Source organism: Bufo gargarizans, chromosome 9, assembly GCF_014858855.1.
Source record: "Bufo gargarizans isolate SCDJY-AF-19 chromosome 9, ASM1485885v1, whole genome shotgun sequence".
Classification (NCBI taxonomy): domain Eukaryota; kingdom Metazoa; phylum Chordata; class Amphibia; order Anura; family Bufonidae; genus Bufo; species Bufo gargarizans.
The window spans coordinates 118,833,454-118,977,632 of NC_058088.1; the positions used below are offsets into that span (position 1 = coordinate 118,833,454).

General features: G+C 43.6%; 1 protein-coding gene across 6 annotated transcripts; it reads left to right on the forward strand.

Moving 5' to 3' along the window:
* Nucleotides 1–3,305: 3,305 nt before the first annotated feature.
* On the forward strand, nucleotides 3,306–112,487 carry LOC122946554 (phosphatidylinositol 3,4,5-trisphosphate 5-phosphatase 2B-like). Of its 6 annotated transcripts, none has more exons than XM_044306267.1 (24): nucleotides 3,306–3,442; nucleotides 12,884–13,049; nucleotides 35,759–35,822; nucleotides 52,927–53,056; nucleotides 70,303–70,480; nucleotides 76,950–77,037; nucleotides 77,972–78,043; nucleotides 78,294–78,395; nucleotides 78,756–78,834; nucleotides 81,972–82,040; nucleotides 83,399–83,595; nucleotides 85,799–85,916; nucleotides 86,023–86,119; nucleotides 87,441–87,579; nucleotides 88,704–88,803; nucleotides 89,285–89,370; nucleotides 90,663–90,744; nucleotides 90,864–90,947; nucleotides 91,030–91,128; nucleotides 92,993–93,081; nucleotides 93,179–93,266; nucleotides 93,364–93,540; nucleotides 96,126–96,204; nucleotides 111,892–112,487. In XM_044306267.1, exons 2-24 carry the CDS (start codon nucleotides 12,916–12,918, stop codon nucleotides 112,055–112,057), a joined length of 2,517 nt encoding a protein of 838 aa, XP_044162202.1. In that variant the 5' UTR covers nucleotides 3,306–3,442; nucleotides 12,884–12,915; the 3' UTR covers nucleotides 112,058–112,487. The 6 variants fall into 6 exon arrangements, with proteins under 6 accessions (XP_044162202.1, XP_044162201.1, XP_044162200.1 ...); XM_044306266.1 differs by having other exon boundaries at nucleotides 111,945–112,487; XM_044306265.1 differs by lacking the exon at nucleotides 111,892–112,487 and adding an exon at nucleotides 102,198–102,550.
* The last annotated feature ends 31,692 nt before the right edge of the window (nucleotides 112,488–144,179 follow it).

Consider the following 144,179-nt stretch of genomic DNA (forward strand, 5'->3'; position numbering starts at 1 on the left):
TTTCACTCTATAGTACAGTCTTGGGCCACTGCACGGTTCTTTATACTTGACTTTTTCCAGACACCAGGAATCACTCTGTGCCAAAGTCATTAAAATGGACAAACCTTTTTCTTTATAGCACATTAGCGTAATTCAGAATGATAAATTATAACTAATAACCAAGGGTTTACATTGAATGGCCAGTTTTTTCAGAGCTGCTCCAAGCAGGGGCGGATTAAGTGCATCATTGGCCCTGGGCTGTTTCCCGAACTTGGGCCCCTTTCCTCTATTTATCAATGACCCCCATTCTGTGTTCTGCCGCATAGTTATTTCTATTTATAGTAAATATTTATTTAAAGTTAACTATACAACATAAAATTGTGTGGTGGATTAGTATTCTCTGTATTTGAGGAACCACTCTGGAGCTTTGGCTCAGTTCTGTCTGAAATGGTTGCCGCTGCTGGCCTGGGTCTCTCTGCCTCTCTCTTCACAGGTGCCCAGCACACCAAGAGTGTGAACATCAAAATGGTGGATTATTAATCTTCCTCCTCAAGGGTGCCCAGCTCAGCACACCAAGTGTTTGAACATCAAAATGGTGGATTATTAATCCCTGTATCATACTGGGAATTATTAATCCACAATTTTGATGTTCATAAACTTGGTGTGCTGGTCACATGTGAGGAGAAGGATTAATAATATTCCACCATTTTGATATTCAAACACTTGGTGTGTAATTAATTATCCACAATTTTGATGTTTCAACACTTACACTTGGGGTGTTGGGCACCTGTGAAATGAAAGGCAGAGTAGGGGCAGACAGACCGAGGCCAGCAGCAGCAATTTCAGTCAGATTACAGCCAAAGCTCAGATACAGGCTGTTACTACATATCACTTGTAGTACAAACGTATTGCTACAAGTGATATATATATATATATATATATATATATATATATATATTTATATCTTATGGTCTTTTTTATGAAAGTCTATGTAGCAGCTAAAGACTTGCAGCACAGTCTTCAGGACATCAGGCTTTGGATCAGTCTTAATAGGAGATCCATGTATCCATATTTGACCAGTTAATCATGGTTGGATGTACACTGTTTAATTTGAAGTCACTGAGTGCTACTTATGTCTCCACTTCCAGGTCAACATACTTGTAATTTATATTAGCCATCACCATCATGACCACAAAAAGTACTTCATATTGTTCAATTTGTGTGATTCTGAATGCAGTGGCTGTACTGTACATGGGTGCTTACTACTGAAAGTGACTATACAATTAGGGAGATTAGCCATACATTGAAAGGCTGTTGTAACCTGCACCGTATCCTAAGGCTCAAACTGGGCATTGTAATGGGCCACGGCATACTGCTCGATTGCATGGCATGTGCATCTCGCAATCCTAGAGATGGTAGATTTGCCAACCTGACACTAGAGGTATAGGGATGAATTGCACTCCTGTGTAGCCAAGAATCTGAAAGGGAAAGGAAAAATATTGTTAAAATTTTATGTAAAAAATGTGAAATTTTCCTGTTGTCTCTGTTGACCATTCCCACCAATAAGAACTACATTGATAAATAAGGTCAAAAAAGCTAAAAGTGAAGAGCAGCACTAATCGACCTTCTTTTTACTGTGTCTCCCCGGAGGAGGTGTCCTTATAGAATGGAGCTAAGTCCTGATATATTTCCAGCTCAGAGTCCTCATAAGTCAAGTCGGGATGATTGCGTGCGGCTTCCAAGATGGCGGACTTTACCAGGAAGTTTAAAAACTTGCATATGACATCTCTGGGTGGTTCAGATGATTTGGGTTTAGGGCGGAGGGCTCTATGTGCCCGTTCAATAATAACATCTTGCGGAAAATCGGGACCCAACAGTGAGCCGCATATGGAAAGGACGGCCGTGGTTATATCACCAGGCAACACCGCCTCTGGTATCCCTCTGAACCTTTAGTTATTTCGGCGCCCTCTATTTTCCTGGTCTTCAAGGGCATTGTGGAGCTCATTTAGGTGAGCTGTGCAACGGCTGAGAGAGGACGACACTGCGGCTTGATGGTTTAGGGATGCCACTTGGTGTGATTCCAGGGTCTCCACCCGTTCCCCGATGTGCGGCATCTCCTGTCTGCACGCCGAAAGCTCGGTAAGTATAGGTTCCATAACCCTGTTATGGGCCCGATCTAGGTATTTTCTTGTCAGCTGTAAATCGGAACTGACCTAGTTATCTTCCGCATCGCTTTCTCCCTCAGAAAGGACAGGAGCACGCTTCAGTGCTTTAGGCTGCGGTGCTGGCGCCATCTTAGATTCTCTTGCTGAGACCGTTGCAGCCGCTTTCTTGAGGAATTTCTCCATATCTCCAGAAGGAATCTGGCCCTTAGGGGTGGCAAGGTGATCTCCTTGCTTCGGGTTTCCAATTTTCACCATTCTCGCTCGATTGTGCTGTAAAATGCTGGTGTTAGGGACGAACCTCCTAGGAGAGCAGTGAACTATGCGACCATCTCCGTCTGGCGCTAGCTCCGCCCCCCTCGTCCTTATAGAATGGAGACTAGATTGTAAAAGGCCTCCATTGGCATTTTGCAAAAAACTATTAAATTGTCCAGCTATCTGAAAGGGAGCAAATGAAGTCATTACTTTTATACTTAACCATACCATGTTTTTAAAAATATGGCTACCTAAAAAAGTCAACGTACTCTAAATCATCCCATCCTAAAAAAAACTTTGGAGTCATTTACTATACTGAAATAAACCTAAATTAGGTGTATTTCAGGCGCAGATGGTGGCACAACGGTTAGTTGCGCCTCTATCTGCGACTTCACCCTGCGCATGACAGTTCTAAAAATGTGGACGGAGAAGGGGACAGACTGGCAGACCCCTCTCAGTCATCATTTTCTACGTCTGTTTTAGGAGTAGAAAATGGTCTAAATGTAAGACAACAAGGAAGCTGTCTTACATTTAGAACTGGTTATTGATGCGCCAAAGTTATAGAAAGGCCAGCGCCTCTTCATAACTTTGGCGGATCCACCTCCAGCACAGGGCCTTTATTAAAGAAATGTGCCCCTTTGTGACCATACAAACAGATTCTGTGACAGCTGTGTAGACAACACTGATGATAAAACCCTATGAAATCTCAACTACGGTTTGAAAGTCATGGTGAGGATATATATATATAGAGAGAGAGCTGTATACTGTATATGCATATATACTTCAGGAGACATCTTCACCATTGCTGTGTGTGCTGTCTACCAGTAATCTTCCTCTTGTGTGTCTTTGCCTTGTGCATGGTTAATTAACTCCTTAATCTAAGATCTTACTGCACAGTCTTGTGTTTCAGCTAAAGCCACAGGTCTGTGGGTTCAGAGACGCCTTATGGCTTCCTTCCGACTATCCTCCTTAATACCATGCCTTCACTGTTACACAAGCAGTGGGGTGAGTATATTCGCTATACAGCTATAAACCAATACCAGCAGGTGAGCATTTATCAATTCTCCCGCGTTACATTAGCTGCAGCCATTTATACTCTACAAGCATAGCCAGTGATATGGGTCATGGATTTCTCTGTCTGCATATGTTCTACTGATGTTATATAAATAGGATAAGTTGGCATTAGCTGTGACACTGCAAGGTCTCGTGCCTGCAAATACAAGGAGGGAGCAGAAACTGCAAGCGCTAAGATATGTCCCGTACATGTAATACTGTTTTTTTATTTATTCAACAAACTTTTGGGTCCTTCAGGAGGTGGTCACACTATATTTCTATATATATATGAAGTTCAGTGGTCACTAGGACCGAAGTGTGACTTTTTCTCACCTCACTGACTAATTGTTTTCATAAAACATACATTTTAATGGTTCATTTTAAAATATTTATTTATTTCCACTCTAAATTTAAAATTCCTCAAATATTGGAGAGATGGGAATTATGTATAGTACTGACATACGGACTTATTCCTTATTGGGGTGCCTGATATCTTCTCAGGGCTGTCTCCCTTCTCTTCATGTATCCTACTCCTATCTGTCAGTCTATTTAATATCTCGGCTCTTGTATTACATGTATTACTGGACCTAGATGCGATTACACTGCAGTGCTGCCCTTTATTAAATGCACTGGAATAAGCCTGCATAGTCTGAGCAGTATATCACAGGGGTTGTCTATATTCCATTTCTACTGTACTTTCTGGAGCAATATAGCAGATCTGTATTTATCCAATCAAAGAGGGACATGTAAGAAGAAATACACACAGGGGGATTTGGCTCAGAATTAGGGACTGTCTAGGGGACACTTGGACGGTATTTAGTCTGTACTAAAATATATATTTCAAATACAAATCAAATTTACCATTAAGGCGCATACATGCGACCAGGCAGGCAATTATCCGGAAGAGACTGCTCCTTCCCGACAACCGCCTGCTCGTCAGTGGAGGAAAGAGAAATCTCCTCCACCAAATACACAGCCATTGTTTCTGGGCAGTAGCTCGCTGTTCACACAGCACCATCTGCTGCCCAGAGACAATGATTTAATGTGCTGCATGAAAGATCATCACATAAACGAGGAAATCACTCATACATCGGGTGATCGGCAGCACATTTACACAGGCAGATCATCGGGAACAAACGTTCAAACTAATGTTTGTTCCCGGTAATCTGCCCAACAATTGTATGGTGTAAATCCACCATTACCCTGGGTTCACACCTAAGCGTTCTGAAAGGAGCGCTCTGTATGCGCGATTGTACCGGCGCTTACAATCGCGCATACAGAGACAAGCGAACGCCCATTGTCGCGCGTTCCCGAATATCTATGTACGGGAACGCGCGACAAAACTCCCCAAAAAAGCTCAAGAACTTGTTTGAGCGTCGGGCGTTTTACAGCGCGATCGTATGCGCTGTAAAACTCCCAGGTGAGAACCATTCCCATAGGGAAGCATTGGTTTCTCCTTGTTGAGCGTTTTACAGCGCGTAGGAACGCGCTGTAAAACGCTCAGGTGTAAACTTAGGGTTAGTGTGTTCCTTGTGTTCTGATAATTAGCCGCACCTGGAAACCAGCCTTACACCTAATGCATGATCCTTCTCGCCTACTTCAGATGATGGGATATAATGTATTATTGTACATTTGTTATAAGCAGCAATCCCTTTGATGGATGTATAGCTTTGATGTAGATTACCAGGTTTACAGATGTATTACTATTACTACTTCTTACGGACTGTTAATAAAACTCCAAGAAAACGTGAAATTCTCAAAACTAACAAAGCATAAAAAGAATAATGAACATAAAATAACGGACACAATGATATCAGCTATAAATCACATGCATGAATTGTAGTAATAAAAATAAATATAACATTATAAAATAATATATATATATATATATATATATATATATATAATATATCAAATTAACATAAACATGCCCATGTACCCATGTATGACATAAGAGATATGTTTATCATCTATCACTCTGAGTAATGTAATGGGGACCATGTGTTCATAAAGTGAGGTTTTACGGCTCAGAGAGCATATAAACTGACCTAAGACTAACTCTAAACAGATGTGACATCATTCTTCTGTCCGATCGGGAGTTTCCATATAAGCAGGCAGTGTGCCAAGTTTTCCTAACATAAACTAAGCAAAATCAATGATGAGAACCATGTATTGTATATTTATAGCTCTGTGCATATACTGTATACAGCAGATGTACAGTATTATGGGAACACAGGTTAAATCCCAGTGGATTTACTCTGTCGTCATCCTCCAACCGTACAGGCAGCAGTACCTGGTTCTCAGTTTTATTTTTGAAGCATTACTTAGAAGTAATAGAGTATCTTTGGAGATATAAATGAGGATTGCTTGTAGGGATTTAAAAACTCTCTCTTATTTAGTTCTCCGTGATGATTGCTGATGCTAATCTACCATACATTAGAGGACGTTCACTAAGACCCTGGGTAATGTGTTGACTGTATGTGTGACAAAAGTCCACAGGATCAGACTGTCGCACTAGCAGTAATGTCTAGCCCCCGGCACTCCAGCTGTAGTGAAACTACGACCCCCAGCATGCTCCATTAATTTCTATGGAGTTCTGAGAACAGCCAAGCAAATGTTCATCTTTGGAGTTGTAGTTTTACCACAGCTAGAGTGCCGAAGGTTTGTATCCGAGGTTCCAATATACTGCAGTGCCTATGGAGACTGAATGTACATAACCTTTATGGTATGGACATTAGTGTACCCCCACAGCTAGGAACCACATTTCCACTGAAGGTAAGTATGATAAATTAGAAGCTTTCAGTACAGGTAGCCCAGGAACAAGTGAGAGACGTTTCATTGTCCAGAAGAGACCATTTACGTAGCTTTGGCATTATTATTGGTAATATGTTGAAAAAGGTCTTAAAATAATGGAAATATTTATTTACAAACTACAATTTGGCGTAGTATTAAAAAGCAGGACGTGCTCAACCCCATATGCAGTGGTGCATCTATACTGGGGGGGCAGAGCCTGCACTTGTGGTCCGCTGCTAATGGCAATCCCCAGCAAAAATGCATACAACGGAGGATGCTTGCAGCGGACCACAAGTACCACAATGGACATCCTACACAGGATAGCAAATGTGTGAGTGTGATAAACAGTATATATAATATAACAAAAACAAAGACAGGTGCACTCTGCAGTCTTACTAAGCCCCCAAACTGGTGTTAAAATTGAGAGATTAGCCAACATGTCCTACGTGAGGACATGTCTGAGCCAGAGCACAGCGCCAAGGTTTCTCATGTAGCTCGGGACCTAACGCTAAACCAACCTGGGCCGTGTGGGCAATACCAGGAGCCAGTGGGCGAATTACAGGAGCACAAGGTCCGACTCAAAGCAATCTCCCAGTAACCTCCAGCATGTGACCATGCACACAATGGGAGGAGGCGGAGAGCTCTGAGCCCCACCCAAGACTGGCTGATATAGCCCGGGCCTCACATGTGCACCAGAATGCTGCCTGTCGATGGAAATAAAGGCACAACCAGACTGGGAGTTTCTACACCTCCAAACTACAATATATGTAAATATTTATTTACATATGTACTAATAAACCCCTTGCCACATTTGGATTTTACTGTATGTTAAATTGCAGGTGATTTACCACACTCAGGTGTACAGTTACGTCCATACTGTTAACTGGGGCTGTGACACTATAAAGTGTCACAGCCTCGGAGTCTCTGCTCTCACGGAGAGCAAAGACATGGGAGAAGCCAGCAAGGGCCCAATCAGAGTGGCCCCTTGCCAGTGATTGCTCTGATTGGTTAGTCTCTGCATCCTAACCAATCAGAGCTTAGGCCGTGTAAATGCTGGTTTCAGGCTCTGATCTCCACTCTGGAAATCAGAGTCTGAAACCGCCATTGTCCTCTTTGTGCCCCCTATGTCCCTTGTTCCCCTGGTGCTGGTTGTGCTCCCACATCCCTAATTCCCCCGGTGCCCCTGCTGCTCCCATGCAGTCCCACGTATGTATGCGATGGCCGGCTCAGGAATAGAGCTGTAACATACAGCTGACACTCTGCTTCAACAACCTAAATCGGTGCTGGCACCAATTCCAGCCATTTAACTCTTTAGATGCCATGGTCAGTAGCCACCCATAGCATCTATGGGGTTAACAGAGAAAGGGGGCTCCCTTTCTCCTTCATCAGACTGATGGTTACCATGGCAAACAAAAGCCTTATAAAGTCATCCAGGCTTGCCATATTTCTAAGCCTGACCGACCCTGAGGGTCTTGAAGATCCAACGTGTAAAAAACATATCTAAAAAGAATTACCGTATATTAAATTTAAATTAATTAATTAAAAAAATAAAGTAAATTTCCTTTATCCTTATCTACTCATTTATAATTGATAAAAAAAATTATAAAAAAATAAACTACATGTAATTGGTATCGCCGCGTCTGTGACAACCTGATCTATAAAAGTATAATGATACTAATCCCATAAGGTGAATGCCATTAAAATACAATGACAAAAATTCAGTTTTTGTCACCTCATCAAAATTGAATAAAAAGTGATCAAAAAGTCATATGTATACCAAGTGTATACCTACACTCCCTGGACTTTGTGTGGTTGTCATGGCCCATAACAGGTAGGAACTAGTGTTAGGGACCACTCATAGAGACCTTGACGCGGTGAGTGGCTTATTACGCTTTGGCCAAAATGTACACCAATGCCTTATTCGACATCCAGCATAAAGGCAGGGCAGAGTGCTGGTTGCAGAGTGCGATTGCATTTGTGTTTTTGCGTTTGTATCTGTATTTCGCCATAGCAATCTGCAACTGCATAGGGTTGTGCGGGCTGAATCCCCCGTATACCAAAATGAGTTCAATAAAAACTACAGCCCGTCCCACAAAAAACAATCCCTCACACAGCTACAATGGTGCAAAAATAAAAATGTTATTGATGTTAGTATATGGTGATGCAAAATATAATATATTTTTAATAGAAAAAAGATTTTATGATGAAAAACTAGTAAAACATAAAACTATATAATTTGGTATCAACATAACTATATCAAACCACGGAATAAAATTATCATATCATATGTACTACATGAGGAACCCGATACAAAAAAAAAAAAAAAAACACTGACAGAATAGCAATTTTTGCCTACCTAACCTCCCAAAAAATGGTATAAAATGTGATCCAAAAAATATGTACTCCAAAATGATACCAATAAAAATGACAGGTCAACAAGCCCTCACACAGCTACATTAGTGAAAAAAAATATATATATATGTTATGGATGTTAGTATATGGCAAAGCAAAATATTTATTTTTAATATAAAAGTTATTTTATGCTAAAGAAGTAGTAAAACATGAAAAAAATATAAATTTGGTATTACCATAACCGTGTGAAAGCACAGAATAAAATTATCATATATGAGGAACCCTATAAAAAATTAAGATAAAAAAACACTGACAGAATTGCAATTTTTGCCCACCTCACCTCCCAAACAGTGGTATAAAAAGTGATAAAATAGACATATTAACCCCAATACCAATAAAAACTACAGCTTGTCTTGAAAAAAAAAAGCCCTCACACAGCTTCATTGGTGAAAAAATAAAGAAGTTATGGCCCCTAAAAACAATTTCAGCAAATTTCATGTTAGAAAATCCTGATGCCGCTCCTTCCCTTTTGAACGCTGCAGTGCCCCCAAATAGTAGTTTATGACTACATATGTGTTGCTGTCTTCAGGAAAGAATGCGTAAAAAATTATGGGGTGCATTTTTTGCTGTTATGCCTTGAAAAAATTTGAGGCTAAAGCAACATTTTATTGGAAATAAAATGTAACTTTAAATTTTCAAATCCAAGTGTTTCTAAATTCTACGAAATGCTTGTTGGGTCAAAGCTTTCAATTCATCCCTCGATCAATTCCTTGAGGGGTGTAATTTCCAAAATGGGTCACTTTTTGGGGTTTCCTTTCTAGGGGTACCAGGGTCTCTTCAAATGTGACATAACACCCAAAAACCATTCCAGTGAAACTGCCCTCCAAAAACAATATTGCGTTCTTTTCCTTCTGAGCCCTGCCTTCTGTCCATGAAGAGATTTACGACCACATATGGAATGTTTATGTAAACTGCAAAATCAGGGTAATAAATATTGAGGTTTATTTTGTTGTTAACCTTTGCTGTATTACAGGAAAAATTAACTAAAATTGAAAATCTGCACAAAAAAATAAAATCTTTAGATTTCATTTCCATTTTGCTTTCTTCGGTGTAAAATCAGTTTTGAATAAATTAAGCGGTGTAGTTTCTAAAATGCAGTAATTTTTGGGTGGTTTCTATTATGTAAGTCCTTTAAAGTCACTTTAAGACTGAATTGGTCCTTAAATACAATGACATTTACAAAATGATGCCAACATAGAGTAGACACATGGAGAATGTTAATTAATAACTATTTTACAAGGAATAACTAATTGTCTTAAAATCATACAATTTTTTCTGCAAATTTTGGATTTGATTTATTCATAAAGGTACAACATATCCACTCAAATTCACCATTAACATGAAGTACGATGTGTCGATAGAAAACATTCTTAGAATCACTTGGACCAGTTAAAGCGTTCAAGAATTATTGCAGATAAAGTGACAGAGGTCAGATTTGAAAAACAGGCATTCCACATTTAGTCCAAACTGGCTTTTGCCGTTTTGGATGTAGTTAGAGGACTCTAATGAAGTAAGTAAACTTTACTCTAAGCTTTTATTTCATGTCTGTGTTCAGATGGAAATTTTCCAAGAGGCCTGAATAAAGACCGTCATTAAAAAGTTTTCATTGAAGGCTCAGTAATGTTGTGGTGGGGCTTTAAAGGTATTCTGTCACTTACTGAGCTGTTAACATGACCACATCAGTCATCATGGATTATATTACAATATACTAGTATTACTACTCTGTGTCTTGTGATTTGTCTATAAAATTGCTTTCATTAGTATGCAATGTACCTAAATAGGGAGCCCAAGGGGCTGTCCTGTGCGTTGGAGCACAGCCACACCCCTTCTGCTTGAGCCCAGCACCGCCCCACTGCGACAGTGGGACACGAAAGTTTGGGCAACCTTGTTAATCGTCATGATTTTCCTGTACAAATCGTTGGTTGTTACGATAAAAAAATGTCAGTTAAATATATCATATAGGAGACACACACAGTGATATTTGAGAAGTGAAATGAAGTTTATTGGATTTACAGAAAGTGTGCTATCATTGTTTAAACAAAATTAGGCAGGTGCATAAATTTGGGCACCACAAAAAAGAAATGAAATCAATATTTAGCAGATCCTCATTTTGCAGAAATTACAGCCTCTAAACGCTTCCTGTAGGTTCCAATGAGAGTCTGGATTCTGGTTGAAGGTATTTTGGACCATTCCTCTTTACAAAACATCTTTAGTTCATTCAGGTTTGATGGCTTCCAAGCATGGACAGCTCTCTTTAATCACACCACAGATTTTCAATTCTATTCAGGTCTGGGGACTGAGATGGCCATGAACGTTGTACTTGTTCCTCTGCATAAATGCCTTAGTGGATTTTGAGCAGTGTTTAGGGTCGTTGTCTTGTTGAAAGATCCAGCCCCGGCGCAGCTTCAGCTTTGTCACTGATTCCTGGACATTAGTCTCCAGAATCTGCTGATACTGAGTGGAATCCATGCGTCCCTCAACTTTGACAAGATTCCCAGTCCCTGCACTGGCCACACAGCATGATGGAACCACCACCATATTTTACTGTAGGTAGCAGGTGTTTTTCTTGGAATGCTGTGTTCTTTTTCCTCCATGCCTAACGCCCCTTGTTATGGCCAAATAACTCAATTTTAGTTTCATCAGTCCAAAGCATCTTATTCCAAAATGAAGCTGGCTTGTCCAAATGTGCTTTAGCCCACCTCAAGAGGCACTTTTTGTGCTGTGGGCAGAGAAAAGGCTTCCTCTGCATCACTTTCGCATACAGCCTCTCCTTGTGTAAAGTGCGCTGAATGGTTGAACGATGCACAGTGACTCCATCTGCAGCAAGATGATGTTGTAGGTCTTTGGTGCTGGTCTGTGGGTTGACTCTGACTGTTCTCACCATTCGTCGCTTCTGTCTATCCGAGATTTTTCTTGGTCTGCCACTTCGAGCCTTAACTTGAACTGAGCCTGTGGTCTTCCATTTCCTCAATATGTTCCTAACTGTGGAAACAGACAGCTGACATCTCTGAGACAGCTTTCTGGATCCTTCCCCTAAACCATGATGGTGAACAATCTTTGGCTTCAGGTCATTTGAGAGTTGTTTTGAGACCCCCATGTTGCTACTCTTCAGAGAAAATTAAAAGAGGAAACTTACAATTGACCCCCTTAAATACTCTTTCTCATAATTGGATTCACCTGTGTATGTAGGTCAGGGGTCACTGACCTTACCAAGCCAATTTCAGTTCCAATAATTAGTTCTAAAGGTTTTGGAACCAATAAAATGACAACAGTGCCCAAATTTATGCACCTGCCTAATTTTGTTTAAATAATTATAGCACACTTTCTGTAAATCCCCAAAACTTCATTTCACTTCTCAAATATCCCTGTGTGTGTCTCCTATATGATATATTTAACTGACATTTTTTATCGTAACAACCAACGATTTATACAGGAAAATCATGACGATTAACAAGGTTGCCCAAACTTTCACATCCCACTGTAATTTATTCACTTCTCATCGCCGACCTCATATCCCTGGTGCACCGTAATCTCGCGCATGCGCCGTGGAAAGACCAGTCAGCGCATGCGCAATGTCTTCTGTGAGGCAGATGCCAGATTACGTGGGCGCTGACAGGTCTATCCACAGCTAATGCGCGAGATTACAGCGAACCAGGCATATGAGGTTGGCGATGAGGAGTGAATAAATTAGCAGTGGGGTGGTGCTGGGCTCAAGGAGAAGGGGAGCGGCTGGGCTCCAACGGACAGAGGGACAGCCCCTTGGGCTCCTTATTTAGGTAATTTGCATATTAATAGAAGCGATCTTATAGACAAATTACAAGACACAGGGCAGTAATACTAGTATATTGTAATATAAATCATGAAGACTGGTGTGGTCATGTTAACAGCTCAGTAAGTGAAATCCTGGTGACAGAATCCCTCTATCCAATAAAGTCATACATGATGCTTACTTTGTGACATTTCAGATAAAATTCCTTTTATTTTATAAATTTGTTTGAAAATCAAATTTGGATTAAGATGTTGCATGTAAAATGCTAGAATCTGTAAGATCATTGAAACAATTATCTAGGATATGTAAAAGAAGTGTACAATTAGCATGTTCAATCATATACTATAAGGATAAACATATGTTATCAGCTAATAGGACTGGCCAGCCTGATGTTGCTTTCAGAAATATTAGTTAAGCCTGTATTATAATGCTTTTATACTTTATTTTATTTATATTTTAGAACTTTTAGTAATTTTAAAGCACACCAAGAGCATGTGTGAATGTTGGTACCATGCTGAATTAAGTCAAGCCTATGCAGAGCAGCTATTGATACGAGACGGACGCGATGGAGCCTTTCTTGTGCGCCAGAGTGAATCTGTCAGTGGAGCATTTGCCATCTGCCTTATGTGAGTGACCACCTGCGTTGTACAGACCTTGCTATATTTCTTCTGTGTTCTAATGAGGGTCCATTCACACGTCCGCAAATGGGTCAGCATCCGTTCCGCAATATATTGGGAACGGGTGCGGGCCCATTCATTCTCAATGGGGCAGAACGGGATGCGGAGAGCACACTATGTGCTCTCCGCATATGCATTTCCGGAGCGCGACCCTGAAGTTCCAGGCTTTGGCCCGAACTTCCGGTCTGCGGCTCAGCAAAAAAAAATAGAACATGTCCTATTCTTGTTCTTGTGCAAGAATAAGCAGTTCTATGGGGGGTGCCGGCTGGGTGTATAGCGGATCTGCAATTTGCGGATCCGCAATACACCACGGACATGTGAATGGACCCTATAAGGAATAAGGTTATCAGGGTTGAACTGACTCACCAAAGAATCAGAGGACCTGACAGATTCTGACAAAATAAAATGGTCCGTATAGTTTAGCAATCCACCTGATGCTGGGCTAATTTCAAGGGGTTCTCCAGCTTGGGGGGACACATGAGCCAATGACTGTCAGCAATGACAGATAGGTCACCCCCGCCTATGCCATAAGTTTACAAGCATGGACTAGAATGTAATGAATGCAGTTTTGGACCATAAAACCTGAAACTGTTTAGGTGGGAGGGGGTAAGTATGCTTCTCTCCACAAGTCCTGGAAGAGAAGACCTCTCTTCTGGGTGTAGGGCTGACGTAATCAGCGCAGGCGCACTGAGGAAGGAGCGGCCGTCCTTCTCTCAGAGCGCCTGTGCCGAATGACGACCGGTACGGCGCAGGTGCAGGATTTGAGGCTGCAGGCAGGGCCAGCGAGAGAAGGAGAGCGCTAGCTGGCCCTGTCAATCAAGTGGAGGAGGGGCGTTTTTTCAAACAGGGGATGCGGCGGCTACCAGCAAGTCTGCCCAACTTGCTGGTAGTGAAGAAATTTACATATAATAAAAGTATGTTTTTTACTGTAATTATTGCACAGCCCGAGGTAAGAGGGGCATATATGGAATCTGCTTACATTAACAAATATAATAAGTCAAAAACTGAAAATTGGAGGTTGGGGGGTGACCTAAGCCCTTTAAGTTTTTTTTAGACCTCTGTCTACCATTAATACAATAATGAAAAATACATATACACTTGTTCTTTGTAACCACATGGTCAGTCCTTAGAATATTTTCTTCCTGTAGTCCAATTTACCACAGGTCAACACTGTAGTCTACAACTAGATCTAGAGCACAGAACAGTCCCAAAGTAAATTCTCAAAGGTGTTACATTTGGAAAATTCACATTTACTTTGCAATTCGTTCATTTTTCTTTAATGAGACACAAACTATAAATGTCATGATATAAACTAAACATAAAATCAATTACGTATTTTGTAGCCATTAGCTGCAGCACTATAACTAACCCCAAAGGACCTCCCTGTTCCCAGGTTAGTCAGCTGACAATATTGATACCGGACTCCATTTTCAATGGTCTTACCATATCAAAGTGTGTATCCTACCACTGTCTACTTCATTCTTCAATATTACTACAAATGGTTGTACCACCATAAACGGTACTGGCATCACGACAAATACCACCAAGGGACCCAGCCGCCACAAGCACCCTAAACACCACTGCCATCAAGGGCACCTCAACCTCCATCTAGGCTGGTGCTTCCCTACCACAGAGTGTGCCCCGGAGGATTTCGTGCTGTCTTCCTCAACACTGTGCTGCCAGCCCAGGGAGGCTTTCTGCTAAAGAGTGAGTAAACCGATGAACTGTATTACTATTGGCCCCTCATCGGCCCACCGTGCACCTCACGTGTAGCCCCTGCGGTTCTAGCACGCCACACTAACATCCCTGTTAGCGAATCTACGATACGTAAAACACTAGACAAGAATGGAGTTCATGGGAGGATACCACAGAGGAAGCCACTGCTGTCCAAAAAAAAACATTGCTGCACGTTTACAGTTTGCACAAGAGCACCTGGATGTTCCACAGCAGTACTGGCAAAATATTCTGTGGACAGATGAAACCAAAGCTGAGTTGTTTGGAAGAAACGCACAGCACTATGTGTGGAGAAAAAGAGGCACAGCACACCAACATCAAAACCTCATCCCAACTGTGAAGTATGGTGGTGGGGGCATCATGGTTTGGGGCTGGTTTGCTGCGTCAGCTGGTGGACAGATGGCCTTAAGCAAGCCTGGACGGATTGCTTAAGGCCATCTGTCCACCAGCTGAAGCTCAACAGAAGATGGGTGTTGCAACAGGACAACGACCCAAAGCATAGAAGTAAATCAACAACAGAATGGCTTAAACAGAAGAAAATGCGCCTTCTGGAGTGCCCCAGTCAGAGTCCTGACCTCAACCCGATTGAGATGCTGTGGCATGACCTTAAGAAAGCGATTCACACCAGACATCCCAAGAATATTGCTGAACTGAAACAGTTCTGTAAAGAGGAATGGTCAAGAATTACTCCTGACTGTTGTGCACCTCTGATCTGCAACCACAGGAAACTTTTGGTCGAAGTTATTGCTGCCAAAGGAGGTTCAACCAGTTATTAAATTCAAGGGTTCACATACTTTTTCCACCTGCACTGTGAATGTTTACATGGTGTGTTCAATAAAAACATGGTAACATTTAATTCTTTGTGTGTTATTAGTTTAAGCCAGGCATCCTCAAACTGCGGCCCTCCAGCTGTTGCAAAACTACAACTCCCAGCATGCCCGAACAGCCTACAGGTATCTGCCTACAGCAGGGCATTGTGGGAGTTGTAGTTTTACAACAGCTGGAGGGCCGGAGTTTGAGGATGCCTGGTTTAAGCAGACTGTGATTGTCTATTGTTGTGACTTAGGCCTAGTTCACACGATCGTTTTTTTTGCGAGTGTACGGGCCGTTTTTTTGTGTTCCGTATACGGTCCGTATACGGAACCATTCATTTTAATGGTTCTGCAAAAAAACGTAATGTACTCCATATGCATTCCGTTTCCGTATTTCCGCTTTTCCGTTCTGTTGAAAGATAGAACATGTCCTATTATTGCCCGCAAATCACGTTCCGTGGCTCCATTCAAGTCAATTGGTCCGCAAAAAAAACAGAACACATACGGAAATGCATCCGTATGTCTTCCGTATCCGTTCCGTTTTTGCTGAACCATCTATTGAAACTTTTATGCCCAGCCCAATTTTTTCTATGTAATTACTGTATACTGTATATGCCATACGGAAAAAACGAAACGTAAAAATGGAACAGAAATGGAAACACAACGGAAACAAAAGAACGAAAAACGGATCCGTGAAAAACAGACCGCAAAACACTGAAAAAGCCATACGGTCGTGTGAACTAGGCCTTAGATGAAGATCAGATCACATTTTATGACCAATTTGTGCAGAAATCCATATCATTCCAAAGACTTTTTCTTGCGACTGTATGTATAATACCCAGCACGTGTGTAACTGAAAAAAAATAGGCAAAAAGAATGTGTTGTGTGATTGAGAGACCAGCAGTTTTATGTGATAATCATATATTTTTTTTCTTGATGCATAAAAAATGTGGGGGCATTAGATGAAATGGTTATATTTGCTAGACAACAGCGTTTAACTATAAAGACCTCTATGCTTTACTTACAATGTATGAAAATGGTCGTTATAAAATTAACCTGGCTAACTGCATTAATCTCCACTGGAAAAGTATATAACAGAGTAGATAACCTTTTAGAGTGAATGCCTATAATGTAATTAATTTCTGATATAGAGGTTAGATCATTGGTCAAATGTGTCAACATGCGGAGAGATATCTGATATAATAATTCCCATGCAATTATTTTCATATCTAGTCTACTTGGCTTATGTGGAAGTACAATTGTGCTCATGTTTGTTTTTTGACAGCCACACTCTCGCAGTGAGAAAAGCACTTTATTTAATAAAATCACAAATACCGGTTAATGCAGACCTGCTGAGCACAGCTCTGTGATATGTAGGTACAGATGATTTGGATCCGGATTTCAAAATAAAAAGCAGAGTTAGGGGCTATTTACAGATAGGCAGAAACAGATTCTGGATGTATATGGAGGCCTTCACACACAGCAGATTTTGTTCCAGACTGAAAATGAAGTTGTTTTGGCAGAAATTACATGGATTTTCTGTAATTCCCATTCAAATTAATAGAAATAATTTTCAGTTGCAGAAATGTTCTGCAACAAAAGCTGCCACGTCGGAAGGCACTGTTATACATTCAGAATAGTCTCTAATTCCTAACCGAACTCTAGGAGAGAGGGTGAGAGTCCTGATTACTCCACCCACACACAGTGATTGACAGCTCAGTGTTTGTAAACAAGGTTGTCAATCACTGTGGGTGGGTGGAGTAACCAGGACTCTCACTGTCTCTTCTGGGAGTCCTGTAAACCTACAATATATACATATATATATATATATATATATATATATATATATATATATCACAAAGTTGTTTTTCTTCTTCATATTCTGTATTTATTTGCATAGTGGATATTATAGAAAAAAAATTAAACAAACTATGGCAGAATTGCTTTTTTTTGGCTTTCTAATCAAAACACTACCATATATGTACCCAAAAATGATGCCTTAAAATTTTACCACTAGGGGGGGTGTGACCATTTGAATCCTTCTTCTATTGAGGCTATTAACAAGAACCTGATTGATGGCCAGCTTACCAGCGTGCTTCTGTGGTACAGACATTTCTATTTGGAGAAAGTGCTATGATCACGCTGCATAACATGGCTAGTGCCTTCTCCACACGGCGCACTTTAAACTCCACAGTCACATCAGATCGGACATCCACCTGCCCACAATCCAGCCCGTAAAGTGACAATCGGACACATCTCAGAAACCACTGCAGTCAAGGTAGGGAGAGTGCTTGTGCATGGACCTAGGACTATTCACAGCCTTACTGGGATCAATTAGATTCTAGTGTCATTTGTAGTACTCACCTGCTGGAGAGTTTCTCTACTTAAACATCGACAGTACTGTTTTACCTGCTACCTTACCCCAACATCTCAAGCTCAGCTCCTGCTCTTACGTAAACCATAAGGGACAACTGCTGACGCCTCATCACTACCACAGTGTCCCCAAACTAATAGAGCTGAGCGCTACTGTATATATTTCACAACACCGTCTGCTTGATACCAGGTAATACAAGGAATAAGACTATCTTCTTAATAATAACACCACAGATTCCCACTACAGCTAAAGTCCAAACGACCCTTTTCGAATCACTGAGGAGAATTCTATCAAGAAGTAATGGATATTGCATCAACTTGCTATCACTATTTTATATTCCTCACAATTTGACCTTCTGTTGTCCCTGGTCTACTGATGCCACCTGGTGGGTGTTCAGAGGTCCTACCTACCAACTGGAAGAGTATGCAGTCTCCTGAACACCCCCTTGAGGAGCAAAGTAAAATCCAAGAAACACCACAATTGAACCACTCCAGTGTCAGATCCACATTATTTTTCTGAGCAGGACAACTTATTAGGATATTTGGCCTTTCCATATATGTAAGCCCATGATCTATACCAAATGGCCACCAAATATGTCATATAGCATCTCAACGTGCTTACTTCTGCTTACTATGGTTAAATATGGCAACACAACTAAATACATTAGTGGTATCCAGATACAACTAGGGACGCAACTAGAGAAAATCACATAAAGCTCTATGATGAGTGGCAAATTACCTCTCTCCACCATACTCACCTTCTCAGGATAATTCTGGTGAAGAACACGGTGATATAGATGATGTACTCATTAACAAGACCTCCCTATATTTCCGTGTCTTCTACAAAGAGTATTGATAAAAGCTCTTGAGCCTCTCTGTAAAGACCTCACTGAGATCAACCAAGACATATGCCATAACGGAGCGTGAGTAGAGCGTGTTGGAAAGCTTAACATTTTAGGTCCTTTTTTTCTCTATCTTGAAGACCAGGATAATAGGGGTTGTCACAACAACCTCCATCTTAGAGTTGTTCAGGAAGTGGTCCTGCCCAAATCCATCACAGATTTCATCAAGAGACTATTTGCTCATATACTTGGAAATAACTTTTCAGATCAAATTATGCTTTTCCATCCTGCAAAGTCCGGCAAAAAAAAAAAAAAGTGTATGTTAACGTATACATTTTCTTTTACAGTGAAACTCTCTGGGGACGGGTGCCACTGTATGGCACTGTATGTATCTGTCTGAGGCATCGATTAAAGTGTACATGTTTTTGTATATGTTAAACGTATGACAAAAAGTGATGTAAATTTTGCCTTAGATGGCTTTTCCCTTTTGGCCTAATGGTAACAGTGGATGGAATATACACAATTCACTCCCACAATGATCTGGGTGACCTTCTCAAACAATTACAATGCATTTGGAAAGTCTTCACACCCTTTCACTTTTTGAACACTCTGTTATGCTGAGGCCTTGTGCTAAAATGACTTTTGCCATTGGAAGAGAGTTGGAAATCCCCCATATACACGAGATGATTGGCTGTTCCTGATAATATTAGCTGTTCCTCCCATATTCAACTAATATGTATGGCCAGTTTCAACAGACAGATCATTCCAAGAGCTTGTTTGATTTTTTCAAGAATCGTCTAAGTAAGACATTTCGTAGATAGCAACAGAAATAATGCCAACAAGTTCCATTACCAAATGTTTTGGATATATTGGCAACCTGGCCCTAGATTGGCATTCATCCTACATTGCATTAAGAAAGTCTTCAGACCCTTCCCCTTTTTCACATTTTGTTATGTTGTGGCATAGTGCTACAATAACCAAAAAAATCAGTTTCCCCATCAGTCTGCACTTAATACCCTATAATAAGAAAGTGAAATGAGAATTTTAGAATTTTTTGCAAAATGTATTCAAAAGAAAAAACTAAATTTCACATGGACATAAGTATTCGGATCCTTTGATACTACACTTGGAATTTAGCTCTGGTGGCCTCCCATTTCTGTTGATCACCTCTGAGATGTTTCTATACCTGTGGTAAATTCAATTGATTAGACATGATTTGGAAAGACAGATGTCTGTCTATGTAAGATCTTTTAGCTGACAATGCATATGAGAGCAAAAACCAAGCCATGGGGAGGAAAGAATTGCCTGTAAAGCTTACAGATAGGATTGTCTGTAAGAAGGGTATTAAAACATTTCTGCTAAACTGAAAGTTGCCAAGAGTGCATCGGCCTCCATAATTCTTAGATGGAAGAAATTTGGAACAACCAGGACTCTTCCTACAGCAGCCCCCCAACTAAGTAATCAAGGAAATAGGACCTTGTTAAGAGGGATGGCCAAGAAACTAATGGTCACTCTGGCTGAGCTCAAGATTCTGTGTGCAGAAGGCCAACCATCCCTGCAGCATTTCACCAATCTGAACTTTATGGCAGAGTGGTCAGGAAGAAGCCTGTCCTCAGTAAAGGAGATACATGAAAGCCTGCCTAGAGTTGCAAAAAAAAGGACTCTCAGACTGTGAGAAACAAGATGGTGTGGTCTGATGAAACCAATAACTTTTTGGCCTCAAGCGTCATGTCTGGAGTAAACCAGGCACTGTTTATCACCTGCGGATTACCATCCCTACAGTGAAGCATGGTGTTGGCAGCATCATGCTGTGGGCCATCTTTTTCAATGGCTGGGACAGCATACTGGTCAGGGTTGAGGGAAAGCTGAATGGAGCAAATTACAAAGATATTCTTAATCAAAACCTGATTCAGGGTTCTCTGAACCAGACTGGGCCAAACAGTTTGCCCTCCAACATGACAATGATTCTACGCACAACACAGGAGTGGCTGTAATCACTGCCAAAAGTACTTTAACTTTAAGTACCCGGTAAAAGGTCCAGCCTTCTTGTGCACATAGCAAAGAGCTTTCTTTATTTGTTCTTGCTTAACTCATTAAGGATGACCTTAAGCCACATGTATAAGAAGCACCTACTGACCACACCCAACTCACCACTTTGCTCCAGCCAGAGTATTAACCCCACACACACAGCAGGGAGACACTACTTAAAGGGGTATTGCACACACAGGCAAAAGGCAACAGGTTGCTGCAGACAACAGCATGCATGGCCAGCAATTCACGGCGCACACAGAAAAACCCGTGACACTGCCACAACATGCCAAAACAGCAACATGTTGCCACCGGCATCAGCAAGCGTGGCAACAGTGTCACGGCGTACATCATAGGCCGTGACAAAGACCCCCACGATCATATATTGATGACCTCTCCAGAGGATAGTTCATCGGTAAAAATATCTCAGAAACCCTTTTAATACCTTTATTTTACATTCCCCTAACTATTCTCAATCTGCCAAAACAGCCTTAGGGTATGGCCACACAGTAAGGTTTCTGCATGCAAAATCAGGCATGGATCATAAAAGGAGTATATAAGATAAATCACCCCCCAACTGTGTGTGACATAAAGTAAATACTAATAATAATAATAATAATAATTAGCTTAAATTACCATTCAGTGTGACCCTTGTCCCTGACTTTCTTTGCAAAGACGTGTTGTAGAAATATTAATAGTTGTAATCAGCTCGCATCAAAGTTTGTGTAAGGAAAAAGGTAAATCCCTTTTCCCTCAACCGCAGTCAGAGACAGACCCAGGTGCTACCATCTTGATTGAATTCTTGCTGAGCACTCCCCCCGCCCTGCTCAGTCTGTGTCTTTTATTTACTCACAAAAGGTGTAAAAGGGGCTGGCCCAAGACGAGGTTACAGGAAGTGATGACATAGGAAGACAAGACGCCATCATTTAGAATAACCTAGCCAGCTAACAAACACATGTATACTATAAGCTACCATTACCAATGGAGCTAATTTTATCCAGCCTTGCTCAGTGATCAATGCCAGATAAAGTTACTATGACCCTGATGCATGTTTATTTACAGTACAACGTCATTATCTCCAGCGGCTGATCAGGCGCACTAGAGACAACAAACGCACGTTCCTAACATATATTGTTCTCTTAACAAATGCATCCACGCCAAGCCAATAATTCCACGTCAAGCCAATAAATCCACGTCAAGCCAATAAATCCACGTCAAGCCAATAAATCCACGGAAAGCCAATAAATCTGCATCTTGCGCGGGGGACCTAGCCGGCGTCCATACATCAGCCAACAAAACACTGCTCTGCTGAACACATCAGTCTCCCCCGGCCCACAGCCCAGTGCTTAGCACATGGACCATTCGCCGACGGAGACCTCTGCTCCCAGCAGCTGTGACAGGACATACACGGGAAGATATCCACTCCAATAGTTTACCCTGACACTGAGAGACATGATGACAATACACAATATATTAAATACACATCCTAATAAAATTTCCACTACAGACGCTCAAGTTGTGGTTCATATGAGGTGACTTTTTGTTGGACACAGGCTTCAGAATGGTCACTAGTAAGCCTGTTTCGTGAGGGGCAGAGGATAGCATTCATATGGGAGAAGATCTGCTCACATAAATATGTTGACCCAAAGACTGCCAGCATTGCAAATACAATTTTCTTCAAACAGTCAAATTTCTGTGGAAGTGATTTCCAACACATGAAAAGGGACTGTGCATTCTCTCTGGATGTTTCAAGTGATGTCCGCAGATCACAGAACTTAATTGTCCCTAAAGATGAGCTCTGGAAGTCAATCAGTTGCATTTCCAAATTGTCGATGCCCAAATGGGCCAAATGGTTCTTATCTGCCGACACATTCTATGTTTCTATCCATTCAAAAACTGACAGGTCTATGTCTGTCCCATTAAACTTGTCTGGAGATCTGAGAAAAGAAAACATTGGCCCATATCTCGGAAAATCTTGGAATCTCCTGGAAAATTCGGACTCACGCTCTTTCATGTACATGGAAATGTTAGCTGTGTTGACTGAATGATGAGAAGAAAGCTCTCTCAAGTGTTTGAAGTAGCAAGATGCCCCCTTTTCTGTATCCTCCACATAAACTTTAAGTTTGGACGTGAATGCCTTCCAAATTTCAAACAGCCCCATGATACTCTGTCCAGCTCCCGGCACGCAGACTTTGAGATCATTTAAGTGTGATATATCTGCCAGAAACATAAGTTTCTCAAGCCACATGAAATCCTCCAGCTCTGGGTAATGCTGCTTCTTCTCAGCAAGAAAGGCTCTAATTGCATCATTGCAGGTCACAAAACTCTCCAGCACTCTTCCACTACTGAGCCACCTGACATTGGAATGAAGCGGGACATCTTTGTATGCACATTCCATTTTTTCAACCAGCGCTTGTAATTGCCTATAAGTCAAGGCAGAGCGAGCTCGCAGAAAATTCTCAATTTTCACAACTGTTGCCATCACAGTATTAAGATCAGTATTTGACATCTTTGCACAGAGATTCTCCTGGTGTATAATGCAGTGGAATTTTAGAACAGGGTGCCCAATTTTGTCCTCAATTAATCTGGCAAATCCTTTTTGTTTTCCCACCATTGCGGGGGCGCCATCAGTGGTGATTGCAAAGATTCAAAATGTTCAGCAAAGGTTTTAGCCAAGTCATCATTGCCACATCGTTGTGCCATAGATTGGTTTCAAACAGCACAGCTCCTCTTTTACTCCAGCAGAATCACAGGATCTGGCCACAATTGCCAAACAAGGCAGATCATTAATGTCCACGCTTTCATCCAGCACAGTGCAGTCTTTTAAACCAGTCGCTTGCTGTTCCCTAATGTTTTTGCCATATCAGTGATCCGGCTCTCAATAGTTCTTGCTGAATTGGGTAGGTCTTTAATCCTAGACATGATAGTGTTCTTAGTAACATAGTAACATAGGGCCAGATTTATCATTAGCTCAAGTCAGAATAATGGAGTGAAAAAGTCGCAAATTTTTGTCCAATTACTTAAACTGCGCAAAATTTTGCGAATTTTATTGGCTCTGCCCTATGCTCGCCAGTTTTCTGAAAGTGGACGTGTTTTCTTATGTAAATGAATCTCTAGACAGATTGACTATTGCGACTATTTTAAAAGTAGCAAAAAGTCTAAAAAAAATGCGCTATTTCACTCCAATGAGGACCATGCTTATCTTATGTGACTTTTTAATAGAACATGCAACTTTTTCATAAAGACGTGCGACTTTTGTAAAGCTGCTTACTGACGGATAAACTGCTACCATCAAACCACATTTATTACAGTCTTAAAGGGCCGATCATAAATCTGACTTGGCTAAAACTGACTTTAGCCATATGTGAAAGTGTAGTGAGCTGTCAGAGTCATGATAAATCTGGTCCATAGTATATAAGGCCGAAAAAGACATTTGTCCATCCAGTTCAGCCTGTTATCTTGCAAGTTGATCCAGAGGAAGGCAAAAAAAAAAAAAAAATGCCGACTCCAATCAGGCAATCAGAATAATTGCCTGGATCAACGACCCCTCTCTAGTAGCTATAGCCTGTAATATTATTACACTCCAGAAATACATCCAGGCCCCTCTTGAATTCCTTTATTGTACTCACCATCACCACCTCCTCAGGCAGAGAGTTCCATAGTCTCACTGCTCTTACCGTAAAGAATCCTCTTCTATGTTTGTGTACAAACCTTCTTTCCTCCAGACGCAGAGGATGTCCCCTCGTCACAGTCACAGTCCTGGGGATAAATAGCTGATGGGAGAGATCTCTGTACTGACCCCTGATATATTTATACATATTAATTATATCTCCCCTCAATCGTCTTTTTGATAATCTTTCAGGGTACTGTAGTCCCCCCATTCCAGTTATTACTATAGTTGCCCTCTTCTGAACTGTCTCCAGCTCTGCCTTGTTCACAGGAGCCCAGAACTGTACACAGTACTCTAAGTGTGGTCTGACTAATGATTTGTAAAATGGTAGCACTATGTTCTCATCACGGGCATCTATGTCCCTTTCATGCAACTCATTATCTTATTAGCTTTGGCAGCAGCTGCCTGACACTGGATTTTGCAGCTTAGTTTTCTGTTCACTAAAATTCCTAGGTCCTTTTCCATGTCAGTGTTTTAACCTTTAGTATGTACTGGTGACTTGCATTATTCCTACCCATGTGCATAACCTTACATTTGTCAGTGTTAAACCTCATCTGCCACTTCTCTGCCCAAGCCTCTAATCTATCCAGATCCCTCTGTAGTAGTATACTGTCCTCTTCCGTGTTAATTACTTTACACAGTTTAGTGTCATCTGCAAATTTTTTTATTTTACTGTGCAAGCCTTCTACAAGATCATTAATAAATATATTGAAGAGAATATGGCCCAATACTGACCCCTGAGGTACCCCACTAGTGACACAATCTGAGTGTGTACCGTTAAAAACCACCCCCTGTTTTCTATCCCTCAGCCAGTTACTTACCCACATACAGATGTTTTCTCCCAGTCCAAGCATTCTCATTTTATATACTGACGGTACAGTGCGGTACAGTGTCAAATACTTTGGAGAAGTCCAGATATATGACATCCATTGATTCGCCGCTGTCAAGTCTAGAACTTACCTCCTCATAGAAACTGATTACATTAGTTTGACATGACCGATCCTTCATGAAGCCATGCTGATATGGCGTTATTTGTTTATTTTCATATACAGTACAGACCAAACGTTTGGATACACCTTCTCATTCAGAGTTTTCTTTATTTTCATGACTATGAAAATTGTAGATTCACACTGAAGACATCAAAACTATGAATTAACACATGTGGAATTATATACATAACAAAAAAGTGTGAAACAACTGAAAATATGTCATATTCTAGGTCAGGGGTGCACAACCTGTGGCCCGCGGGCCGCATGCGGCCCCCAGAGTCATGGTTTGCGGCCCCCGCACTGCTGGGCAGAAACACAGCTGATCCTGCAATAAGCTGTGTTTCTGCACAGAGCGCCGCACAGCAGATGGATCACAGGTTTTGCTCCTTCACTGTAGCAGACGCGGAAAGGGTTCCTGGCTATTAGTGAGAGTGGGGAAGCCGAGGAGAAGACAGAAGCGCTTTATTAGCGCTTCTGCATTCTCCTCTATGAGCGCTCTGCAGTGTGGACCCGGCGATCACGTGATCGCTGGGTGTCTCGGGAACAGAGGAGCGCTGCCCTGGTACAAAGCCCCCGCAGCAGGCTTGTTTCTCTGTAACTGGGGCTCCAAAGGGAGATAAATTATGTGGTAAAAATATATATATAAAAAAAAGGTTAAAAAATGATTACATTTTTTTTAAAACTAAATAAAAATATTATAAAATATAAATAAAAGAAAAGAGAACTAAAATATTATGTGGCACAAAAAAATTGAAAATGATTTAAAAAAATTAAAAATAAAATACAATAAAAAGTAAAAAGTGCTAAATAAAAGAGTGTTCACTGTCCCACAACAGTCTTTTTATGACCTTTTTGGGGACATATTATATGGCAAAAATATATTTTAAAAAATTATAAAAAAAATAAAATAAAATTATAAAAAAATACGATAAAATATTAATAAAATTCAAATAGAAGTAAAAAATAAAAAGTTAAAAGTAAAAAGTGCAAAATTTAAAAAAGTGACAGTGTCGCCCAAGGTCTTTTTTTTATGACCTCTTGGGGGACATATTATGGAGCAGAAATATATTAAGTTAAAAGAAATATAATACATAAAAAAAAACAACCACACCAATCAAAACCATCACTATAACCGCCCCATTCACGTGAAACTTTTCATATTATATAACAAAATGGCCTACACAAAATAGGAAACTAATTATAATAATTTATTTTGGTGTCAGTTTGCATATTTAAAGAAATAGGAGCTATAGTTTTAAAAAATATATACTTTTTAAAAACGTTTTATACAGTTTCCCCCAAATAAAAATTGTTGCAAAAATTATTTTGGTAGTCCAACAAATAAGATAGTTACAACCATTTGAACCACCACGTGCGCTAAATGACAAAAAAGTGTCTGGTCATTAAGGCCTTTTCGGACCTGGTCATTCAAGCGTTAACCAATAGGCGCCTTCCCCACTAGCAAGGTAAAGTGCTTACTGGTTACTGCAGGGCGCCTATAACTGGATTGGCAGGAGATGGTAATAACCAGTGAGCTCCATCCTCTGCAGTGAAGGAAAGCACTGATTTATGAATGGGAGGCAGGATGGAAGGAAATGTCGCAATTTTTCTGTAATTTTTTTTTCTTTTTTCAAGTTTCTGCAGCATAGCCTCTGAAATAGAAGATTCAGAATTACCTGCTCCACTCCGCTCTGGTCCTCTGCGCTGCCTCCGCTGCCTCCATCTTCCGGTTCCTGCTCTGTTTACACCTGGCAGTGCATGGCCATGGTCACTTGCACGGCTCCAGTCAATGACTGGCTTCAGAAGTGACATGCTGCTTGTGGCCACATCACCGCATAAGCCAGTCATTGGCTGGAGTGGTGTATGACTATGTCCATGCACTGCCAGGTGTAAACAGCGGGGGGCAGTGCGAAGGACCGGAGCGGTGGGGAGCAGGTAAGTATAACTCTTCTGTTTCAGGGGCTATGCTGCAACACGATATTGGGACAATTACTGGGAACAAGTGTTCATAGGAGCGCTCATATCTTATATCTGGCCAGTATAATAGTGCAGTTGATTAGTCAATAAACAAGGAATTGCTAATTTGTCGGCTGATTTGCATATTTTATCAGGATGAAAGATGTACGATTATCTGCAGCACATCACCCTGTGTAATCTAAATGAAGGCGGAATGACTGTGGCAGCGATCACTCCTCCCCAGTCACTTTGCACTGGCTTGTGTAATAGGCAGATGAGCACCAATCAATATTTTTTTTTATTTGCGGCCCCTTGAAATAGAGCGATGTGACAAAGCGGCCCCAAGACCAAAAAATGTTGTGCACCCCTGTTCTAGGTTCTTTAAAGTAGCCACCTTTTGCTTTGATTACTGCTTTGCACACTCTTGGCATTCTCTTGATGAGCTTCAAGAGGTAGTCACCTGAAATGGTCTTCCAACAGTTTTGAAGGAGTTCCCAGAGATGCTTAGCACTTGTTGGTCCTTTTGTCTTCACTCTGCGGTTCAGCTCACCCCAAACCATCCCAATTGGGTTCAGGTCCGGTGACTGTGGAGGCCAGGTCATCTGGCACAGCACCCCATCACTCTCCTTCATGGTCAAATAGCCCTTACACAGCCTGGAGGTGTGTTTGGGGTCATTGTCCTGTTGAAAAATAAATGATGGTCCAACTAAACGCACACTGGATAGAATAGCATGCCGCTGCAAGATGCTGTGATAGCCATGCTGGTTCAGTATGCCTTCAATTTTGAATAAATCCCCAACAGTGTCACCAGCAAAGCACCCCGACATCATCACACCTCCTCCTCCATGCTTCACGGTGGGAACCAGGCATGTAGAGTCTATCAGTTCACCTTTTCTGCGTCGCACAAAGACACGATGGTTGGAACCAAAGATCTCAAATTTGGACTCATCAGACCAAAGCACAGATTTCCATTGGTCTAATGTCCATTCCTTGTGTTCTTTAGCCCAAACAAGTCTCTTCTGCTTGTTGCCTGTCCTTAGCAGTGGTTTCCTAGCAGATATTCTACCATGAAGGCCTGATTCACACAGTCTCCTCTTAACAGTTGTTCTAGAGATGTGTCTGCTGCTAGAACTCTGTGTGGCATTAACCTGGTCTCTAATCTGGTGACTCGGATGAACTTATCCTCCGCAGCAGAGGTGACTCTTGGTCTTCCTTTCCTGGGGTGGTCGGCATGTGAGCCAGTTTCTTTGTAGCGCTTGATGGTTTTTGTGACTGCACTTGGGGACACTTTCAAAGTTTTCCCAATTTTTCGGACTGACTTACCTTAATTTCTTAAAGTAATAATGGCCACTAATTTTTCTTTACTTAGCTGCTTTTTACTTGCCATAATACAAATTATAACAGTCTATTCAGTAGGACTATCAGCTGTGTATACACCTGACTTTTCCACAACGCAACTGATGGTCCCAACCCCATTTATAAGGCAAGAAATCCCACTTATTAAACCTGACAGGGCACACCTGTGAAGTGAAAGCCATTTCAGGTGACTACCTCTTGAAGCTCATCAAGAGAATGCCAAGAGTTTGCAAAGCAGTAATCAAAGCAAAAAGTGGCTACTTTGAAGAACCTAGAATATGACATATTTTCAGTTGTTTCACACTTTTTTGTTATGTATATAATTCCACATGTGTTAATTCATAGTTTTGATGCCTTCAGTGTGAATCTACAATTTTCATAGTCATGAAAATAAAGAAAAATCTTTGAATGAGAAGGTGTGTCCAAACTTTTGGTCTGTACTGTATAAATATATTTTTACTCTTTCTTTCTTTATTCATCTTAACCAGCGTTTACAAAATTAAGAACAGGATACATACACTCCCAACCAACCAATTCCCTTCCCCTCAAAATGCCGCCGTAACCGGGAGGAGAAAAAATAAAAAATTATGTAAAAACTAAATAAAAATAAAACTTTTCAGTTGTTCTTTCACCCATTCCATGCTGCCTAGATCCTGAGCCATTTATCATATGTACCTCTCTGCCTATACAAAATAGCTTCTTAATATCTAATTTTATCGACTAATTTCTGCTACTGATTGACATGAGAACGGGCCACAAACATCACCCTAATCAATAAACGCTTCTCTGGCTTCTGGCAATTTAGAGCAGAAAGATCCCCAAGGATCCACAATTGAGGCTGGCGAGGGAGCTCCATCTGCAGTCGCCACACCAGAAATTCATGTATTCCTCCCCAGTAACCATCTAAAAGAGGGCAATCCCAAAACAGATGAAGATAGTCTGAATCGGGACTCCCACAACGCATGCAGTTGGAGCTATCTTGTAATCCACGCCTCTGAAGCCAGAGCGGTGTTACATATATCTTATGCAGAATATTAAACTGAACAACTATGTGATTAAAACTTAAAGAAACCAAACCCATATTCTTCAGAGCACTTTCCCAAGCCTCACAAGATGGGTTAGGATAAGTAAGTCTCCAGGACTTTTGTCCAGGCGAGAGACAATTGAAAAACCGTGCCCTAAAAAAACAAAGTGTTTGTAACAGTACGCTATCTTAGCCTTAACAGCATTCTTTTTCCTTATTAAAGTGTGCAAAAAGCTTGACGTGTCTATAGTTAATAGGGTTCTATCCACAATGCTACAAAGTGCCAATCGTTACTGAAAATATCTAAACCAAAGTATTTCTCCTGTACTTTCCTTCTGCGCGATCTCCTCAAGAGAGAGGATCTGACCATCCCCAACTACTTGCGCTATATAGTGAATATTCTTAGACCTCCAGTGCTGCTGGCAATCAAGGTCCCCCAGCACTGAAAGTCTTTGATTTTGCCATAGTGGAGTGCAAACCAATGAGGATTTAATAAGTAGCCAACTCTTGATCAATTTTCAGGCCCTAGTAGCAAGCGTAACAAAGCTTCCAAACTCCTGCCTTAAATTCATTAAGCATCCTGACTCTAATAAAGTAAAGAAATCAAGAAAACCAAAATGGTCCACTAGTTTTTTACATAAGGGGCTAGTCTCCCACTCATGGAAAAAAACATAGCTGAGACTAAATAAAATATCCCCTGAAACTCGGAAGGTTCAAACCCGTTCCAGGGGCATTGAAAAATAATCCAGTTTCAGCCTTACCCGCTTTCTTCCCCATAACAAATCATTGATCATATTCTCTATCAATTTAAAAAACGTATCCTCTAGTTGAACATAGTCCTGGATGTTAGCAGAAACGTTTATCCCCAAGTACACGGAGTCCTTATCTATAGGGAGGTAGGGAGGAGGGTAGTTTTAGACCAATTTACCTCCAGGCCAGAGAACCTAGACTACACTTCTACAATCTCCATAACTTTTGGCAGGGTAGTATTGGTCTGTTGCATAAAAAACTGAATATCGTCTGCATACAAAGAGATCCAATTATGATCTCCCGCGATCCCAAATCCAAGAACCCCCGGGTCTTGTCTGATCTTTATAGCCAAAGGCTCAATATAAATCTTGAATAAGAGTGTCGGGAGAGGACATCCTTGACGGGTGCCTCTCTCCAACATCAGAATCCTAGTCAGGGTCCCGTTGATCCTAAGTTTGGCCTGGGGAGATTTATAAAGCAAACGGACCATGGCTATAAACCTTGGACCAAATCCCATTCTTCCCATCACCCTCCAGAGGGAGCTGTCAAAGGCCTTAGTGGCATCTAATGACAGGATTGAGCGGAGGATTGGATATTAGCAAACAAGCGATGTATATTATAATGGGTGCCACTCCCAGACATGAACCCATTTTGGTCTGGGTGAATTAGTGAAGTAATCACCTTAGAGAGTCTATTAGCCAGGACCTTGGAGAGCAGCTTAATATCAGTATTAAGTAAAGAAATGGGTCTATATGCCCCCATCTCCAAAATCCTTATCTTTTTTTGGAATTAAAACTATCAGTGCCTCATGCATGGAGGTCGGGAGGTCTTCTCCCTGTAACCCCTTTGTGAATACTTCTGAGAGATATGGGAGGACTATATCCCCATATTTCCTGTAAAATTTGTACGGAAGACCATCCAGCCCCAGGGACGAATTACCCGATATTGACCCAAGGGCCAAATGGATCTCCGGGACGGTTATCTCCCCCTCCAGCGAAACCCTGTGACCCTCTGAGAGAACCGGAAAAGGAAGATCATTCAGAAAAGCGTCCACGAGGCTGTCTGGCACAGGAGGAGCCGCCCTATAGACCGCTGCAAAGTATTCCCGGAAAGTCTCAGCTATACCTTCCAAATCTAGTAAGATTCTACCGTCAGGCCCGCGGATACCAGCTATTTCATCCTTCCTATTCTCTTGTTGCTTAACTATCCTAGCTAAGAGCCTGCCTGGTTGTCCTGACTCCGAGAAGTATTTCTGTCCCTTAAAAAATAGACTATGGTGGGCCCTACCCAAGAGAAAGCTTTTAAGGTCCTGGCTGGCTTTCTGCATTTTCTCTCTATTTTGTTCCGTCTTTTGAGAAATAAACTGCTCCGTAGTACCAGCCACTAAGCTGATTAATTCCTTCTCTCTTCTCTCAAATGATCCTCTTAATGCAGAGATATTGCTGATAAACAACCCCCTCATATAGGCCTTCACGGTATCCCATACGCAGCCAATACCAGCTGAGGGGTAGTTAATCTGCCAAAAAGAGGTTATCTGATTTTTAATAACCTGATGGTCATCCATTATAGTCAACCAGTATGGGTTCAGCCTAAATAGCAAGTCTGATTTAACCTGACCTGACCCTACCCGAATTTCTATTGAGAGGGGAGCATGGTCTGAGAGAGTTCTCGTCTTGTTGTCTCTCGTCCTGTTGGTCAGTGCCAGGTCGATCCTGGACATTGACCTCCCTCAATTACTAACACATGAAAAAGCACTCTTTCCCCTCCCCATATAGTCCCACACTTCCACAAAGCCTGTCTCTCGGCAGAAACGTCACAACAGCGTCTCAGTCCCACTAGTTGCGGTGCTAGGATCCGCGGTCAGCCTGTCTCTACTAGGATACATAACATTGTTGAAGTCACCTGTCAGAACCACCCGACAGTCTGGCCACCTTTCCACAAAAGACAACAGGCAATTAAGGGGGTGCAGGGATAATGGGGGAGGTATATAAAAAAAGGCAAGGATATATGGCTGTTCCCCAAGTCTACCATAAAGAAACAAATAGTTTGACATGACCGATCCCTCATGAAGCCATGCTGATATGGCGTTGTTTATTTTCATTGACATACTCCAAGATAGCATCTCTTAGAAAACCTGTTGTTTACCGACAACAGATGTTACCGGCCTAAAGATTCCGGGCTCTGTTTTTGGACCCTTTTTGAATATTGGCACCACATTTGGTATGTGTCAATCCTGTGGAATACTTCCTGTCACTATAGAGTCCTTAAATATCAGAAATAAGGGTCCGGCTATGACATTACTTAATTCCCTTAGGATACGGAGGTGCATGCCATCCGTTCCTGGCGATTTGCCTATTTTAATCTTTTTAAGATGCCACTGTACTTTTTCCTGGGTCAGACAGGACACTTTTAATGGGGAATTTACTTTTTCTTTCTGCATTTATTTTTCTCAGTGAATACAGTGGATAAAAAAATATTTTATAGCTTTGCTTTCTCCTCATCACTCTCTGCAACTCCCCCCTCATTGCTCTGTAAAGGGCCGACACCTTCAGATTTATACTTTTTGCCATTTATATAATTGAAGAACATTTTAGGGTTAGTTTTACTCTTATTGGCAATTAATCTCTCGGTCTCTGGTTTGGCTGCTTTTATTTGTTTTTTACATATTCATTTTTTTGTCCTTTTCAGTGCTTCCTCACTACCCACCTGTTTTAGTGATTTAAATGCTTTCTTTTTGTCATTTATCACTTTCTTTACAGTTCTATTTATCCACATCGGTTTCTTCTTGTTACTTAACCTTTTATTCCCATAGGGTATGTACTTCTTACAATTAGATTTTAGGATGCTTTTAAAAATATCCCATTTTGTGGCTGTAAACCATCAAACAAATCACCAGCTGCACAAAATGCTTCCTTATTGTATTCTCTATTGGTGAAGGGCTTTCCATGCTTAGCAATGCACTGAGCTATCTTGTAACTTGCAAGTGTTGCATAGAGTTTACTATGACGTAAATTCTGGGGAACACTTGTCGGTTTAACACTTGATTTAATTAAGCAAATAGTTATGAGCCTCCTATTGGATAATTACTGCATGGGCGATTATCTTTCAGTTGGCAATAAGTTTTAACCCCAACTGGTGCAATGAGTTGCTTCTCATTTCCTAAACAACCATGTCGAAAGACACATCTCGTCGTTGTGGAAAAGATATTGGTATGTTTGAGAAGGGTCAAATCATTGGCATGCATCAAGCAGAGAAAACATCTAAGGAGATAGTAAAACTACTAATATTGGGTTAAGAACTGTCCAACGCATTATTAAAAACTGGAAGGATAGTGGGAACCCATCGTATTTGAGGAAGAAATGTGGCAGGGAAAAAATCCTGAATGATCTTGATTGGCGATCACTTAAACGTTTGGTGAAATCAAATCGAAGAAAAACAACAGTAGAACTCAGGGCTATGTTTAATAGTGAGAGTAAGAGCATTTCCACACGCACAATGCGAAGGGAACTCAAGGGATTGGGACTGAACAGTTGTGTAGCTGTAAGAAAAACACTAATCAGTGAGGCAAACCAGAAAAAAAAGGCTTCAATTTGCTAGGGAGCATATAGATTGGACTCTGGAGCAATGGAAGAAGGTGATGTGGTCTGATGAGTCCAGATTTACCCTGTTCCAGAGTGATGGGCGCATCAGGGTAAGAAGAGAGGCAGATGAAGTGATGCACCCATCGTGGCTAGTGCCTACTGTACAAGCCTGTGGGGGCAGTGCTGTGATCTGCGGTCGCCACAGTTGGTCAGGTTTAGGTTCAGCATCAGTATGTGCTCGAAGAATGAGGTCAGCTGACTACCTGAACATACTGAATGACCAGGTTATTCCAATAATGGATTTTTTCTTCCCTGATGGCATGGGCATATTCTAATATGACAATGCCAGACTCATCAGGCTCAAATTGTGAAAGAGTGGTTCAGGGAGCATGAGACATCATTTTCACACATGGATTGGCCACCACATAGTCCAGACCTTAAACCCATTGAGAATCTTTGAGATGTGCTGGAGAAGGCTTTGCGCAGCAGTCAGACTCTACAATCATCAATGCAAGATCTTGGTGAAAAATTAATGCAACACTGGATGGAAATAAATCTTGTGACATTGCAGAAGCTTATCGAAACGATGCCACAGTGAATGCGTGGCGTATCCAAAGCTAAAGGCTTTTTTTTGGTGGCGACTTTTTTTTGGGACAGGCAGTGTATGTTTCCTCACTTGCAGAGATTTATACTCCTTTTTCATTATACTGCTTATCAGATGGCTTGTACAACTATGTTATGTTGTCATTATGTAAAAATCTTTCAATAAAACCTATGCTTAAAAAAATACCTATATACCTATAAAAAAAAATGTATAGCCGTGGAATGTGAGAAGTAGAGATGAGTGAAGTTATGGAAAATTCAATTTGGCTCCTTCGGTAAATTTCACAAAGAAATTAGCTTTGTGACGAATTGCTTTAATCAGGGTAAAAAAATTAATCACCATATCCATTTAATCGTGTGAAGGCTGTCACAGACATTTTATTGAAGATATCATGCAAGATTTTGCTCGGTATCTTCAATCAAGATGTCCGCGATGGCCTCTTTGCGTGCCAATTGATGAGGTAAGTATGTATTTTTTTTTGTTTTTACTGCCATTTCAGGGAAAATTTATTGGTTACCACAAATAAATTCGGCTTCACGGTGAATCAAATTTTTCATTAAATATAGATCAAAGTGAGGAGACTTAAAAAAGGTCTTGTTGAAAAAAGGGACATGACATTACAAAAAAGCCAAATATATTGTGCAAATGTGACTATTAATATATAACTCTTGTATGTGGTGTGACTACGTAGCAGTAAGGGGTGGCCAAACAAAATCTGAGATCTCAGGAAAATTCGACAAATTCATAACACACTAAATGAAGACATATTGTTTCAAATCATGTGTTATCTGAACTGTACTTTTATACCAGAAAAACAGCTCATGCAAACATTTGCTTTTTACATTGTAATTGATGTTACTTTAGCATTTTGTCAAATTTACATCATTATTGCATTAGGTTACAAAAGAAAAACCCATTTTTTTTACTGTTTACCCAAAGGAACCTTCATCAAGTGCACACATATCGAGTTTTACCGGATGAGAATGGATTACTCTCAGTTCAGGTGTGTGTACAGAAAAGAAACCATGTAAATATGCAAAAGAAATAATGTTAATATGCAATATAATGGGGTAATCTGTTGAACTATTAACACCAACTGCAACGGTTTGGAGTTTAGTAGGAATCTCATAAACTCCCATGGTCCAACTAATCATAAATTAGATTTGCCAGATGATTTGATCCAAGACCTAGGTACCAAATAGCTGTACTGTATATCTTTCTCATAGCCTGCATGGATAGCCAGTAGTGTTGATTGAGCATCAAAGTGCTCGGGTGCTCGAGTAGAACACCTCGGAATGCCGAGCACCCGAACACAATGGAGGTCAATGGGAGAACCCGAGCATTAAACCAGGCACCTCCTGCTCTGAAGAGGGGAGGGTGTCTGGTTCATATGAAAAGGTCAGAAATTGATGAAAACACCACTGAAATGGTTTAGGAACAGCATGGCGAGGATCTGGATGCATCTTGGACTCCCATGTCGCTGCTGGGAACGATCTTGTCCGAGTAGTGCACCACTTTTAAAGACTGACAATAATATGCACAAAACCAAAGATAAAATCGATTTTAGAGGAAAAATTGTTAGGAGACTTTTTTTCTTGTATATTTACTTGTATATAAAGTGCAAGTGCTGCCAAAAATTACAAGGAAGAGGCACTCCGATACAATCTGTATATCACATAATGGAGGGCCCTATTCACATTGTGGTACAATTGTTCAGGTAGTGGGACTCCTACACTCATAAACCCTATGCACTAAGTGAAAGGGCTGCCAAAAATTACAAGGAACTGGCACTCCAATACACCCTTTATTACACATAAAGGAGGGCATCATATACACCCTTGAAAAATTATGATTGATGGCCTGTTGGAGACCCTCAAAAATATTTGGAGCAAGGGTCTGCTGGTGACCCTTTAAAACATTAGGGGCGAGGGCCTGCTGCTGATCTGACCATCTAAAACACGGGTGTCAAACACAAGGCCCGCGGGCCGAATCCGGCCCGCCAGACCTCGTCATGTGGCCCGCGTAGCTGCTGCCGGCCGCCAGCCTTCACCTTTTATTATCACTTCCTGCAGGAGGCCCTTGCAGGAAGTGATAATAAATCGCATAAGGAGCGCTGTGTATTACCGGTACTTACAACTACAAGCGCTCGCCGAGAGGAGGGAGGAGGCAGGCTGGGAGGACAGGCGCTGGCAGTGTGAGTCATACGTCACGCGCCTGCGCCGCCCACTTTATGAATGAAGCAGGCGGCGTGGGCGCATGACGTATGACTCACGCTGCCAGCGCCTGTCCTCCCGACCTGCCTCCTCCCTCCTCTCTGCCTACCGAGCGGCGAGTGCTTGTAGTTGTAAGTACCGTAATACACAGCGCTGATTATGCAATTACATACAATTAACTATTAGACATAGGATTATACAGTGAGCGGGGCCCGTCACTGCACGGGACCCGCTGTCATTATAAAAGCAGATGCCGGCCCCCAGCCCGTGTATTGAGGGTCATTCACTACAGGGACACTTATGGAGGGGATCTGTGGATGACACATAGCATAAGATGCTATATATGTGTCATCCACAGATCCCCCCCATAACTGTCATACACAGATCCCCCATAAGAGCCGCTCACAGATCCCCCATAAGTGTCACCCACAGATCCCCCATAAGTGTCACCCACAGATCCCCCATAAGTGTCACCCACAGATCCCCCATAAGTGTCACCCACAGATCCCCCATAAGTGTCACCCACAGATCCCCCATAAGTGTCACCCACAGATCCCCGATAACAGTGTGTCACCCACAGATCCCCCATAACAGAGCGTCACCCACAGATCCCCCATAAGTGTCACCCACAGATCCCCCATAACAGTGCCATCCACAGATCCCCCATAACAGTGCCACCCACAGACCACAATTAGTTCAAAACCCACCAAAAGCAAACCTTTTGGTTCAAAAAATTTTTTTCTTATTTTCCTCCTCAAAAACCTAGGTGCGTCTTATGGGCCGGTGCGTCTTATAGGGCAAAAAATATGGTAACCCTTACAGTTCTGGAATGTGTTGGATAACACTGACAGCATTATGTCAGTGTTATCCAACACATTCCAGAACTGTAAGGGTTACATAGCATCATAAATCAGTATAATGCTATGTGACCCCAGTCAGCGCTTGCAGGTCAAGCTTTCAGAGCTAGTTATTACTTACATTATTACAAAAAACAGTAATAATTGAATGCAGTGACAATAATTTATGATAATAAAGAGTGGACACATAGTCCTACAGATACAACCGGCCCTTTGAAGGTGACCAAACTGCTGATGCGGCCCCCGATAAATTTGAGTTTGACACCCCTGATCTAAAACATTAGGGAGGAGGGTCTGCTGCTGAGCTGACCATCCAAAAAATTAGGGGTAAGGGTCTGCTGCTGATCTGACTTTCTAAAACATTAGGGGCGAGTGCCTGCTGCTGATCTGACCATCTAAAACATTAGGGGTGAGGGCCTGCTGCTGAGCTGACCATATGGGTGAGGGCCTGCTGCTGAGCTGACCATCGAAAAAATTATGGTTGAGTGCCTGCTGCTGAGCTCACCCTCTAAAACATTAGGAGCAAGGACAGCCTAATAAGAATGTTGATATTTGGAGCAATTTATCCACAAGGACCTTCTGGTATTGCACCATTTTGCTAGTCCTCCACCACCCACAGGAATGAGAGATGAGAAGTTCTCTTTAGCGGGGATTGAGAAGGGTGAACAATCAGTAATCAGTGTTGGCCAAAATGCGTACAACACGAGGGTCACGGGAAAGGCAGCATAACATAAAGTCAGCCATGTGTGCCAACACACAAGACTTCGCTGGAGGATGACTCTCAATCTCCTCACCCTCTTCCTCCTCTTCTGCCCATCCACGCTGAAAAGATGGAATAAACTTGCTATGGGTACTACCTTCTGTAGCAGAGGCAACCGTATCCTGCGTCTCCTCCTCATTATCATCATTCAATTCGCGCTGAGAAGACAAAATGAGGGTGGTCTGGCTATCTCCCTGTGTACTGTCTTCCCCCATTTCCACCTCTTCCACATGCAAAGCATCCGCCTTCATTGTAAGCAGCAAGCGTTTCAGTAGACACAGAAGTGGGATGGTTACCCTGATAATAGTGGCATCGCCACTCACCATCTGTGTTGATTCCTCAAAGTTGCGTAAAACCTCACAGAAGAGCGAAAGCTGACTGGAAAGGCGACGACTATGTTGCAGCTGGTATTCCACTACTGCCCTCTGCTGCTCACAAAGCCTGGCCAACATGTGGAACACGAAGTTCCAGCGCGGGCTCACTGTCATGGTCTTACCTTCTTGCTGTTCTCCTTCGTTTGACATGTGCTGGCGGCCATCTTGGTTTCTGGGTTTCTTGTAGCCTCCCACCCTGCGGCTTCTCCTTCCCACTGGGAGGAGCTGGATGCCTAGCTCATATATATAGGAGGTCTGTGGCTTCAGTTCCTTGCTTGGTCCTCCTGTGTTCACATGCTTCTAAGACTGCTGCTGCTTCTGGTTCCTGATCCTGGCCTCGTCTGACTACCCCGCTGGTTCCTGATCCTGGCTTCGTCTGACTACCCTTCTGGTTCCTGACCTCTGGCTACGCAAGACCCTGCTTCGGTTTAGCCATCCGTTTGGACTTTTACTTACAGCTTGATTTTCAATAAAGCCTTCTTATTCCCACTTATCTCTTGTTGTACGTCTGGTTCATGGTTCCATGACATTAGGACCAAGCCATGAATTCTGACGGTACAGGGCCATCCTCGCTACCTACGCTGATTGCCAGACTTGATCAGCAGGATCACCTGTTGGGTCGGTTCGCTGTGGCGTTGCAAACCCTGCTTGAACGCACGGCTCATTTCGCTTCCGTTGCCGATGGGTCGGTTGTCGCGCCTGGGCCCGCTCCTACTGCCGCTCCGGTTGTTGCGCCAGAGTCTACCCCGACACCTGTTGCTGCGCCTGCGGTGTCTCGGGGTATGACCGGTTCTGCCCCCCTTCCACAGCGCTTTGGGGGAGAGCCAACTCAGTGCCGAGGTTTCCTTAACCAGGTGGGCATTTATTTTGAGTTGCTGCCACATGCCTTTCCTACTGAGAGATCAAAGGTGGGCTTCTTGATCTCGCTGCTCTCGGACAAGGCCTTGGCCTGGGCCAGCCCTTTATGGGAGAACAACAATCCGGTGGTTGCCGAGTTTTCCGGTTTTGTTGCTTCTCTTCGGAAGGTATTCGATGTGCCGGCTCGTGCTGCCTCTGCTGCGAAGCTCCTTATGTCCATCAGACAGGGTTCACGATCCGTAGCTGAATACGCCATTGAGTTTCGTACCCTGGCAGCAGAGGTGGGCTGGAATAATGAGGCTCTGGTCGCTGCTTTCTCTCATGGTCTCTCGGATGCCTTGAAGGATGAGGTTGCAGCTAAGGACCTACCAGTGGAGCTCGAGTCTCTTATTTCTTTCCTGATTTTGATTGACACCAGACTCAGGGAGAGACCTTCCTTTAAGGAGAGCCTGCGGAGGTCTTCTAACAGATTGGCGCTACGTTTGCTGTCCCACCCGTGCCTCCCTCTCCTCCCACGCCTCCTGGGGATGACTTGTCTGGGGGTGAACCCATGCAGCTGGGGTTTGCTCGCCTGTCCGAGGGGGAGAGGGTACTCCGGAGACGCGAGGGCCGATGCATGTACTGTGGTCTCGGTGGGCATTTTCGGTTGGCATGTCCGAACCGTCCGGGAAACGCTCGCACCTGAGATCCTGTCGGGGGCAGATCTTGGGTGGAGTCTCCTCGTCCCCGGTTTCCCGTGATGACAAACCACTGATCACTGTTGTCCTCTCCTGGGTCGGGGGCTTGGTGACGACCCAGGCGTTGGTGGACTCTGGTGCTGGTGGTTTGTTCATTGATAGTGTGTTCGCTGCCGCCAATTCCATTCCTCTGCAGCCTCGAGGTTCCCCACTGGCTCTTGAGGCGATAGACGGCAGACCCCTTCTGCCGCCACACGTGACTCATGAGACCCTTCCAGTGGGGATAGCCATTGGTGCCGTTCACAGAGAGTCGGTCTGTCTCCAGGTGATTTCGTCTCCACACTACTCGGTGGTCTTGGGGTACCCCTGGCTCCAGAAGCATAATCCGACTTTCGATTGGAGATCGGCCGAGATCCTCTCGTGGTCACCGCAGTGTGGGGCTAGTTGCATCCATGGGCCTGTCAAGTTGCTGTGTACTTCCTCGGACTCTCTGTTGCCTCCTGAATACGAAGAGTACCGGGATGTATTCGATAAGGTGCGCATGGTTGCCCTACCTCCGCACCGCCCATACGATTGTGCCATAGAGTTACAATCTGGTGCCGTTCCTCCTCGTGGCAAAGTCTATCCACTGTCGGTAGCGGAGAATGAGGCCATGGAGGAGTACGTGAGGGAGGCGCTTTCACGCGGACACATTCGCAAATCCTCGTCCCCGGCAGGGGCTGGATTTTTCTTTGTGAAAAAGAAGGGCGGTGAGTTGAGGCCTTGCATCGATTACAGGGGTCTCAATCGCATCACGATCAAGAACGCTTACCCGATACCCTTGATTTCCGAGCTGTTCGATCGCCTCAAAGGGGCCACGGTCTTTACCAAACTCGACCTGAGGGCGGCATATAACCTGGTAAGGATCAAGGCGGGCGATGAGTGGAAGACCGCGTTTAACACCAGGACCGGTCATTATGAATCCTTGGTTATGCCCTTTGGGTTGTGCAATGCCACCGCAGTCTTCCAGGAATTCATCAACGATATTTTCCGTGACCTGTTGCAGCAGTGTGTGGTGGTCTATTTGGATGACATCTTGGTATATTCTGAATCCATGGAGGCCCACATTATGGATGTCAGACGAGTGTTGCAACGGTTACGAGAGAACAGGCTGTTCGGTAAGCTTGAGAAATGCGAATTTCACCGATCCCAGGTAACCTTCTTAGGTTACATCATTTCCGCTGAGGGGTTCTCCATGGATCCTGAGAAGGTTTCGGCTGTCTTACAGTGGCCCCAGCCCAGTGGTCTCCGTGCCCTGCAGCGCTTTTTGGGCTTCGCCAATTATTATCGGAAGTTTATCAGGGACTTTTCTATGCTAGCCAAGCCTCTCATGGATCTGACCAGGAAGGGCAGTAATTTCCTGGTCTGGCCGCTCGAGGCCATCCGAGCTTTTGAGGCTCTAAAGTCCGCCTTTGTGTCGGCTCCGATTCTGTCGCATCCCAACCCTGGGTTGCCCTTTGTCCTCGAGGTGGACGCGTCTGAGACGGGAGTAGGCGCCCTTCTTTCTCAGCGTAGAACACCAGAGGGTCCTCTGCTTCCTTGTGGGTTTTACTCCCGGAAACTGTCTTCCGCGGAGTGCAACTATCAGATTGGTGACAGGGAGTTATTGGCCATCGTGCAGGCCCTTAAAGAATGGAGGCACTTGCTCGAGGGTTCGGTGGTTCCGGTTCTCATCCTGACGGACCACAAGAATCTGACCTACCTTTCTGAGGCCAAGTGATTGACACCACGTCAGGCCAGATGGGCTCTGTTCTTGTCACGTTTTAATTACGTGGTCTCCTACCTACCCGGTTCCAAGAACATCAGAGCGGATGCCTTATCACGGCAGTACTCCGAGCTGTCCAGGGAGGAGTCGATTCCGACTTCGGTCATACCTCCGAATCAGATCCTGGCCGCCATTCGCACCAGTCTGACCTCTCCCCTGGGTGAGCAGATTTTGGCGGCTCAATCTAGTGCTCCCTCTGGGAGACCCAACGGCAGATGTTTTGTGCCTGAGGAGTTGCGCACTCGGTTGTTGCGAACCTACCATAACTCCAAGGCCGCGGGGCATCCTGGAAAGAATCAGCTGTCCTGGGCTGTTTCACGTCTGTTCTGGTGGCCTTCTCTACGTTCCGACATCGCCGCATATGTAGCGGCATGCTCCGTTTGTGCCCAGAGTAAGTCCCCTCGGCACCTTCCGTTGGGCCTTTTGCAACCCATAGCCACCGGGGAGCGCCCATGGTCACACCTGGGGATGGATTTCATTGTGGACCTCCCTGCATCCCGAGGCCATACGGTCATTCTCATGATTGTGGATCGGTTTTCCAAAATGTGCCACTGTGTTCCTCTCAAGAAGTTACCCTCTGCACAAGAGTTGGCCACGATTTTCGCCAGGGAGGTCTTCCGGCTGCACGGTTTGCCCAAGGAGATTGTGTCGGATCGGGGAAGTCAGTTTGTGTCCAGGTTCTGGCGCGCCTTTTGCTCCCAGTTGGGGATTCATCTCTCTTTCTCCTCGGCCTACCACCCTCAGTCCAATGGGGCCGCAGAACGATCCAATCAGGCCTTGGAGCAATTCCTTCGTTGCTATGTCTCCGATCACCAAGACAATTGGGTTGACCTCCTGCCTTGGGCTGAGTTTGCCAGGAACATGGCGGTGAACTCTTCCTCTGGGACGTCTCCCTTCATGGCCAATTATGGGTTCCAACCTGCCGTGTTACCGGAGGTATTCTCTCCCCAGGATATTCCGGCTGTGGAGGATCACCTTTCCGTCCTACGTGCTTCTTGGGTACAGATCCAGAGGTCCCTTGAGGTCTCTGCGCAGCGCCAGAGACTCCAGGCTGATCGCAGACGAGCGCCCGCTCCTTCCTACCAGGTCGGAGACCGTGTATGGTTGTCCACCCGCAACCTCAACCTTCGAGTGCCCACTCCCAAGCTGGCGCCTCGCTTTGTTGGTCCCTTCCGAGTGCTTCGCAGGGTAAACCCGGTAGCCTATGCCCTTGCGCTTCCTCCTGGCATGCGGATCTCCAACGTGTTTCATGTCTCCCTGTTGAAGCCATTGGTGTGTAATCGTTTCACTTCCTCGGTTCCTCGGCCCCGTCCGGTCCAAGTGGGCAATCGTGAGGAATATGAGGTGAGCAATATCCTGGACTCACGCCTGGTCCGCGGTCGGTTGCAGTTTTTGGTCCATTGGCGTGGTTATGGTCCAGAGGAGCGTTCCTGGGTTCCCTCCGCAGATGTCCATGCTCCTGCTTTGCTCCGAGCCTTCCACGCACGCTTCCCTCAGAAACCGTTCCTTACTCCATGGAGGAGGGGCCCTTGAGGGGGAGGTACTGTCATGGTCTTACCTTCTTGCTGTTCTCCTTCGTTTGACATGTGCTGGCGGCCATCTTGGTTTCTGGGTTTCTTGTAGCCTCCCACCCTGCGGCTTCTCCTTCCCACTGGGAGGAGCTGGATGCCTAGCTCATATATATAGGAGGTCTGTGGCTTCAGTTCCTTGCTTGGTCCTCCTGTGTTCACATGCTTCTAAGACTGCTGCTGCTTCTGGTTCCTGATCCTGGCCTCGTCTGACTACCCCGCTGGTTCCTGATCCTGGCTTCGTCTGACTACCCTTCTGGTTCCTGACCTCTGGCTACGCAAGACCCTGCTTCGGTTTAGCCATCCGTTTGGACTTTTGCTTACAGCTTGATTTTCAATAAAGCCTTCTTATTCCCACTTATCTCTTGTTGTACGTCTGGTTCATGGTTCCATGACACTCACGTCGCACAACAGTTGGTGAGCTGGCAATTGCAAGCGCTGCTACAGACCGGCGGCAGCTGTAGATAACTTTCGGAAATGGGCACACATGCGGCTCACTTTCACCAGTAGCTCAGGCAAATTGGGGTAGGGTTTGAGAAACCACTGAACCACTAAGTTTAACATGTGGGCTAGGCATGGTATGTGTGCGAGCTTGCCGAGCTCCAAAGCCGCCACCAAGTTCCGGCCATTATCAGACACAACAATGCCTGGTTGTAGGTTGAGTGGCGAGAGCCACATCCCAGTCTGGTCCCTTATTCCCTGCCACAGCTTTGTAGCGGTTTGTCACCTAAGCAAATAAGTTTCAGCTTGTTGGCCTGTTGCCGCTTCCCCACTGCAGTGCTACAATGCTTCCAGCTACTGACTGATGACTGGTGCTACAAGATGACAATTCAGAGGTGAAAGTGGAGGGGGAGGTGGAGTAGGAGAAGAAGGGGGGGTTGCAGCCACTTATGTAGGTGGTGGCCGAAATCCTGATGGAAGTAAGGCCCCCAATCCTTGACATCAGTAGCACCTGTGCCATCCCAGGGTACGACTCGCTCTCGGCCTCCACAACGTTCACCTAGTGTGCTGATAGAGAAAGTAATGTCCCGGGCAACAAGCACTTGTCCATGTGTCAGTCGTTAAGTGGACCTTCCCAATAACTGCATTGGTCATGGCATGGGTGATGTTACGGGACACATGCTGGTTAAAGGCGGGGACGGCACACCAGGCAAAATAGTGGCAGCTGGGGACTGAGTAACGAGCCTAAATGGCAACATTTCCAGGGCCAGCAATTTGGAAAGGTGCACATTTAGTGCTATGGCCTGTGGGTGGGTGGCTGGGTATTTGCGCTTTCGTTCCAAGGCCTGGGGTATGTAAATCTGTACGCTGCACTGGGACACAGAAGTGGATGTGCTAACTGATGGTGCTTGCCAAGTTACAGGTGCAGGGCGGGAGGCCTCCGGGCCTGCGTCTTGGACAGGGGATTGGCCAGCACGTAACACAGGGAAAGAGGAGGCAGTGGTGTGACCCACAGACACTGATTCTGGACCAAGGTGTTTGGCCCATCTATTAGGGTGCTTTGATGCCATGTGGCGAATCATGCTGGTGGTGGTGAGGTTGCTAGTGTTCACACCTCTGCTCATTCTGGTACAGCACAGGTTGCAAATGATAATTCTTTTATCGTCCGCACTTTCCTCAAAAAAGCGCCAGACTGCGGAACACCTACCCCTTGGCAAGGGAGATTGCCGCAAGGGGGTGCTCCGGGGAACAGTTACGGGCTTGTTTGGTGTGTCCCGCCTTCTCCCTTTTGTCACCCCACTGCCTCTTCCAGCCAGTTGCGGTGCTGCGGATCTCTGTACTCCCTCTGTACTGCTGTCTTCACTCGGCTTGCCACCTTCCCAGGTTGGGTCAGTGATTTCATCGTCCACCACTTCCTCTTCCACTTCCTCACTCTGGTCATCCTCCTGACTCAGTGACCTAACAACAAGAACCTCACTTATTGACAACTGTGTCTCATCCTCATCATCAACCTCTTGAGACACTAATTGCGGTTGACTTATTGGCAACTGTGTCTCATCATCATCATCATCCACCTTGTGAAACACTAATTGCCATTCCCCACCGTCATCTTTTCCTGACTGTGGATGCTCAAGAGTTTGGGAATCAGGGCACAAGATCTCCTCATGTCCCTCTTCAAGCGGCCTTGGCGAGAGGGCCGTATCATATGGCACTGAAATATCTGAGTGTGGGATCACTTGTTTGCCAAGACTCTCCATGGTGGGAGGAAGGAGGATCAGGGTGAGGATTCTGTTAACCAGACTCTTGGCTACTGAGACTGGACTTTGTGGAAGACAGGATGGTGCTTAAACGTTAGGAAGCATTATCTGCTGCAATCCAACCAACCGCCTGGTCGCACTGGTGTGACATCGAGAGTGGTGTCCTGCGTCGCCCTGCAAACTGGGAAAGGAAGCTAGGTATCGTGGATGAGTATGTTTCTTGTGCTCTGGCAGCAGTCACAGTTTCACCGTGCACAGGGCCACAGCCTCTGCTTGCTTCATCAGCAGCACAGCCACTTCGCTGTCCCTTACTGCTAGCCTTCCGCATATTAAATGATATACAGTACAGACCAAAAGTTTGGACACACCTTCTCATTCAAAGAGTTTTCTTTATTTTCATGACTATGAAAATTGTAGATTCACACTGAAGGCATCAAAACTATGAATTAACACATGTGGAATTATATACATAACAAAAAAGTGTGAAACAACTGAAAATATGTCATATTCTAGGTTCTTCAAAGTAGCCACCTTTTGCTTTGATTACTGCTTTACACACTCTTGGCATTCTCTTGATGAGCTTCAAGAGGTAGTCACCTGAAATGGTCTTCCAACAGTCTTGAAGGAGTTCCCAGAGATGCTTAGCACTTGTTGGCCCTTTTTCCTTCACTCTGCGGTCCAGCTCACCCCAAACCATCTCGATTGGGTTCAGGTCTGGTGACTGTGGAGGCCAGGTCATCTGGGGCAGAACCCCATCACTCTCCTTCATTGTCAAATAGCCCTTACACAGCCTGGAGGTGTGTTTGGGGTCATTGTCCTGTTGAAAAATAAATGATGGTTCAACTAAACGCAAACTGGATAGAATAGCATGCCGCTGCAAGATGCTGTGGTAGCCATACTGGTTCAGTATGCCTTCAATTTTGAATAAATCCCCAACAGTGTCACCAGCAAAGCACCCCCACACCATCACACCTCCTCTTCCATGCTTCATGGTGGGAACCAGGCATGTAGAGTCCATCCGTTCACCTTTTCTGCGTCACACAAAGACACGGTGGTTGGAACCAAAGATCTCAAATTTGGACTCATCAAACCAAAGCACAGATTTCCACTGGTCTAATGTCCATTCCTTGTGTTCTTTAGCCCAAACAAGTCTCTTCTGCTTGTTGCCTGTCCTTAGCAGTGGTTTCCTAGCAGATATTGTACCATGAAGGCCTGATTCACACAGTCTCCTCTTAACAGTTTTTCTAGAGATGTGTCTGCTGCTAGAACTCTATGTGGCATTGACATGGTCTCTAATCTGAGCTGCTGTTAACCTGCGATTTCTGAAGCTGGTGACTCGGATGAACTTATCCTCCGCAGCAGAGGTGACTCTTGGTCTTCCTTTCCTGGGGCAGTCCGCATGTGAGCCAGTTTCTTTGTAGCGCTTGATGGTTTATGTGACTGCACTTGGGGACACTTTCAAAGTTTTCCCAATTTTTCGGACTGACTGACCTTCATTTCTTAAAGTTTTTCTTTACTTAGCTGCTTTTTTCTTGCCATAATACAAATTATAACAGTCTATTCAGTAGAACTATCAGCTGTGTATCCACCTGACTTCTCCACAACGCAACTGATGGTACCAACCCCATTTATAAGGCAAGAAATCCCACTTATTAAACCTGACAGGGCACACCTGTGAAGTGAAAACCATTTCAGGTGACTACCTCTTGAAGCTCATCAAGAGAATGCCAAGAGTGTGCAAAGCAGTAATCAAAGCAAAAGGTGGCTACTTTGAAGAACCTAGAATATGACATATTTTCAGTTGTTTCACACTTTTTTGTTATGTATATAATTCCACATGTGTTAATTCATAGTTTTGATGCCTTCAGTGTGAACCTACAATTTTCATAGTCATGAAAAAAAATAAAACTCTTTGAATGAGAAGGTGTGTCCAAACTTTTGGTCTGTACTGTATATGCTTGCAAGTATGTCACACGTACAGTAGCGCAGGTTTTGTAAGTGTATGGGCAAATAAATTACACTGAATGTCACTGATATTTAGGATGGGCAAACGTTATACTGGAGATGTAGCGCAGGTAATGTTGTGGCGGTAATGCAGCGGCCAAACAATTGCATGCAATTTAGCACAGGTTGCACTAAAAATATATATTGCTGCTAGATACAACAATAGTCCTTAAAAGGACTTTTGGGTATCTAACACCAACCCTGCCTAACAAAAAAAATAAAAATTTCTATTGAATCAATTCCCTACACTATCTGTCCCTTCTAAAGCACAGCTCTCCCTGACTAACACTGAGCCGAACCACGTGTCATCGGATGCTTTATAGCACCTGATGACGCGTTCCATCCAGCCAATCACTGTAATGCCAGTAACCAACGTGGCTACGGCATTACAGTGAAGGGCAGTACTTACCTACACGTTTATTGGCTGTGTAGCAGCCAACAAATGTGCGGGGGGGGGGGGGGAGACTCGAGCATCCTGCCCGAGCATACGCGGTATTCGGCCGAACACCGCAATGTGCCGAGCATCGGGATGCTTGAGCTGAACTGGTGTCCGGCCGAGGATGCCCGATCAACACTAATAGCCAGCATTACCAGATATTAAAAATGTAGCCAATGTAAGGTCCTTTAAACAAAATTCATCCAGCTAAATGATTGCAAAGTCTTCCAAAGTCTTTGCCCTCATAATAATGCCACTCAATGCCGCATAACACGTCCAGCCACAAATCAAGAGAAATCATAGAACCTTTAACACTTTGATTTACAGTTCCCTAAGAAAAGGTTAACCACAGAACCTCCATATAAGAGCGGCCACAGGGTATCCAGTGCCACCCACAAAGGCCGTAGACCAATGAACCAATTGGCACTCAAAGAGCCTCTATAATTCTGCATCGCACAGTCCTCCTATGGCAAGTCACAGAATGGGCATTACCAGATACTGAGCCCTCGTTGCTAGCTTCATTGACAGTCACAGTTACCCTATTAATAGCTACAGTGCCTAATTTCCTTTCCCAGAAAGCTTCCCTCTACAAGGGCGAAGTTCCATGTATACGGCTGATTAGACCCCTCGTATGTATAAAAACAACTGCTGCCCTACAGAAGCAATCTAAGTCTGCAGAGACAGGACTGAATACCATATCTCTTAATGTATGCAACATACACAGAAAGTCAATTGCTCCTAGCATAAGGCTCAGTAGTGCACCCAGACTATTACTAAAATAGGGTCTTAAAACCATTATTGCTACCCTTTCTTCTTGGCACAAAGAACTTTCCAAGCATTACCACTGACTGCATTGGTCAATAACTGAAAAAATGTAAAACGGTTGTTCAGGCACGTAGTCCCCCAAACAGGTTAACATCAGAACGTAGATACTTTGTAGCAGTGATTATCATGTTGGTTAGTAACTAAACAGCAACCTAGTCAGGATTATCATACTAAATGGTCCTCAATTGTCAACATTTCTTTAGCATTATAAAAGGCCCCTTAAGAATTCTAGAAAAGAATATCTACCAGAACAACATAATGACTTGTACACCCCCAGATCTCTTTTTTAAGTTATGAAATAAGCATTATTCATCTTTGACATATGGGAATCGGCTGACACATGCGGTTCAGTGGTAAACTTTACTCTAAGAGCTGTAACACCTCTCATTTCTGTGGCTATGAAAGGAAACCAATTTGTGAAAAGCAGCCAGAAAATAATGTCAGGGAGAACGAAAAGAGGGGAGGGTGATTATACCAGAAATACAAAGAGGTGTTTTTATAACTATGAACCGTTTTTGAAATGTTCCTAATATTGTCATAATAACACTATAAGCATTCTAGTGAATTTATATTGATCATTCTCAATCTCTTTGGTAGCAGGTTCATGATAATAATCAATAGTAATAATGAGCAATAAACTCAAAATGGTTATGGCTGACTATCAATGCACAGTTACTTTGGTTGGTTGGTATAAGAAATCAGAGAGTTGGATTTGTTATGAATTTCACAAAAATACGTCTGCCAAATGAATCTGAAGTTAGTGATTAGTTTTCAGATGAGCTGCGCAAAAATGGCACCAGCGCCATTTTACTATGAACATTAGCGGGGGAAAAGAAGGGAGGATGAAGATGAAGGCTCACATGACACTGGGAGGGAGGGGAGAGCGCTTGTCCTGATTGGCTCAGAGGCTGACAAGCAGCCTGATCGGCCAATCAGAGGTCAGGATTCTGGCACGTCCTTTTGCTCAGAAGAAAGAAACGCCATTCTGTGCCCAGCTAGCGATCTGAACGCATATATGGCAGACACAAGCTAGCAATATAGGTGTGATATGGAGACTAAATGGAGAGTTTAGGGAGAGTATAGTTTAATAATTAGGTGGATTTAATGGTTTATAACAAGGAAAGCATAGATAGTGCGGCAGTGAACACATAGAGAACGAGAGGCTGATCACAGAGTTGTGTGTTTTAGTTTCATACAGCTGCTGGCAAGTTCTGCATTTAACTGCAATAACTGCATTAGTATACTCATGTTAGTGAACTTGTATTATTACTTCAAGATACTGAGCAGTTAAAGAAAACACATTTGACTGGAATAACAACATTGGTATGCTCTTGTTAACAAACAAATTTTACTGCAATAACTGCATTAGTATATTCGTGTTAGTGAACTTGTATCATTACTTCAAGATACTGAGCAGTTACAGCAAACAAATTTTACTGCAAAAACTGCATTAGTATACCTGTGTTAGTGAACACATTTTACTGTAATAACTGCATTAGTATACCTGTGTTAGTGAACACATTTTACTGTAATAACTGCATTAGTATACCTGTGTTAGTGAACTTGTTGAATTACTTCAAGATACTGAGCAGTTACAGCAAACAAATTTTACTGCAATAACTGCATTAGTATACCTGTGTTAGTGAACACATTTTACTGTAATAACTGCATTAGTATACCTGTGTTAGTGAACACATTTTACTGTAATAACTGCATTAGTATACCTGTGTTAGTGAACTTGTTGAATTACTTCAAGATACTGAGCAGTTACAGCAAACAAATTTTACTGCAATAACTGCATTAGTATACCTGTGTTAGTGAACACATTTTACTGTAATAACTGCATTAGTATACCTGTGTTAGTGAACACATTTTACTGTAATCACTGCATTAGTATACCTGTGTTAGTGAACTTGTTGAATTACTTCAAGATACCGTGTAGTTACAGCAAACACATTTTACAGCAATAACTCCATTAGTATACCTGTGTTAATGAATGCATTTTACAGCAATAAATGCACTAGTATAACTGCTTTTGAACACATTTTATTACTTCCAGATAGTGGGTCAGTTATACCAAATCCATTTTACTGCAGTAACTGCCTTACAGTACTACCATTGTAAATTGTCAATACCAATGTGCTGTATGTATGTAAAGGGACAGGACATAGAATTGCGCCTCCATCTGTAAATTACAGGAAAAACACTTGCAATTTTCTGCTGTTTAATATTCTGTGTACTAAATCTGTGACTTAGCATTTATCAAGGTCTTATAGTAATAAGTCTGATAAATGGAAGAGTGGAACATGAAAAACCCATGCCTCATCCGAGAGTCAGAATGTGGCTATTAGTGCAAAAAGCAGTTGCAGCACCAGCCAGCCGGCCAAGTTCTACCTGGCTTTTAATAGATGCCACATTATTATTATTGAGGACAAAGTGGATGACACTGTGGACTGAATGGCTCAGTCCTCTTCTCAGTCACAGCAGGATGAGGTCATGCCTTGGGGCCAGGGGGCACATCATTCCTCCTGCTTATCCTACTTGCGGTCCCAGAAAAGTTGCATCATCTCTGTCTTCACTGCCCCCTCCTGGTGAGGTGTATTTTATTCCTAGGAATAGGCATGAAAACCCCATCTGCTATGGAAGACACTCAGCAGAGTTTCCCTGCTGATGACTTGTGTGTGAACAGGCAGCGTCTGAACTGCCATGAGGAGGAGGGAGACCACATGCATAGATGTGTTGGTGGTAGAGGTAGTAGTAGTGGCAAAGTGGTGGTGGTGATGGTAGGGGCAGTGGTAACTGACGACAGTGGCACGAGGGGCAAATACAAAGCAGGGAATTGGAAAGGGGGGCAGGGAGTGTGGGGGAGGGTGAGGACTGTGGCGATGATTCTGTGTTGGATAAGACATGGGAGCTGGAACGGGGGGCTGAGGAGGAGACATCAGAGGAGGAGGGTGGCAGCAGAGCAGTGCGTTATTAAACAGGCTGTTTATTAACACTGTCAACCATGCGTTTACCCATAGCTATATATGTCACTCTGACATTATTATTGCTGCCATTGCATTAAAGAGCTTAAAAGGAGGTGGTGGAGTATGGAAAAAAAATTGAAAAAAAGAGAACAACAACAGAGAAAAAAATCCTAGGAGACCTCAGGAGTGTCATATCCTAATTTACAGGCCAATAGGAACACTTTTGTTTCACGTATAGTCGATTTGGGTACTAATTTTAAGTGTTTTTTAACTCACCGATTCAGAAAAAAAATTCCCCAAAATTTGCTCATCTCTGTACCTGTCATAAGAAAACTGATTTCTGGATCTTTGTAACTGTTACTATGATTTGAGAGGTCATTTTCAAGTTCCAAACTGGCACCATGTTTACCCGTGGCCTCCAAATATATGAAGTTACATTTGCTAATTCTGTTGCTCTTCTGTAGGATGCTTTTTTCAATCTCCATGACTTTCAGTGATGGCTGATATAGTAGTTTGTTTTCTCTAGTTTCTATTTTGTCATAACTGGTATCCTTTATTGTTTAGTCTGTGCAAGGTGTTAAGGTAGAAAAATTCCCTGGGCTCAGGGAACTAATTGCAAACTACAGATACAAGGGACATGGACTGGTTACTGCACTACACTACCCTGTTGGTCGACAAGGTGTGGCTAAAGTTGGTAAGTAGTCTACTTTTATATATCTACTTCATTCTGCAATTAAAATAAAGATGACGGCATCTACACAGATACAAAAAGTGCAACAAAAATAAAATGGGCTATTTACAAAGCTACTTGCTATGCCTGCGGCTAGTTTCACACTTGACATTTAGATCCGTTAGGCTGTCCCGGCAGAGAACAGCTTGCTGGATTTCTCTGCATTCCGGCATTGCTGGAAGTTACAGTGTTGCTGTACGGCCCCATTGACTATAATGGGGAGCGGTGGAGATCCGGCCACAAATATGCCTAGTATCGGCCGAACCAAAATCTTCATGTGTATAGGTGTTCATCTGGCCGATTCTCTGCAAATTTACCGCATTACAACTGGGTCTCCGCAGGTCCCCATTATAGTTAATGGTGGCGGCTGATATCGGGTAGTGTCTGGCAATGCCAGATCCAGATATATCTAACGCTAGTGTAAAATGAGCCTTAGCTGGCAATAGTAGAGTCCTGGCCTCCAAGTGATTTGGTAAACTTTTCTGATTTGTCAATCAGTTGTGTGAAAAGTTAATTAGCACCCTAAGCTTAAAACCCTTTTTTGCTGAATTGCTTTGAGGGCTTTCGAGCTTGAACTGCCCTTTTAACCCCTTCACTACTGAGCCACTTTTCACCTTAAATCACAGGCCAATTTTTGCAAATCTGACATGTGTCACTTAATGTGGTAATAACTTTAAACCACTTTTACTTATCCAGGCCATTCTGAGAGTGTTTTCTCGTCACATATTGTACTTCATGACAGTGCTAAAATTGAGTCAAAAAATGTCATTTTTATTTATAAAAAAATACTAAATTTACCCAAAATTCAGGAAAATTAGCAAATTTACAAATCTCAATTTCTCTACTTTTATAATAGTAATAACTCCAAAAATAGTTACTACTTTACATTCCCCGTATGTCTACTTCATATTTGGATAATTTTGTGAATGCCATTTTGTTTTTTGGGGAAGTTAGGCTTAGAACTTGAAGCAAATCTTGAAATTTTTCAGAAGATTTCCAAAACCCACTTTTCAAATACCAGTTCAGGTCTGAAGTCATTTCGTGAGGCTTACATAATAGAAACCACCCAAAAATTACCACATTTTAGAAACTACACCCCTCAAGGTATTCAAAAATTATTTTACAAACTTTGTTAACCCTTTAGGTATTCCACAAGAATTTATGGAAAATGGAGATGAAATTTCAGAATTTCACTTTTTTGGCAGATTTTCAAATTTGACAATTTTTTCCACTAGCAAAGCAAGGGTTAACAGCCAAACAAAACTCAATATTTATTGCCCTGTATCTGTAGTTTACAGAAACACCCCATATGTGGTTGTAAACTGCTGTACAGCACACGGCCTTAGGTAGGGTCTTATTTTTTGCAGGATGAGATCACGATTTGATTAGTACTATTTTGGGGTGCGTATGACTTTTTATTGCTTGGTATTACACTTTTTGTGATGTAAGGTGACCAAAAAATTGCTTTTTTGACACCGTTTTTTTTTTTTTTTTTTTACGGTGTTCATCTGAGGGGTTAAGTCATGTGATATCGTTACAGATGTGGCAATACCTAATATGTCTACTTCTTTTGTAAGTTTTACACAATTATATCATTTTTTTAAACAAATAAAATCATGTTTTAGTGTCTTCTTAGTCTGAGAGCCATAGTTTTTTCAGTTTTTGGGCAATTGTCTTAGGTAGCGTACTATTTTTGCGGGATGAGGTGACGGTTTGATTGGCACTACTTTAGGGTCCATATGACTTTTTGATCGCTTGCTATTACACTGTTAGTGATGTAAGGTAACAAAAATGGCTTTATTTTACACCGTTTTTATTTTACTCTTTTACGGTGTTCAGCCGAGGGGTTAGGTCATGTAGTATTTTTATAGAGCAGGTCGTTATGAACGCGGCGATACCCAATATGTATACTTTTTTATTTTTGGGGGCGATTGTCTTAGGTAAGGGCTCATTTTTTTTGCGGGGTGAGGTGATGGTTAGAATCTATAAGATGGAAATCAAAACGGAAGTCTCAGTTTTTGCCTCAGGCAGCAGAAAGGCTAAGTGCACCCCTGTAGAGAAGACAAGTTTTTTCTGTGCTTATAAGCTAACCATATTACTAGTGTCTTTGTAATCATATATTGTGCCTCTGAATATAGTAGTAATATGTATATTAGCTTTCAGAGCGTATCTCAGTGTAGTGAAGCACGTATAGTACATAGAGTATATGATATGTAGATGCTAGGACACAGATCTGCCTGCAGCATGGATTCAGACCCGCCACCTGGTGCTTGAATGTCTCATTCGTTGTAGGAGATATTAATTATTAATATCAGGATAGAATATTAATAAGCAATATTAATAAGTAGGTGGCTGCTATTACTATTGACTCCGCCTACTTCCTTTTTATACCTCTCTGTTTCCTTACTTGTCCTGACATGAGTACATATACTTGACTATAGCAGCGTCTGAAACTCTGTACACCGTATTATAATAGAATATATTTATTAAGACAATACGAAGCCTTCAGTTTATTCTTTTCTACTATTTATCCACACAAACTATATATATATATATATATATATACACTACAACACACTACAATAACACTAACAATACTACACAAAACTCACAATACCCTCTAATTATTCCACCCAAAATACTTATCTAAGACCATGCACAAATATATTAGCAGCACCCTCCTCACCTATCTATGAGCTGTCCCGGAGGGGGTACAGAGGGTTTGGCAAAGAAAGGGTTAACCTCCAAAGCAGCTTGGCTAGGAGGGGTTAACCTGTAGAATGCAGGGATATGGCAGGGCCTATTGCAGGGAATGAGGCAGGGAAGGAGTTATTACAGGAATATTACGTTCCAACAGTTAATGCTGGGGGAATATGGCAGGGATTGTAGGGAGAGTAGATAAAGGGGTTACAAAAAAAATGGTTAATACAGCATTGGTGGTAGTGGGATATATGTAATATGATGCAGTGATACAAGGGTTAATGGTATGGCAGGGGTTAATGTGGGTCAATGCAGGGGTAAAATGACAGGGGTTAATATGACAATACAGGGTTTAAATATCAGAGGGTCCAGGGGTACAGCCTGAATTACAGTGCTGGAGGTGCCCGACATTCCAGGAGGGAGATACTGCCTGGATACCTGGACAAATGGGTCATCTCTTTGACCCTCTGCCTTTGATGTTCCACACATCAACGGTGCTGCCCGATGCAGTGCCGGGGGGCACCCGTGATTGGGGGGCATAACTGGGGGATAGAATATAAGTACATATATATATATATATATAGGAAGTGATGAAAGTTCAGGGCAGCACACCTAGTAAAAGGTTCTGGGTGCCAGCGGTGTCGACACCAAGTCCAAAAGTGTCAATAGACAAAGAAATAAGCACACCGCAGCACATCCATCAGGTGAAAAAATAGTGGGATCCTTTATTCACCCAGGTAGCTACCTGGATGAATAAAGGATCCCACTATTTTTTCACCTGATGGATGTGCTGTGGTGTGCTTATTTCTTTATATATATATATATATATATATATATATATATATATATACACACACACACATACACATTTTTTTTTGGGGGGGGGGGGTACCCGTACCGGGGCAAGAATGTAATATATAAATAAATATATATATATATATATATATATATATAGAGACGAAAAAAGTCGGACTGCACTCCAAAATGATGGTGAAATAAAGTGTTTTAATCACCCATAATATGGCAACTTGCGACGTTTCGGCTCACAAGAGCCTTCCTCAAGCAAAGAGACAGTGAAAATGGAAGCATATATAGGTATAACAAAGGTATAGGACCAATCACATTGAAGTTACAATCAAGGTACAATTACATACATCTGCTGTGAAAAACAAAGTGCATGTGCATAAAGTGACATGTGCCATGTGATCTACATTCACAGGGACAAATCCCTTAACGTAGAAAAATATAAATGATATATAAGTGTTGGCAATAAGAGACAAGTTTAAAACTGTGTCATAATAGTGAATAATAAATAATAAATACGGATCGCAGAAATCAGGCCTTCAGAAGTTGTAGCGTCCACATAGACCATCGTGTTGGTTGAGCGTCTCTATCTCTATCGTGCGCATGTCCAGATCTACGTCATCGTATGAGTCATGGTGCAAAGGGTATGGCGCATGCGTTCTATGATATCTAACGAACGTCGCCATATTGCTTAAGGGAAAATTGCCCTATAGTTCTATGTATATACATAGTCCATAGATGGGAGCTGTAAAGATGTAGAAATATATACAAATATAGGGCCGCAGTAGGGATCTCCTACATGTGTCAGCAGAAGGATCGGGATCCCGCCCCTCCGGGAGGGACACCGAACCTGGAGGGCCGCAGGTGTCGAAGCGAGACACTTCCATGAATCACATCGACATCAGCAGCCAAACCGCATAAATAAAAGCAGCCATGGCTGCTTTTATTTATGCGGTTTGGCTATGGACTATGTATATACATAGAACTATAGGGCAAGTTGCCATATTATGGGTGATTAAAACACTTTATTTCACCATCATTTTGGAGTGCAGTCCGACTTTTTTCGTCTCTACAAATCTTGGGTACAGCCGTTGCCCTCTGCTGGACTTTGCACCCGCAACCCGGTTGGTGCTCCCGCTGGACTTTTTCTTCTTTTATATATATATATATATATATATATATATCATAACCATATATATGGCACTTCCCTCTACAATATAAATAAAAACGTTGAAATTTTCGCAGTTAACATACAGACAAAAGAAAGGTATTGTTTTAATCAGCATGGTGAGGCCTATTAGGCAGTTGATCCTGGTGACAGAGCCTCTTTAAACCCAACTGCAATGTAGATATGAAATTGATGACTAGACATTTTCCTTCAGAATTTTCTGGTAGAGAATAACATTTATGATTCTGACCCAGTCCCTGAGCCATATATAATGGTTACACCGCAATTTTGGGAGCAAAACATGTTTCACGACTGTGTGCCACCAAAGTGTTGCAGTGTAGAAGGGCTGCCATAGAAATGAATGGGGTTGCAGCGCGACTCGCTCGTTTACTGCAACTATGTCCCATGTTGTGGTCACAGTAAATGTGGGAGAAGCGCTGTGACCCTGTTCATTATCATGGCAGTCCCGCTACACTGCGATCTTTGGTAACTCATCTGTAGCAGCAAAAAATGCTTTTTAGCTAAAGCCTTACACCATCAACCTACCATTACCATCATCTTGCTTTGTTAATTTTACATCAAATATAATGGAGCAAGTCTTTAAATTTCACTGTCACTAGGGCACGACTATGCACTGAACACAGGAGAAGGCAGGACTGACTACCAGGGACCCGACATGCTCCACCAAGATTGCAAGAGCAGGAGCTGTAGTCCAGCTCAAATCATGTACATCCCTGATTGTAAGAATTGAACTTAACAAAATCCTGATCCTACTCAAGACACTGTACTATTTGAGGGTGCACGTTATTAAATCAAGCATTGGTGGCTTTCTACCTTCAACAGAGGGGAATCACAGATTGAACATACAACCCTGTTCACGGGATTATAGTAGAATTAGGTCAAATTCACAAACGGGTGTCACAGAAAGAACCATTTAATTCTAAAGCTTCACTTTTAATATTTATATTTAAAATTAACGACCCATAATGTATAAGAAATATATAAACAAGAAAAAGAAATAAAGCAAATATAAATCTATCCCACTTGACTTCTTGGATGTAGGAGATCAAGTGAATGATGAATAGGGGCAGTGTCCCTAATGGATTCCCCTACAATTATGGCCCTGCCTGAAAACGGAATGGCCGCCCCGATAGGGGCGATCCCGTATCTCGTACCTCCTGTAATGCCCTGGAGGACCCTGATACAGGTGACCGATGATAGTAATCCTATGGGGAGACCAGTACTAGTCTACAGGTGTGCCAAAAATAAGAAATGCTTTATTTGTACAAATAACACCCCAACCCCCATATAGTGGAGGTAAAAATGACAAAGACAATGTGTGATTGTGATATGTTTGTATAGAGCGTCCCTACGCGTTTCGTCCTGTTGATATTGGGCTCCTCAGGGGACAAAAACCAAAATAGCACACGGGGTGTATAACATAAAATTTCAAGGACAGCAAAACAGCCACGAAAACAATACTAATCAAGTGACTACAGTATGATTAAATGTAGTATGATAAACTAGTCACTTAATTATGAATAATTATTAGAGAATAAGACATACAAAACTCCAGTTATACAGTGAGGCAGGAGGTATGCCAGGCAGTACAACTGGAGGGTGATGAAATATAACTGATCACAAAATAATGAACCAACAATCACCATAAAGACACATATCCTATCATTTGTTAATAATATTGATGGACAGTTGTGTAAGTATAGCAGGTGATAGCGGTCTATTCCAACTATAGTTATAGCTGAGGAATTAAGTATAATGATACTAGAAAGTCTGTTAGCATGTCACAGTAGTCTGTTCTGAGTATACATAGAACTAGAGTGGTCAGATGTGTTAATATATAGGGATTAATCTATCCCCTCTAGCTGTACCGACAATCAGACCCCAGTATTTGTATTATAGCGGCATATTAGAACTGTAACAGACCAATAGACTAATATATAGTGACAATGCACATAGAAACTTGCGTGTCCAGGAGATGATAGGGATTTCTCCATTAGTGTCTGGCCCACTCCGGTAGGTAAAGATGTCCTGATAGTGGGGGGCTGCAAAGGATGGTATCGCGAAGTCTCGGCGTGACCGCTCGCCCAGATGAAGACGCGGCCGCACCTGGGGAGCGGCGTCTGTGCTTAAATCAGCACCACTTCCGGGTATGACGCGCGGACACGTGATCGCAAGACAGCGGTCACGTGACTTCCAGTGATGTCATGAAGGCAAGGCCCGCATACTGCATCGGCAGCTAGGGGGAGACGGCTGTTGCGATGCAAATAACAGATCGCTGAGCTGTTAAAGCTTATAGCCTACAGGATGTTGGTATGCGGAGGCCCCATGTATAAGTATCATTCCATAGGGTCGCAGTATCTGATCTGTTTTTATTTAATATTGAGCAAAATATTGTATCAAATCCTATAGGGGACACCCATAAGATGTAATTTAGAATATAAAAAAAATATAATGTAATTTAAAAAATATAATGCAATAATTAATCTGATTTATATGCCGGTGAATACAAGAGAGGTAGATAGGTTGTCAGGTTATAGTGTCATATATAGTGATCATCACCTATGTCCTAATCATGTTATATAGTCGGCTAGTGCTCCATAATATAATTAGAGACTGTCGTTCAAATTAATGGGTCCAAAATAATAAATAAACAGTATTAAGATAGGAATGGAGAAAATTATTCTCTATATAATATATTGGTATAATACCACTGGTCTACAGATTACCAGTATTAAGATATCTATATATTTGATTTTTGACCTCTTCATAAAAAGCACGCAAAATCGATGTGTTCGTTTAGTCCAGCCGGTGTAGTTGTATTAAGTCTAAAAATCCATTTAGATTCTTTTTGTTTTAGGAGTTTATCTATGTCTCCTTTTCTGGTTGTGAGTTTCAGTACCTCAATCACTGAAAATCGGACATCTTCAGGATTCCCGGCGTGGTTAGTCCAAACATGACGGGAAATTGGTTTATCACGTCTTTTACGGATATCTCCAATATGTTCCAAGACTCTTACTTTAAATGATCTCTTTGTTTTCCCTATATACTTAAGGCCACAGGGACATGTGGCCATATAGATCACACCCATAGTGTTGCAGTTGGCGAAGCTGCGGACGTGAAATGTTTTCTCGTTCGAGCTATTCTGAAATGTGTTGCCTGGAGACAGAAAACTGCAGGCTTTACATTTCCCACATCTGAAGGTGCCCACTTGTCTATTTGTAAGCCATGTATTTGATACTGGGGGGTCAAAATGACTATGCACCAGAGTGTCCCCTATACTGCGTCCTCGTCTAAATGTGATGGACGGATTTTCTGGCAGGACATCTGTCAAATCTGGGTCTGTTTTGATTAAAGACCAATAGCGACTCAGAATGTCCTGGACCTGTTGGGACTCCGAGTCAAACGTACCAATGATTCTGATCGGTCCTGGAGTGTTCGTTATTGCTTTTTTTGGAGTTTGTAGGAGGGAGGGGCGATCCCTTGATTTGGCCCAGTTCCAGGCCTCATAAAGGCAATGGTCGGGGTACCCCCTTTCTTTAAAACGATGGAATAGTTTTGAGGATTCCCTCACAAAGGTTTCCGGGTCCGAACAATTACGTCGCACCCTCAGGAATTGACCTTTGGGGATACCTTTTTTGAGGGACCTTGGGTGGAAACTCTCCCACCGGAGAAGACTATTGGTGGAGGTCTTTTTTCTGAACAACGTCGTTTTAATGTAATTATTTATGTCCCGTTCGAGGGTCACATCTAAAAACGTAATTTGACTATGATGTATTTCTGACGTGAAAAATAGTCCTATCTGATTAGAATTTAATGTATTCATAAATAGATGAAATTCCTGTTCTGTTCCAGACCATAGAAGCAGGATATCATCTATGAATCTGGACCAAAGAGATATATGTTTGGTCCACTGATTCATAGCTTCAGAGAAGACTATCACGTCTTCCCACCAGCCCAGGAGCAAATTTGCATATGTCGGTGCACACGGGCTACCCATAGCGGTGCCCCTGAGCTGGTGGTAGAGGCGACCATCGAATACAAAATAATTATGTGTTAGAACAAACTTAAGTAGTTCGAGAACAAAGTTATTGTGATGAACCATGTTAGTAGATCGAGTGTCCAAAAAATATTTTGCTGATATCAGACCTTTATCGTGGGGGATCGATGTGTAGAGTGCCTCTACATCAATCGAGGCGAACCAGGTGTATGGTTCCAGAGAGATGCCTTCTAGTCTTTTAAGCAAGTCGGTGGTGTCGCGAAGATAGGAGGGTAGAGCGGATACAAATGGTCGTAGGATGTAATCGATGTAGGTCCCTACATGTTGGGTGAGGCTCTCAATACCAGAGACAATAGGACGTCCCTTCAACGGAACTGTCCCCTTATGGATTTTTGGAAGTCCATAAAAGGTCGCTATTTTTGGGTTAGTTGGTAGCAAAAATTCGGATTCTTTTTTGTCTATACATTTGTTGAGAAGGCCCCATTGTATGATTTCAGTCAGTTCAGCTAGATAGGTTGGTGTGGGGTCACTTTTCAAGCGTTCATAACTATTTGTGTCTGATACAAGGGTATAGCACATGTCCCTATATTGTTGGAGGGAAAGGATAACAATGTTTCCCCCCTTATCTGATGGTTTCACAACAATGTTACTATTTTTATTGAGATTTTGTAGTGCTATCATTTCAGAATAAGTATAGTTTATATGTATGTTTTGTTCTTCAAGCTTGTGTAAATCACGTGTTACTGATCTCAAAAAGGTTTCAATGTTGGCATCATTAAGGGTTTTCGGTGGCATTTTAGTGCTTCTGTTTTTAAGAGACGTGAACGGGCCTTGTCCAATGGGGCGTTCATTTTCATCTAGTAACTCTGTGAGATTGTTCAAGCTATCTAGATCCTCCCTATTGATCCCCAGTTGGGGCCTCCGCATACCAACATCCTGTAGGCTATAAGCTTTAACAGCTCAGCGATCTGTTATTTGCATCGCAACAGCCGTCTCCCCCTAGCTGCCGATGCAGTATGCGGGCCTTGCCTTCATGACATCACTGGAAGTCACGTGACCGCTGTCTTGCGATCACGTGTCCGCGCGTCATACCCGGAAGTGGTGCTGATTTAAGCACAGACGCCGCTCCCCAGGTGCGGCCGCGTCTTCATCTGGGCGAGCGGTCACGCCGAGACTTCGCGATACCATCCTTTGCAGCCCCCCACTATCAGGACATCTTTACCTACCGGAGTGGGCCAGACACTAATGGAGAAATCCTTATCATCTCCTGGACACGCAAGTTTCTATGTGCATTGTCACTATATATTAGTCTATTGGTCTGTTACAGTTCTAATATGCCGCCATAATACAAATACTGGGGTCTGATTGTCGGTACAGCTAGAGGGGATAGATTAATCCCTATATATTAACACATCTGACCACTCTAGTTCTATGTATACTCAGAACAGACTACTGTGACATGCTAACAGACTTTCTAGTATCATTATACTTAATTCCTCAGCTATAACTATAGTTGGAATAGACCGCTATCACCTGCTATACTTACACAACTGTCCATCAATATTATTAACAAATGATAGGATATGTGTCTTTATGGTGATTGTTGGTTCATTATTTTGTGATCAGTTATATTTCATCACCCTCCAGTTGTACTGCCTGGCATACCTCCTGCCTCACTGTATAACTGGAGTTTTGTATGTCTTATTCTCTAATAATTATTCATAATTAAGTGACTAGTTTATCATACTACATTTAATCATACTGTAGTCACTTGATTAGTATTGTTTTCGTGGCTGTTTTGCTGTCCTTGAAATTTTATGTTATACACCCCGTGTGCTATTTTGGTTTTTGTCCCCTGAGGAGCCCAATATCAACAGGGCGAAACGCGTAGGGACGCTCTATACAAACATATCACAATCACACATTGTCTTTGTCATTTTTACCTCCACTATATGGGGGTTGGGGTGTTATTTGTACAAATAAAGCATTTCTTATTTTTGGCACACCTGTAGACTAGTACTGGTCTCCCCATAGGATTACTATCATCGGTCACCTGTATCAGGGTCCTCCAGGGCATTACAGGAGGTACGAGATACGGGATCGCCCCTATCGGGGCGGCCATTCCGTTTTCAGGCAGGGCCATAATTGTAGGGGAATCCATTAGGGACACTGCCCCTATTCATCATTCACTTGATCTCCTACATCCAAGAAGTCAAGTGGGATAGATTTATATTTGCTTTATTTCTTTTTCTTGTTTATATATTTCTTATACATTATGGGTCGTTAATTTTAAATATAAATATTAAAAGTGAAGCTTTAGAATTAAATGGTTCTTTCTGTGACACCCCTACCTTCAACAGAGTCTGTTTGGAAATGGAAGCCCTGAATCATCCTGTTACCCTACATTTATACCTTGTAATACATATTTCATAGTTGATTATCCTCCATGTAACAGTCAAAGCCCATCATGCTTTTATATCATCTCCTTCACCCCCTAGGTGCAAACAAAAGTCCCATTTCTTTTATGATCCTTAGAACTGTTTGTTCTTAATCTTTCCCTGGACAACAGGATGTCATGTATTCCTTAGGCTTCATTCACATGTTTAACCTTTCCGTTCTCCTGCTCCGTTTAGGAGCAGGAGAACGGAAAGGACGGAGAAGGTACATAAGCCGAACAGAGCCTAAGGACCCCATAGACTATAATGGGATTCATTATGTTTCCGCTCAGAAGCAGAGAAAAAAGTCCTGCATGCACAACTTATGTCTCCGCTCCAAAACCATCTTCTGAGCGGAAACATAACGGACCCCATTATAGTCTATGGGGTCCTTAGGCTCCGTTCGGCTCAGTTATGTGCCCTCTCTGTCCTTTTCGTTCTCCTGCTCCTAAACAGAGATGTCGCGAACATAAAATTTTCCGTTTGCGAGCGGCAAACGCGAATTTCCGTAAATGTTCGCGAACGGGCAAACCGGGCGAACCGCCATAGACTTCAATAGGCAGGCAAATTTTAAAAACTCACAGGGACTCTTTCTGGCCACAATAGTGATGGAAAAGTTATTAACACCTGGACTGTGGCATGCTAGAGGGGGATCCATGGCAAAACTCCCATGGAAAATTACGTAGTTGATGCAGAGTCGGGTTTTAATCCATAAAGGGCATAAATCACCTAACAATCCTAAATTGTTTGAAATAACATACTTTAAAACATCAGGTATGATGTTGTATCGATCAGGTAGTGTAAGGGTTACACCCGCTTCACAGTGACAGACCAAACTATGACAGACCAAACTCCCCGTTTAACGCACCGCAAACAACCGCAAACAGTCCATTTGCACAACCGCAAACTCCCCATTTGCACAAGGTTGGATACCAAGCTAGCCATGTCCCGTTCCTTGTCCTCACTGACGTCATTGAAGGTTTCTTCCTTCACCGAGCCACGTACAACACCAAGGGTCCCCGAAAGGTGACAACAAGCCCCTTGGGATGCCTGCTGTGGTTGGTCTTCCACCTCCTCAAAGCCACCTTCCTCCTCTGACTCCTCTTCTTCAGACTCCTCTCTCTGCGTTGCCACAAGTCCAGCAAGGCTGCTTCTGGTGGTGATGGTGACCACAACTCTTCCTCTTCATGCTCCTCTACGGCCTGATCCAGGACTCTTCGCAGGGCACGCTCCAGAAAAAACGCATATGGGATGAGGTAGATGATGTTGCCTTGGAGTTGAGTGACCAGGTTTGTCAACTCCGCAAAAGGACGCATGAGCCTACAGCCATTGTGCATGAGCGTTCAGTAATGCGCCCAAAAAATACCCAGCTCCGCAGAGGCTGTCCTCTTTTTTTTTAATTAAAAAAATCTGTTCTTACCAGTTTAATCTCTGTTTTGTCCCCTATCAGGGGCCGGTGTATGGAATAGATTTTAGGAACCGGGAGATGGAAAAAGATGCTTGATCGGTCCTCTTGCCTCCAATTTGGGGCACTGCGCTTGCGCCGTGCAATGTACTCTGCTACCCGATCTGAGTGGTATGTTAAGTAGTACTATTCTTATCAGTTTAATCCCTGTTACATCCCCTGGGGACGTGTATCGAATAGATTTTAGACAACCGCAAAGAGTTGTCAATAGTTGACACACTCATGACATAAATTTAATTCCTCTATGCGTCAATCTTGGTGTAGTGATGACTGTGCTCGTGTGCATGTTTGGGAGATTGCAGTCGATGGCGGTTTTTCAAAGCCTATAGTCGTGCTGAGGTAATTCAGTGACAGTTAAGTGACCCAGAAAACAATGATTCTGCAGTGTGGGCCCATTGTTGGCCTAGTAGGCTTTAATGATCACCTTAGATGATCACAAAGAAAATTTATGTTTTTTCTATGCAAAATTATACAGCCGATCGCTTTTGGTCTTTTCACAATGAAGCAACGACCTTATCATCTGGGGTGTGCCAACATTGCCATTGCCAACACACTCATAGAGGTGATCGCTTCATTGTGATACGCAAGCCCCTTCACCACAACAAGGTAACGATCACGAAGGGGAATTGACACATGTATGTGCCTTTTTTTGTTTTGTTTTTGCAGCCACAGTGCAGCACCAGAGGCCAGAAAAATTAGGCATGTACACTGTTGTAGAAGCGGCTGGAAAATCTGATGTTTTCAAGGCAGAAAGGTGACTAAAACATTGCGGCTTGAACCCTAGTTGGTGGCGGAGAATTCACGAAAGTCATCCGGTATGCAGACATTAAATACAGCAGCGTGGGGACCATTTTGAGGCCAAGGCATGTCATCAGGCCTTTTGTTAGTTAAACGTATCCCCTACTGTCAGTCCCTTCGGGATCCATGCCTCATTCATCTTAATGAAGGTGAGGTAATCAACACTTTTTTGACCGAGGCGACTTCTCTTGTCAGTGACAATGCCTCCTGCTGCACTGAAGGTCCTTTCTGACAGGACACTTGAAGCGGGGCAGGCCAGAAGTTCTATCACAAACTGGGATAGCTCAGGCCACAGGTCAAGCCTGCACACCCAGTAGTCAAGGGGTTCATCGCTCCTCAGACTGTCGATATCTGCAGTTAAGGCGAGGTAGTCTGCTACCTGTCGGTCGAGTCGTTCTCTAAGGCTGGATCCCGAAGGGCTGTGGCGATGTGTAGGACTGAAAAAGCTCTGCATGTCCTCCATCAACAACACATCTGTAAAGCGTCCTGTCCTTGCCACCGTGGTCGTGGTAGGAGGAGGATTACTTTGACCTCTTCTCCAGTTAGATTCCCGTTGTGCTGTGACATCCCCCTTATAAGCTGTGTAAAGCATATTTTTTAGTTTGGTTTTGAACTGCTGCATCCTTTCTGACTTCCGGTAATTTGGTAACATTTCCGCCACTTTCTGCTTATACTGGGGGTCTAGTAGCGTGGCCACCCAGTACAGGTCGTTCTCCTTCATCCTTTTTATATTAATTTCATCCAACTGATGTGTAAATAACTCCTCTGAGGGATCAAGTGAAGCGGCTGTGGTGGCTGTGGTGGTGGTGGTGGCGGCGGGCGGGAGAGTGGTGACCAAAGCTGAGCTGGAGGAGGATGGTGCGTCAAGGTTCTTAGAGGAAGCTGTTGAAGATTGGGTGTCCTGTGTAAGCCAGTCAACTATTTTCTCAGAATTTTTTGGGTTCAGGGTATGTGGCCTCTGAACACTGGGCATTATTCCAGGGCCAATGGAAATCACAGCACCACGAACACGACGGCCCCTGCGGCGTGGCCTGCCTCTGCCTGTCATTTTTTATTAGATAAGTGTTACTATGTGTGCAAGGTACTGTGCCACTCTATATAAGGGGTGGGCAGTGGACACAGTACAGTCTGTGTGGGCCTGACACACATGGGCTTGCAAATGTGATTAGATCACAGTTAAATTTAAAATATAATAATTTTTTTCTGAAAGGTATTTGGGCGAATGACACCCTGTAAGGGTATGAGTGCAGGCCTAGCCACTAGCCAGTGGACACAATAGAGTCTGTGTGGGCGCCTGACACACACGGGCTTGCTAATGTGATTAGATCACAGAAAAATATTAAATAGATTTTTTTTTATCTGCAAGGTATTTTCTGTCACACCCTGTATGAATGGATGAATTGGGGTGCTGTCAGGACGCTGTCCTTACAGCAGATGAGTCTGTGGACACAGAACAATGCCCTAGCTAACGCTTGCCCTATTGAATCAGCAGCAGCTACACTCTCCCTCCTCTCTCTGTGAATGCAGATTCCGAATGAATCTAAAATGGATGCTGTCCTGGAGGTGGGAGGGTCTGGGAGGGAAGGTCTGCTGCTGATTGGCTGGAATGTGTCTGCTGACTGTGAGGTAGAGGGTCAAAGTTTACTCAATGATGATGTATAGGGGGCGGACCGAACATCGCATATGTTCGCCCGCAGCGGCTACAAGCTATGTTCGCCGGGAACTATTCACGGGCGAATAGTTCGGGACATCACTACACACCGTACGTCCATGTGTGTAATGCTGCCTGACTGAGACATATCCCTGTTATCTACATCCCCTGGCAATAATGGTTGCGCATCACTCATTTCTTCCAACTGATGTGTAAATAACTCCTCTGAGGGATCAAGTGAAGCGGCTGTGGTGCTAGTGTTGGTGGAGGCAGCGGGCGGGCAAGTGCTAACTTGAGAGGTGCCAGAAGTTGAGCTGGAGGAGGATGGTGCGTCAAGGTTCCGAGAGGAAGCTGTAGAAAATTGGGTGTTCTGTGTTACTCAGTCAACTATGTCCTTAGAACTTTTCGAGTTCAGGGAACATGGCCTCTGAACACTGGGCATTATTCTAGGGCCAAAGGAAATCACAGCACCATGACCACGACGACCCCTGCGGGGTGGCCTGCCTCTGCCTGTCATTTTTTTTTTAGATTAGTGGTACTATGCATGCCAGGTACCTTGCCATCTGATATGAGTGGTGGGCACTGGCAGTGGGCACGGTACACTCTCTGGGCCTGACACAAGCTGGCAGGCAACTGCAATTATATTACAGAGAAAAAATAGTTTTACTGTTTTAAGTGCAAGCTACTGTGCCACCAGATATGAGTGGTGGGCACTGACAGTGGGCACAGTACACTCTGTGGGCCTGACACACGCTGGCAGGCAACTGCAATTATATTACAGAGAAAAAAAGCAAAAAAAAAGCAGACTGGTGTACTAGCCCTAAAAAGTCCTTACAGCAGATCAGATGAGTCTTTGAGGACTGGAGTGGACACAGAACACTAGCCTAGCTATCGATTTCCCTATTAAATCAGCAGCAGCAGCAGCACTCTCCCTCCTCTCACTAAGACTGCAGCTTCAGAATGAATCTAAGATGGATGCTGTCCTTGCTTTTTGCTAGGAGGTGGGAGGGTCTGGGAGGGAGGGTCTGCTGCTGATTGGCTGGAATGTGTCTGCTGACTGTGATGTACAGGGTCAAAGTTTGCTCAATGATGACAAATAGGGGGCGGACAGAACATCGCACATGTTCGCCTGCCATGGCGAACGCAGACAAGCGATGTTCGCCGGGAACTGTTTGCCGGCGAATAGTTCGGGACATCTCTACTTCAAAATGGAGCAGGAGAACGGAAAGGCTGAATGGTGATGTGAACTAAGCCTTACCTAGACATAAATGACTGGCCCTATTTTTCAAACTTCAAACCAAACACAATTAAGTCATAGATGATTTCTATAAATATCTCAAGATTAGACACTCTTGATTCCTCCTTATCTCCCACCCATACACTTTCTCTACAAGTCCTGCAATTCCTCAACCATACTACTCCTAAAGAGCACTAAGATATTTAGACTGTACTCCCTGAATATGATGAATAGTGTTGAACAAATTGAAGTATCCAAAGTGAACTTCGATCCAAATTTCAGGGAAAATTGGATTTGCCGCGAAGCCGAATTTCCTCATGCTTCGTGATAAATAATAAATTTTCCTTGAAATGGCGGTAAAAATAAAAAATAATATCATACTCCCCTCATCCATTTGGGTGCATCTTATGTGTCACGACTTCATCACGCACTGCACGAGATTTCTCCAAGCAAGACGGCTGCGGTGGCCTCTTTGCGCTCAAATGGATAAAGGTAAGTATAATTAAAAAAATATTTATTGATTAATTCCTGAAAGTGCCATTAATTATGAATGCAGCATCTGAGGGGTTCAATATATAGTTTTCCCACCAAACTATATATCAATCTGCTCAACTACTCCTGCTGTATATCATGCTGCCTGCAGATTGCATTTTGTTCTATCCCAATTTGTTAGGAAGGTGCTCCAAAATTAAGCTGATCGCTGGGTGTCCCACAACTGTTAACCCCAGTGATCAGCAGTAATCTGAAGCAAGTGTTAAATTCCCCTGCAACCCCAACACAGAGGGAAACTAAAACCAGTGGACTGTCTGTGTAATGCATGGACGTGTTAAACTTTCCAGAGAAGCTCTTCGCAGCTGCACTCGGCTCCAGCTTTTTTATTGAGGTTTTGATTAATTGATTGATGTGGCATGTATTTGTCACCTTTTTCTTTTAGGGGACCATATTGGCAAAGATATTATCTTCACCGATGCATATGGTTTGTCCTATTGTGATGGACCATGTAGAACCAATAACACAACCTTACAAGAAACCCAGCAGGCTGAAAGGAAGCAATGTCTGGGCCAACATGCTCTTATGGAAGAACTAAAGAAAACATGCAAGAATCTTGACAGGTTAGTTGTCTTAGAAATGGAAGCAGAACAGGAATATAATATAGAGGTCATCCTTTCAGGACAATGATTCTCCATAAGTTTTATCAATCATAAATATAACGTTCGAATATAAAACAAAGTCAAAAGCCAAGGTTGAGCTCTTCTGTGTCAGTTGATATCTGTATTTATCTATAAGTTATAATATATGCAATTATAGGTGAATTCTAAAATAAAAAAATAAAAATGAATTGTATGTGGAAATTACACGGCATGTACAGTATATCATAAAGGAGAATGAATGTTCTTGCTTCCCTTATATCATACGATATCACACAAACATAGCAAGTAGCTGCAAACTACAGTCAGGTCCATAAATATTGGGACATCAACACAAATCTAAGATTTTTGGCTCTATACACCACCACAATGGATTTGAAATGTAAAGAACTTGATGTGCTTTAACTGCAGACTGTCATCTTTAATTTGAGGGTATTTACATCCAAATCAAGTGAACGGTGCAGGAATTACAACAGTTTGCATACGTGCCTCGCACTTGTTAAGGGACCAAAAGTAATAGGACAATGGCTTCTCAGCTGTTCCATGGCCAGGTGTGTGTTATTCCCTCATTATCCCAATTACAATGAGCAGATAAAAGGTCCAGAGTTCATTTTAAGTGTGCTATTTGCATTTGGAATCTGTTGCTGTCAACTCTCAAGATGAGATCCAAAGAGCTGTCACTATCAGTGAAGCAAGCCATCATTAGGCTGACAAAACACAACAACCCCATCAGGGAGATAGCAAAAACATTAGGCGTGGCCAAAACAACTGTTTGGAACATTCTTAAAAAGAGGAAACACACGGAAAACAACTGTGGTGGATGACCGAATAATTATTTCCCTGGTGAAGAAAACACCCTTCACAACAGTTGGCCAGATCAAGAACACTCTCCAGGAGGTAGGTGTATGTGCGTCAAAGTCAACAATCAAGAGAAGATTTCACCAGAGTGAATACAGAGGGTTCACCACAAGAATTAAACCATTGGTAAGCCTCAAAAACAGGAAGGCCAGATTAGAGTTTGCCAAACGACCTCTAAAAAAAGCGTTCACAGTTCTGGAACAACATCCTATGGACAGAGGAGACCAAGATCAACTTGTACCAGAGTGATGGGAAGAGAAGAGTATGGAGAAGGAAAGGAACTGCTTATGATCCTAAGCATACCACCTCATCAGTGAAGCATGGTGCTGGTAGTGTCATGGCATGGGCATGTATGGCTGCTAATGGAACTGGTTCTCTTGTATTTATTAATGATGTGACTGCTGACAAGATGAATTCTGGAGTGTTTTGGGCAATATTATCTGCTCATATTCAGCCAAATGCTTCAGAACTCTTTGGACGGTGCTTCACAGTGTAGATGGACAATGACCCAAAGCATACTGCAAAAGCAACCAAAGAGTTTTTTTAAGGGAAAGAAGTGGAATTTTATGCAATGACCAAGTCAATCACCTGCCCTGAATCCGATTGAGCATGCATTTCACTTGCTGAAGACAAAACTGAAGGGAAAATGCCCCAAGAACAAGCAGGAACTGAAAACAGTTGCAGTAGAGGCCTGGCAGAGCATCACCAGGGATGAAACCCAGCGTCTGGTGATGTCTATGCGTTCCAGACTTCAGGCTGTAATTGACTGCAAAGGATTTGCAACCAAGTATTAAAAAGTGAAAGTTTGATTTATGATTATTATTCTGTCCCATTACTTTTGGTTCCTTAACAAGTGGGAGGCACATATGCAAACTGTTGTAATTCCTACACCATTCACAGGATTTTGATGTAAATACCCTCAAAATAAAGCTGACAGTCTGCAGTTAAAGCACATCTTGTTTGCTTCATTTAAAATCCATTGTGGTGGTGTATAGAGCCAAAAATGTTAGAATTGTGTAGATGTCCCAATATTTATGGACCTGACTGTATATATCAGCGAGATAAAGTAGGGTCACTGGTTTATTGAGAGGCAGTAGGAAGTGGAGACTGGTGGGAGATCAGGAAGCTTTCGAATGGGACCAGCGCTGAGTATTGAGTTTTTTGACACCATATGGAGCCACTTTAAAAATTGTAAGCGGCTGGACAACCCCTTAAATAGCATATTCACATATATGCTATTACCTTCAGTGAAAACAGTAAGTACACTCCTGCCTCAAATGCCAGCTGGCATTTCTTTTAAAAGGTATCAAAACCTTTGTAAGAAAGCACTCGGAGTGCTCAGCACGTTCTGCTTTTGTTGCCCCTGCTTGGTTGTCTGAGAGTGTGGAGTATGAACACCACTGTAGTTTCCATGGATCCAGGCACTATACGTTTAGAAAGCTGAACAGAGCTGATGAGAGCCAAATTTCCATGTAGCTTTTAACAGTTTACCAATCTCTTGTAGGGTACTATCTCCCCTTGGGGAGAGAGCGCCTAGATCGTCGTGAGGAGACTTATAGGCCATACATGCCCCTCTGTATGGCCTATAAGTCTCCTTACGCCAATTAAGGCGTTTTGTCCCCGAGGAGAGAGATTACCCCCCAAATCTGGACTGAGGCCTCTCACCCAGTTAAGCCAGTATTCTCTGCCCTGGACTGATGAAAGACATGTTTTGGTCCTTACTGACCAAGCATTTTTCTTCCTTTTTTGATCGTTGCATTCCAAGAGCTATACATTTTTTATTTTTCTGTCTATATAGCTCTATGAGGGCTTGCTTTTTGTGCGGGACAAGTTTTAGTTTTTCTTGGCGCCATTTTGGGGTACATATAATTTTCTGTCTGCATGGAGAAGAAAACACACATAACTTTGCTCAGATGTAAATTGCTAGGTACTCCGTATATGTATGTACCACATCAAATTATGCATACACATACGTAGTCCTATCGCATAGAACATAATACAATGGTTTGACCACTTGTTATGATCCCCACTCACGGTTTGTTGCGTGGACCAGGTGTGATCAGGATATTCCGGCCGCTTGCGTGATCAATGGGGTCTGTGGTGGTCACCCTTGCCTGCTGAAACAAATATGGTTCCAGGTAATGTTCAGTTGCTGAGTCGCTTGAGGCAGTAGGTCAGACAGGTAGGAGAGTGTCCCTGATAAACTATTGTTCTCCTGCCTAAAAGCGGAGAGGTCTCCCGCCTAAATGCGGGAGAATCACCCCCTGTGGGGCGACCCCACTTCTCGGTGGCTGTCCCTGTTGTTCTGGCCCTGTTACTGTCTCCTAGTGCTGGCCTGTTAAGGTGTTTCTTTTAAAAGTATTTCCCGACGCGTTTCCTCTGCCAGATGATGCTGACAGATTCATCAGGGGTAAGATGGATGATATAGATGATATAATAACCGTCAGCTCAGTCGCTTTTTGGTGGTGTCCCAGCTAGATTGCAGTCCTGGACTGCAATCTAGCTGGGACACCACCAAAAAGCGATCGAGCTGATGGTTATCATACCATCTATATCATCCATCTTACCCCTGATGAATCTGTCAGCATCATCTGGCAGAGGAAACGCGTCGGGAAATACTTTTAAAAGAAACACCTTAACAGGCCAGCACTAGGAGACAGTAACAGGGCCAGAACAACAGGGACAGCCACCGAGAAGTGGGGTCGCCCCACAGGGGGTGATTCTCCCGCATTTAGGCGGGAGACCTCTCCGCTTTTAGGCAGGAGAACAATAGTTTATCAGGGACACTCTCCTACCTGTCTGATCTACTGCCTCAAGCGACTCAGCAACTGAACATTACCTGGAACCATATTTGTTTCAGCAGGCAAGGGTGACCACCACAGACCCCATTGATCACGCAAGCGGCCAGAATATCCTGATCACACCTGGTCCACGCAACAAACCGTGAGTGGGGATCATAACAAGTGGTCAAACCATTGTATTATGTTCTATGCGATAGGACTACGTATGTGTATGCATAATTTGATGTGGTACATACATATACGGAGTACCTAGCAATTTACGTCTGAGCAAAGTTATGTGTGTTTTCTTCTCTATGCAGTCATCACTACTACTATTGTGGGACATATTTTTTATATATATTATCTGATAAAAGCTAAGTTTTAAGTAGTATAACAAATCAGTGATACAGTTTAATTGTTCCTACAACATATTTATCTTAAACCATTACTGTGAATTACATATAATTTTCAGATTAACTTTTATTAACTCTTTCTGGGAACATGATAGGAAAACAGCAATATTGCCGATGAGTTTTTAAGTTATAAATTTGACGGCATTCATTTTTCGGTATAAATTACATAATATCTTTATTACCTGGGTCAGTAAGATTACACTGATACCAAACACATATTTTTTTTTTACTATTTTTGTGCGATAAAACCCCTTTTTGTAAAAGGAAGAAAATCAAGCTTTTTATTTTTCTTTCTGTGGAGTTGTGTGAGGGCTTGATTTTTGTGGGACGTAGTTTTCATTGGTATCATTTTGGAGTAAATTACGCTTTTTAATCGCTTGTCAGACCCCAGCCAGCCTTTCCACACATCGGCACCTCGTGATGACATTTGCAGGGTGCCAATGGGAGACAGATGGAGTCCCCTCCCTCTGTCACCACTTACTTGCAGTGGACGCCATTGCCCGAGGCATGTAAACCATTCAACAGCCCAGATCAATACTCCTGCCGATCTGGGCTTTTAGAGCAGGAGTGCGGCTCATATGTGTCCCTGTGGGACCCACGCAACGATTAGACTGGGCCCTGTGAAAAAGTGGCAGCCCAGCCTAAGGCCCCTTAGTGGCCACCATAAAAAGGCATATGGGTGGTCACTAAGGGGTTAAAGGGTTGAACATTGACTTATAGCAGTGATGGCGAACCTATGGCACGGGTGCCAGAGGCGGCACTCAGAGCCCTCTCTGTGGGCACCCGCTCCTTGGAAAAAGTCTATGGCGTACCAATATGCTTTAGACTTTTCCTGCCATTCATCAGCACAGGACGCACTATGAACAGCACAAGCGGCTCACTGAATGTAGGCTATTAAGCTATTATAGCTAAATGATAAAGTACATGGAAGATATACTATACTGGTATTCAGGTTAAATTGCCGTTTTGGCACTTTGCGATAAATAAGTGGGTATTTGGTTGCAGTTTGGGCACTCGGTCTCTAAAAGGTTCACCATCACTGACTTATAGGATAGCTGCCTTACATATGGTGGCATTAGAGGTAGAGCTTTTTAAGAGCTCATTTGCATCCTTTTCTTCCCAGAATTCCAGAGGAGCATTATGGAAGTGCTCACTAGACTGCAGGAGGAGTGGTGTGTAAGGGGCGGTACTCACCTCTCCTCCCTGGTCTTCCCGAGGGTATTTTTTGTAGTAGCGCATATTATAAGGGGGTATATTTTGTACTGGTGTACAATATAAGGGGGCATTTTCTGTACTAGTGCACATTAAAAGGGGGATTTTTGTACTGGCAGATAATTATTTCTATTGGTGGGACTTTTGGGCCCACTATTAGGCCCCTTTCACATGAGCGAGTTTTCCGCGCGGGTGCAATGTGTGACATGAACGCATAGCACCCACAGTGAATCCTGACCTATTAATTTCAATGGTTCTGTGTACATGAGCGTTTTTTTTTCATGCATCAGTTCTGAATTGCATGAAAAACGCAGCATGTTCTATATTCAGCGTTTTACACGCACCCCTAACCCCATAGAAGGCAATGGGGCTTCAGTAAAAAACGCATTACATCCGCAAGCAAGTGCGAATGCAATGTGTTTATCACTGATGGTTGCTTAGAAATCCGTCACGCTCGTGTGAAAGAGGCCTTAGTGTCAGGGACACTATTTTCTGGGTGCAGTTATTTTTTAGGGCTCTGTGTGCCAATAATTATTGAAGGGGTGCTATATGTGTGGTACTAGTACTTTCAGGGCAACTGTTTCTGCAGTATAGTTTTGAGAAGCACAGTGGCCTCAGTATTGGGGTGTTGAGAAGGTGTGAGGATGATGGAAAAGTAGGAAACTAAGATGTCTGTTTGTCAAACTCTGGAGAGACGAGAGATGGCTGAAAGAAATCATGGCTGCCTGGTCTGAATGGAGAAGATGAGGAAAGAGAATGTCTAACATTAGAGGAGACATCACTTGGTGTAAGTGGATGAGGCACTGTATTACCCTGTATGTTTAGTAGCACTGTATGTAATGTTTTCTAAGTATGTCTTTAACAGTAGGACTGGAGGGAATGGGTTAGGTTGAGAATTTGGCATAGGGGGTGTTGTTTAAATTTTTAACTCAGGCAGCAGAAAGGCTAGGTGCACACCTGCCCCTTGCCACAAAGCACCCAAGGGAAGGGGAGGCTTGCCCAATCTTAACTCTTGCAAATGGGCCCATGAGCCTTTAGCTATGCTCCTGGTTGGTGTGTGTTTTTCAGTTTTGCTGGTAATACTTCAGTTTTACCCTGAAAACAACACTGCTAATAACAGAGTTTGTTCACTTATCTCCTTTGTTTCTAACATTTTTTTTTTTTTTCCAGAGAGATTAAAGATACATGGCATAGTTTGAAGATACTTGCGCAAGTCTTCAGACACACGTCTATGATATTACTTCCTAAGGGTGATCAGGTCTGTTCTAAGCTCAAGTACCTTAAAGGCGTTCTCGGGGAATTCAGAAAATGAAAACACCTAAATATTACTTAATTATATATATCTTCCCAAATGCCTTTCATTATTTATAATGGCTTGTTTTGTCTTGGGAGCAATCATTAGGAGAAAAAAAATGGCTGCCGTCCTATTAGTACATGCAAAACGTGTCCTAATCATGCAGAAGGACAAGTTACTTCTCAACTGACTTGAAGAGCTGCCTCATCCTCCTCTCTGCTATGTTTGTCAGGAATGATGATCCTGAATACAGCTAATAAGATCTTCAGCTGAATCTTTGTAGGAATGGAATTCATGAGGAGACATGAAATAGAGAGAAGACAGACAGGACAGACTGTGGTAATGTGGGGCTGTGGTAACGGGGAGTGCATACAAGTGCTGCTGCTCATTTTTAACATCCCTACCTCCTCTCTGTACTTCATGTCTCCATTACTACAGAGATTCAGCAGAGGATTTTATCAGCTGTATTCAAGATCCTAATCCCTGACAAGAAGAGCAGAGAGGAGAATGAGGCCGCTCTTTATCTCAGTGTTGTGAAGTAACATGATAGCACATTCACTGGAGAAGAAATTTGCCAGCTTTTACAGAGTCTGCCTCATGTTACTGTATTCAAAATGGTGCTGCCCATTGTATATTTATTCAAGGTCCCAAAAATACAGCTGTGGATACTATTGAAAGTAATGTCTGTGAAGGTTCTCATTTATCCAGGCCATGGTATATCTGTAAAGCATAAATCAAGGCAACTGGACTTACTGTAGATTTCTTGAAATCTACAGTAAGTCCAGTTGCCTTGATTTATTCTTTACAGATATTGAAAGTAATGCAATTTCAATACTTATTTCTCAGTGCTTATATATTCTTAGTGCTTTCAGTCATTATTTCTTCTTTTTCATCTAAGGTTTCTATACTTGACAGTCTCATATGCAGCATTTCATGTGTTCTGCAGTTACTTTCTACTCTGGAAAGCAAGGTGAGTAGTGAAAATGGAAGGGATCAGTAGAAAATTAAGGGGGTAATCTTGGACTGTAATATTGATGGCCTGTCCTTGGTATAAGAGCTTAACCAAGTATTTGGACTAAGAGTTCCTGACTACCTATTGGGTGAGGGCTTCTGCTGCATCCAGTCCCCAATAGACAGGTTTGTTAAAATGAGTTCTGGGCTCATTTCAAGGACAGAAAGACTAATACATGTTTCTTAATTTGCTGTCCTTCCTTTTACAGGCAAGACAGGCATGCAATGAGAGTATTTCTGGATCCTCAAGTACTCTAGCTACTCAGAATTCACCTGGTATTAATATATGCAGAGCAAAAGAATCCCAACATGTAAGTAGAAAATTAAAGAGTGTCTTTAAATGTTTTGCAGCAGCTGGGGTGTGTACTATGATGTTCTGCAGCAGCTGAGGTATTTTGACCCGGTGTTGGAATTAGCGGTCGGTGGCTCATGACGGGATCTGAGGACCAGCTGGAGGTGTATAACAGCTTCCCTGTATGTGAAATACGTACCTGTGACTGTTGCTTCTGAAAGCTGGATGCAAATTCAGTTACCCATTTCTATAGGATTCCATTTGAACGACTGACATACATCACCAATACATAGCGCGGTTCCCGTACCTACTGTTTTACTTTGTCTTTAAATGTGCCTGATAGCTCTGCCTTGACTGACCGATAATATTTTTCATATAGATAAGACAAAGTGATCAGGTCCATCTCCAAAGGACTTCTCCCCAAAGCCTATCTATATTTGTCGGGACTTGGAACATGGGTAAATATGGCACTGACATGTTTGTACGTACAGTGAAATGCAGTTTGGGACCCCTTGGTCAAAATTACTGTCACTGTGAACAGTTAAGCAAGTTGTAAATGAAATGATCCCCAAAGGTCATAGAGATGACACATTCCTTTTTGTATTTTAAGCAGAAACATTTTTTTTTCATCTTTTATAGTTTCAAAATAACAAAAAAGGAAAAGCGCCTGAAGCAAACATTTGGGCACTCTGCATGGTTACTACCTAGTAGCACCCCTTTTGGCAAGTATCACAGCTTGTAAACACTTTTTGTAGACAGCCAAGAGTCTTTCAATTCTTGTTTGAGGGATCATACTTCCTTCATCCATTCTTCTTTGCAAACATTTTCCATTTCTGTGAGATTCCTGGGAAGTCTTGCATACACTGCTCCTTTGAGGTCTATCCACAAATTTGAAATGATGTTCAGATCAGGGGGCTGTGAAGGCCAAAACCTTCAGCTTGCCATTTCTTCAGTTTAAAATGTAATTAAGAAATGGCAGTTTACAAGAACAGTGGAGGTCAAGAGAACATCTGGAAGACTAAGAAAAAATTATTTAAGTTTATGCCTTTTGAAGATAATTTCATGTTCAATTTGCTTATCAGTAACAGTAATTTTGACCAGAGGTGCCCAAACTTTAGTGTATTCTTTTAACTACCCATATACTTAGCTACTCATTTCTCTTATTGACAGGGAAACGAAAGGAAATGGCTAGATAATACTATTTGCTTTAGTCCATACTATTTTGTTAAAAAAATAACATTAAAAAGAGGTTTCCTGTGTTCAGAGCTGAACCCGGATGTGATGAATACCACACCTCATGCCCACTTGACGTCAACCACGTCAAACTCACGAGACCTGGTATGATCACAGGGTTTACCAAAAACGTGAAGTTACGCCCTCCAGAGGAGCACGTAAGGTCAGGCTGGTATAGTTTACACACACACCTTCTGTCCACGCGGGCACAGAGAGGCAACAAGCTGAGAGAGCCTTATCACTGCCGCAGTGAAAACAGCACGCACTCAGCCCAGGTATCTGCCACCAGTTCTCGTTTGATATAAGCCCGGTCCGCTAACGGGATTATATAGGGTCAGAAACCATCCCGCGGTAGCTTATAACTAGGCCAAAACACGGACGTGGGGATTCGTGATCGAGATACAAGACAGCACAAGATTAAATTATAGATTTAATAGCCATATGGGCACACTAGATTTAACACAATATACACAGACAATATATACAGTGGTCTGAGGTTACAGATACAGGTTATATGGTTATAACGGGGTTAAGCAGTGTAAAAGTCAGTTACCGAGTATGATGAAAGTTCCTTTGAGATGTTCTTTGCTGGAGTCCACATGAAGGGCCGTGAGCTCAGCAATTTCCTGGGTCCCTCTAAACACATGTGTAGGATGTGACCCCTCTTCAGAGAAAGACGCGCCTACTTGCTGGCACCAGACTTTTAACCTGTAGCCGTCCCCTCCCCTCCCTGCTTCAGGGAGGGGTCCACTCCCCCTCTTCTGGGCTGCAGCAAATTATCCACAAAACCCTTTAGGGTTCATAGCTCCAGACGAGAGGGTCACAGGGAGATGATTCTGGGACAAATGGACCTGCCTGGGTTCCGGCTACAAGTAGAGCCCAAACCAGGTACTGTTATGTGGTTTCTATGGAGAGATATGGATATCTCCCTACCCTGACTTCGTCCCAGTAAACAAAGACCATGGGAACGTACCTCGTGGCCACCGGGACACAAATATGTATCCGGTTTGCGCCTGCGATGGCCAGGCGATTCATAATTCCTTATGAAAGGTAGGTGCCAACATGTCTGGGAGGTCTCATTGATCCTGGGCAAGGGCAGATACCCCATGCTGAGGGTTTTTTACTGCAGGATTCAGTTGGCTCCAAACTGGTGCACGGAGGTGTGACCTTCTCCTTGAAGCCTGGACCCCCTGGGGGCTTTGAAGCAGGGCCCTCCTGTGGAGTTCCCTACCCCTGCTATCTGTCAGCAGATGGGGGTGTGAGGACATGGCTGACAGTAAATATTAATCCATATTCCTCACACCGGACATATCCCCTTCTTCACCCAGGTAGTATCTCTGAGATGAGTATCGGCGCATTTCTCTCCCTTGCCCTGCACTGAATTGCGCTCGGCAAGGGCTTTTCCTGTAGATCTGGTGACGCACTGGGTGTCTGCTAGGAGGAAGCTTCCGCCTAACAGTGTTCCTGGTGATGTCACTGGTGCTAATGCGGGGAACACTGGGAACACAGTGTAAGTTTGTAAACAAAAAAGCCCTTGCCCTGCGCTATACAGCACAGGGCAAGGGAGAGCATTGGAGAATTAAATGCTCAGATGCTCATCTTAGAGGGGCTGCCTGGGTGAATAAGGGGATGTCTCCGGGTTCAGCTGTGAACGCAGACAACCCCTTTAAATCTTGCCTATGATCTTGTGTGAAAAAAATAACATTTTGCTCATCTTGCAAATATTAATGTGCTTGAATTTAATTTTTTTTCTTGATCTTTCTTCACTTATCTTAAATATTGTTATCCTGTACTTGTAGATGGATGATACATTAATTGAGTGGTAGATCTTGTTGTTAATATCCAGTAATAAATGTTTGGCCAGGTCCACACAACTCTTTGGGTGAATGTTTGGCTCATATGCTAGAAAAAACTACTCTCTAAATAGTTTTTTAAATATCCCCTCTAGAGCTATAAATCTTCTGATTTTCTTTACCCACAACATATATGAATTTATACAGTTACAAAATGAACTAAATGAAAGTTATAAAATCTATTTGCCATAGACTGTCATTAGCCAAGCTTACCTAAAAGTAAGTACTATTGCCTCAACTGCTGAAAATGTAGTTGTATGGAATTCAATGCAACTGTACAGAAAACAAAAACATATACCAATTTATATGTGTTGTGGGAGTCAGTGGCAGACATATGCAGTTGGATAGGCATAGAGTTGCGTATGTTTAGGACATATGTTTGGTTGGCCATTATAAATTGTCCTACCAGACTGCCATGCCAGTTATGGTGTGAACCTAAACTTATTAAGTATAAGAGTATTAACTTTCTTCTTTTATGTTTATTCTCTGTAACTGGTCTACAATTGCAGTGCTGTTTTTACACAGCCCGATGTTGGGAATGAACGTTGCAGATCACCAGATTAATGTTTGTTCATCAGGTAAAACAGACACCTAAATCATAATTTCTGGGCAGCAGATCATGCTGTCTAAGGCCAAGTTCACACTTCAGTTATTTGTTCAGTTATTGCCATTAGTTATTGTGAACCAAATCCAGGTTCAGACCAAAAACAGAGAACAGGCCATATCATTCCATTATACCTGATCTCTGGGTAGGCTTCACTACTGATTTTGGCTCACAATAACTGATGGAAATAACTGACCAAATAACTTAAAGGGAACCTGTCATGTGGATATTTGATTATAATATAACTAATTATATACAATCATTACCTACTAAAAAGTACTGGTGTGACAGATGGTTACCTCATAATATACACACAAAGATGCCACATGCCGCATGCTAATGAGCTGATTTGAGTCCAGCGTGATGTCAGTGAGTCCAGCGTTCAGAGCTATAGCCACTCCCCTGCCCACCTGCTGCTGATTCATATGGAAACAAACATTCAGCAGCAGGTGGGTGGGGAGAGTCAGGAGCTCATGAATATTCAGGACTCATCATTATCAGCTGGAGATTTTCAATACAAGATGTTGGCAGATTGACTGGGTCAATTAAAGAAAGTGACCCAGCATTTTGCTAAGAGAATCAGTCACTTATTTATGTTGCCCTTAGTTAGGACACCATAAAACTGGTGACAGGTTCCCTTAAAGTGTGAACTTGGCCTAAACAGCCATCTGCTGCCCAGAAACAAGGCAGCTGTATGCTGACAAGCGATAGCATTCTCATACGGTAGAGGTGATTACTGTGTGTAAATGGAGCACTTCACCCCCACTATCAAGAAGGCAATTGACAATCGTCTGCATGTTGACGGGCAGTGTAAATGCGCCTTAAGTGAGTTTGCTAATCCAAATGTTGCATATGTTAGTGACACATAAAACGGTTGTATGAGCTGTCTGACATTCTGTGGGATGATAAAATAATATAAAACTTACCTTTACTCTCATCTGGCACCACCACTTCCTCTTCTCCAGGCTACAGCCAGTAGTGGCTGAAGCTGTGGTTTCCTGTATACCTCTGCAGCCAATCACTGTCCCCAGCCAGGGACATACACTGCTGAGGCCAATAATTGGCTGAAGTAGTTTACTGGATCATCAATGTCGCGACAACAATGTGGCACTGGCTGCAGCCTAGAGAAGTGGAAGGAGCAGGAGCAGTGGATCGATGGGGCAGGTGAAGGTGAGGTAGGTTATATTATTATGTTACTGGCTCCACAGCAGATAGTATTATAAAATTATATATATATATATATATATATATATATTATTATTATCGTCATGAAATCTTTTATGTAAAATAAACATTAATAAATAAGGTTAAATTGATACTCTGACTTCTCAGGTGGCTCATCCCCCCCGCGTTCTCTTTCTTCATGGCTGTCTATAAGAAAGATTGAGAAGAACCTGGGGAATCCTTCTGGCTGGATGTCACATGATCTTTACATGATCGGAACACAGGAAAATCCACAAGGAGATCGGGAATGGGCAGAGTTCCTTAGAACTGCATTGATTTCTCAGACAATGAAACAATACAAATTGGTAAATTCTAATCTGACTTTTCTCCGCAGTTTTTTAGCCTTAGGCCTCTTTCACACAAGCGAGATTTCCGTCCGGGTGCGATACATGAGGCAAACGCATAGCACCCAGACTAAATCCTGACCCATTCATGTCAATGGGTCTGTGTTCATCATCATTTCTGCATTTAGGAAAAATGGCAGCATGCTCTATATTCTGCATTTTTCGCGCAGCTCTGGTTCCATAGACGTATTTTTCCGGGTGCAGTGTGTTTTTCACTGATGGTTGCTAGGAGATAAAAATTGTTATGCTCCTTTTTTTATGCGGGTGAAAACTGAAACACTGAACGCAATAGCAGACAAAACTGACTGAATTTGCGTGTAAAACCATGAAAAATTGTCAAAAAGGGGTTGTTTTACTTCAGCAAATTGCATTTATAATGTAGATAAAATGATTGTCCACATTGCCTCCTTTGCTGGCTTGATTTGTTTTTCAGTCATATTATACCTGGCTCGTTTAGGCTAGGGCTACACGACGACATCGGGCATAGGGCACAACTACACTGCAACATGCGTCGCTCGACAATTTTTATAATGATAGTCTATGGTGTCGCACTGCGACATGCTGCAACTGCGACGCAACAGTTGCAGTCACATCATCTCACATGCCGCAGTTTGACACCATAGACTATCATTTTAAAAATTGTCACGTGACATTGGTGGAACAAAATGTCACGCGACACTTGTCGTCGTGTAGCCCCAGCCTTACAGTTCTTAACTTGTTTTAATTAATCCGCATTTGTAATTGAATAAAATGATGGTGAGGCCTTTCAGTAACAAGAGGACAAGAAAGAGTTCAGGGAAGGATGCAATAGCTTGGAAATCACATGATAGCAATTAATCTAGAAAATGTACCGTATTTTTCGCCGTATAAGACGCACTTTTTTCCCCCCAAAAGTGGGGGGAAAATAGCAGTGCGTCTTATACGGCGAATGTAGCTGATTTTGCCCAGTTTTCAATGATACACCCGCCGCGATGCCACGCGGCGGGTGTATCAGCTGTGAGGGAGGAGGGGCTGGGGGCGGCATCTGCATTAATAATGACAGCGGGGCCCGTGCAGTGACTGTATTCTACTACACGGGCCCCGCTCACTGTATAATCATATCTCTCTAATAGTGTGTATTACCGTACTTAAAACTAGCAGCGCTCGCCGTTCGGAGCAGAGAGGAGGCAGGAGGCAGGCCAGGAGGACGGGCACTTGCAGCGTGAGTCATACGTCACGCGCCTGCACCGCCCACTTATGAATGAAGCAGGCGGCGCAGGCGCGTGACGTATGACTCACGTTGCAAGTGCCCGTCCTCCTGGCCTGCCTCCTGCCTCCTCTCTGCTCCGAACGGCGAGCGCTGCTAGTTTTAAGTACGGTAATACACAGCGCTCATTAGCGCTCATTATGCGATTACATGCATACAACAATTAACTATTAGAGAGATATGATTATACAGTAAGCGGGGCCCGTGTAGTAGAATAGTCACTGCACGGGCCCCGCTGTCATTATTAAGGCAGATGCGACCCCCATTCACTACAGGGACACTTATGGAGGGGATCTGTGGATGACAGCATAAGATGCTATATATGTGTCATCCACAGATCCCCCCCATAACTGTCATTCACAGATCCTCATCCTCATAACAGTGCCATCCAGAGAGGATCCCCCATAAGTGTCACCCACAGATCCCCCATAAGTGTCACCCACAGATCCCCCATAAGTGTCACCCACAGATCCCCCATAAGTGTCACCCACAGATCCCCCATAAGTGTCACCCACAGATCCCCCATAAGTGTCACCCACAGATCCCCCATAACAGTGCGTCACCCACAGATCCCCCATAACAGTGCGTCACCCACAGACCACAATTAGTTCAAAACCCACCAAAAGTGCACCTTTTGGTTCAAAATAATTTTTTTCTTATTTTCCTCCTCAAAAACCTAGGTGCGTCTTATAGGCCGGTGCGTCTTATACGGCGAAAAATACGGTATATGAATCAATAAACCACTGGGAGAGGGGCATAGTTATAGGCAGTGCTGAGGTGGTCGTACCCGGGGCCTGATAAGAAGACAGCTGTTACACATTTACATTAGCACCAGATTGAGATTACATATAAGAATACACTGGTGTAGGTTGTGAAAACGATATTCCAGCAGTCTGACTAACTTCTTTTTCTGCCAAGGTCTGTGTGCACTCCATTGGGGGGATAAAACTTGCATTACTGGTAAGGGAAGAATATGAACATCTCATCTCCCATGTGCAGACATCAACTGTGAGGACAGGAATCAGCAACACCCTGGGTATGAGTCTCAGCATAGAATACTCTGAAGGCCTACATATGGGCTAGTATACATCATGTAAACGTAATGGTCTCAATTCATATATTAAAAAGAATAATTATTTTAGGTATTAGAGGCGCTGTCGGTGTCTCATTCAACTTCAACCGGGTATCATTGGGTTTTGTTACTTCTCATCTTGTGTCTGGAATTGAGAAAGTCCAAAAGTGAGTAGTTCCTTTTTTGTATGTATGCAAGTGTGCAGAGACCACCTGTGCAGCGGTGCAGGGGGGACAACGTGCCCAGCAGTGTGAAGGCTTCCTCATGTTTGAAGGAGACATACAGTATAGTACTTTGCAGACATGTCAGTGACAATGGAAGCTCCATTATTCATTTATAGTCGGTATTGTACCACTTTTATCTAGAATGACCCCCATTTCTTAGCTCTATTGTTTGTATATATAACAGTGTGCAGCCATTTTGTTTTGTGTAATTATGTTTGCTTTATGGATATGCACCTGTGATTTTGAAGGTTCTAGTCTAAATTTTCTTCCACATGGATGAGTGGGCCCAGAGAATGCCACAAGAACATTCCCCAGACCATAACACTGCAACTACCTGCTTGTGCTCTTCCAGCAATGGTTGGAGTGTCTCTTCTCTTGCCTGAGACGCCAGTGTCCATCCGTTTAATGAAGCAGAAAATGTGAATCATTGGAGAAGGCAACCCTTTGCCAATCAGCAGAGGTCTAATCCTGATACATAATTAGATGCAGCGACCATCTGTCTGCTTCTCAGCCTAATACGCAGTAGGTTTGGCTGAACTGTTGTTTTGGGCACACGTCTAGGAGCTCCCTGGTTCATTTTGGCAGTGAGCTTCTTCACTGCAGCGTGTCGGTTAACCCTCATGAACCTTCACAGCCGACGTTCACCTCTTACATCAATGGCACATGGTGCTCCAGTTCCCATGTCACTTATTCACAATGGTGTCATTTGTCCACTCACCATACACTTTCACCCCAGCAGCACATGAACAGTTCACAAACTATGCAGTTTCAGAAATATTGACACTCTTGGCCCGAACGCCAATAATTATTATTTTTACAACTCTGATAAATCACCCCTTTTACCTATGACAGCAAAGGGGGATGTGTGTGCAGACAGCCTATCACAGACCTTATATACCCACCAAGCCAGCTCAAGTAGGAAGTGGTCATAATAATGTGACTCGACTGTATATATAATATGTGTATATATATATATATATATATATATATATATCAACAGAAAATGGGCAGCACTCCAGAAAATAAAGTAAAAAAGAAATGTATTCACCCATTAGGCAATGCAACATTTCCGCTCAGTGCTAGAGCCTTCCTCAAGCAATATATATATATTTATCTAGCATTCTAATGTTCTTGTGGTCAGTGTACACCCATGTATGTATGAATATACTGTATGTGATTACCTTTACCTTGCTGAGCAGAATTTCAGTCTATATAAAATCCAGATGTGTACTGTGTCTTGCTCTTATCAGATAAATTGTTGCAGGAGGAACCAGAGTTTTGGGGAAATACTACGAGGTCTAACACTTGGAGACGAAACTTTAAGAAGCTTCCAGCTGCCTCTAAGACTCACATATCTGTTTTGGGCTGGCGACTTGAACTATAAAATAGACATGCCTTTTCAGGTATTACCAAAAGACCTTTCTTTCTTCTCCATTGACAGGCTTAACCCCTTGCCGTTGTTAATTATTTTTTTATTCAAATCTTACTTCCTGCTTTTCAAAAGCCATAGCTTTTTATTTTTCCATTCACTTAGTCATATAAGGGCTTGTTTTCTGAAGGACTTTCTGAAGTTATACTTTCTGATGGCATCATTTAATATTCCATATAATGTATTGGGAAGGTACAAAAAAAATATTAATGGGGTGGAATTGGGGGGGAAAAAAAAAGCACAATTAAGACATTGTTTTACAGGCTTTGTTTTTACAGCATTCACACTGTGGTAAAACGATGTGGTACTATTACAGCAATTGCGAGTTTATATAGTTTATGTCTTAATACTTTTACATTTTTTATATTTCCCTCTCCGGGGCTGTCTGAGAGGTCTTTTTTCATGGGCAATCTATAGTTATAGAAAATTTTGAGAGGCAAAGTGACCTAAAAATGTTGATTTGGCCATTTGTATTTTTCCCATTCCTGCATTCACCAAAGTACTTTCATACTTCGATATTTTTGGATGATGTTATACCAATTATGTTTTTTTAAAATATTTATTTATATAAAATGGGGAAATAAGGTGATTTAAATTTTTCTTTTTGTGTTTTTTCTTTTATTTTTAGCTCCCCTAGGGATTTGAACATGCAATCATCAGATCTGTTTTACCATAGACTGCAGTCATTTACTAGTGCAGTCTATGGTAAAATTGCTGTGTTCTTATTGAGCCCTGATTGTATATAAAAAGGCTCACAATTAGCAACCCCACCCTGATTAACCAGGCAAAACTAGGTGATAACCAAGAGCATAATTAGATGCAAAGTTAGTAACTAGCTGAATATGAAACAACTGGGAAATTCCTGTTGATCGTAACAACAACACTGTACTTTTAGTAGTGGCTGTGCTTGGTATTGCAGATAGAAGGAGAGCTGGATAGTCCTTTTTATTTATTCTAAGGCAAGGATTTAGGATATCTGTGTACAGAAGCTATGCATGTCCTTTGGTAACTTTTTCTCCACATATTTCCACATAATTATGAGACAAAATTGCAGTCTATCATTCTTACACCTGAGTTATTTTTTTTCCTTACATGTAGGATGTACTACAGCGTATCTACAGTGGCCAGCACCAAACGCTGCTTCCTATGGATCAACTAAACCAGGAACGTGAGAAGAAGAAAACTTTCCTAGGATTCAGTGAGAAGTTTAACATTCTTCACCTTGCAGTAATATGTAATGCATACATGGTTGATACACCCATATACTCATATCACTACAACACTTCTTGGAATTTCTTAGTATTTTCTAGTGACTATAACCTTTTACAATTTAACTAACATACTTATTATGAATTTATCAGTACATTGTATGTGCTATAAGAGAATAGGAGGGGGGAATTTATCAAATTCTGTGCACTGGGTGGCATAAGATTTTTTGATTTTTTTTGTGTATTTACTTTAATTTTACTTTACTTTTAAAAGATTGGGTGGGGCTTAAATGACAGCACAAATGTATGTAAGCTCATGGCTAGCATAGAATAGGGAAGAAGAAAGCTATTATAGCTATTAAAGTACTGTACTTGGTCATTAAAACTGAAAAATATGCTAGTCACATATTTTTTACTCAGACATCCTCGCACATATGTGATCTGCTTTTCATTTGACTTCTTCTTTTACAGAGGAGCATCCAATCACATTTCCACCAACTTGTCGCTATGAGAGAGGTTCTCGTACGTACGATTTGCAGAAAGCTAGAACAACTGGAGTGAGAATAATTTACTGAATTTCTAAATTTTCTTTCTGGTACTTCATCTTGTGTAATCCATATGTGATTAATGAAGACAAAAATTGTTACGGTACTTCCAATCAGTGTGAAGTGTTTCTGTAACTCTGATGATTCTAAGAGCAGGATTCCAGGATAGCAACCCAGATGTATTCACACTCTATTATAGAGAAGAAATTTTAACCAAGGGCAGATTGGGCCTTAAAGTGACCCTGGAAAAAAGTCTAAAAGTAGCCTCATGTGAAAGGTTGCGGTCTGTGCATGATGGTATGTCCCCTCTTCCAAACGGCACAGCCGTGTGTTTATTTCCCCTGCCTCATGCTTCTCTTCTGGCCATCCCTGTCTCCTGGCTGCTAGTGTCTTTTCCGTTAGGGCATACATTGGTCCCCAGCCAATTCTTGCTTTGCCTGGGTATTTAAGGCACCTTCCCCTGTAGGAAGGTGTGTGAATGATAAGGTTCGTAGACCTATTGCCTGTTTATTGGATTGTACAAACTGTGCCTGTCATGACCTCAGCTTGTCCATTGACCATGGTTTTGCCTGTTCACGTGATGTCACATGCAGTTGCCTCTTGTTCCACCTGGGTCAGCTTTCACTGAATGGAGACTACTCCAAGAAGAAGTGGTCTGATGGTTCCCCTGCAGTGAAGTCCAGATCCTTCAACAGGAGTGAAGTCCATGGGACCACTTTCATAATGCCCTTAGGGGTAGCCATAATTTAAATCAGTCACAAAGAGGGATCACTTCTACCATATTCACCCCCCAAATAAAGCCTCATTCACACATCAGTGTTTTGGTCAGTGATTTCCATCAGTGATTGTGAGCCAAAACCAGGATTGGAGCCTCCACAGAGTTAATATATAAGGGAAAGATCTGCTCCTGTTCTGTGTTTAGAGCCGCACCTGGCTTTGGCTCACAATCACTGATTGAAATCACTGACCGTGAATGAGGCTTAAAGGTGTCTCTTCAGTGCCTCCTCATGGGTCATTTACTCTACCATAGTATTTAACTGTATCTATACCATGAGGACACAGAGACAGTGATGCTAATCTCGAGCACTGGGCCAGTCCCTCTTGATATTGCAAGCCCAATAGCAGTCGTTGTGGAAGCTATGCTGGATTCATGTTGTCATAACCTAAGTAGGCTATATTTTTCCCTGGGGAGCCAATGCTCCATCTGACTTTAATGGTGACCATCTATCAATGCTTGATTTACCCGTATGGCTGAATCAATAGTAAATGGGCCTCTAATAACTGTCACTCTAATATTTAATTAGACTCGAATATTTGCCCCATCCTGGAGTGATCGTATCCTATGGACTTCATATCCAGATACTGAGGTTAAATGTACATCATATGGTAAGATGGAGAGATATTGAGTGCATACGGTACTTTTGTATAAATTTAATGAGTTTAACCTGTTGCAGTATATTTGTTCCATTGATTATCCCTTACTCTAAAATGTTTTGGTCTCACAGGTTGTACAGATGATATTGTGACCAGTGATCATTCACCTGTTTTTTCAACATTTGAGGTTGGACTTAATGCTTTGTCTCCGAGAGGTAAAATACAAAGTATATTGTTGTGTAAGGATGATACACTGGCCATACTGTTCATCTCCCCTTTTTACACTTCCTTCTCTAGATTGCAGTTATAACCTTAAATTCCTGGGTATTGAAGCCATTATTAAAACTCAGAACCGGTCCAAAGGATATATTGAGTTCCAATCCCTGTGCTTAAAAGGTAAAACAGTCCATTTTATAGATATTCCTCATTGTTCTTACATAATCTCCATTATGTACTCTGAATATCTACCCATGAATACCATTTTTATCATCTAAATAGGATCAAAAAGTTTTGCTAAATAATTTGCTAGTAAATCTTTATACTGCTCCGAGCTGCTTTGGTTTTTACAGTCTTTGCAGCAAATTGTCCTGTCTGTTCCTCTTATAGTAGAATCCCCTATAGACTAAAGAGATAAAATGCTGCTGCCTACAGTCACCACTAGAGGGAGCTTACTGCAACATATTATACATTGAACTTTTAAACAACACATAATGAAGTAAACTTCATATAGCCAGCATCTAATCTTTAAAATCTATGTCTATGCGATGTGCTAATGTCAGCAGACATAACTGTATGACTTATATCTCCCTGCCTGACGCCGCTCGCGCTAAATAATGACTTTTATAATATGCATATGAGCCTCTAGGTGCTAGTGGGGCATTGCTGCAGCACCTAGAGGCTCAGTTCTCTCACCGCTTGGTACGCCCTTGTATAGGTGATTGACATCCTAGGTCTCCTCCGTGCCACGCAAATCCTGCACCTGCGCTGTACATTTTAGTGTTAGGCGCAGGCGCAGTGAGTGAAGGATATATGAATGTACCCTAAACTGTGAATGGTGGATTCTGTGTTATCTATATCTATAGTTGATATCTGTCATTCTAATCGTGTCTGTAATGATACATAGATGACTTCAGTAAAGTGATCTGTACTGATCCAGAAATGTCAGCTCTTATTAGGCTTAGTGGGCAGTGTAAAAACTGCAGGATTTTAGTATTTTTTTAAATATATATAATGACATGGACAATTAAAAATAACATCACCAAAAATTCTTGAAATATAAAACTTGAAACATAAAACCTTGATTTAATCAATAGGGCATTTTCTGATGACAGAATTGCAGTGACATTCAGGGGGAGAGCTGGGAGGAAGGGAGTGGTAGTTATGGTGGCAGTTTTGGGAATGGTAGGTCTTATGGTGGCAATCCTAATTCAATGCTCTGGGGCCATGTAGTGATTGGAGGGGTCACCCTGTACTTTTGAAGTCTCCTGCCTGGTGGTGGCTGTTGTGCCTTTGATAGTGAATGGTTGACAGGGTGCAAGGCAGGAGAGGAGGAATGAGTGGAGAGCTGACAAATAATGGTGGAGTCAATGAACAGGTCCATTCGGTTGCAAAAAATAGTCTCCTTTTACTGAATAGATAACGAGAGTAGTAGTTCATACAGCAGCAGCTGAAGCATTGTACCCTTTCTACCCTGTTCTCTGGCAGCTTCCAGTCTTAGGAATGGTGTTTCCTGGAACAGGCTTCTCTTTGGTCCTATTCATCAGGAGCTCACACATGCATGTCTTACTTCTAGCTCTGGTGACTATAATCTTACTTACCAGGTGGCAGGACTAGCCCATCACCCTGAAAACTAGGCTAAGACTACCAGTGTTAACTGCTCATTGCCCATATATAACCATTAGGTATACAGAGTGCATAAGGAAATACATACTTTAACCAAAGATCACATCTAACTTTGCAGCAAAAAATGACCCTATTATTAGTGCTGCTCTGTACTACTGCATTACCCTTTAAGAAGCTAATTATTACTTCATTTTGAATCACACAGCAACAGGATGGCACAAGTTAGAGATTTACTTTAAGCTGATTTGATGTTGTTCCCCAAGGTCAAGTATCAAAAAAACTAAGTAATGATGGAGCAATGATTCTGACACATTGAGATTGCGCTACATCCAGCCACTAGCCTTTGGAAATTCATGAGAGATATTATAGATCTTATGATCCTACTTCATTGCAGCTTGTTATCTCGTGTATTTCTCAGGAACTGCACAAAGTAGAGTGAACAGTATGCACAGTTCAGAAGGGGCAGCGTTTGTAAAGCTTGGTTGGTTAGAGCAAGACTTGCCAGAGGTAAAATGCAGAGAGACTGAGAAAAACTCATATATCGTCAATCAAAAAAAGAAACAAGTCTGCGTTACAAATTTCGATTCTGTGTTTACCCTTATAGCTCACCCTGATTGAAGACCTCACCCAATCTACCTGTTCTGGACACTTACTCTTGAGTATCCGTCCAGCAGATGGTGGTGAGTCCTATGGTAAGTAACTCTTATGCAGAGCATATTTTGGCCACAAAGCATGCCTAAGCATATTATGCTTCTTTCTTTGCTTTTCTGTTTTCTTATTGTCTTCTAGGTGAGTGCTGTGTCTCCTTGCGGACAGAGTATGTTAATACTGAGAATCATATCCAAGTATTTCTTTCCCAGCGAGGGGAGGAAACAGGGTCTTTGAGGGGCAGGATGAGAATGAATCACCTCCCAGTAGTTAATCCAGCGAGAAGCTCTAACATGGCAGGCAAAGAAACTGAGAAAGGTAGGAAAAATGACTTGGGCCTCCTAGTGTATTGTTATGTAAAAGTATTTGATGCATCTGAATGCATGTTATAAGTTTATCTAATACTATGGTATGGATACATCTGCCACCAAGATTTGTATTTTTTTTTTATATTAAGAGTGGTTCATCTTTGGCATACCAAACAAGATAGTAGTGATGAGGACTTATGAGACGAATATGTAACATTTAAAAGTTATAATTATTAAGAGGAAAGTAAAGACTTAAGGTAACATGCCCCCAATGGGAAGTGATAATGAATAGTGCTTGCAATAACTAGAATGTAAACTGCCTCCATTGAAGTGCACAAACCAATATTACACCGACCTGCAGACAATTCTTCTTTATACAGTGGCACTTTAGATATGGGCATCTGTAAGACAGAATAGTGGTCTAAACAGACTTTGCAGGTGGCACTTCTAGTGAAGGGTCCTTTCAATAAATGGTTGTCCTCCAATCAGTGGTATTGCTTGGACTGCTCATTGACTGGAGGTGAGCTGGTGACTTTTTTCCAGGACTATGCCATCCACATGTTCTGAATATAAAATACAGAGTGGTTGTGCACACCTCATTTGGAAGGATTCATCCAGCGTATTTGTATACAAGAGGTTCCTATAGTGTAGTGGTAATAAATGATTTTATTGTACACATAATTAGAAAAATGAATATAATATAAAAAAAAAAAAAAATTGTACATGTCAAAAACCCTATTTAAGTCTGCCTCTTACTGCTGACTTTGCGGTTGATATTTTCCTTCTGGAGTTCTATACTGGTAGTTTGTGGATCCTCTACTTCCCGCTCGTCTCAAGCTAAGTCCTCCTGTTTTCTCCTTTGTGCGTGTGTTGCTTCTAGGTCTCAGGGAGACACTGGTCCCCGTGCAAGGTACCGGCTATCTTATTCCCCTATCCCTAAGTTAGGGTTTGCTATAGAGTCAGCAGGGCTTAGGTTCCAGCATATGAGTTTGTTCACCATCAGGACTTGCTCATACTGTCAGCAGTCAGGGAGAGGCTCAGAGATTGTTAGGAGGTTACCATTCCCTCCTCCCTAGCTTTGGGGCTGAGTCTGTTTACCTGTTGTTGTTTGTTTACTTGGTGTTCCTCTTATCCCTACTTGCCGTGACAGCATGTGTATGAGGGAATGGAGACCAATAGCTGTCAGCTGAACCAGTGTGCAACCTTCAGCTATTTTATGTGCATGGTCAACCTTAGGCATCTCATGGATGTTTGTAGCTAAAGTGCCACTGTCTCTTGACTGCTGGGGTACCACTTCCTGTGGTGTTACTGTTCACTATCATATAATGAACTTCTTGTGCCATGGGTCCAGTTTCTCTGATCCCTGATGACCAGCTCTTATTGCTGAAGGAAATATTGGGGGACTTTATCATGAGGGGAATATTTGATCTCAATTTTGCTTGAGTCTGTGATGGAGTACTTTATATCACATTAGTGATTAATTTTCAGTAAAACTCATTAACATAGCTAACCACTCCCACTTTTTTACCCATATTATAAAACTGGAATGGGTGGTGTAAAGATTCAAAAAGTTGCAAAATGTTTGCACAAGCAAACCCAAAAAGTCGCAAAAGCCTATTTTTGTGACTTTTAGAAGCCAGAATTCTGGAGTAAAGGCCTAATAATTTAGGGCCATTGTCTGCACAGTGCCCGCTGAAGAGGAAATGTAAAATTACATGGTGGCTGTTTAACTAAAGAACTGTCCAAGTCGATGTAATGCATGGATAGCCCCATTCTGCCAGTGCTGCTTTATAGAGCATATGGTCTAGGTATTCAGCATGAGACCCTTATAATCTGATGCCATGTTAACCAAAGCAAGCAATGCAACAGCTCACTGCAAACCAAATAAAGTACAAAATTGCATCATAATATCAAATGCTGAACTAATAAGTTAGAGATACTTGGCAAATCGTTTTGTACAAAATTATTTGAGCCCGTCTGCCGAACGTCAAGGCGATCTCTAGTTAGACGGGTTCCTAACACTAAATATACCTGTCATGTGCCATAACGGCTATCATATGATTCAGAAAGTGCAGGTTCCACTTACATGCTGGATCCGCCTGAATTTCTGTCATTTTCGGTGCCAAAATGGCCTCCATTATATCCAGGGAAAGCAGTTACCAGCATGCACGCCGGGCCCACTTCACACCACCCCCGGCACCACATGGTCACCAAGGACTGCAATGAGAGTCCACACACTATCTCTCTCCTGGTGCCATATGGCTTCAGTGAGTGAGGGGGAGCGGGCCAGGCTATATACTAACACTAATTAAAATCAACCTGTGGGACAAACGAGCTGGTCAGGAGTGCACGACTGGGGAGGCAGCCACACCTCCAGCACAAACTGCAGAAAAAAAGGGGGTCAGTCAGCACATCCCAAAGCGCAGGGGAACGTTGCTATGGCTGAGAACAAGACTAATGCCATATCTGATGCCATGTCTACTTCCAATAGGATTAAAATATCTTCTTACGCGATGTACACCTCTTTTCCACTTGCCACATATTAGTATTCATACAAGTTCTTCCATTCTTGCACTTTTCATTTCTACAATTTAGGTGACTCCACAGTTGTTATGCCCAAATCTTCTGCTGATACTCTCTGTGGCCATTCACGATTATCAAGGCGTCCTACCAGGTAACGTAACGTACATGTCTTATTCTATCTAGGTGATAAGCTGGTGATTGCAGTTCCCTTGATGACTGTACAATCCATTTGAAAAATCTTCAGACCCTTTCATTTGTTTTCACATTTTGTTATGTTGTGATTTTGTGCTAGAAACAGAATGCTTGAAATCTGCCAATTTATTGAAAGGGAAAAACTGCTAAGTATTCAGACCCTATATTCAGTACTTAGTGGAAGCATCTTTTGTAGCGATCACAGCCTTCCGTTCTCTTGGGTTTGATGCCACAAGGTTTACACACCTGGATTTTAGGATTTTCTGCCATTCTTCTCTGAAGATCCTCTCAAGTTCTTTCGGGTTGGATGGAGACTGTCGGTGTACAGCCATTTTCATGTTCGATTGGGTTCAGGGCCGGCCTTAGGTGTTCAGGCGCCCTGTGCGAGCTAACCTTGTGGCGCCCCCCCCCCCCTTACACCTGGTCGCATAAACACACACAAAGAGGAAAAAAAATCTTTGTAACAAATATACTACAGATAACACAGTGATAACTCTCTGAGTACAGTCTACAGATAATGTAGTACATGTCACCTGCAGTCCTATGTAACACCACAAATAACACTTAGCTCTCTGAATACAGATAACACAGACAGTGATGGCTCTCTGATTTCTGAAAATGTAGCAGTGTTACCTGCAATCCTATGTAAAACCACAGATAACACTAGTGTAGATCATGTGGCAGTGTTACCTGCAATCCTATGTAAAACCACAGATAACACTAGTGTAGATCATGTGGCAGTGTTATCTGCAGTCCTATGTAAAACCACAGATAACACTAGTGCTGATAATGTGGTAGTGTTACCTGCAGTCCTATGTAAAACCACAGATAACATTAGTGTAGATCATGTGGTAGTGTTACCTGCAGTCCTATGTAAAACCACAGATAACACTAGTGTAGATCATGTGGTAGTGTTACCTTAGTCCTTAGTGTGCCTTCCTGTGTCTATCGCACGGACTCCCTGCTGGCGGCGCTGCCTCCTCTTCCTTCTTCTTCCTCCGCACAGAACGTCCTGATGCAGCTGCGTCAAGACATAGGAACAGTGGGCATGGTGATGGTGACAGACAGGAAGAGACACACACACACAGGGACGGACACACACACATACATATGATAAATATGATCACATCACAGTTCCTGCCTGTCTGCTTTGGTAAAGCTGGGCATAGCTGGGCTATGCCAGGCTTTAGCAGAGTGGGCACAGAACAGTGGACACAGGGCACAATATGTATGCAAGCACAGCTGAGCGAGTGCAGGGCAAGGGCCCGCATACACATTACTCCTCCTGCCTGTCATACCCCCCCACACCGGGCATTTTGGGGGGCATTAGGGGTTGGATGATGCGGATTGTGCACATAGCCACCAATCATATCCCTCCCCCACCTCCTAAAGGTAACTGATGTGCTGGGGGAGAGGAATATGATTGGTGGCTATGTGCACACTCAACATCAGCAGCAAGGAGTTAAAGTCCAACCCTTAATGGCCCCCAAAATCCCTGGGGGGGGGGGGGGGGGTTGATGTAGTAGCAAGAAAGCACACTGTCCCCCTGTCCTCTATGAGCCCCCCTGAGTCCTCTCTGAGACCCCCCCTCCTCACCCATTGCACACTTTTCCCACTCCAGCACCCCCCCCCCCCAGTCACCATGGCATTGGTACATTTCTCCCTGTCCCCTCCAGATGGGCAGCATCAGCACATCTCTGCCCACCCCCCCAGTCACCATGGCATTGGTTACCAATGCCATGGTGACTGGGTGGGACGGGACAGAGATGTGCTGATGCTGCCCATCTGGAGGGGACAGGGAGAAATGTGCCAATGCCATGGTGACTGGGGGGGGACAGAGATGTGCTGATGTTGCTGCCCATCTGGAGGGGGAAGGGAGAAATGTACCAATGATTGGTACATTTCTCCCTGTCCCCTCCAGATGGGCAGCATCAGCACATCTCTGTCCCGTCCCCCTATCCCCCATGGCACACTGTTGGCACATTTCTCCCTGTCCCCTCCAGATTCTGCATCTCTGTCCCGTCCCCCCGTCCCCCATGGCACTGTTGGCACACACATTTATCATTTTCCAAATAAATACATACTTGTTCTTGTAGATAGACCATAGACGACTAGCTCTAGCCTGCTCTAGCTGTAGTGCTGCCGCCTGCCACGTGGGCCTTGCTGTGTCTGCTGGGCGCGCTCCGTCTTCTCTCTGGGGGCGGAGCTCAGTGGCACTGGCAACGTCAAAAGGAAAGACGTGCCTGTGCAGTGCGGTCCGCGGCAGCTACGTTCCGTCTCCAGCAGTCACTGGTCTGCCGTCTGCTCTCTTAAAGAGACAGGCAGGCGCAGGCCAGCCAGGCAGCAGAGAGAGCGGAGCTCAGAGCGGCCGCGAGCCCCGCCCCCTCCTCACTCCTTCAGTCCGGACCGGAGCGATACCTGTGTCACACTGTGACTGTGTAAGTCCGCCGCCTGCCCGCAAAAGATTTGCGTCACGGCGGGCTGTCGGCCGCCCGGCGCCCCTGTTGCTATGGCGCCCTGTGCGGCCGCACAGCCCGCACACCCCAAAGGCCGGCCCTGATTGGGTTACAGTCAGGGCTCTGGCTGGGCCACTCAAGGACATTCACAGAGTTGTCCCTAAGCCACTCCTAGGTCCAGAGTGCTCTAGATCAGGTTTTTATTAAGAATATCTCTGTACTTTCCCTTATTCAGCAGAGAAATGATGGGAGATTTGGTTCTCCCCTATCAAACCTCATCCCTGCTTAGTGGGAGCGAAATATGTTATTAAACTGGGGCTTAAGGGAGGGGAGGGGTGTTAGTTACATGGGACTGGATATTATAGAAGACTGGAGGGTAAGGAGTTATGTTATTCACATGGGACTATGTGTTGGAGGGGATTTAAGTTATTTACATGGGACTGTATGTTATAGAAGACTCTAAGGAAGAGATGTTATTTACATAGGACTGGAGGGAGAGGACTGGTGTTATTTACATGCGACTGCATGGTATAGAAGGTAGAGAAGTGAAGCTACTTACATGGGACTGTATGTTATAGAACAGTGGTCAGCAATCTTCAGCACTCCAGCTGTTCTGAAACTACAAATTCTCAGCATACTCCATTCATTTCTATGATAGTTCTTAGAAAAGCAGAGCACTGGAGTACTGGAGTTTGCCTACCCCTGTTATAGAAGACTGTAAGGAAGAAAGGTTATTTACATGGGACTGTATCATATAGAAGATTGGTGGGAGAGGACTGGTGTTTTATACCATGCAGTCCCATGTAAATAAGACTGGAGGGAGAGGAGTGATGTTATTTACATGGGACTGTATTGTATAGAAGACAGTATGGAGAAGACAGGCATTATACTTTATGGGGGCACTACAGAAAAGATTATAACTCCAGGGGCTATGGTAGGGGGCATTATAATTACAGGGGGCACTGCAGGGAACATTATAAATACTGTGGGCAGTGGTGGGGGCATTACTACTACCGAGGGCTCTATAAAAGTGCCTTATAGATTATATATAGATTATAAGGGGTGCCCTATAGGGGGGCCTTATTAGTACTGAAGGCACTGTAGGTAGCCTTATTACCACTGGGGGTACTATGGGGCTTCCGCCTGAGGGCATCTGTGTTGGTCCCATGTCCATATGTGCCCGCATTGCTGAGAAAAATTATTTTTTAATATATGCAAATGAGTCACTAGGAGCAACGGCGGTGTTGCCGTTACACCTAGAGGCTCCGGTTTCTCTGCAGCTGCCACTCGCTGTCTATTTTGACAGGGCCAGTTACAGAGAGAGCAGAGCCTATAGGTGTAATGGTAACGCCCTCGTTTGTATATAATTAAACATATTTTTTTCAGCAATGAGGGCACGTATGAACATAGGACCAACACAGATGCCTTCAGCTGCCAAGTGCACATGCAACGCGTCAGCCCTTTAATTGTGCAAGCGTATGAGGGAGTCCTGAGGGATAGCTGAAGTAGGCCTTTACTTTAGTGCCAGCTTCCTCCCTCCACTGAAGTGCCTAGGGGAGCATATAATCTAAATACTGCCCTGGCTCCACATCAGCAGCACAATGTAGTATCACACTGCTGGTCTGTGTAGGAGGAGGAGCGGTGAGGCTGGGAATCTGCTGTGCTCCTACACAGACCAGCAGAGCAATGTGTGACACTACGGCGTGCTACTGCGGTGGAGCGCTGGTGGCTGAGGAACATGAGGAACTAGGTGAGTATATATTTTTTTTTACTTCCTGTCAAGGGGAACATATCTGGACATAACTACTGTGAGGGGGAAAATATCTGGGCTTAGCTACTGTGTAGAGGGCACATATCTGGACATAACTACTGTGAAGAGGCACATATCAGGGCATAACTACTGTGAAGAAGCACATATCAGGGCATAACTACTGTGAAGAGGCACATATCAGGGCATAACTACTATGAAGAGGCACATATCAGGGCATAACTACTGCGAAGAGGCACATATGAGGGTATAACTACTGTGAAGAGGCACATATCTGGACATAACTACTGTGAAGAGGCACATATCAGGGCATAACTACTGTGAAGGGGGCACATATCTGGGCATAACTACTGTGAAGGGGGCACATATCTGGACATAGCTGCTGTAAAGGGTCACATATCTGCACATAGATACTGTGAAGGGGCATATATCTAGTCATAACAGCTATGAAGGAGGAACATATCTGGGCATAAATGCTGTGAAGGGGGCATCTCTGCACATAGCTACTGTGAAGGAGGCACAGTGAGGGCATAACTACTATGTGCTGGTACAAAGAGGGAATAATTACTATGTGAGGGCATTAAGGGGACTGGGTGCGTATAGTTATGCTCTGGGTGGAGTTAGAAAAGTGGCCTAGTATGAAAAAAATATATACATATCGTAAACATAAAAACATCTTGTTACTATGGGCTATTATTTGCACGTACATGCTTATATTTGTACGTGTGGTTTGGGGGAATAGGGCAGGTACATTCTTTGCACAGGGGCCCTTTGTCTGTGTCCGCCACTGGCTGTACATGTATGGCACTGGTAGCGAAGGGGTTAAATGAACAGGTTTGTAGTATGAGAATCACTAATAGCCACTAACAAATAAATGCAATGGATTTCACCAAAAGACAGATCTTACGAAATAGATTGTTCTTGGGTGATATATAGTTAGGAACAGAATCTACAGACATACATTAGACTATGGTCAGTGAAATCTGCCATTTTTGGATGTGTATGGGGAGCTGATCCTTTCAGTCTCCTGGGATATCAGTCATTGTCTGGAGTCTGGCAAAGGCTTTCTCCTCTCTTCTCATTGAAAACATATACACACTTGGCCATAAATACTGTATGGGGGATTTGGGAGAGATAGCTGTCAGCTGAATAGGCTGAAGACAGATGCCAGTGATTGTCAGCAGTGGTCACATATTCTTGACGTGACATCACTGCTGCAGCCAGGTAAGCACATCCTGGCCAGTAGAACCAGAGTGGTGGTCCACAGTTGACATGCCTATCCCTCAGTCCTTTAATAAATCTGGTTCTGTCATTGATTTATTCCCATGGCAATCCGGAACATAGGCCTCAGTCTCCCGGACCGCATGCCAAGCAGGGACATAGAGCCCATACAAGAAGCAGCATTCCTGCCACCCACTGAGGGAATTCATCCTTATTCAGCTTTGCACTATTTGCGGCCACAATCCGGTTGCACTGAAGAAGGCTATTCAGCCGAAAACGTTCTTTTGACTGGAACCGCACAAAATAAAAGCTTTATACTGAAACTCAAGTGGAGTACAGGAGTCTTTCTAAATTACAAACACAGCATGAAAATGGTTGCTAGCTTGACTGAAAAACATAATTGGTTGGATGTTCATCAAGTGTTGTTTTGTCTTCAGTCTATATGTCTATGTGTTAATATTTTATATAAACGACTGGAGTGGTAGTAAAATGTCTTCTTCTTTACAGACAACGTCCTGCAAGTATTTGCTGTGAAAGTTACAGTAATGCTGAATATTTTCTGTTTGAGAGCTCAAGTTGCTCTTCCACTCCAACATCTCCAAGGCCTCGATCTGCACTATTGAGTGGAGAAAAAACACCAGAACATGGGCAAAAATTATTTAGGGATGGCTTAGAGTGGTCAGATGCATCACCTCGAACTAAGAGACCCACCTTCAGATGAAAGATAGACGTCAAAGTTATGCTTAAAGGGAGTCTGTCACCACAATTTTACAGTATACACTGCTTACATAGCGCTGTAGCATAAATGTACATGAGTCAAATGGTACCTTTGTTCAGACATTGACCAGCAGCAAAAATGCTGTTTTATTCATATGCACATGAGGGCTCGCAAATGTCCAGCACCGACGTTCGGGCTGTAAGTGCCCAGACCTCTCTGCTTTCTTCTCAGATATCTCCTCCCCAGCCTGTTGCTTGGCCCGCCCTGTAAGCCCCTTGCGTCATCTAGTGTATTGGCCGAGATTCCGCCGGTGCATGCGCAGTGCATGGAGCGATGCCGTAGCTCACAATGGTCATCACAGTGGGCATTCCCAGGCCCGGCGGTGAACTGCACACTCACAGGATTTCGGCTAGCACATTGGATGACGCAAGGGGCTTACAAGGCGGGCCAAGCAAGAGGCTGGGGAGGTTTTATCTGAGAAGAAGGCAGAGAGGCCTGGGCACTTACAGCCCAAACACTGCCCCTGGGCACTTGAGAACCCTCATGTGCATATGAATAAAATGGCATTTTTGCTGCTGGTCAATGTCAGAACAAATACAGGCTCCCTTTAAAGAGGTTTTCTGAGATTTTAATACTGATGACCTATCCTCTAGACCAGGGGTGCACAACATGCGGCCCGGGGGCCACATGCGGTCCTCGATACCTTTCTGTGCGGCCCCCAATCATCTGGTAACAGACATGTATGTCTATGTCTTGTGGCTGCTCACATGTATCTTTCATGTATTTTCTCATTAAATGGGAGTACTAGAAGTGTAACTAGACATTTATGATATATACTGTATGTTCAATATGCCATAAAAATAGTATTTCAGTTGGTATCACCCCTTTAAGTTTTATTTTCGGCCCTTGGAATTGGTTCAGGCTCACAACGTGGCCCCCAACCAGAAAAGGTTGTGCACCCCTGCTCTAGACAGATGAACTGGACAGTTTTTAAGCCCATTTAAATATGGGCGTTCCTGGTTTGCAGTTCACTGTTACAGCATCAGAGAAGGAACTTCAATTCCTTGATGTATTGGTTCATGTGGTTGATGGGGAGATCAGGACTGATCTCTATCAGAAGCCTACAGGCATGAACAACTTACTTACTCATGACAGCTATCATCCTCGGCGCATGGTGGACTCCTTACCATGGAGCCAACTTTTTTGCGTGAGAAGAAATGTCTCAGATGATAATAACTTCTCTAAAATAACTGGTGAGATGTGTAGCAAATTTATAGAAAGACGTTATCCTAGGAAACTTCAGAGGAAAACACGGGAGAAGGTTATGTTGATTGATAGGGAGTCCACACTCGACCGATCGTCTCGCAAGGAAACGGGAGAGAATTCAATTTGTATCTGTATCTGGACAGCATAGTGGAGATATTGCCAAAATTTTGAGGAAGGATTGGCATATTTTGCAGAAGGGATTGCCTGAGATTAAAGAATTTAAGGTTTCTCTAATGATGGCATACAAAAGAAATACTAATTTACGTGATAAATTGGTAAAGACGGCTGTTGGAGAGCCACATGAGAGTGGACAAATATATTTGGCCCCTCGGAATAATGGCAATTTTCCATGTCTGTCCTGTTGCAATTGCAGCAGTATCATGAAAGGGGATACGTTTTTGCATCCATATAGTGGCAAAAAATTCTGAATTAATGGATTTTTCACTTGTAGATCGAAATACATTGTGTATGATCCAATGTCCCTGTAGTCTCATATACGTGGGCGGGACCACAATGGAGATCAGGGAACGGATCAATAAACACAAGAGTACAATTAGGAAGAAGATGCTGGACAAACCAGTGGCGAGGCATTTCGTCGAGCATGGACACTCTATCAATCAACTTTGGTTCCGGGTAATAGACGCAGTGGGGACACTCACAAGAGGGGGGATAAGGACAAAATATTGAGGAAAAAAGAACTTAAATGGATATATACTCTAAGATCAATGCAGCCTTATGGACTCAATTTGGAGTTCAATGTTGCAGGGATCGATTAGAGTACTCCTCTTTATACACGGGTATAGATTTTATATGATTTTGTATGTACATGTAACAAATGATTTTAATGTGTATCACTGTAATTGCCCCCTGAGATTCACATTGTGTTGGTTTTCACTTACTGTACTCTGACATTTTTTGTATCTATGGTAGCTGATCGCACCATAGTGTACCACAAGGATGCTCCAGCTGTTATTATTATATGGATTGTGCGTTTTTTTTTCTTTTTTTCCCTCTTTTGAGGGATCTGATTGCACTTAGTAACTAGCGAGTGTGTGTCCTTGGCAACATGATGCGGCGCGACGTCAGGCGAGTGGGAGGAACGAGCTGTTCTCAACACATAGGTCAGGTGACCATGATGACGTCTGGTGATGCGGCGGTATGAACATGTGAGTGCGAACGAGATCCCGCTGATTCCCGCGATGCTAGACGTGCGCCTGATGTTGCCATGTACACACAGGACGCTTTGCAGTCAAGCATGCGCAGTAGCGCTTGATGGACCCAACATGCAGCTGGAATGTATTGTGACATGGTTGGAGGTAAGAACTCAGGTGCGATCATCTACTATGCAAAGCAGGCATTTTCTGGGGAATTGGTATCTACCCACACACTGATGATTGGAGTGGATTGTTTTATTATTTATATGTGGAATCAATGGTTGTACATTGCATGCTTGACAAAGGCTGAGGACAGCTGAAACGTTGCATTGTCTGTCTGCACATATGCTTTGAAATGCCACAATAAAGGAGATCGTTGGAGATGCTGCTGTAACATCTTTTTCTTCAATTGTTCTGTGTCCACGTGGGATCCTTGGTGTTGGATATAGCTGTTGCATTCTACATACAAGCTCTGGGATACCGTTGTGTGCTGCTTCTACTTACCTTGATTTACTATCCTCTAGATAGGTCATCAGTATCTGATTGGTGGGGGTCTGACACCCGGGACCCCCGCCGATCAGCTTTTTGAGAGCGTTTGCAGTAGCTAAGCTTTTCCTAAGCTAGTGGCGACATGTTCATATCTCAAATGGCCTAGGCCAGGGTTTCTCAACTCTGGTCCTCGGGACCCACCTACCAGTCATGTTTTTAGGATTTCCTTAGTATTGAGCAGGTGATATAATAAGTGTCCATGCATCAGGACTTACCACAGGTATTCATTCTGTGGGATATTCTCAAATCCTAACTGGTAGGTGGGTCCCAAGGACAGGAGTTGAGAAACCCTGGCCTAGGCAAAGATCAGCCCCAATTGAAGTGAATGGGGCTGAGCTGTGATACCAAGCATAGTCGCTAAATAATGTACGACGCTGTGCTCGGTGAGCTGAGAGAAGGCTGCTGTGCTCACAGGAGTGCCAGTGCATCCTCAAAAAGCTAAGTGTTGGGGATCCCGGGTGTTGGTCCCCCACCGATAAACTTAGTAACATAGTACATAAGGCTGAAAAAAGACATTTGTCCAGCCAGTTCGGCCTGTCATCCTGCAAGTTGATCCAGAGGAAGGCAAAAAAAAAAAACAGTGAGGTAGAAGCCAATTTTCCCCATTTTGGGGGAATAAAAAATTATTTCCCGACTCGAATCAGGCAATCAGAATAACTCCCTGGATCAACGACCCCTCTCTAGTAGCTATATCCTGTAATATTATTACACTCCAGAAATACATCCAGGCCCCTCTTGAATTCCTTTGTACTCACCATCACCACCTCCTCAGGCAGAGAGTTCCATAGTCTCACTGCTCTTACCGTAAAGAATCCTCTTCTATGTTTGTGTACAAACCTTCTTTCCTCCAGACGTAGATGATGTCCCCTCGTCACAGTCCTGGGAATGAATAGATGATGGGATAGATCTCTGTACTGACCCCTGATATATTTATACATATTAATTAGATCTCCCCTCAGTCGTCTTTTTTCTAAAGTGAATAGCCCTAATGTTAATAATCTTTCAGGTACTGTAGTTGCCCCATTCCAGTTATTACTTTAGTTGCCCTCCTCTGAACCCTCTCCAGCTCTGCTATGTCTGCCTTGTTCCCAGGAGTCTAGAACTGTACACAGTACTCCATGTGTGGTCTGACTAATGATTAGTGAAGTGGTAGGACTTGTTCTCATCACGGGCATCTATGCCCCTTTTGATGAAACCCATTATCTTATTGGCCTTGGCAGCAGCTGCCTGACACTGGTTTTTGCAGCTTAGTGTGCTGAGCCGCCGTTTTCATTGCGGTACTAAGGCTTACTTCTCTCCCCCTGCTCGCTTTATCAAGCTATTTCGGCCTTCCATCCTTACTAATCTTACCTCCGTTCCTCCTCCAGTCCCCAGACGCCATTTTCTTCCATTCAAAGCCAAAGTCTCGTGTATCGCGAGACTTCGGGCGCTCCGCTCTCTAGACTGTGAGGTGATTGCGCGCGCTTTTCAAATTACCTCAGCGCAGCTAATCACCTCACAGTGGTACTACGTCGGTACAGCTTTCTCCACACACCATTAAACATATATATATACATATTCTTATATATATATCTACTTTCTACTACCCAATTGTAAGTATATCTGATACATTTACATTTACATGCATTTAATTACTTTATGCTAGTCTCTATATATATTTATACTGACTGAGTATATGTACTTGAATGCGCGTACTTGTGTACGTACAGGTATAAAACACTCATTTTTTTTAAAAAAAAATCCCCATTTTCTCTTCTATTCATATTCATATATTTTAGCAACATGAATCCTTCTGAAGAACAAACTAATCCCCAATCCATTCAATCCTTTCCCATTGGCTATGAGGTACTAATTTCGGATTCTATCCAACAAATGGTGGATCAATCCGTTTCAAAATCTGTATCCGTGGCAATACAGTCAGCCATGGTATCCATTCAGGACTCCATTTCTAAATCCCTTTCCTTGGTAGTAAACCAAAGGTCCCCTCAAAATTATCCTTCTACCCCGACTGACAACTTCCTCTCAGCGGAAGATTCAATTACGGAACTGGCCAAAGGTTTTAAACAACCGGGCAAATCAGCCAAAAAGAGAAGGTTTACAGAAGACCCAAAATCCTACACCCTAGGAAAGGGTCAAAATTCCAAAGAACGTCCGCATAAACCATGCGGTAAGGGTAATGGTGGCGAAAATCCCCACAAAGGACCCTCCACCCGGGAGGAGACTACCAATAGCCGGGTTATGACAGCCAGTAAGGGGGCTAAGTTTATCTCTTACAAAGAAATATCTTCCTCCGCATCATCAGATGATTCTGATTCAATTCTAAAAGACGAATTACCATTTTATTATGAGGACGACTATCCTGAGGATCCTGAGGAATCCTCTTCAACTAGCCAAATCCCAGAATCTTTAATCCTAGACAGTCAGGGTATCCCCTTCTTCAACCCTGACCAGATAAAACACCCTAGATCTGGAGAATGGGTTCCCCAACCTCAAATTTCAAAATTTTTGATGCATTGGGTTAATAAATCCCTGGATAGATCCTCCAGAAACAAATTAAAAGCAGAATGTCCAAGACCCATTTTGCCACATAAAAAATCCCTAACTCCTGAGTTAGACCCTATTATTTTTAAATATTTAAATAAAACCGGTAAGAACCCCAAAAGAGGTCTGGACAGATCATTTAAACTTTGCCAAGACAAACTTTTAGACTTATTGGGACCCCTCACAAAAATATTAGATTGATCAGAACAACTCGTTATTAAAGGCCAACCAGTAGACACGTCAGTCCTTCGTGGCTGGGCCCAAAGAGCCATCTGTTTCTTTGGAAACATTAACTCTGCCCTGAGTGCGGAAATAAAACGTAATATATTAATGAAATTAGACCCACAACTCACTCATTTGGCCAATTCAGACCCTGATGAGTTGGCTGAAGGCCTACTTTTTGGAGATTCCCTCATCAAAGAGATAGGGAAATTTGTTGGAGTATTTTCCTCCCTCGATAAGGCCAAAACATCCTTAAAGAAAGTAGGTCAAACCAAAATTTTTGGCAGGGCTGGGAAAGGCAGGGGCCGCTTTCCCAGCTGAAATTCACAGTTCAGACAAATTCAGCAGGCTCCCTTCCAACCAGACAGACCTTCCAACCTTCACACCATCCACTACACCATTTTTTCCTACCAGAGGACGCCCATGGAGAACCCGAGGCCAGCGAGGTTTCCCTAGATCCAGACCCTCATCAGGTAAGCTCTTCTATCCCAAACTATTCCCACATTCCTCTAGGGGGAAGACTGAAACATTTTTTCCAAACATGGTCTACTCTAACCTCAGACTCATGGATCCTGAACACCATCTCAGGATATCAGATAGATTTCCAATCCTCTCCTTCACAGAATTACATCCCTCAACCAATACATTTCTCCACTGTAGATCAAGACCTCATAGAGTCAGAGATACTAGATCTTTTCCACAAGAGAGCTATCATTCAGGTACCTCCTCTATCTCCAGGTTTTATCAGCAACATCTTTCTAGTAAAAAAGAAAGACAGATGGGGCGCTCGTTGTGGTCCTTATTCCACAGGAGGGAAATGGTCAGACTCAGAATCTGTCACAACCATGTTTATGGCCGTGACTCCTTGGGAGCCGCATACAGTTGCCCGCGGTTTTTGGGTTGTTGTGTCAACCGCAGCTGGAGGCATTTTGCTGTTTGCCTCAGGTGCGGTTGCCGCGGACAACAGTTATGTGTGCGGTTCCCTTGGAGTTGTGTGCGTGTTTGTATGCACTTTCGTATGTCTGTGTGCACTCTGTGTTATGTGTGGTGTGCACTTACATCTTCCCCTCACTGTGGTTGCCCGTGGCAACATTTGGTCGTTGTGTGTACATGTGGTGGCAGTGTCCCGGCCTTCGGGCTGACTCCCAGGACATGAGTGCCACCCATGTCGTTGCCTGCAGCAACAGCCACAGTGTGTTTCGTGTTTTGGACACTTCCCCTTTTAAGTTGTGTTTTCCCTTCCCCGGTATTGGAAGGGTTAACTCCCTTTCTGTGTGTGTGAGTCACGGGGTGTGTCTGATTGTTGGGTGTGGCCTCTTGGCCCTATAAAGCCTCAGTTGTAGGCAGTAGTCAGAGAGGGTGCTTCAGCCATGCTTGCTGGAGACATCCTCCTGGTTACTTACTAACTGCCAGTGGGGGCCATCCTTCTGGTCATAGCAAATATAATGTCGTTTGGTGTCTAGAAGATGTGTTTGGTTTAATGCTTCTTTATTGCTCCTATGGTCCGGGGTTCCCGTGTGATGTGTGTTGTGTGCTGAGTCCTTTTGTTTGTGGATAGCAGTAGTTCCACATGGGTTCCAGGCTTTGTGTCTGTGGCAGGTGAGTGTTATGTTTGTGGCAAGTACCTGCCATTGCCATAGGTTGTATTTGTTTCTCCCTTCCTTGCAGCTTGGCCAGTGAGACTCCTGTTCCTCCGTATCCAGAAGGAACAGGGTGTCTTACCCTGACTCCTAGTCCAGGGACCGGTCGGAGGGTGAGTTAGGGCTCCGAGGTTCCTGAGCATGGGTCCTCCTACCTTAAAGGTCGGCCCATGCAGCTAGGAGTTAGGGTCAGGTTAGGGACGCGATAGGAGGTGACCTGCTCCCTAATCCTGTTGTCCTGGTCGAGCAGCGACCATCTTCCATCAACGCACGGCTGAGGATTTTCCCCATCCTCAGCCGTGACAGAATCTCAGCTACACATCAATTGTCTGGAATTACTAGCCGCCTTTTTCGCCATGAAAAGTTTCGCGAAAGACAAATCACACTGCTGCATCCTTCTACGTATGGACAATATTGCAGCAGTTCAGTACATCAATCGTTTCGGGGGCACTACCTCCAAGATTCTAACCGACATTGCCAAAGAATTTTGGCACTTCTGTCTAGACAGGGATATCACCTTAAAAGCGGAATACCTTCCAGGTCTAATAAACTCAGTTGCCGATTGGAATTCCCGATACCTTTCGGATTCCAGCGATTGGCAATTGAACCCTTTCATCTTCGAACAGATCAACAATCTATGGGGTCCCCTCCTCATAGATCTATTTGCATCACGACTAAACACCCAACTTCCCACCTTCTTCAGTTGGCGTCCAGGTCCAGAAGCTTTAGCCCTAGATGCTCTCCGCCAAATTTGGCCATAAGGACGTCTTTATGCTTTCCCCCCTTTGCACTAATCTCCAGAGTTCTACTGCAGACAATCGCTCAGAAATCCACACTAGTGATCATCACCCCATGGTGGCCGTCTCAAACATGGTTGCCCACACTACTCAGTCTGATGATAGCTATCCTGAGAATTCTTCCCTCTCCCCAAGATCTTTTCCGAGACCCTTCGGGACACCTACACCCTCTAATCCTATCGGGACACTTAACACTAATAGCTTGGTTGATTTCAGGCAACCAACAATCAATCTCGACCTTTCACAATCTGCTATTGACATCCTCTCTGACGCATGGGCCCCGGGTACCAAAAAGGCTTATAGATGAGCCTGGAAAATTTGGCTTCATTGGTGCACTCAACGGAACCTGGATCCCATTCATGCACCTATTACCCACATATTAAATTTTCTTTCTGAATCTCTTAATATGAGGAAAGCTTAAGGACCATAAACCTTTATCGTTCTGCAATATCATCTGAACATGCCCCTGTTAACTCCATCCCCGTTGGCAAACATCCCATGGTTTGTAGACTTATGAAAGGCATTCGCTTTAGAAACCCCCCGAAACCTAGATACCACTCCACTTGGGACGTTACCTCCCTTCTAAATCTTTTTTCTACGTGGGAAGATAATGAACATCTCTCACTAAAATTACTCTCTTTTAAAATCACGACCCTCTTATGTCTCATAGCCATAAAAAGGGTTTCAGATGTTAGATCCTTCACCCCTAACGGTGTAACCTTCCAAATCACCAGAAGAACCAAAACCAATCTACATATGGTTTCTTACCCGGCTTTCCCTTCTAACAATAAACTATGCATTGTCCGTTGTTTAAAAACATACGAATCCATGACCCAATCTTTACGCTCTCCTCAATCTTCCCAACTTCTTATTTCTTTTCGTAAACCACATCTTCCAGTATCCTCCCCTACATTAGCAAGATGGATTAAACTTACCATGCAAATGGCAGGAATTAATACAGCAATCTTTGGCCCACACTCTCTTCGAGGAGCGGTTTCCACTAAAGCATTCCAAAAAGGAGCTTCCCTCTCTGAGATTTTGAAGGCTGTGGATTGGTCTTCAGAGTCCACTTTTAAAACATTTTATTTCAAACCTGACACTCATGTATCCATGTCTATCATATAAATTACATTTATGACTTTGGACATACATTTAGCTTTAAACTTGCACAATGGGAGCCTCCTGTCGCAATAAAATTGGAGATTTTCCTAGCTATTGTAACGGAAAATATAGATTTTATTGAAGACAGGAGGCGAGCATTGTCCCCCCCTATTAACCCAACCCTAATCGTATATACATTTTCTGTTTCCATAGCATACTCCAGCCATCATCGAATGTTCATGTTATTCCGGATTTGTTTCCTCTAGATCTACTCTACATTCCTTTTATACTCAAGATCCATTTAATTCAAGTCACTTCATCTCGAGTCACCATCAAGAAAGAGGCAGAATCTATACCATCATCACCTCTTATACACTAGGAAGATCACTGATTGGCTATCTGGACTTCCTCATTTACATATTTAGTATCTGTTTTGAAAAAACTCTTTTCACCTGTTATAATAGTTATTCTTGCTGCTAATGGGAGTAGTAAAGAAAGTCTTTGAACAATGCTCGCCTCCTGTCTTCAATAAAATCAATATTTTCCGTTACAATAGCTAGGGAAATCTCCAATTATCATTGAGGACAGCTACAAAGGCTGGGACAGATGCTACAGGAGTCCTCCAAATAAACCTAAACAAGTAGTGTCTACCTCTAGTAATTGTTCACACATAACTATTTCTTTTATAAACTGCAGCTTCACAACTGCAGAAACAATTTAGAAATTTCTATTTTTTTGAAAATTTTCCAATATAATCAATTTTTTCCAGGAAGAAAACAAGGGTTAACTGCCAAACAAAACTCAATATGGGTTGCCCTGATTCTGTAGCTTGCAGAAACACCCCATATGTGGTCGTAAACTACTGTTTGGCCAAACGGGAGGACATAGAAGGAGGGGAACACCATATGAGTTTTGCAAGGCAGATTTTGCAGGACTGGTTTTGTTTATACCATGTCCCATTTGAAGCCCGCCGTTGCACCCCTAGAATAGAAATTTCAAAAAAGGGACTCCATCTAAGAAAATACACCCCTCCAGGTATTTAAAACTGGGTTTACAAACTTTGTTAACCCTTTAGGTGTTCCACAAGAGTTAATGGCAGATGGAGAAACTATTTTGAAATTTCTATTTTTTGGAAAACTTTCCATTTTAACCCTTACTTTATTACTGGAAAAAATAGGTTAACAGCCAAACAAAACTCAAAATGGGTTGCCCTGATTCTGTAGTTTGCAGAAACACCCCATATGTGGCCGTAAACTACTACTTGGCTAAACGGCGGGACATAGAAGAAAGGGAACGCCATATGGTTTTTGGAAGGCAGATTTTGCTGGACTGGTTTATTTACACCATGTACCCTTTCAAGCCCCCTGATGCACCCCTAGAGTAGAAACTCCATAAAAGTGACCCCATCTAGGAAACTACGGGATAAGGTGGTTGTTGTTTTGGGACTATTTTAGGGGTAAATATGATTTTTGGTTGCTCTATATTACACTTTTTTGAGGCAAGGTAACAAAAAATGGAAATTCTAAAATTGTTTCTACATTCGCAATTTAGTTTTGTGGAACACCTAAAGGGTTAACATAGTTTGTAAAGTAACTTTTGAATACCTTGAGGGGTGTAGTTTCTTAGATGGGGTCACTTTTTTGGAGTTTCTAGTCTAGGCTACATCAAGGGGGGTCTTCTAATCGGACATGGTGTAAAAAAAAAAAAAACAGTCTATCAAAATCTGCCTTCCAGAAACCATATGGAGTTCCCTTCGTTCTATGCCCTGTCGTGCGGCTATATAGCCATTTACGACCACATATGGGGTGTTTCTGCAAACTACAGAATCAGGGCAATAAATATTTAGCTTTGAGATAGACAATACTGGGCACTCTCTCTATAAGTAGAACCATGCGAAAAACAGGTATATATGGTGATAGATTGTTTATGATCATATACAATTTATATAAAGATTACATTCAATTTATTACTTAAAAATATGGATGTATAAAATATTAGCTTAAAATACCCAATTAATACATATAAGATATATAAGATAGTGGAACTACCTAAAACCATAAATAGGCATCAGTGCAACAATATATTACATACAGATATACGAATAAATAGTAAAGCGTCAATGCAACATAAGGTGTTCTCCACTCTGCAACTTGTAGCAGTTAGGTCCCAATAATGGCTAGACTAGTGTCCTCTGTATTCACTTCCCAAGTGTATCCCAATCTCTTAGTAAGAGCAAAGTTCCTGGATCTTTATGTAGATGAATCACAGTGAGTTTTTAGAGCGGCGTCCCGCTATTACTCACTGCTTGATGTCTGCTGGTGAAGCTCTGGTCCACTGTAAGTATAGAGATTCTCTCACAGGTTGCTGCTGTCGCCGGTCTAGGCTTCTCTGGGCACCGCTCCGTTACGCTGAAGCGCCGGTGTCCTCCGAGAACCTAGTCGCCTGCTACCGCTCTGGATTTGGACTGCAGTTGCGGTCTATGATGTCCTTTTGCTGTGGCCTTAGTTATCCAGCGTGCCAGGTCTCCGTTGTTTGCAGGATATTCCGGTATTTATCACAGTCAACCTAGGGTTATTACAGCTTAGAATCGGCAGAAGTTCATATAGGGGTCTTGGACCAAACGCGTTTCGGGGCTAGACGTTGCCCCTTCATCAGTGGTGATCAAACCCCCTCAAAATGTTCCTTTTATATGAGATCTTTGCTGATTCCAATTTCCCATTTGGGGATTACTCCTCCCATTTTTCAGGGTGTGGTACAAATCCTTTGGTTCTTATTAGCATATTCAAGGTGTTCCCACACTCTATGCTTTTAATTATAAGTTGCTTTCCTCTCCTTATAGAATCACAATCTATGTAACAATCCATATAACTTTAAAAAATAATACGATCGTAAAATTCCAATGTGATCAAAATTAACAACTGTTGTGTTCATGTAATTACCGGTGTCACGCACAGGGAGGAAAACAGGGAAAGCTCTGCCCAAGGGAGAGGGAAAGGTGGTGACCCCTAACTCACCTTGCGGCTGGCACCTGACTGCCCTGACGTCCCTAGACGGGTTCCTCACCCGTGCGGCGATCACGTGCCTAAACCCTGGCTTTCCCTGAAATGAGCCCTAGATAGTGAACGGGCCGGTGGGATCGCTAGTCCGCACCACTGCACTAAGAGGGAAACACCAGGGAGAGGACAGACAAATACAGACAAACACAAACACCCAGGTGGACGACCACAGCAGTCCACAAAGGTCCAACAGGGATCCGGAGGGTAGCGTTCTGAATCAACAGTCAGAGAACGCAGCAACACAGCTCCAGTGGGTCAGGATAGATGTCCAGGCAGGAAGCTCTATATCTGGCAACCAGAGAAGTGTGAGAGGGGAATATAAGGAGGTTTGGGAGTGCTGGACAAGGAACAGCTGAGGAGAAGGAGCTACGGATCCCTGAGTGAGCCAAAAGGGTTTGCAAAGCAAACCCAGAAAGCTACCATAAGGAAAACAGCCCTATCTTAAATAGAGCGTGCAGCCAACCGCTGCGACTTCCTGACCCCGGGTATAACGGAGTCAGGCGTGGTTCTCGATACCCTCGTGACAGTTCATTCCTATAGCATGGATAAAACGTATCTAATTTTATTGCGATATCCAGGCAATTTAACCCTTTCCCTGCTGTCTAATATATTAAATCTAACATTTCCATTAAAATGCACTACTATGTATCCTTTTTCTATGTATCCTAATTGTTGTATAAATATAATATCCGTATGTCCCTTTGTCTATTGCAGATCAAATTTATAAATATAATAAAAAATCTCAACTTATTAAATTATTTTGTAACATTATTTTTTAAATATTGATCTGGAACAATATTGCTGCTAGACTGAATATTCTTCCGATCAGGATATGTGGTGGGTGGGTGGAAGTACCTCGCGAAGGGCCCGTGGTCACATTCACTCCTGTGCGTCTCATACAATTTATATAAATATTTTTTTTTTTTTTTTTTTTTTTTTTTTTTAAAAAAAACAAAGATTTATTCACCCATGTGGCAAAAAGGAAGCAACGTTTCGGCTCAACAATAGAGCCTTTCTCAAGCATGGAACACAAGTGCAAGTGACTGATATATAAGCCAAACAATTCATCTAATCAGTGAACATGATGCCAAAAAGCTGTGTACAATTCATAACATAATTGATCCATATACAAATAAAAATACTATATTTCATTAGAAACCAGTGATCAATGTCATATCATATATATGCAGTGTTACAACAATGTAATAGTGTTACATAAAGTGCAAAGTGAATAAATAAAGTGCATATATACATTGTAATGAGGTGTATAACGCAATAAAAAATCAAATCAAGGGGCAGAGACCCGAGAACAAGGAACCTATAGTCATACCCAACAGGTGGATCCAATATGTTGCAGACTGTAGCGCCATTTTCGGCGACTAGAAATTCACAGTGCGCATACTCCAGGGGACGGGATGGGTGCGCGGAAACAGGAAGTGACACACAGCGAGGAACCGCGCATGCGCACCTCAGAACTGTTCCATGCATCTCCATCTTTAATGTAGTTTCTATCGGATAGAATTGCGTGCATGCGCACAGAAAGAATGAGACGACGCCGCCACACTGGACCGAGGCGGGCTGCCCAAACGCCAAACACGAGCCGCACTGGAACCCATGTGGCTCCGACAGAACCGCCCACACCACCACCACACACAGGGGGGACGAAACCCCCCCAAACCCAAACAAAATATAATAAAAAATCTCAACTTATTAAATTATTTTGTAACATTATTTTTTAAATATTGATCTGGAACAATATTGCTGCTAGACTGAATATTCTTCCGATCAGGATATGTGGTGGGTGGGTGGAAGTACCTCGCGAAGGGCCCGTGGTCACATTCACTCCTGTGCGTCTCATACAATTTATATAAATATTTAGCTTTGTTTGGCTGTTAACCCTTGCTTTATTACCGGAAAAAAGGATTCAAATGGAAATTTTGCCCAAAAATGGGTGTTTTGGCACCGTTTTAATTTTTTATTTTTAACGCTGTTCATCCGAGGGGTTTGGTCAAATGTTATTTTTATAGCGACGACTTTTACGCACGCGACGATGCCCAATATGTAGGGCTCTCAGACTTTGGAGACTCTAAGCAGGCATCCTAAAAACTGCGGCCCTCCAGATGTTGTAAATTGAAGTTATCACCAATCCTGTCATTTGTGCCAATAGCAGGGCAGTGTTTCTGTTGCTGTCAGATCACCAGCAGGCATTAGCTCCTGACTGCGACATACATTTTCCTCTCTGGGCAGAAATAAATAGTGTACATAAATGTCACCCACACATATATTTACACATACATGCTGCCCCCATACGGTCACATACTGAACCCACAAACTATACATTCCAATCACCAACTTTGCCTTCTCTGGATCCCTTCAATTTTGCCCGCCTCTTCCTCCTCACACCACCGGCATATGGCTACAGTCACATGACCGTATGTGTTTTCTGGTCTGCAAAAAACGGATGACGTCCTTTTGGCATCCTTATTAAATCCGTTTTTTCTGCAGATCCATTGTAACAATGCCTATACGCAAAATGGAGAAACAGAGCTGTCGAACTGTCCTCAGACCGTCTATACAGCAGAAGCTCTGGAGGTTAATAGCACACGGATTAATGAAATTACTAGATTGTATTCAGAGTGGGGCCTGCTAAGTATCAGTTTTAAAACTGTGCAGTGTCCCACTCCGACAACCTTCTGTATGAGACAGCGGTTCGTCAAGGCCCTGTCCACCTTCTTTCCCACTGCTGCTGCAGTTATCCATTAGCAGCATGAAGGTGACAAAAATAAAAAAAAATTATCAACTTTTACTGTACAGTGTGTCCCTTCTTTCCTCCCACCCTAGGCACATGCCCTCAGGTTCCTTGTGATAAATACCGCCCAGGGGCGTACATAGAAATCACTGGGCCCCATAGCAAAAATCTGAATTGGGCCCCTTAACCCCGCCCACTACCCACCATGGCCCCTCCCACTTCCCGACCTGGCTCCTCCCATGCCACAACACCCATTAAATACATTTATACATGACCTACAGAGTTGGGACATCATATAAGGATTTCTTGGTCTGCGGGTATCTGGTCATATAATACTAGACTAGAGGGTTTCATCTGCTGAAGAACACAGTTAATACATGAACTCTCCACATCGCATGGGTAATGGGCTGGCGTACTACATGCAGCATATGGGCCGAGCTCCCTGCAGTGACAGGCAAGGGGGGCACATTGTAAGGTAACACAGATATCACCCTGCCCCCCAGAGATTTGTAAACTAACACGGGCCCTGGCCCTCATAATATATAGTCATATGTCAGAGTCGGCCAGGCACTGCTGCAGGGAGTGCACTGTGCAGGCAGTGACACGGCAGGACGAACGGTACTTGTTCTGACTGAGTCTGACTTACTTCAGGCCAACCAGGGACACAGCCGGTGCTTCAGAATCTTCCTTCTTCTCTCCTCAGCTCAGGCACTCTGGCGACGGCCGACGGCGAAGTTCGAGCCGATTCTCCCGCCCCCTTGCGCCACTGGCCAATCAGCAGCTGCCTCAACAGAGTTGCCTTGTGCTGATTGGCCAGCGTTTCCAGTGCTACATGCAGGCTGGTTTGATCCTGATTCTGCGTCAGCAGACTGTCTGTCAGGATCAGGGTCAGGTCAGGAGGAGGTCAGGATCAGGTCAAACAGGAAGTGGGGGGCGGAGGACCACTTAGGCTTGGCGGCGATTGCGGAAGAAGAGTTGGGGCTGAAGAAAAGCAGCCGCATAGCCGGCTGCATGTCATGCGTGGGCGGGGCCAAATAGTGTGGGCGGGGCTTTCTCTGCGCTACGGGCCCCCCAGTGCCGCGGGCCCCATAGCAGTGGCGTGGTCTGCCTCTATGGGCGGTACGCCACTGATACTGCCCATGATCCAAATTTGCCATATTATGAAGTAATCTGGAATCTACTTACTAGGCTAATAGGTCTATTAGTAGACCACCTCATAAAAACCTTAATGCAGCTTTCTGAGTGGTTGTTTTTTCCATCTAGCACTAACCCCCACAGACCCTTTATACACAAAAGACCTGCAAAATGTCCAAGTTGTGCTAAGTTCACAGACTCCGCTTATGTCTGCATCTATGCAAAAGCTTCACAAAAAAGCAACAGTATAAGATCAACTCTTTATTAGCTGCTGAAGTATCCAAATGTGGCAATAACAAAGACTATACATTTAAAGTTGAATGAAATGGAAATTAAAATGAAAACCAAACATAAGCTATTTTGCCTTTAAGTTTTTTGAAGTAACATTCCAGGATGGTCCTCTTTGCATCTGATGCCGTCATTGTGCAGCTAAGCAGATTCAGCAATGTTTTAATATCAGTGCTTGTCAAAACCAGTTGTGCAGGAGGTAAGAGCAGTGCCCTTTTCTGAAATACACATATATGATTCGTTATTAATAGAGTTCATAGTGTATTACCAGAGGTAAGAACAGTGCCCTTTTCCGAAAGACACATATATGGTGCATTATTAATAGAGGTCATAGTGTATTTCCTTATACCTGCAGACCTTTGTGGTACATTCTAGTCCCTCCCGGCAATAGGCTCCTACTGGCTTGCTTGAAACCGTCCTCCAAAATGGGGTCATTCTAGGTCCCCGGAACAGTGATTCTAAAGGCCACTCTGTTCTCTGTTCCATGTTCAAGTATCTGCTTGAAGACAGTCCTTGGTACATTGAGGTGGGCAAGGAAAGAACCTTTGACACAAAACACAATACACAGAACCAATTGATCAAAGACTAGGTTCATACAAGGTGTGGCATTAGTACGATTTGGCATGTATAAAATAAAGCATCAGCAAGGTGTTACTTTCCATGGGGGTCACTTTTTGGGGGTTTATATTGTAGGGTTACCCCAGGGTCTGTTCAAATGTGACACTGCACCTAAAAACCGTTCCAGCAAAATCTGTCTTCCATAAACTACATGGCGCTTCTTCCCTTCTGAGACATGCGGTCTGCCCATACATCAGTTTAACACCACATATGAGGTGTTTCCGTAAACTGTGTAAACTACAGAATCAGGGTAATAAATATTGAGGTTTGTTTTGCTGTTAACCCTTGCTGTGTTACAGTAAAATGGATTGAAATGGAAAGTCTGCAAAAAAAGTTGAACATTTTCAAATAGGAGTTATGAATTCCCATTGATACAGTTGAAAGAGATTGGCACATTTGATTGTTCAATATATCTGCTACAATAAATGACCCTGTTTGTATGCAACCCTCATATATTTGCAAAGAACATATTTTAAAATCTTCAAAAATGTTTTTTTTTCTAACCTTACAGTATTAAAATACAAGTGGAAACTAAATGATACACTTGCCATAGTGTCTTCATAGCAATTTTATCATTTTAGCAATCTGAGCAAGCTAGTGTTAAGTTTACCAATGTTTCCTTGCCGTTGCATGGTTCTCTGACTGTCTGTGTTTTATTTTTCTGGGAAAAAATAGGGCATTGTGTAATGTATTTAGAATGGTAAAAATACCTATCACCCAGCAAATAAATCCTTTGTTGAGAACACACACTAATGATGATGATGAGTCAGTGTTATAATTGTTTGGTTGTGTATACCTGTATACTGTAACTGAATATATGTTTATGTTCCCAAAATGTTCTCACTTTTTATGTCAGAAATACAGATATGACTTTGCAGAAAAACTACAACAAAAAATATACATATTTACATAGCTGTCACACCAACATAAATAGCCCCTTTTCCGCAATATCTACCTGGGTCAGTCAGACACAAGCAAAACAGCAAATCTACAAGGACTAACATCACTCCCAGTTAAATGTCATCTTTAAACATCCGTGGTTAAAAAAATATTAAAAACACAGTGACCAATGTATTTTAACCGTGGATGGTAAGGTTGGAAAAAGACACAGGTTCCTCAAGTCCAGTATACTCCTACTGCTTATACTTCATTTACATGATAAGTACTGTATGCTGTAATCTAAGAAGATGAAAGATCATGGTGGATATGGCTTACCTGGGTGCCACACAGAAGAATGATGCACAGATATCCTGTTATGGAAACCATGGTTTGTTCTTTTAGAAAAATACCTGCAAAGAGTTTATCTGTTTCTTCAATAGCAGGTTGAGTTATAAATGGTCCCTAGAAGGAACAAGCTCATGCTTCATAATGCTAAATCTGCGTCATCTTTCTAAACCACACAAATGGAAAAAGGTAACTCTTTCAAATATTTGAGGTGGGATACTCATTGAGTGGAAATGTATCAGGTCTTTGGTCTTCTGGGAGCAGCTAGAGATTAGTGGTCTTTTATGACTTTCAAATGATCAAAGACCTCTTTATAGAATCTAACAGTATAAAGGTCAAACTATATCTACTGTATGAGAATCCCAAGTGCAGGGAGATGGCTCTGTAAATAATGATGAGACGCTACTGATAGGTGTAAAGCTGTTCTATTTTAATAAGATATGCAGTGGTGCCTGAAAGTTTGTGAACCCTTCAGAATTTTCTATATTTCTACATACATTTGGCCTAAATCTACATCAGTTTTTAAGTCCTAAAAGTAGATAAAGTAAAAAATATTAGAATTACTGTAAATTTTTCTGCACATCGGCTTAGAATTTGATCAGATTCCTTCCTTTCCTCCCATGAACTGCTCACAACTCCTTCCACAACATTTTTATTGGACTATGGTCAGAATTTCCCTAGCCAAAATGGCGATTCTCTTTCTATATCCATTAATTGCTAGTATGATATGGATTGGTGATGCAACTTTTAAGTTAATTGAAAATATTATCAATTCTCTGATATGAGGACGATAAAGGGTTGTATAACACATATATCTCTGCCTCCGCGAGGAGGATGGAAGTTTAGCACCCCCTTTTTTCACCCCCATATATCGGCACAAATACTATGGATTATCAATAAAAGATTGGGGGGGGGGGGGGGGTTCTCATTTGCTTGATATGGCTGGAGAAAAATTCCAGAACATCTTTAAACTATTAGTCAGGTTGTATTAGCATAGGCGGGTTCAAAGGATGTTCTGTTTAAAAAATGTTACAATTAGGCCCCTTTCACGCGGGCGAGAATTCCGTGCGGGTGCAATGCGTGAAGTGAACGCTCTATATTGTGCGTTTTTCATGCAACGCCGGCCCTATAGAAGTGAATGGGGCTGTGTGAAAATCGCAAGCATCCGCAAGCAAGTGCGGATGCGGTGTGATTTTCACGCATGGTTGCTAGGTGACGATCAGGATGGGGACCCGATCTTTATTATTTTCCCTTATAACATGGTTAAACTCACCTCATACACTTGTTCGCACAGCCCTGCTCGTCTTTCTTCTTCTTTAAGGACCTGGGAGGAAAAGGACCTTTGGTGACGTCCAGGGCCGGTGCAAGGATTTTTGCCGCCCTAGGCAAGATAAAAATTGATCCCCCCCCCCCCCTTATCAGATCCGGAATTGCGGACCCGAATCCGCAATTCCGATCCTGAAAAAAATAGTACATGTCCTATTCTTGTCCCCAATAGCGGACAAGAATAGGCATATTCTCTTAGTGCCGGCAATGTGCGGTCCGCAAAATGCGGAACGCACATTGCCGCTGTCCGTGTTTTGTGGATCTGCAAAACACACACGGATGTGTGAATGGACCCTAAATGTGAGGTAAATTAGTTTCCAATGTAGTATTAATAATTAAACAATTAAATAATAAACATATTGCATTGTCTACTTACCACCAGGACAATAAGATGATCTGGTCTCTGGCTCTGGGGACTCTCTTGTCACTTTATTCTCCCCCCCTCCCTCCATTATCACTCTCTTCTCCCCCCTCCCTCCCTTGTCACTCTCTTTTCCCCCTTCCCTCCCTTCTCACTCTCATTCTACCCCCCCCTCCCTTGTCACTTTCATTCTACCCCCCCTCCATTGTCACTCTCTTCCCCCCTCCCTTGTCACTCTCATTCTCCCCCCTCCCTTGGCACTATCCCCCCTCCCTTGTCACTCTCTTCTCCCCCCCTTGTCACTCTCATTCTACCTCCCCTTTGTCACTCTCATTCTACTCCCCCCTCCCTTGTCACTCTCTTCCCCCCTCCCTTATCACTCTCATTCTCCTCCCCCTCCCTTGTCACTCTCATTCTACTCCCCCCCATGTCACTCTCATTCTACTCCCCCCTCCCTTGTCACTCTCTTCTCCCCCCTCCCTTGTCACTCTCTTCTCCCCTCTCCCTTGTCACTCTCTTCTCCCCTCTCCCTTGTCACTCTCATTCTCCCCCCTCCCTTGTCACTCTCTTCTCCCCCCTCCCTTGTCACTCTCCCCCCCCTCCCTTGTCACTCTCATTCTACTCCCCCCTTGTCACTCTCATTCTACTCCCCCCCTTGTCACTCTCATTCTACTCCCCCCCCCCCCCGTCACTCTCATTTCCTCCCCCTCGTCACAATTAAATAATAAACATATTGCATTGTCTACTTACCACCAGGACAATAAGATGATCTGGTCTCTGGCTGCAGTCTGGCTCTTGGTCTGTCTCTGGGGACTCCCTTGTCACTCTCTCCCCCCTCCATTGTCACTCTCTCCCCCCCCCCCTTGTCACTCTCTCCCCCCCTCCCTTGTCACTCTCTCCCCCCCTCCCTTGTCACTCTCTTCTCCCCCCTCCCTTGTCACTCTCTTCTCCCCCCTCCCTTGTCACTCTCTTCTCCCCCCTCCCTTGTCACTCTCTTCTCCCTCTCTCCCTTGTCACTCTCTTCTCCCCCCTCCCTCCCTTGTCACTCTCTTCTCCCTCCCTCCCTTGTCACTCTCTTCTCCCTCCCTCCCTTGTCACTCTCATTCTACCCCCTCCCTTGTCACTCTCATTCTACCCCCCCCTTGTCACTCTCTTCCCCCTTCCTTGTCACTCTCATTCTCCCCCCCTCCCTTGTCACTCTCTTCCCCCCTCCCTTGTCACTCTCTTCCCCCCTCCCTTGTCACTCTCATTCTCCCCCCTCCCTTGTCACTCTCTTCTCCCCCCTCCCTTGTCACTCTCTTCTACCCCCCTCTCCCTTGTCACTCTCTTCCCCCCTCCCTTGTCACTCTCATTCTCCCCCCCTCCCTTGTCACTCTCTTCTCCCCCCCCTCCCTTGTCACTCTCTTCCCCCTCCCTTGTCACTCTCATTCTACTCCCCCCTTGTCACTCTCATTCTACTCCCCCCTCCCTTGTCACTCTCATTCTACTCCCCCCCTCCCTTGTCACTCTCTTCTCCCCCCTCCCTTGTCACTCTCTTCCCCCCTCCCTTGTCACTCTCATTCTCCCCCCTCTCTTGTCACTCTCTTCTCCCCCCCTCCCTTGTCACTCTCATTCTACTCCCCCCTCCCTTGTCACTCTCTTCTCCCCCTCCCTTGTCACTCTCTTCCCCCCTCCCTTGTCACTCTCATTCTCCCCCCTCTCTTGTCACTCTCTTCTCCCTCCCTCCCTTGTCACTCTCATTCTACCTCCCCCTTGTCACTCTCATTCTACCCCCCCTCCCTTGTCACTCTCTTCCCCCCTCCCTTGTCACTCTCATCCCCCCCCCCTCCCTTGTCACTCTCATTCTACTCCCCCCTTGTCACTCTCATTCTACCCCCCCTCCCTTGTCACTCTCTTCTCCCCCCTCCCTTGTCACTCTCTTCTCCCCCCTCCCTTGTCACTCTCTTCTCCCCCCTCCCTTGTCACTCTCATTCTCCCCCCCTCCCTTGTCACTCTCTTTAAAAAATATTAAAAATATATAAAACTTCAAATCACTCCCCTTAAAAATAAAAACGTTCTTAATAAATGACCCTATACAGTACAGACCAAAAGTTTGGACACACCTTCTCATTCAAAGAGTTTTCTTTATTTTCATGACTATGAAAATTGTAGATTCACACTAAAGGCATCAAAACTATGAATAAACACATGTGGAATTATATACTTATCAAAAAAGTATGAAACAACTGAAAATATTCTAGGTTCTTCAAAGTAGCCACCTTTTGCTTTGATTACTGCTTTGCACACTCTTGGCATTCTCTTGATAAGCTTCAAGAGGTAGTCACCTGAAATGGTTTTCACTTCACAGGTGTGCCCTGTCAGTTTTAATAAGTGGGATTTCTTGCCTTATAAATGGGGTTGGGACCATCAGTTGCATTGTGGAGAAGTCAGGTGGATACACAGCTGATAGTCCTACTGAATAGACTGTTAGAATTTGTATTATGGCAAGAAAAAAGCAGCTAAGTAAAGAAAAACGAGTGGCCATCATTACTTTAAGAAATAAAGGTCAGTCAGTCCCAAAAAATTGGGAAAACTTTGAAAGTGTCCCAAAGTGCAGTCACAAAAACCATCAAGCGCTACAAAGAAACTGGCTCACATGCGGACCGCCCCAGGAAAGGAAGACCAAGAGTCACCTCTGCTGCGGAGAATAAGTTCATCCGAGTCACCAGCCTCAGAAATCGCAGGTTAACAGCAGCTCAGATTAGAGACCAGGTCAATGCCACACAGAGTTCTAGCAACAGACACATCTCTAGAACAACTGTTAAGAGGAGACTGTGTGAATCAGGCCTTCATGGTAGAATATCTGCTAGGAAACCACTGCTAAGGACAGGCAACAAACAGAAGAGACTTGTTTGGGCTAAAGAACACAAGGAATGGACATTAGACCAGTGGAAATCTGTGCTTTGGTCTGATGAGTCCAAATTTGAGATCTTTGGTTCCAACCACCGTGTCTTTGTGCGACGCAGAAAAGGTGAACGGATGGACTCTACATGCCTGGTTCCCACCGTGAAGCATGGAGGAAGAGGTGTGATGGTGTGGGGGTGCTTTGCTGGTGACACTGTTGGGGATTTATTCCAAATTGAGGCATACTGAACCAACATGGCTACCACAGCATCTTGCAGCGGCATGATATTCCATCCGGTTTGCGTTTAGTTGGACCATCATTTATTTTTCAACAGGACAATGACCCCAAACACACCTCCAGGCTGTGTAAGGGCTATTTGACCATGAAGGAGAGTGATGGGGTGCTGCACCAGATGACCTGGCCTACACAGTCACCGGACCTGAATCCAATCAAGATGGTTTGGGGTGAGCTGGACCGCAGAGTGAAGGAAAAGGGGCCAACAAGTGCTAAGCATCTCTGGGAACTTCTTCAAGACTGTTGGAAGACCATTTCAGGTGACTACCTCTTGAAGCTCATCAAGAGAATGCCAAGAGTGTGCAAAGCAGTAATCACAGCAAAAGGTGGCTACTTTGAAGAACCTAGAATATGACACATTTTCAGTTGTTTCATACTTTTTTGATAAGTATATACTTCCACATGTGTTAATTCATAGTTTTGATACCTTCAGTGTGACTCTACAATTTTCATAGTCATGAAAATAAAGAAAACTCTTTGAATGAGAAGGTGTGTCCAAACTTTTGGTCTGTACTGTATGTCACCAAATAGGTGGAACATTGATCTAGAAAACTCTTTCATTTGATGTATGTGGAGGGGTATGGTAGGGGTTGGATAAGCTTTTTGAACTGTTGAAGAAGTTGAAGCAGCAAAACCAGTCGGGTTATGCTGGTGACAAGAAATGTTTTTAAATGCAATTTGACAATATGTATATCTTGCAAGTATAATGAATGAGTAGGCCATTTGTTTTTATAAGGTTCCACCCAATGTGGTTCCTCCACCATCTAAAATCAGCATTGTTTGAAAGGAGTATGTTTAATCATAATATCAGCGTGGAGAGAAGGTGGAGAGAGTGAGCATTGAACACAACACCAAAGTGGGAGGAGGCATTAAGGGAATAAATAGCCAAGTGGAAGAGCCTGGGAATGGTAAGTTGAAAGACATTCTGAGCCTTTGTTCCATTTTGTCAGTGTGATCCGAGTAGGTAAATTTTAGTCCTGTGGCGGAATTGTGTATTTTTCCACCACATTTGGATTTTTCCCCTCATCTTCCCACTACATTGTATACAGTATTAAATAACAACACTAGAAAGTACAATTTATTCCACAAAAAGCCCTTGTATGTTTATGTGAACAGGAAAATTCAAACGTTATGGCTTCAGGAAACACAGAAAATTGCTTGGTCAGGAAGTTGTTAGGAAGGACATCTACTTGTATGAATTGATGCTGAACATGCTGACAGTGCACATCATATAGATTTTTTCCTATTGAAAACCTCAGTGTAACTGACACTTGACAAAATTTAAGACAAAGACAAAATATAGGATGAGGCAAAACTCTGGAAACACCCTTTTAACTAGTATACATTTTAGAAAATTAACTTCCAACGTGTGAAAGTATTTATTGGGAGGGAGGCTGCATTATTTGGTGGAGGAACAGTTTTCTGACCCATTTTGAAATTTGCAATGTTGAATTCATAGTAAAATAGTTTATAAGGCTGAAAAAGACATTTGTCCATTTAGTTCAGCCTATTATCCTGCTAGTTAATCCAGAGGAAGGCAAAAAAAAAAAAAACTGTGAGGTAATGCCAATTTTTCTCACTTTAGGGGGAAAAAAATTCCTTCCCGACTCCAATCAGGCAATCAGAATAAATCCCTGGATCAACAACCCCTCTCTAGTAGCTATATCCTGTAATATTATTACGCTCCAGAAATACATCCAGGCCCCTCTTGAATTGCTTTATTGTACTCACCATCACCACCTGCTCAGGCAGAGAGTTCCATAGTCTCACTGCTCTTACCGTAAAGAATCCTCTTCTATGTTTGTGTACAAACCTTCTTTCCTCCAGACGCAGAGGATGTCCCCTCGTTACAGTCACAGTCCTGGGGATAAATAGCTGATGGGATAGATCTCTGTACTGACCCCTGATATATTTATACATAGTAATTAGATCTCCCCTCAGTCATCTTTTTTCTAAAGTGAATAACCCTAATTTTGATAATCTTTCTGGGTACTGTAGTCCACCCATTCCAGATATTACTTTAGTTGCCCTCCTCTGAACCCTCTCCAGCTATGCTATGTCTGCCTTGTTCACAGGAGCCCAGAACTGTACACAGTACTCAATGTGTGGTCTGACTAGTGATTTGTAAAGTGGCAGGACTATATTCTCATCACGGACATCTATGCCCCTTTTGATGCAACCCATTATCTTATTGGCCTTGGCAGCAGCTGCCTGACACTGGTTGCTACAGCTTAGTTTGCTGTTTACTAAAATTCCTAGGTCCTTCTCCATGTCAGTGTTACCCAGTGTTTTACCATTTAGTATGTACAGTTGACTTGCATTATTCCTTCCCATAACCTTACATTTGTCAGTGTCACTTATCTGCCCAAGCCTCCAATCTATCCAGATCCATCTGTAGCAGTATACTGTCCACTTCCATGTTAATTACTTTACACAGTTTAGTTTAAAAAATGCAAAGGAAATGCACATGCAGTTGGATGTGTTTTCACCATGTTTTTGATGCATTTTTCACAATAATACTCCAGACAGCACCTGGGAAGTCCTGACATCAAGTAGAGGAATTCCGCCCTATCACAATTCTACATAGAACTTTACTCGGAATGTAAAGGGGAGGAGAGCTATGTAGAATTGTGATAGGGCGGAATTCCTCTACTTGATGTCAGGACTTCCCAGGTGCTGTCAGGAGTATTATTGTGAAAAACGCATCGAAAATGCGGTAAAAACGCAGTCCAACCACATGTGCGTTTCCTTAGAATTTTTTTATTTTATACATTCTTATGCTTTTTTAAGTAGAGTCATGTATTTTCTATGTAGAGCCATATATTTTATATGTTTTTTCATATGTTTTTTTTAATCTACAATGGTATGGACAGTTATGGAGTGATGGACTTTCCTATTGGAAGACTAATCGACCCAATGATTGGGGGCTGATCAATAATATGTGGGGTACGAATCTGGTTCTTATATGGATCAGAATAGGAGCAGGATTCCAGATAGGACTTTCCTGCCTCTGGAGATGTATAAAAGGTTGCTAAGTGCACACTGTCACCACCACTGAGTAAGGGGTGTATACCCTGAAACACTGGTGCTGTTGGGACAGTAAGACGTTTCCCACCTACAGAAGATATCTACATTCGTAAGGATTATCCCCTTATGGACTATTCACATTGTCTCGAATTAGGTCCGATCCTCTGACAAGAGGCAGGATCGCAAGAAGCATCTGACATCACACCGCTGCTAAGCCGAGGAGTCAGGTGAGACGTCACGTTAGAGACTCCATACCACATGGGACGCCGCGTAGGGTAAGAACGGCAGGAGGATCGAGCGAAAGATCCAGCAGGTGACGATATATGGTAAGGCTACTTTCACACTAGCGTTCGATCGGATCCGTTCTGAACGGATCCGATCATAATAATGCAGACGGAGGCTCCGTTCAGAACGGATCCGTCTGCATTATATTAGCATATAAAAGCTAAGTGTGAAAATAGCCTCGTACGGATCCGTCCAGACTTTCAATGTAAAGTCAATGGGGGACGGATCCGCTTGAAGATTGAGCCATATTGTGGCATCTTCAAACGGATCCGTCCCCATTGACTTACATTGTAAGTCTGGACGGATCCGCACGCCTCCGCACGGCCAGGCGGACACCCGAACGCTGCAAGCAGCGTTCAGCTGTCCGCCTGTCCATGCGGAGGCGAGCAGAGCGGAGGCTGAACGCCGCCAGACTGATGCAGTCTGAGCGGATCCGCATCCATTCAGACTGCATCAGGGCTGGACGGAGGCGTTCGGGTCCGCTCGTGAGCCCCTTCAAACGGAGCTCACGAGCGGACCGACGAACGCTAGTGTGAAAGTAGCCTAAGGGATATCCTTCACGATTATTAATACCTGGCTATCTGATTGAGCTAGCGGGACAGATCCTGGACATTGTGGGGTGCTATTACTGCCCTGAACACGGGGTCCTTCCATCCGACTTGGTTGAAGCCTCCTATTGAGCTGGAGATAAGGACTGCCATTCTGAGATCGCCGACATTTTTTTGTGATTATTTGCAAGAAGAGTGTCATTGCGATTTTTTTGCGATTGTTTGCATTGCGCTATTTTGTGATCGTTAGCAAGTAGAGATGCATTGGGATCCGATTTATTGATTTGAGGTCCACATTGTTTTATTATATTGTTTTATTTTATGTATGTTTTTACTACTATCATGTAATTTTATTAATTGGCTCATCATATTAAATATTTGATTTATTCATATAGTACTTGCTGCCATTTTCCTAGATTTGGAGTGCCCCTCATTATCTAGATCTATTGCTATTCCATTCTGTTCAGGCAGTCTGGGTGGACCGAGAGGTGAGCACCCTGATCCATTCGGTCGATAGGTAGAGTCGCTGTTTTCCGCTTTCTGTTACTAATGAAACAGATTGTAACAGTCACAAGGCATGAAGTCTACTCATCACAACTATGGCTGTCTTTTATTAAATCTCTTGCAGTTACTTCAGTAGACATTGGAAAGGTTAATGTATTCAGCAGTGGGAAATCAATGTCCAGATCTACTGTACATATGCATAGAATATATATACGGTATAAGTTTCTAAAGGGTAGAACATGTAGACGTAACAGTGAGTCACATTGCCGTATGTATATAAAAAGATTTATAAACAGGATTATATCACTAGAATATGCCTAAGGCCTCTTTCACACAAGCGAGTTCTCTGCGCGGGAACACATAGCACCCGCACTGAATCCTGACCCATTCATTTCAATAGGTCTGTGTACATGTGCGTTTTTTTTCACACATCAGTTCTGCATTGTGTGAAAATCGCAGCATGTTTTATAGTCTGCGTTTTTCACGGATCCCATAGAAGTGAATGGGGCTTCAGTGAAAAACGCATTGTTCCTGGAAGCAAGTGCGGGTGCGATGCGTTTTTCACTGATGGTTGCTAGGAGATGTTTGTAAACCTTAATTTTTTTATCAGGTGTGTGAAAAACCCATCAAAACGCATTGCACTTGCGTGGAAAAAACTGAACAACTGAACGCAATTGCAGACAAAACTGACTGAACTTGCTTGCAAAATAGTGCAAGTTTGTAGTAGACTGAACTGTAACAGACAGCTGGAAAGAAGTAACAAAAATTTAGGTGAAGGCATGTGAAATTTTTCTGAATGCAGCGGTACTCTTGCTTGTCTGATGAAAACTTCCTCCACACTGCCCAGACCAGGGCCCAGAAAAATTACATTTAGATGAAGGTGCTGAAATGCGTCACATTTTCCGTACCGACGAGTAGAGTTGAGCGAACACCTGGATGTTCGGGTTCGAGAAGTTCGGCCGAACATCCCGGAAATGTTCGGGTTCGGGATCCGAACCCGATCCGAACTTCGTCCCGAACCCGAACCCCATTGAAGTCAATGGGGACCCGAACTTTTCGGCACTAAAACGGCTGTAAAACAGCCCAGGAAAGGGCTAGAGGGCTGCAAAAGGCAGCAACATGTAGGTAAATCCCCTGCAAACAAATGTGGATAGGGAAATTAATTAAAATAAAAATTAAATAAATAAAAATTAACCAAAATCAATTGGAGAGAGGTTCCATAGCAGAGAATCTGGCTTCCCGTCACCCACCACTGGAACAGTCCATTCTCAGATATTTAGGCCCCGGCACCCAGGCAGAGGAGAGAGGTCCCGTAACAGACAATCTGGCTTCATGTCAGCAGAGAATCAGTCTTCATGTCATAGCAGAGAATCAGGCTTCACGTCACCCACCACTGTAAGAGTCCATTTTCATAAATTTAGGCCCAGCACCCAGGCAGAGGAGAGAGGTCCCGTAACAGAGGATCTGGCTTCATGTCAGCAGAGAATCAGTCTGCATGTCATAGCAGAGAATCAGGCTTCACGTCAGCCACCACTGCAACAGTCCATTGTCATAAATTTAGGCCCAGCACCCAGGCAGAGGAGAGAGGTCCCGTAACAGACAATCTGGCTTCATGTCAGCAGAGAATTAGTCTGCATGTCATAGCAGAGAATGAGGCTTCACGTCAGCCACCACTGCAACAGTCCATTGGCATATATTTAGGCCTAGCACACAGGCAGAGGAGAGAGGTCCCGTAACAGACAATCTGGCTTCATGTCAGCAGAGAATCAGTCTGCATGTCATAGCAGAGAATGAGGCTTCACGTCACCCACCACTGCAACAGTCCATTGGCATATATTTAGGCCTAGCACACAGGCAGAGCAGAGAGGTCCCGTAACAGACAATCTGGCTTCATGACAGCAGAGAATCAGTCTGCATGTCATAGCAGAGAATGAGGCTTCACGTCACCCACCACTGCAACAGTCCATTGGCATATATTTAGGCCTAGCACACAGGCAGAGCAGAGAGGTCCCGTAACAGACGATCTGGCTTCATGTCAGCAGAGAATCAGTCTGCATGTCATAGCAGAGAATGAGGCTTCACGTCACCCACCACTGCAACAGTCCATTGGCATATATTTAGGCCTAGCACACAGGCAGAGCAGAGAGGTCCCGTAACAGACAATCTGGCTTCATGTCAGCAGAGAATCAGTCTGCATGTCATAGCAGAGAATCAGGCTTCACGTCAGCCACCACTGCAACAGTCCATTGTCATAAATTTAGACCCAGCACCCAGGCAGAGGAGAGAGGTCCCGTAACAGACAATCTGGCTTCATGTCAGCAGAGAATTAGTCTGCATGTCATAGCAGAGAATCAGGCTTCATGTCAGCCACCACTGCAACAGTCCATTGGCATATATTTAGGCCTAGCACACAGGCAGAGGAGAGGTTCATTCAACTTTGGGTAGCCTCGCAATATAATGGTAAAATGAAAATAAAAATAGGATTGAATGAGGAAGTGCCCTGGAGTCCAATAATATATGGTTATGGGGAGGTAGTTAATGTCTAATCTGGACAAGGGACGGACAGGTCCTGTGGGATCCATGCCTGGTTCATTTTTATGAACGTCAGCTTGTCCACATTGGCTGTAGACAGGCGGCTGCGTTTGTCTGTAATGACGCCCCCTGCCGTGCTGAATACACGTTCAGACAAAACGCTGGCTGCCGGGCAGGCCAGCACCTCCAAGGCATAAAAGGCTAGCTCTGGCCACGTGGACAATTTAGAGACCCAGAAGTTGAATGGGGCCGAACCATCAGTCAGTACGTGGAGGGGTGTGCACACGTACTGTTCCACCATGTTAGTGAAATGTTGCCTCCTGCTAACACGTTGCGTATCAGGTGGTGGTGCAGTTAGCTGTGGCGTGTTGACAAAAGTTTTCCACATCTCTGCCATGCTAACCCTGCCCTCAGAGGAGCTGGCCGTGACACAGCTGCCTTGGCGACCTCTTGCTCCTCCTCTGCCTTGGCCTTGGGCTTCCACTTGTTCCCCTGTGACATTTGGGAATGCTCTCAGTAGCGCGTCTACCAACGTGCGCTTGTACTCGCGCATCTTCCTATCACGCTCCAGTGCAGGAAGTAAGGTGGGCACATTGTCTTTGTAGCGTGGATCCAGCAGGGTGGCAACCCAGTAGTCCGCACAGGTTAAAATGTGGGCAACTCTGCTGTCGTTGCGCAGGCACTGCAGCATGTAGTCGCTCATGTGTGCCAGGCTGCCCAGGGGTAAGGACAAGCTGTCCTCTGTGGGAGGCGTATCATCATCGTCCTGCCTTTCCCCCCAGCCACGCACCAGTGATGGACCCGAGCTGCGTTGGGTGCCACCCCGCTGTGACCATGCTTCATCCTCATCCTCCTCCACCTCCTCCTCATCCTCGTCCTCCTCGTCCTCCAGTAGTGGGCCCTGGCTGGCCACATTTGTACCTGGACTCTGCTGTTGCCAAAAACCTCCCTCTGAGTCACTTCGAAGAGACTGGCCTGAAAGTGCTAAAAATGACCCCTCTTCCTCCTCCTCCTCCTCCTCCTGGGCCACCTCCTCTTGCATCATCGCCCTAAGTGTTTTCTCAAGGAGACATAGAAGTGGTATTGTAACGCTGATAACGGCGTCATCGCCACTGGCCATGTTGGTGGAGTACTCGAAACAGCGCAACAGGGCACACAGGTCTCGCATGGAGGCCCAGTCATTGGTGGTGAAGTGGTGCTGTTCTGTAGTGCGACTGACCCGTGCGTGCTGCAGCTGAAACTCCACTATGGCCTGCTGCTGCTCGCACAGTCTGTCCAGCATGTGCAAGGTGGAGTTCCACCTGGTGGGCACGTCGCATATGAGGCGGTGAGCGGGAAGGCCGAAGTTACGCTGTAGCGCAGACAGGCGAGCAGCAGCAGGATGTGAACGCCGGAAGCGCGAACAGACGGCCCGCACTTTATGCAGCAGCTCTGACATGTCGGGGTAGTTGTGAATGAACTTCTGCACCACCAAATTCAGCACATGCGCCAAGCAAGGGATGTGCGTCAAATTGGCTAGTCCCAGAGCTGCAACGAGATTTCGCCCATTATCACACACCACCAGGCCGGGCTTGAGGCTCACCGGCAGCAACCACTCGTCGGTCTGTTGTTCAATACCCCGCCACAACTCCTGTGCGGTGTGGGGCCTGTCCCCCAAACATATGAGTTTCAGAATGGCCTGCTGACGTTTACCCCGGGCTGTGCTGAAGTTGGTGGTGAAGGTGTGTGGCTGACTGGATGAGCAGGTGGAAGAAGAGGAGGAGGAAGCCGAGAAGGAGGAGGTGGCAACAGGAGGCAAAGAATGTTGCCCTGCGATCCTTGGCGGCGGAAGGACGTGCGCCAAACAGCTCTCCGCCTGGGGCCCAGCTGCCACTACATTTACCCAGTGTGCAGTTAGGGAGATATAGCGTCCCTGGCCGTGCTTACTGGTCCACGTATCTGTGGTTAGGTGGACCTTGCTACAGATGGCGTTGCGCAGTGCACACTTGATTTTATCGGATACTTGGTTGTGCAGGGAAGGCACGGCTCTCTTGGAGAAGTAGTGCCGGCTGGGAACAACATACTGTGGGACAGCAAGCGACATGAGCTGTTTGAAGCTGTCTGTGTCCACCAGCCTAAATGACAGCATTTCATAGGCCAGTAGTTTAGAAATGCTGGCATTCAGGGCCAGGGATCGAGGGTGGCTAGGTGGGAATTTACGCTTTCTATCAAATGTTTGTGAGATGGAGAGCTGAACGCTGGCGTGTGACATGGTTGAGACGCTTGGTGACGGAGGTGGTGGTGGTGGTGTTGGTGGTACATCCCCTGTTTGCTGGGCGGCAGGTGCCAACGTTCCTCCAGAGGCGGAGGAAGAGGCCGAGGCGGCAGCAGCAGAATAGGCCGAGGCGGCAGCAGCAGAAGAGGTAGCAGGGGGAGCCTGAGTGACTTCCTTGGTTTTAAGGTGTTTACTCCACTGCAGTTCATGCTTTGCATGCAGGTGCCTGGTCATGCAGGTTGTGCTCAGGTTCAGAACGTTAATGCCTCGCTTCAGGCTCTGATGGCACAGCGTGCAAACCACTCGGGTCTTGTCGTCAGCACATTGTTTGAAGAAGTGCCATGCCAGGGAACTCCTTGAAGCTGCCTTTGGGGTGCTCGGTCCCAGATGGCGGCGGTCAGTAGCAGGCGGAGTCTCTTGGCGGCGGGTGTTCTGCTTTTGCCCACTGCTCCCTCTTTTGCTACGCTGTTGGCTCGGTCTCACCACTGCCTCTTCCTCCGAACTGTGAAAGTCAGTGGCACGACCTTCATTCCATGTGGGGTCTAGGACCTCATCGTCCCCTGCATCGTCTTCCACCCAGTCTTGATCCCTGACCTCCTGTTCAGTCTGCACACTGCAGAAAGACGCAGCAGTTGGCACCTGTGTTTCGTCATCATCAGAGACATGCTGAGGTGGTATTCCCATGTCCTCATCATCAGGAAACATAAGTGGTTGTGCGTCAGTGCATTCTATGTCTTTCACCGCTGGGGAAGGGCTAGGTGGATGCCCTTGGGAAACCCTGCCAGCGGAGTCTTCAAACAGCATAAGAGACTGCTGCATAACTTGAGGCTGAGACAGTTTCCCTGGTATGCATGGGGGTGATGTGACAGACTGATGGGGTTGGTTTTCAGGCGCCATCTGTGCGCTTTCTGCAGAAGACTGGGTGGGAGATAATGTGAACGTGCTGGATCCACTGTCGGCCACCCAATTGACTAATGCCTGTACCTGCTCAGGCCTTACCATCCTTAGAACGGCATTGGGCCCCACCATATATCGCTGTAAATTCTGGCGGCTACTGGGACCTGAGGTAGTTGGTACACTAGGACGTGTGGATGTGGCAGAACGGCCACGTCCTCTCCCAGCACCAGAGGGTCCACTAACACCACCACGACCATGTCCACGTCCGCGTCCCTTACTAGATGTTTTTCTCATTGTTATGGTTCACCACAACAAAAAATTATTTGGCCCAATGTATTGTATTCAAATTCAGTGGGATATAAATTTGAGGCCTAGTATTTAGGCGCTGGGTGACCGGTATGGATTTAGTGACAGAATTAGACTTGGAAATGCACAGAAGCGTGTGTGTGTGAAGTTATTCTGAATGACCCAATGTGCACCTTGAATATTATATACCCTTTTAGGGATAGATTTCAAATAGCTCTGATATAGCAGAAACCACTAAATTATGAAATTGTTAAATTGGGAATTGTATTTAAACCCAGAACAAAAAATGTGCTTTGACGGACACTAAATAACTTTCCCAGCCACAACAGGACAGCGGTAACGAGAGATTTAGCAGGATATAAATTTGAGGCCTAGTATTTAGGCGCTGGGTGACAGGTATGGGTTTAGTGACAGAATTAGACTTAGAAATACACAGTAGCGGGTGTGTGTGAAGTTATTCTGAATGACCCAATGTGCACCTTGAATATTATATACCCTTTTAGGGATAGATTTCAAATAGCTCTGATATAGCAGGAACCACTAAATTATGAAATTGCTAAATTGGGAATTGTATTTCAACCCAGAACAAAAAATGTGCTTTGACGGACACTAAATAACTTTCCCAGCCACAACAGGACAGCGGTAACGAGAGATTTAGCAGGATATAAATTTGAGGCCTAGTATTTAGGCGCTGGGTGACAGGTATGGGTTTAGTGACAGAATTAGACTTGGAAATACACAGTAGCGGGTGTGTGTGAAGTTATTCTGAATGACCCAATGTGCACCTTGAATATTATATACCCTTTTAGGGATAGATTTCAAATAGCTCTGATATAGCAGGAACCACTAAATTATGAAATTGCTAAATTGGGAATTGTACTTCAACCCAGAACAAAAAATGTGCTTTGACGGACACTAAATAACTTTCCCAGCCACAACAGGACAGCGGTAACGAGAGATTTAGCGGGATATAAATTTGAGGCCTAGTATTTAGGCGCTGGGTGACCGGTATGGATTTAGTGACAGAATTAGACTGGGATATGGCCAAAAAATAACCACACTATTGCTGGTTAAATGCACTTGGTGACGGGCGCAGCTTGCCCCTGATTTAGTATATGGCCAAAAAATGAACAGACTATTGCTGGTTAAATGCACTTGGTGTCACAGCTTGACGCACCACACTACTGAGGGTTAAATGCACTTGGTGACGGGCGCAGCTTGCCCCTGATGTAGTATATGGCCAAAAAATGAACAGACTATTGCTGGTTAAATGCACTTGGTGTGACAGCTTCACCCTGATGTAGGCTTTAGCCAAAAAACAACCACACCATTGAGGGTTAAATGCACTTGGTGACAGGCGCAGCTTGCCCCTGATTTTGTATATGGCCAAAAAATGAACAGACTATTGCTGGTTAAATGCACTTGGTGTGACAGCTTCACCCTGATGTAGGCTTTAGCCAAAAAACAACCACACCATTGAGGGTTAAATGCACTTGGTCGCAGCTTGTGCTGGCGCACCACAAGACACAAAATGGCCGCCGATCACCCCAGAAAAAAGTGACTGACAAACGGTCTGGGCAGCCTAAAAACAGTGAGTGAGCATTTGAATTTCAGCAGCTCAATGATGCACAGCTGCAGATCGATCGATTAATCAAGTGAAGTCCTTTGGAGGAGTTAATCTGCCTAATCGCGCCCTACTGTCGCATCCGCAACCTCTCCCTACGCTAATCAGAGCAGAGTGACGGGCGGCGCTATGTGACTCCAGCTTAAATAGAGGCTGGGTCACATGGTGCTCTGGCCAATCACAGCCATGCCAATAGTAGGCATGGCTGTGACGGCCTCTTGGGGCAAGTAGTATGACGCTTGTTGATTGGCTGCTTTGCAGCCTTTCAAAAAGCGCCAAGAAAGCGTCACAAAAGCGCCAAGAAAGCGACGAACACCGAACCCGAACCCGGACTTTTACGAAAATGTCCGGGTTCGGGTCCGTGTCACGGACACCCCAAAATTCGGTACGAACCCGAACTATACAGTTCGAGTTCGCTCATCCCTACCGACGAGTCAGATTTTTCTGAATGCAGCTGTACTCTTGCTTGCCTGGCCAAGACTCCCTCTATATTGCCTGGGCCAAAGACGAGAAAAATGCATTTTAGCAGAAGGCCCTGAAGTGCGCCACATTTACCACAATTAAGTGGCACAATAGCAACTGCACCTCCAGCAATCTGACCAGATGGGAGTTTAGCTTCCACATAAGCTAATTGCTGGTCACAAATAGCTTTCTCAGTGCAATACATTCCATTACTGAGTCTGACCCAGAGAAGCTAATGATGATGACAAGGACACTGTACTGCTTTGGGGTGAAGGCTGGTTGCCACAAAGAAGACCAGGAGAAGGAGGACACACTTGTTCTGATTGGGAATGCTGTTATGCTACCTCATGTACCTAAATAGAACCCTGGTACCTATGTTTGTGTTTGAACACCTACTACTTATTTTAATCTTTCAGATCTTGCAAATGGCTATGGTTTTGTGTTCCGTGTAAAGAAAAAAACGCTATACAGGAGTTGCTCGCACAGAGCTAGAGGCAACCGAGTTTAGGCTAGAGATGGGATGTTTTGAGCCCACAGTATCAGCAGAATCACCAGTTCCGGTTGTAAGGAACTGTCCTCCTTGACCAGTGTACAGAGGCAGGGACACCACAAAGTTCATCAAAGTCTTCTTTATTTAGGCTTGTCCAAACAGGTACAGCTGATAAATCTGGATTGCAGCCGGGTCCAACAAACACAGCACACACTGACAGTGTTACCTCACGCTGTCTACCTTCTTCCCCAGACTGAGACACACCTAAGTCCAGCAGCAGGATTAAATAGAATCCCTGGATACAATATATGTCCATCTGATAGAGCAAGTTGTTGTGACGCCAGTTGCATTGAAGCAACGAGGACATGGAGTACCCCGAGGTTGGAATGCCAGAGTGGTATGAGGGCTGCCCATAGTGTCCCTTAGGTGTGGCTTTAGCACTTATCATGATGCTCCTACCTGGATATCCGGATCCCCAAGCGTTGTAGTCCGAAGCAATGCAAATAGGGTTGTGGATGAAGTAGGTGAAGAAAGGAATTGAGTCCAAACTTGTATTGCAGAAATTAAGCGCAGCTTTACTTGGATAAACTTTCAACAAGGAACAATCTTCCAACTTCATCTTGGGTATCAGCAGGCTTTGACTTGAGTTCTGGCAGGCAAACACTCTCAGCCTGCTATATCTGAGCTCTTTTGGCTCTGCTATGTTAGCAATGTTAAATAAGAACTTTTCCTTTTGCTTTTTGCTGCAATTTCTTACTTGTGTCTTACTTGTGTAGTCTGTCTCTATATTCATTCTAAACTTGTCCCGGGAACTTTCCTCCGGGCTTCTGTGGCTTGTAGCTGGGGTCTGGACACAGCCATCCCCTTACAGGCGGTAAGCTAGACTCCACACAACCTGTCCCCAAGGAAGGAAAGGCTAGACTGACTTCACTAGCTAACTCCTCCCTCTCTAGGGGCTAGAATGGAAGAAGGGCTCCATTCTAGGTAACTCTCTAGGTAACTCAGCTCTGCCAGAAATGCTGCCATCTGCTGGTGAACCAGGCGCATGTTAAACCATTGCAGAATCAACAATACATTTACACACTGGGCAGGACATGGAATTATTTGCAGGAGATGACACAGGATCAACCAATACAGATAGTGGGGGGCCAAAAATAGATGGTAATGCCACTCTAGCACGTTACAATATATCACGGTGGCTCCTTGCCGCCCCTTCCGATTCCCTGCTCTGTATTTGCCCAGAATGCCACTGTCACTACCACTTCCCCTACTACTATCCCTGTGGCTACATGTGCCATCACCTCCACCAACACAGCTATACATGAGGTCTTACAAAAGTCATGAACAAGGATACTATCTGCTGGAGTGTGTGGTGGGGTTTTGTTCCTTCTTCTCAGGAAAAAAGAAGGTGGCCCAATAGGAAGGGGTAGTGAAGAGATGCAACTGAAAGGCTTCTCTGAGGCTGCGAAGATGAGGAACAGGAGGAATGCTGTGAGCCCTGGCTCCAAGGCACTGTGTCAGACTCATAGGTGACCTATACGTCAACCTGCTGTGAGCAATCTAAGTCACAATCTATTCTTCTTTGTCCTGAATTATGTTGCATCTTTCGGAAGCCAGGGAGAACTGTGGTCTACTACTACTGCCAGTAGTATTCAGTGAAGCAAAGTGAAATAAATTGACTTTGATCCAAATTTCAGGAAAAAATGTATCTACAATGAATCCGAATTTCCTTGCACTTAGTGGTAACGAATCGTTGTTTTTCCTAAAATGGTGGCTATACTGTATTTCTTACAAAGTGAAAGTAAGGAGCCTGGGAATGCGATATGACCCTTATTGCCATGCAGCCAGCCAACCAGCAGATCCCTGTGATGTCATAGCTAGGGATGAGCGAACTCGAACTGTATAGTTCGGGTTCGTACCGAATTTTGGGGTGTCAGTGACACGGACCCGAACCCGGACATTTTCGTAAAAGTCCGGGTTCAGTGTTCGTCGCTTTCTTGGCGCTTTTGTGACGCTTTCTTGGCGCTTTTTGAAAGGCTGCAAAGCAGCCAATCAACAAGCGTCATACTACTTGCCCCAAGAGGCCGTCACAGCCATGCCTACTATTGGCATGGCTGTGATTGGCCAGAGCACCATGTGACCCAGCCTCTATTTAAGCTGGAGTCACATAGCGCCGCCCGTCACTCTGCTCTGATTAGCGTAGGGAGAGGTTGCGGCTGCGACAGTAGGGCGAGATTAGGCTGATTAACTCCTCCAAAGCACTTGATTAATTGATCGATCTGCAGCTGTGGATCATTGAGCTGCTGATACTCAATTCCTCACTGTTTTTAGGCTGCCCAGACCGTTTGTCAGTCACTTTTTTCTGGGGTGATCGGCGGCCATTTTGTGTCTTGTGCGGTGCTGCGAACAAGTGCATCCAAGCTGCGACCAAGTGCATTTAACCCTCAATGGTGTGGTTGTTTTTTGGCTAAAGCCTACATCAGGGTGAAGCTGTCACACCAAGTGCATTTAACCAGCAATAGTCTGTTTATTTTTTGGCCATATACTACATCAGGGGCAAGCTGCGCCTGTCACCAAGTGCATTTAACCCTCAATGGTGTGGTTGTTTTTTGGCTAAAGCCTACATCAGGGTGAAGCTGTCACACCAAGTGCATTTAACCAGCAATAGTCTGTTTATTTTTTGGCCATATACTACATCAGGGGCGAGCTGCGCCCGTCACCAAGTGCATTTAACCCTCAGTAGTGTGGTTGGTCAAGCTATCACACCAAGTGCATTTAACAAGCAATAGTCTGTTCATTTTTTGGCCATATACTAAATCAGGGGCAAGCTGCGCCCGTCACCAAGTGCATTTAACCAGCAATAGTCTGTTCATTTTTTGGCCATATACTACATCAGGGGCAAGCTGCGCCCGTCACCAAGTGCATTTAACCCTCAGTAGTGTGGTTGGTCAAGCTGTGACACCAAGTGCATTTAACCAGCAATAGTCTGTTCATTTTTTGGCCATATACTACATCAGGGGCAAGCTGCGCCCGTCACCAAGTGCATTTAACCCTCAATGGTGTGGTTGTTTTTTGGCTAAAGCCTACATCAGGGTGAAGCTGTCACACCAAGTGCATTTAACCAGCAATAGTCTGTTCATTTTTTGGCCATATACTAAATCAGGGGCAAGCTGCGCCCGTCACCAAGTGCATTTAACCAGCAATAGTCTGTTCATTTTTTGGCCATATACTACATCAGGGGCAAGCTGCGCCTGTCACCAAGTGCATTTAACCCTCAATGGTGTGGTTGTTTTTTTGGCTAAAGCCTACATCAGGGTGAAGCTGTCACACCAAGTGCATTTAACCAGCAATTGTCTGTTCATTTTTTGGCCATATATATACTACATCAGGGGCAAGCTGCGCCCGTCACCAAGTGCATTTAACCCTCAGTAGTGTGGTTGGTCAAGCTGTCACACCAAGTGCATTTAACCAGCAATAGTGTGGTTATTTTTTGGCCATATCCCAGTCTAATTCTGTCACTAAATCCATACCGGTCACCCAGCGCCTAAATACTAGGCCTCAAATTTATATCCCGCTAAATCTGTCGTTACCGCTGTACTGTTGTGGCTGGGCAAGTTATTTAGTGTCCGTCAAAGCACATTTTTTGTTCAGGGTTGAAATACAATTCCCAATTTAGCAATTTCATAATTTAGTGGTTTCTGCTATATCAGAGCTATTTGAAATCTATCCCTAAAAGGGTATATAATATTCAAGGTGCACATAGGGTCATTCAGAATAACTTCACACACACGCTACTGTGCATTTCCAAGTCTAAGGCTACTTTCACACTAGCGTTCGTCGGTCCGCTCGTGAGCTCCGTTTGAAGGGGCTCACGAGCGGACCCGAACGCAGCCGTCCAGCCCTGATGCAGTCTGAATGGAGCGGATCCGCTCAGACTGCATCAGTCTGGCGGCGTTCAGCCTCCGCTCCGCTCGCCTCCGCACGGACAGGCGGACAGCTGAACGCTGCTTGCAGCGTTCGGGTGTCCGCCTGGCCGTGCGGAGGCGTGCGGATCAGTCCAGACTTACAATGTAAGTCAATGGGGACGGATCCGTTTGAAGATGCCACAATATGGCTCAATCTTCAGGCGGATCCGTCCCCCATTGACTTTACATTGAAAGTCTGGACGGATCCGTACGAGGCTATTTTCACACTTAGCTGTTATATGCTAAAAATAATGCAGACGGATCCGTTCTGAACGGAGCCTCCGTCTGCATTATTATGATCGGATCCGTTCAGAACGGATCCGATCGAACGCTAGTGTGAAAGTAGCCTAATTCTGTCACCAAATCCATACCGGTCACCCAGCGCCTAAATACTAGGCCTCAAATTTATATCCCGCTAAATCTCTCGTTACCGCTGTACTGTTGTGGCTGGGAAAGTTATTTAGTGTCCGTCAAAGCACATTTTTTGTTCTGGGTTGAAATACAATTCCCTGTTCTGTCCCCACATGAAGGCGAATGAAGGTGTAACTGATAATGACCTTGTGACTGTCCTACCTTCGTATCCAAGCAGTGGAGCAGACCGGACCGGCAGATGCTCAGGTTAGATGGACCCAGACGTAGACATGAGGATGCAATCAAACGTGGGTTTATTTGATCCGGAGCAGCAACATACGGTTATACAATACAGGGATGCAGTAGCAGTGTAGATGCTGTCATGTGGATGTCTTTCCTGAGGCTAACTGCTGAGGCAACTGCTGGTCAAAAACTGATGCCTTCACAATCCAAGATGTGTGTCTCCAGTCACAAGGAGTGCAGCACTGAAAATGGCTACAGGAAGTGACCAGGACCAAGGCTGCTAAAACCACGCCCAGCAGAGAAAAACTTTATAGACAAGGAACAAGGCGTGCAGCATATGAATTCTGGCCAGCAGATGGCAGTAGAACAATACATTGGTAACAACATAGTGAAAGAAGATATAATAATACAGTGCAGGAATTCAATTTGAAAAGAACAGCACACTCCCCGTCTGAAATTCACTTTGGGGATTTCACTATGACGAATGTCCATAAAATATAAACAACCTGTAAAAAAACATGTTAGAATGCAAAACATAGATAGTCCTGTTTTCAACTTGGAATGGAGAAGATCTTCGAAGCTAAATACAGTCCTGTTCACACGTCAGGGACGTTCTCGATGGGTAGTATTAAGATGAGTTCATTGATTGGTCTTGAGAACGTTTTAAGCTCGCCTTTCCTGAAGATCTTCAACTCCACCTTCCGGACCTTACCATCCTTGCTAGGGAAAACCTTTGAAATTAGCCCAACAGGCCAGTCAATCCTTTCGGTTTGTTGCTCTTTCATCAATACAAGGTCTCCTTCCTTCAAGTTTGGTTTGTGGTGTTGCCATTTTCTTCTTCCTTGAAGAACACTGAGGTACTCCTTTCGCCACCTGTTCCAGAAGTAATCTGCTAGATATTGTACACGTTTCCAGTGTTTTTGATAGATGTTCGCATGAGTGAATTCTCCACTAGGAATAAGTGTACTCTCAGTTTTTTGGGTAAGTAGAATAGCCGGAGTCAGTATGGCTGGTGTTTCAGGATCCATAGACACTGGCACAAGGGGTCTTGAATTGATAATGGCCGAGACTTCAGCAAG

Bases quoted from the DNA above. Each gene is read 5' to 3' on its own strand.
- LOC122946554 (XM_044306266.1), top strand. From the start codon at position 12,916: ATGTGTGAATGTTGGTACCATGCTGAATTAAGTCAAGCCTATGCAGAG. The intron at 85,917-86,022 runs GTATGAGTCTCA...TAATTATTTTAG, and splicing joins AGGAATCAGCAACACCCTGG to GTATTAGAGGCGCTGTCGGT. The intron at 93,541-96,125 runs GTAGGAAAAATG...TCTACAATTTAG, and splicing joins AGGCAAAGAAACTGAGAAAG to GTGACTCCACAGTTGTTATG.